The following is a 130,216-nucleotide window of genomic DNA, read 5'->3' as shown; positions in this document are numbered from 1 at the left end:
GTGTGTGTGTGTGTGTGTGTGTGTTTGGAGAACAGTAGATAAGAGGGGAGATAAAGGGAAGAGGAACAGAAGGATAGAAAGGGGGGAGAGGGGGAGGGAGGAGGGGAGGGAGGGGGTAACGTGCATTGTTTACATGCCCAAATACATTGTCGAACATGTCTGCGTACTTATGTCATTAGCTCAGGCTACTGAGCATGCAAGTGCGCACCAGCTGGCTAACAGGTAAACACACACACACACACACACACACACACACACACACACACACACACACACACACAAGCACGCTAAGGGGCGATGACATGTCAGTGAAACAAAAGATTTAGCAGTATGGAAGAAAAACCTTTTCAATTCAGCGGATATCCTACTTCCATAGGAGTGCGTGTGCATGGTTCTGCGTGTGCCGTATCCCTCTGTCAGCTCGACTTTGCTGATGTCGCTCCTCTAACATGCTGTACGTATGACATCACATGCAAAATGTATCGGCGTATGAATTGCGCCGGAACGCATTAAACGTCTTTTGTCTCTCCCCTAATTTCCCTCCTCTCAACTCCGGCCGCTTTGCGTAATCCTGGCAGTCGTGGCCACTGGCCGAGTGGTCAATGTTGCCGTCGGTGCGAGTCTTGGGGTTAGGACTCCGTGGAACAGGCCTCTCTGTCTTCGCCGAGCCTGCGCGGACCGTGACGGTGGATCGTTTGCTCAGGGCAGCCCCGCGTTTCCCGTCGGGCTCGAAAAATCCGTGTACCCTCGTGGCGGTGGAGTTGCGGGAGGCCACGGCGCTCTCCGCCCGGCAAAGGAAAACCTTGCGTTCGCCCACAGAACAGGTTATCGATAGACTGGTGCCAAATTTCAATATTTTTTATCTTTAAAAAGTTTTATTCAAACATGCTGGCGCTCTAAGCTTGTGGTGGAACGGAACGCAGATGATCCGTACGGGTCGCCCCAGTCATGTGAACTGCGGGATATTGCAAAATTGAACCATCATAGCGAAATACAGTTGGGTTTTTTTACTGCCGCTGGTTTACTCTGAAGCGCAATGATTGCTTTAGGGTACGTGGCGCTATGTTGCTGCTAGTTTACGACATGGTGAATGAGCTGTGGATACAGCCAATGTCATCGGTATGTGTCTGCGCGTCCACCACTTTGGAGCGGTCAAGATCCGCTCGTAAACAAATACAATGTGCATTTGTAACTCTCTTAATTCCGAACCAATTTTCATGAAATTTGGTTTGTTATAAACGTGAAAGATTTAACACAATACTGGTTACTTATTGGAATTAAATTCAGTTACTGGGGATGAATCGAATCATATTTCTCCATTCACAACTGTGTTTAAAGGAATATGGTATAATGCATGCCTCATATTGTACAATAATTTAACAAATGAATATTGCTTGAGTATTTTTTATATTTTAAGACATTATTTAAAAATTGGACTTCTTTGTTGTACATGTGAAACTGACACCACAATGCAGTGAATAAATACATAATTCCTGCATTTGCCTTTTTAGGGGTACTTTTCCTTCTTCAGTTACACAGACATTGTGATATATCGTAGATGAATTGTCTTGCAATCTATCGAGTATTGCAGAATCGCTGTATCATAATACCATTTCTATCATGGGCAACGTATCGCGATAGTATCGTATCGAGTGCTTGACTGCTGTAAAAATAAACATCAAAAACACAACTTAATATCTAGCTTTTGAATTGTGCTATTATATATTCAAAATTGGTTCAAATTTTTATATTGATTTTTTAATATACTGAACATATACAGTATGAATATTTATATATTTACACAGAATTTGTTATCCATTTCCTAAACTATACCATACATTTCTGTAAAATCTTCTAGAATTATTAACTAAAGGCTAAAATATTGATGCCATAAATACTGTACATGATACATGAAATTTATTATGTTTTTTCCCTCGTATTTTTTTTTTTTGGGGGGGGGTAAATGGCTGGCCGTGCTTTTCTTGTGATAAAACAATGAGATGACAGCCCAGTGCAAGCCATCTCTCGTGTCATCACGTCACGGATCCCGCAAAGAGACACAGATGAACATACACCTGTAAAATAATTATGTAATTTGTTACAAAATTGGTAAAAGGTGTTCATTGACTCGCGGTGAGAAATTGCTCACTTAATCGGGCAATACTCGCAGTTTGTGACAGAGCTTGGGGCGCGTCATCTTCAGGATGTCGCTTGAAAGGACGTTACCTGTCAAGAGCAAAACCGTCAGACACTGTCTGACAAAATGTCACACATTCTTGTTCATGTTTTTTGGGAGTTTCTTTTTTTTTTTTAATGAACTAGTAAATCCCGATGAAAGCTTTCCATGAACTTTCACAATCCGATCGTGGATCGCAAAAAAAACAAAAAAAACTTCAGTCATCGCCTCTTGAGGGAAAAGAGAAGGCGTACATTGACAGCAGCGGGTCCGGTCTGGCCGCTGAACAGGAAATAAGAAGGCGTTTTGAACATCCGTGTTTGTGGTCAGCTGACCCGGAGACGTAGTATGCCTCGCAGGCATTAAGAGGGGAATAAACACAGAGGGTTAACCACCGCCTAACCACCTCTTTATTTCCTGTGTCATCTGTCCGCACCAACCTCACGCGATGAGAAGCATCACCTTTGAGAAAGATACTGCCATGGGTGGCCAACTTGTTTTTGTTTCGCAGAAACCGAGTGCAAGAAGAACATTCAATTTACGCGCCCTCCGACGAGATACTCATCCTCGATACTCGACGGCTTAGTTTGGGTAAGAGCAGGGGGCGGAACGCGAAGCCGGTCCGTCCTTTCTGGAGGTCAGAGGTGCGCACGTTTCACCCCACGGACCGGACACAAATGTCCCTTGTTTGCGAACAAATGAGAGAACACAGCGAGTGATGACTCGTGCAGGCTCTTCGGGAGCTGATGGAACGAGGACTCCTCCACGCAAGCCCTTTGGCCCTCACTCGCAGCCCAGGAGACGCCATCTGGTTAGAGTTTCTATGTCTAAACGCGTGTAATTTGGGCTACAGTTGATCCAAGTGCTGTGTAAACAAATGTTAATACACTGGTGGTGAGGGGCGGGGGGAGGGGGTGGAGGATGTCAAGGCCGACAACAAATACAGCCCTCCACCTCCATTCCCTCTGTCTCCCTCTCTCTATTTTATTCTCACCGTTTCTTAAACTTTCTTTATTTACTTCTTCTTTGTCTGAAGAAGTATTCAGATTCGGGTGGGACGGGTGGCGCTATAGGCTACGAGCTGGCTCCCTACACTCACACACACACACACACACACACACACACACGCACAGACACACAGACACACAGACACAGACACACACACACGCACACACACACGCACACACACATACAATCCCGAGGTGTCGCTGGGACTATGGGGGGAGGGGGTAATGGTTAGTAACTTGAAAAATGCCCTCATCACAAAAAGCCCCTGACAGTAATAAATGAAAGAGTTGACCAAAGCACATTAATCCATGTGCCTGTGCTGTGTGTGTTGTTTGCGTGTCCCTGTGAATGTATATTTGAATACTTCTACATTGTTTGCACTGAGCATCAAGACATCCTGCGGCTTTCGACGCCAACGCTGGATCGCCAAGTAATTTGTCTGTTCAACGTCACTGAGCGGTTGCAATGTAAAACGTAAGTAAAAGTAAAAGATCTATAGCAGTAAAAAGACCTATAATTCCCTATTCCTGGTAAAAAAAATAAAAAATAAATTGGTTTGGGAAAAAAATACAAACTGTATAATTGGCCCACCCCTCCTCTCCCTCCACCTTTCTCCTCTCTGGCTTTCCCTCCCTCTATCCATCCATCTCCCATTCACTTGATCTGTCTCCACGCCGTGACTTCTCATCGTTGTCCGGGCTCGCTATGTCTTGTACCTTACACTTATTTCATTGCATGCTGCCCCGCTGCCTCTCTCTCTCTCTCTCTCTCTCTCTTCCGCCTATAGCCCATTTTCTCTCTCTCCTGTGTTCATCTCTCTCTCTCTCGTTCTCTCTCCAAATTGTGTATATTTGGGCCTGTCTATTGGGAGCCAAGGGTCATTATTAATCTTGCTGGCTCTCCTAGCTTCAGGCATAACAGCGGGGCAGCATCTGTGTGTGTGTGTGAGCGTGTGCGTGCATGTGTGTGTGCAGTGTGCTTGTGAATAAGTGAGAGAGGGAGAGAGAGAAAAGTGGACGTGAATGAGTCCGTTGCGCTGTGCTAGTAGAGTGCTATATGTTTACTTGAGTGCTCCCTTTGTGTGCCTGTGCGTGTGTGTGTGTGTGTGAGTTTGTGTGTGTGTGCGTGTGTGTGTGCGTCCGGGGAGGTGCGCGCGAAGGAGAGAAAGTGCATTTTGTCATGATGGATCACGAGAGACGCACATTCTTAATGCACACTCACACAAGACAGACACCCATGAGAAATGAAGGATAGAGAGAAATAGAAGGCAGAGAGAGGGGGGAAGGGACAGGGCCGAGAGAGAGAGAGAGAGAGGCAGAGAGAGAGAGAGAGAGAGAGAGGGGAGGTACAGAGAGAGAGAGAGGTGGAAGATGAGTAGGTGGGCAAAGCGGCAGGGTGTGAGAGAGTAGGGGGATAGCGAGTGGGAGAAAAGAAAGAATAGGGAAAGAGAGAAAGGGAGGGAGAGAGAGAAAGAGAGGGGAGCACAGCCTCCATTTCTCCTGAACTCATTAACCGTTGTGCTCTTCGCTCTCCCTCCTGCACCTCCACAATGCTGAACAGCGGCGTGCATCAATAACACCCATGACAGCGCGGGGGGACGGGGGGGACGGGTCAGACAAGCAGCTGCCGTCGCCCTGGCAACGAGCGCCACGGCCACCATCGCCACGACAACAATCGCGAGAGGGGTGACCACCCCCCCCAGCCCACTCCGCTGCTACTCTGTCACACAAGGGGGTCCTCTATACCCAAAGCTATCAGATCAAAAATACAGGGCTGGATCTCCCCCCACGTGACTCCAGGGGGGGGACTCGGGTGGAGGCCCCACCCATACGATCCTGAGCTGGGAGCACCACCTGAGTGGAGACCGGAGGAACCAGAGCAATTGGGGCGTCAGGCTCTTGGGCACACGGGGGGATTAGGGCGAGAGTAAGCACCATGTCCGTCCAAAGTGAGAAGGCTCTGGTGAAACCGCTTGCGTGGTCACCCCAGGGTGGATGAGATCTCACGGGGGGAGATTTGAAACAGTGCGTTCGGCTCCAAATGGATCCGAGACGCGCAGGAATGTTGCTCGGGTTCTTTTTCCCCCCCGCCCGCCCGCCCGTCGGCGACACGGGTGTGCAGTGTTGGAAAAGCTTTGGATCAACAATCGCCGCGTCTACGCTTCTGATTAACATCGCAGAAGCTTGTTGGTGTGAACCACGCCCCCCCCCGCACAGCCTTTTAGGGAGCCGTGGAGGCTGCTCCAGACCGCTGGTTCTCAAACTTTTTTTTAGCAGTGTATCCCCTTCACTGGCATTGGCAGAAAAAAAAAAATACATAAATGATGTCCTGTATGTGCGTGAATTTTTTTTATTTTATTTTAATTTTAAACACATTTTTGGGGATTTTTGGAGCACCCCCTGCAGTACCCCCATTTGAGAAAGACCGATCGAGACTGCGCTCCGGTGGACCACACAAGCTGAGCGCGGGGATGACGAACGCGATTGGACGCGCGAGGCCGTGGGGAAACGGAGGAATTTGTCATCACAATATAATCACGGGGGATTTGTTATAGGGATAGAATCTAAATCCCGCGTTAAGGTATCCAACTTGGGTTCTGCGCGCTCGACTGTATTCGCTGACCACGGTGGCATTCCGCAAAATGTTAGGATTCTCACTCCGCGGAACTCCACCCACAAGTTCCGTCGTTCGCGGGAAGTCCGGCTGCGCTCGCCTGTGAGACGCGCCGGTCGAAAACCCGATCCGGGAGCCCGGACATTGAACGCGTGACATCGAAGTCGACGGACGGACGTGGACAAGACGGGCGGGACGGACGGGACGCGGCGAAAGGCTCAACTTTCATTCAAGATGCGATTTTCTTTTTTTCTCTCTCCTACGCCTGTTACGGTTTAATGAACATATTTATTTGTAGTTGCAGGTCAACATTCCTTTCGAGGGGTCCATTTGGGTGCGTCCGTCTATGGCAGCCATGGCCGCTTCATGGGGAGAACGCGAGACAGACAGACAGACAGACAGACAGGGAGAGAGGGAGGAGGAGCGCGTCGGAGGCAATTGGCGCGAAGACAGAATAACGGGCGGTAGCCGCGGCTGACACGTTGTGAGAGCGGACGACGGCGGACGACGCCGGCGTTCAGCATCGCGCGTAATGATGGCGTCTCTTAAAAGGAATCATATCGCTGTTGTTAAGGGGACCCGGCGCGAAATGTCAGATCCGGGTTCGTCTCACGCCCCCCCCCCCCCCCTTGACAGATGCGAAGCGACGAACCGGGGCCCGGGCTCCGCGGAGCCCGAGAGGAGAAGGATATTTCCGTTCGGACGGAAAACAGGGGGAGGAGGAGGAGGAGGAGGAGGAGGAGGAGGAGGAGGAGGAGGAGGAGGAGGAGGAGGAGGAGCGGCGGCGGCGGCGGCGGCGGAGGAGGGAGGGAGGGAGGGAGGGAGGGAGGGTGGCGGTCGCGAAAGCACGGCTGGACCAATGGCGTCGCGGGGGCGCCGGGGCGGGGCCTCTGCTAGTCGGGCTTCAGCCTATGGCGGCCCGCGCAGGGGTATGCGCCCCCCCTCCCACCCCACGTGGGGACCGAGCGCCAAGCGGCGGCGCTCGGTCGGCGCCGGCCAATCCGGGCGACGCGAGGTGTTAATCTCGACGCGGATTGGTCCGCGACGCCGCACGGTCCGCTCCGTCGTCACGTTCGCGCCGTGTGGCTTTAACTCCTTCCTGCCACACGACGGGAGCGGACGCGGGCCGCGGGGAAACGGCCCCGTCCCCGAACAGCGAAATTTTGAATGAAGGGGACGACGACGACGACGACGACGGTTTTGTTTTTTTTAGACGCAGGACCTTGACTACTTCAAAGGCGAATTTTAGACACATTTAAAGGAAACTATGTAAAGGGGGGCGGGGGCGGGGCGGGGGTGTAATATGCCGAAGCCCGTGGGGGCAGATAGCCCCGCAGCCCCGGTCCCCCCCCTCGTAAGTCTCAGATCGTAATCAAATCAGCGTGCAAGAAAACCAACCGGATTAAAAGCACATGATGAATGATTGCTCCGAAATCAAGTATAACCCACATTCGCACATGCACGATGCGCGCCCTGACCCGCAGCTCCAGCCTTTCCTCCGCTGCGCCGTACTTCGATGGGCCCCATGGACAATGACCAGCGTTCCGATATAGTAGCGTTAGCACATTGTAAAACATTTGAACTGCAGGAGAATTTACGACAATTACATCAGGGTTAAAACACCACTGATATAATTGCCCTCCAAAGGCTATTTCTATTTCCCCCCCCCCCCCCCCCCCTTTTTTTTTTCATTGTGTTTTAATCGCGCGGATATTCTCTGAAGATGCTCCCCCTAACGAAGCAGAGGAGGCTTTAAAAAGCGATTAAAAATAGTTCTACATTTCTGCTCTCCCTCGCTATGTAGTCAACCAGGCACCAACACTGACAAACCCGCGCATCAATCTTTTCTTCCTAAAACACATCAGGGCTTCCAGAAAAGGCCCACGATGGAATAGGCCAATACCGCCCCGTAGCGGCGGCTCGGAGAACGGCAGGTGTGAGCGCTTCGGCGCGTCGAACAAAGTTCAGATTGTGTGTGTGTGTGTGTGTGTGTGTGTGTGTGTGTGCGTGCGTCTGTGCCGTTGAAATAAAGAAAGAGGGAGAGAAAAGGACCACGAGATCCCCCTCGAGATGTCGATGGTGTGTGTGTGTGTGTGTGTGTGTGTGTGTGATGGGGGGATGGGGGGCAGGGTATTGACGAGGCTGAGGCCTGACAGCGGAGACCTGAGATCAGCTTTCACCCCATCCTGTCCGTCCAAAAAGCATGTCCCCACGGAAGGGAAGTGTACGGGGGGGGGAAGGACTGGAAGACGACCAGAGAGAGAGAGAGAGAGAGAGGGAGAACGAGAAATAATGAGCAAGACAGTTCACTCCATTATCGGCATCCCAGTATAGTCACCGTTTGGTGCGTATGTTTAACGTATGTGTTCTGGTAACGCCCTGTGGGCCTCATCACGGGAATCGAACCCATAACCCTGTGATGGTGACAGGTTGGGATGGATCGAGCTCTCGGGCAAGGAGGAGGTGGGCGAAAGAGGCATGGTGGAGATACAGCGGGGCTGGAAAAAAACAGGACGTTCAGACCCACGGCAAGAGTCGCTTTACTGAAATGTCAGGGGTAGGAAGCCCTGCTCAAGGGAACAATAAACAAGGCGCATATAGTACACAAGTACCCGTGCACTCGCCTCTACTTGTGTTCTGAGGAACCCGCTTGACGTCACCCTTCACGGTTCAACTTTGGTCCCAAGCTGAAGTTTGCATTACAGTAAAAAAAAAAAAAAAATTGGATAAAATGCGCCTTCAAAATACAGGAGGACACAGGCCTTGGCGACTCGGCGACCCAGGAGGGAGAGTCCGTTCTCCTTACTCTGGCGAACTCGTGGGCTGACCCTGCTCGGCAGGAGTAAAGTAAAGGGCCCACAGACGGGAACCCTTCTGACAGAAGCTCTTTGGCATGTACTAATCCTGAAAAGAAGAAATGAATGTCAGAGTCAACCATCGCTGATTGATTAGTCGGGCCTGTTCCAGTTCTAGGCTCCAGGTAGGACAACGCCAGACGGACGCACACACACACACACACACACACACACACGCCTAATAACGAGGCCATTCCATTATGCCCTGGCTTGATAACCACTAAAACAGCGGTATATAGAGCAACGGGTATAATATGGGGAAAGAGAGAGGGACAGGGAGATGTACCGTTACAACAGAGGCATGGGATCAGGGGAGGGCTTCAGGGCTGGGGGGACACCAGGGGTAGCTGGGTAAAAAAGCTGGGTAGCTGGGTAAAAAAGGAGAATGTGGGAGGAGGAGGGAAACTGGGGTGAGGAAGTGTGTGTGGGTGTGTGTGGGGGGGGGGGCAGGGGGAGGGTGCACCCTGCCGTTCCAGGTAATGGCAGAATAGAACTTAATAGGGTAGAAAAGGCTGGGGGCCGTTAACACAGAAATGGTCATTTGAAATTCTCTCCCTCTCTCCCAGGCGTTCATTCTGTCTGTTGACTCTCGTCCCGGCGTCCGAGTGCCTTAACTCCGTTTCCCTCCCATGCTGCCTGTGTAATTTGCCAGCCACCCCCCAAAAAACCCACCTCCTTGCACCCTGAATCTCTTCAACCATTCAGTCAAGTTCCTCCCTTCCTCCCCTCTTTCGTTCTTCACCACCCCCACCCCATCTATCTCTCCCTCCATTTTTCTATTCCGTTGCTTGACTTTTCTCCCCCCGTGTGCCCCATATCCCTTCCATGCCCCTCTCTCCCTCTATCCTTTCCTCCCTGCCTCCCTCCCTCTTTCCATCCGCCCTGCTCCTCCCGCCACACGCACACACACGCACACACACACACGGACGCACGCGCACACACACACACACACACACACACACACACACACACACACACACACCGTCTCCTTGGAGGAGCTGTAATGATAGCTATTTGAGTGTCATCAGAGGGGCGCAGTAATGGCTTCTGAAGCACCATTCTGCAGTTGCCACGGCAAACCTGGCACAGCCGACATCACGGAATAAGGCACTAGGGGTGGGGGCAGAGGGTTGACGGGTGGGTGGGTGGGTGGGTGTGTGGGTGAGAGAGAGAGAGAGCGAGAGAGAGAGAGAGAGAGAGAGAGAGAGAGAGGGGAGGGGGAGAAAAAAACACAGCTAAAACATCTGGTTGGCCATCGACAGACGTCACCGCGCCAACGGCGGCGGGAGCGCCGGCAACATCGACAGACGATGACACGGCCGCTCGGGGCCACGGCGGGCGAGCTAATGATGCGTGGGATAGGACACACATGAGGGGGAAGCGCACTTACAGTGATAATAGTCACCGTAATGAAAATAATAGCACTGATAACAATAGCAGCGTGGAGCCCCCCTTTTTTTTGATTTTTTTTGATTTGCGAACAGGCCGAGCATTTCTGTCTCTCCACCCCCCCTCACACCCTTTCCAACCTCTCACTCTATTCTGCTGTCTTCTTCTCCTTCTTCTTCTTCCCCCCCTTTCTTCTTCTTCACTCCTTCCTCTCATCTGCATCTGGGTTCTATTTTAAGAGAGGGGATAGAAACACAGCAAGAACAAGAGACAGAGAGAGAGCGAGAGAGAGAGAGAGAGAGTCTGGTTTTTAGGGGGGCTCAGGTATGCAAATGGGGGATTCTGATTTGTGGTTTGTGTGTGTTATTTGATAGATGACGGGAATCGAGTCCACAGACATGGGGACACTGGTGATGAGGTGAACACACACACACGCACGCATACACATACACAGACACACGGATACACACACACACACACACACACACACACGCACACACACACACACACACACACACACACACACACACTCACGCACACGCACACACACACACACACACGAAAATACTCTGCTGGGCACGCAAACATCTTCTTTCCCTCACAAACGCAGACAAATGCGTGTTTTTTTTAGTAGCCCTCAACCGTTTTTTTTGTTTTTTTTATTCACTGCTTATTTTTTGTCAGATTAATTTCATCCGCTTGTTCTGAATTTGTGTAAGTGTCTATACATATCAACCCAAACGCATCTGCACTGATGTTTTCAATTTGATCGTTTATATTTAATGTCATGCTCCATCGCGTGAAATCAAAACAATAAATAATCCCGAAAACAAACCGAAGGCGTTGCAGTTTTCTTCCAGGGAAACGTGTCGGTGGTGGAGTTGACTTGAGACGCATTAGACCAGTGGGTGGAACAGTGTCGCCCTCTGTCGGATCCAGTCTCTCATCATCCTCCGGTTTACAGAAATGACATTGAATTTAAATTGCTCATTTTAATTATTCATTGTAGGACGTGGTTTGAAAGTTTCACATTATCCATGAATTATATTGAAATGTATACGTGATGATAATAATACAAATAATAATAATAACAACAAAAACAACAACAACAACAAATAGACAAATATACAATAAAATATACAATAAAAACGGTTGACTGTACACAATAAAATAACACAAACCTTAATGATAAACAGCAACGTAAAAAAAACGCAACCGAAAAAAGAACAGAAGAAAAAAAAAATCAAAATAAAAAGAAATAAAAAATAGAAGCACGTCAGAATTAAATAAACCATAATAATAACAAAAGGTATATACCATATAACACAATTAATGTAAGTCTTTCTGACGGTCCATGACACTCAATTCTTTTTCAATAAAGGAATGTATTCAAATAGTAAAGTTTGGTTAATTGCTGAGGCCCCCCCTCCTCCTTGTGACGCAATGATGAGAAAATACAAGGTTGTGGTGGAGTGAATTGTGTGGCTACGTTTGAATAACATGTATGTTGATGTGCGTCAAAGCCTTGGTGTACGTTTACGGTCTGTGGTTAGCAGATGGCGATGTGTTTGATTGTGTCTCTGGGTGTGTGTGTGTGTGTGTGTGTGTGTGTGTGTGTGTGTGTGTGTGTGTGTGTGTGTGTGTGTGTGTGCAGAGAGGGCTACGGCAGTAGATTAGCCAGGTTGGGATGATTGGGTTGAGGATTAGGAGGAATCAGGAACCTCCCTGTCTGTTTACTCCACTGCCTTAATATCAGGCTGATTGGTGAAGGTTGATTATACACACACACACGCACACACACACACACACACACACACACACGCGCCCAGTAAACAGTGCAGCATACCCCAACAGGCTCGGTACACACTCCACGCACACATAAACATTTCCTCATCTGTATGTACATATAGATGTATATAGAAGGAATATGTCTTCCTGAAACAGCTGACTTTCATCCCCCAGTCTCCCCAGTCTCCCCAGTCTCCCCCGGGTCCATCCCCACTCTCCCGCCTCTGGTCCCATCCACACTGACCCAAAGAGCTTGCAATCAGAGATGCTGTGTAACACAAGCCCATGCCGGGCAGGTAAGAGGAAACGCACTCAGGCTGCATCGGCCCACGGGCACGGGGAGCGCTCCGATTACACGCGCGCGCGTGTGGGTGTGTGTGTGTCAGTGTGTGTGTGTGTGTGTGGGCGCGTGCATTGTTTCCCGTTACCTGTCTTTGTTTGCGCCGTGTGATAACGATGGCGCAGGTGGAGAAAGGCAGGATTACACACGGCAGCTCACAGAGCGAGAGAGAGAGAGGGGGGGGGGGGGGGGGGGGTGGAGGGAGGATGGCGAGAAAGAGCAGGAGTTGAAAAAGGAGCTTAGAAGAACAGAGGGGGGAGAGAACGAGAACGAACTCTTTGTCGCGCGGCGGAGGGTTTGCGTTGCCGCGGGAGAGAGAGAGAGAGAGAGAGAGAACAAACAAACGAAAGAAAAAACACCTGTGCGCGACCCCGCGTGACCTCTGGCCAACCACGACGCCCTGTCCACGCGCCGCTGCTCGCGCCCGCTCTTTCTAAAATTTGACTATAGCCTGTGGCGCACGCTCCGGGAATTACAGGACCAGGTGGGAAGAAGAGAGAGAGAGAGAGAGAGAGAGAGAGAGAGAGAGAGAGAAGGGAGGAAGGAGGGAGGGAGGGAGAGAGAGAGAGAGAAGGAAGGAGGGAGGGAGAGAGAGAGAAGGGGGGAGGCAGGGAGGGAGAGAGAGAGAGAGAGAGAGAAGGAAGGAGGGAGGGAGGGAGAGAGAGAGAGCGAGAGAAGGGGGGGAGGGAGGGAGAGAGAGAGAGAAGGAAGGAGGGAGGGAGAGAGAGAGAGAGAAGGAGGCAGGGAGGGAGAGAGAGAGAAGGAAGGAGGGAGGGAGGGAGGGAGAGAGAGAGAGAGAGAAGCAGGGAGGGAGAGAGAGAGAGAGAGAAGGAGGGAGGCAGGGAGGGAGAGAGAGAGAGAGAGAAAGGGGGAGGCAGGGAGGGAGAGAGAGAGAGAGAGAGAGAAGGGGGGAGAAAGGAGGAAGGAAGGGGGGTGACGTCAAATTCCGGATTGAGCCTCGTTTGTTTCTAATCCCGATTATAAACAACAGGAGGCGGACTACGGGAGGGAGGGAGGGAGGGAGGGAGGGAGGGAGGGGAGGCGAGGCGGGGGAGAACCGAGCATCACAGTCGAGAGGGAAGGGAGGAAAAAAGAAACAACACGGAAAGAAAGACAGGTAGAGAGAAGCAGAATAACCAGGAGGAAGAAGGGGGGGAAAGAAGAAAGTTCTTAAATCTGGGAAGTGGAATTAAAACCGCAGGACCTGCAGAGAAGGAAACCACAAAACCACAGTGAGTAAATTAGGAGGCTGGAAAAATGTAAAAAATAGGAGAGGAAAAAAAAGAAAAGAAAATAAGAGGGCGGTCTGTGGTCCGAGGGAGTGCTTTATAAGGCTGCACCTTAATGAATTGATTTCCTGTCTTTCTGCTTTTCTAGTTTCATTATTCTCCGTGACCTCAAACTCCCCGAGCTCCCTCCCCCGTACAGTCTCTCTTCATTTTCAGTCCTATTTTTGGTGTGTTTTTTAACCCCCCTTTTCACTGCTTTCCTCCCCCCGTCCTCCTCTGTTAATTGCAGGCCACCATGCCTGCTAATGGGAACCGGCCCTTAAAGCTGCAGTTTGGTCTCATCAATTATGAGAGCCGCTATCTCACCGCCGAGGCCTTTGGTTTCAAGGTACAGCCGTATACAATAGCAGTCACTTAGAAGTACTGAGAAGTTCCGGTGGTTTCTCGCAGCACCCTTACGCTCCGAGCGTTCGGGGCTGCGGCGGGAGCTGGGTGCCGAGCCTTGCCGGTGTTGTAGGGGGGTCATCCCCTACGCCCGTCGGACATGTCTCATGAATCATGTTGCCCAATGCCTGGTATACACCACAGAGTTTTTGCTAGTATTTTTGAGCCCCAGACACATTTTCAAGAGCTTAAGAGAATCATGAGGAAATCTCTTGTCTTAAGAGTCGTTAAGGGACGTGCCACAGTCACCGCCGGTATGTTTGATTCAAAATGGTGAGAAACTCCGGTGATCCGTCCACGACTTGTCTGAGACTCTTGCGGGAATATCTGGATGGTTTGATGTGATCATAAATCTTCGCTCTAGGCTCCTGAAGTGTGCGCTAAAACCCCAAGATATGTGATCACCGTCCTTGCTAAACCCTCTCGTGTGTGCACTACTAGGACGGACAGAAGTCTTTGTGTGTGTGATTTTGTCCTTTGAAAGTCTTTTTGGTGCATCCCTGCCGTAAAAGTCACCATTTGAGGATTGGTGCCGGGCAGTGTTAACGTTGTGGTACTTTGAACTCAAGAGTCGTGGTCTTTTTGACATCTTTTAGGTGAACGCCTCAGCGCCCAGTCTGAAGAAGAAGCAGATCTGGACCCTGGAGCAGGACTCCCAAGACGGCCAGGTGGTGTACCTGCGCAGCCACCTGGGCCGCTACCTGGCCTCTGACAAGGACGGGAAGGTGTCCTGCGAGGCCGAAGGGCGTAACACCGACTGCCGCTTCCTCATCGTCGCCCAGTCGGACGGCCGCTGGGCCCTGCAGTCCGAGCAGCACCTCCGCTTCTTCGGCGGCTCGCACGACTACCTGTCTTGCTTCGCCCAGGTCATCACGGACACCGAGCTGTGGGCAACGCACCTGGCGCTCCACCCGCAGGCCAACCTGCTCTCCGTCGCCCGCAAGCGCTACGCACACCTCTCTGCGGAGGACGGGGAGGTGGCGGTGGACCGTAATATCCCGTGGGGCGTGGCGGCGCTCCTGACCCTCGTCTACCAGGGCGGTAAGTACTCCCTCAAGACCTGCGACAGCCGCTACCTCGGCAACGACGGGAAGCTGCTGACGCAGAGCGGGAAGTCCACGGCGTACACCCTGGAGTTGAAGTGCGGGAAGCTGGCCTTCAAAGACTGCGAGGCGAAGTACCTGTCTCCCATGGGGCCCACCGGCACCCTGCGGTCTGGGCGCTGCTCCAAGCCCGGAAAAGATGAGCTGTTTGACCTGGAGGAGAGTCACCCACAGGTGGTGCTGATGGCAGCTAATGGGCGCTACGTGTCCATAAGACAAGGTGGGAACACTCAACACGCCATCGCATGGGCTGGGTGGAGTTTCACATTGTCAGTTGATTAAGCCTCCCGTGTCTCGTACCGTTTAAGCCTTCAATCACACACAGGGCTGAGAATGTTTTACCATTTATAATAGAATATTTTTCTTTACTGCATCACGTAACCGGATTACTTTTTGTTTACTTTAAACTTTTTAAAACACAGTGTATAAAGACAAACCAGACATTTTAGAAAAGGATAAGATGAAGGATTAAGAAGTAGGCTTTACAGGTCGTAGCTATGATTAAATGGAAGGGGCTCCTCCGAGTTGCTGCTGAAAGCACCGAACTGACATACAGTGCACACATACATAATGTAGCAGCGTATTCAGTACAACTTTGACAACTGCTACAATTACTACGACTAGCCTATAGTTTTACGGTGCACTGATATGCCTTGAGAAAACTGAGCTTACAGATGCAGAGGAAGTGTAATTGTTGGTGGACACGCTGAATATGCATGACCCAGGAATAGACGCCTTTCGAATGATTGGCAGATGACAGCCAGTAATTATGGGTAATGTAGTCTGTTGCGTTAACGAGCCCTCTCCCCTCAATCTGCATATGCACATCATTTTGGCTCCTGTTGGATCTTTCCAGGAAAACAAGATGGACGTGGCTAATGAGATGGACCTGACCTAAATATGTCATTCATTTCAAACAACCTTCCTGTGATTTGAATGTCGTTCTATTGTTAAAGCTCGGTTCTGATTTTTTCTTCTTCCTGGGGGATTTGTTTAAGGATAGGATATGTAATGAAGACGTGGCAGGGGGTTACTTACTTTCTTTATATTTTGGCAATATAAGAAATACGACGAACGATTGTCTTCTTCAAATGTTCCCATCATTTTACCAAAGACCTCAAGATGGCTTATCCGTCAAAGATTGTGGACCAGGGGCAGGCAGAGGAGGCTGTCGGTGGAAGGGGGCGGTGATTTTGATCATTTGCATTTAAAAGGAGGTTGTTTGAAAATCTCTTCTAGCATTGATGATGCAACAATGCTCGTGCCCTTTGCCTTCGTAACCCCTGATACAGTAGCTCTCGGTTGGTGCCGTCCAATGTCTCCATTCTCCGGTCTAGTGATAAGGCTGTTTCAACAGGTTATCCAACCAGCGTGCACACAGTTCAGCACTGTCGCTGCGCTGATGGATTACTCCCCCGTTCCATGCTGGCCTCACAGCCACCCGGGTTTAAATAGATAGGATCAAAAAAAAGGCTGCCATTTGTTGTTAGTGTGAAATGACAACAACAGCATCGCATTTTGTCGATTTACATAACCATAGGTTTAGTCTAAGTACTTGTTATCATGACATTTACTGTTGGCCTGTGTATGTGTGAGTGGTTGAAATTGGGTTTGGGGTGGATCGGCGCACACCAATATTCACCACACTTGGCCACGACGGCATGTCCACGGGCTGCAGATTCTTGTCTGTGGGTTAGAGTTACCCCAGCGCTGGGTGCTGTAACTGTATAGCTGCCTGGTCATTGTTCCTGGGGACCAGCGGGGGCTGGAGGCAATAACCAAATGGCTACAAGCGCGGCGAGCTGATTGGCTGTGAGGGTTGTGCGGCCAGAGGGCAGGAGAGATAAGGGCAGTGACGCACATATTAAGAAATGGAGTCCAAACCACCAGTGAATATTGTGCGCACCTGAACTTTTGACCATCAAGCAAAATGAAGCAAGGATTATTAAATATAACTGTGCATTCAGAAATAAAAGTGGTACGCAAGCAAAGTTCGAAATGATTTAAAATCGACATCCCCATCACACACAGCGTCACACACTCACACAAACACACGTACGTGCACTGGAACACACGCAATTGTGCGCTCTACATGCAAAACCATAGAAACCATTTTTCTCTCTCTCTTTAACTCTGCGTACACTTGTCCTGTTCAAACAAAAGCTTTCTCTTTCTCTGACACACTCACCCACATACACAGTCCCACTGGTGGCGAGTGGTGAAGTGAGGTGAGTGCGTTGAATTATTGATGGAGTCAGCCCGTGTTCATAGAAGGAGCGGTAGGGGGGGTGGGGGTCCCTTTTCAGAAACCCTAGCCGCTTCCTTGCAGTGGCCAAAGACTCTCCGCCCCTCCGCTCTCAGGCTCCCAGATTGGGGTGACCCTGCCCCCACGCCGGCAAAGGCAGTCACAGTAGGCTCCCACCGACAAGAAAGCCAATCATTCTTCACCTTTTTCAACACATAGAGACCAGCACTCGACAGGGAAAAAATTCCATTTGCGTTTCACATGATGGAAGCAGCATTTACTGAAAGTGATCAAATACAACAAAGTAGGATGGTCAATCTGAGAATATATTCAATGCTGTCACAATTTACAGTGATAGCTGGCATAAAGTAACGCTGTGTGTGCGTGTGCCCTCTAGAGATGTTAACTGGACAATACACATTTCTGTTACCTCGTTGAAAATCAGTGTGTTGTTTGAAAGAGTTTGGGAGAAAGTTGTATGAAAAATTGAGCAATAAGAACAGCAGGCAAAAAAACATTAAAAGGAATGCGACAAAAAAGGAGAGGCGGGGGAACTGTACGGGAGTAGTGAACAAACGAAAGTTGAATTCCAAGGAGAAAGCAGTGAGCAGCACCGCCGAGGGACGTTAAGCTCTGCTGTTAGCGCCCCCGGAGTACGTGACAAAAGGGGGGACGCCGACGGGGAGGAGGAAAGAGGGGAGAGTGCGCGGGGCAGGAGAATGGATGGTGGGATAAAAAGTGCGGAGGGACTCTCGGAGGAGTTTAGGACAAAAGGCGTAGGTGTATGCGGGCGGGACCGGCGCAGCCTCCCCATTGTCACCGGCACTGCTGCGTTCGCACATAAATCAACACCTTGGCATGGACTCCCAGCAGAGCAGAGGTGTCATGTTTACTATCTCATTTAAAAGGCACTGCAAATGATGTGAATGCCTCGTTAATAAAGCAGTTTGAGATGTTTTAAAATGGCTTTGTTGATTCACCTTCCGCGCACTTTCATACAAAGTCAAAAACACGTTGTAAATAGCTCCCTGAAAGATTCAGAAGTGTGTGTTTACTATGCTTATCCTGTTCTGTGTGCAAGTCTGTGTCTATGCACATGTGATGACTGCCATCATTTCTCTCATCACCTGCCCGGTATCCTAAGACCACAGTGATGCACTCACCCTGGAAAGAGAAAAAAATAGATGATCCTACGCAGACAAATACTTTCCATCAGCGTGCGCGCACACACACGCATGCACACACACACACACACACACACACACGCAAACACACACTCACACACATAAATGTGCACAACGCGCTGGAATGAGAAACAGACAAAGATGAATAGAGGGACAGACAGGAGAAGAAAATGCAACAGTGAAGGATGAGGGATTGAGAGAAACAGGAAAATAGGTGATAGTGCGGCAGTGGCATCACCTTACCATTAATAATGGATGCCAGAGCCATCCATCGCTGATTGATTAGTCAGGCCTGCTCCAGTTTTTCAGTTCCAGGTAGGACAACAGCGGAAAGTGGAGCTGGGAAGTGGGGCCTGTCCCAAAATGTTCACACACTCCTGAGATAGTAGCGTGTGCTTTAGTGTGAACACATTTGTGTGTATCCGTTTGGGGGTCTTTGTTTGTCCATGCTTGCTTTATGTGTGTGTGGTGTTGAGAGACCAGAATTTGATCCAAAATATTGACATTGAATATACAGTGTGTGTGTGTGTGTGTGTGCATGTGTGCATGTGTGCGTGTGTGTGAGAGAGACCGATAGAATAGCACATAGCGGTATGTGCGCTATGCTGTATGGTCTACGAGTGTGTATGCTTGTTTAGTATGTCTGACCAACTGGAGGGGTCAGAGATGGTCTCTCCAATACAGCAGGTGATAGCCCAGATTCCTGGCTTGGGTCCCACCCTATCCAATCTCTTCTTCTATCGTTCTCAATTTCATGCCCTTCTTCAATCCGCCTTCTTCCTCTCCTCCCTCTCTCATTCCTCTGGTCTTTCAGAAAGCCGCGGCGAGGTACCAGCTGAGCCCTGTCTGCGGACTGTCTCTGACTTGGCTTAGGGTGAAATGGACACGTTAAATCAGTAAACAGAGCATGACATTGAGTTGGGATGAGAGAGCGTGCAGGGACAATGGTCGACCGAGCGCGGATCGTAAAAAGTGCAGACTTTGGGGGATGGAATGTTTAGTTCACATGCAATTCAAATTAGCGGTTTAAGCGGCTGTATAAATTTGCAAGATTTATTCATCATATATAAAGTGCTTACAGATACATAGATTACCATGGTGGGTTTGGAAGCACAACCTAGGCCTTCCATGTCCTCACAATGCTGTCCCCGTACACACACATTCCAACTCATTGTAGAAAAGACTGGTTTGTGAGTGGTCCTCTGGTGACGGTTCATCTTCCCAGGGCACAGGTGGGCACACCTGTGCCATTCATGACAAGTCGGCATGAGGTGGCAATGCGGATTGCAGTAGATAGTCGTGTCGGGTTATATTTTTTTGTATATCTTTGCATGTTTTCCACGTTTTTGCGCATTTTTCCGTTTATTGGCTCGGGGGTTGAGAGGGGCCGGTAATTATCTGTGTATCCTGCTAAGCACAGGCCTTGAAATCCTCCGTTCTTTTCCTGTTCTTGCCTCCATTCTATCGTTGAGGGGATTCATGGGTTGAAAGGCTGGTAGTCCAAAGCTGATTATATCAGAGCCCCGCTGCGATGAAGGGGGTGGGTGGTGGCGGTGGGTGTAAGGTTGGAAGGCACGAGGGCAGAGAGGGGAAGAAGGAGATATGGAGGGGGGGGGGGGGGGGGGTGCGAAGGGGAGGCCAAACAGGAGAGCAGGGGGAGATGCTGTGGGGAGTAAAGCGCACAGATCAGTGTCATTAAAGGATTAGGAAATAACTTGGAGATAGGATGTATCTAATTTAGGGGTTTAGTCTGCCACAATCTGCAACCTGGCTGTGGGAAATAGCCACGGGTTTGCTTGTGTAAACAATTGTAATGATGTCAAGATATGGTTCAAAAAATTAGATGACCGTGTTTTGCAGCTTGTATTGTAGCAGTAATACATGTAATGTTTTACCACTGGCTTGATTACGAAGGGCCGATTTAACATTCATTCGCTGTGTATCCGAATGTGTTTTGTGCGTGTGTGCGTGTGCGCGTGTGTGTGTGTGTGCGTGCGTGTGTGCGTATGTGTAAATTCATGGGCTGATAATGACAAGCCCACAGCGGAAAGTATGTTCTCTGTTAAACTAATTGGTTTTTAAGTTATTCCAGTAATTGTTTTGTCAGTCAAAGGTGCTTATTTTGTACCAGGGTGTTAATTAGGCAGCGTGGCTCATAAAAAAAAGTAAAGCCATTAAAGTTGAGTATTATTGTTATGATGCGGACCCGTGTTGCTGCTTATATACTTACAGCGCACAAGATTGTCTTACAGAGACTTCTGTTTGCTTCAATTTTCTAGTATGTATGTATCTATTTGTCTGATATAACATTTGTAGTCCTTAGTACATGTAATGCATGAACAAACATTTGTATTAAGGGACAGAATAACAAAGCCAAAGACACATTTTGCGAGATTTTAAGACTATAAAAGAAGAAATGTGCATGAGGTGACGATGTCAGGAAGGAATGTGAGAGAGTCCGACTTGGTGCAGGGGAATGCAGACCCTCTTACTGTATACCACGCCTAGAACTGCCCCTGCCCAGCAATCAGTAAAAATGTTAATGCCCAACCCTCCACGGTGGGAGTGCCCATGCAGGGCTGGGTATACGTATCAAGGGTAACTCTCAGGACTGAACCACTTAAAAATAACCCAACATCCAGGGATCAGACATGATTACGAGCTCCCTCACACCACGCCAAGCTAAACCTAACAATACAAACTGATCAGCAAGCTGTTGTGTTGCTGTATTCCCCCGGCAATTAACGAGGCGTTAGTATGGCCGCTAAAGACCAAGAAAGCAAGAGAGAAAGCACCCTGGGAAGAAACTTCAGGACATCTTCAGGTGGAGTGGGTCGGTCCGAACCGGTTTACCGGCGTTCCTCGCAAGCCTGTGGAAAGTTCTTTAAGAAAATGGTCTTTATAAGTTCCACAAATGCTGCTTTTATCCCCACCCCAGGAGTCAGCCTGTCAGCCAATCAGGAGGAAGAGACAGACATGGAGACATTCCAGATGGAGATTGACAGGGAGACGAGGAAGTGCATGTTCCGTACCAGCGAAGGGAACTACTGGGCCCTGGTGGCCCACGGAGGCATACAAAGCACGGCCACTGAAATGTAAGGTAGTCCGACCCTGCAGGGTTCTACACATCGACAAGGACAGTGACGCACTGTAGGGCCAGTAGTACTGTATGCTCAGCGTGACAGTGATTGTTCCAACTGTTGGACATGCTTTTTGCTTAGGAATAAAGTCCCTGTGCGGACAAAACTTGAGTGAGCCACAAGAAAAAAACATCATGCCCTGGATAGAGGAGAGGTTTCTGCTATGTTGGTGCTGAAACAGTTTAAAGCCAAATTCACAATGTCTTCTCTTCATTCGGTCGGGATCCGTCTTCCATTGAATTTTTGGAACAACAATCCTTAAGTCCCTGATGCGGCAAATCCGTAATAATTAATTTTAGAGACTTTCCCTTGATAGGGCCCTATGGGAGATTCAAGGGTCCATGACTCAACATAATAATTACTAATGTAATGGAGTTCACTAGAAATTATCCCGAACAGAGATAGTACCGAGACACAGTTATCTCCACCCTCTACACCCAAGTAGATTGAAGACAGCTATACAATGAAATATTAAACCCGCAGGCCTAATAACGAAAGTTCTGTCCTACTGGGGTCACTGAGACAAATGTTGGGTAATGAGTTTGTGTAAGGAGTGCAGGGAACTAAAACATCATTACCTGCATATTTCATCTTAACTAAGACTGTGTTACATTCTACATCATTCTGTGTTTCTACGCCACTGGGTGACCTATAAGACTCCTGATCGGAATGAATAGTCTTATAGGTTACCCAGTCTTATAGGTCACCTCATCTGTTTTCACTCCCAGTTAAGTCTCATCTTTGTTAGGTTTTTTTTTGGTTTGTTTTACATAGGTCAGCCGACACCATGTTTGCAGTGGAGTGGCTGGGGCACAGGGTGGCGCTACGAGCCAACAACGGTAAATACGTCTGCACCAAGAAGAATGGCCAGCTACTGGCAGTCAGTGACTCCATTGGTAAGTCTGGGAACATAAAAATCATCCTTTCTATGGGACTCTTTAATAGCACTGAACCGTTACCGCCGAGCCTTCATTTACCCCGTTTTCTCTGCGTTCCTCTGCTGCCACCCTGTGGCCAGGTGAGGACGAACAGTTGACTTTAAAGCTGATCAACCGGCCGATGCTGATCCTGAGAGGAGAGAACGGCTTTATCTGCCACCACAAAAACTCCAACACGCTGGACGGCAGCCGATCAGTCTACGACATCTTCACCCTGGATTTTAGCGACGGCGCCTACCACATCAAAGGTCAAAACAATGTCTCCTCCAGCTCCACCTGTCCGTGCTTTTCTTATACTGTATACACACTCCCAGTGGTCATCCCTCTCGTGACGATTCCTCTCCTGTTTTCTCCGTGGTGCTGGGTAGGCGCGAGCGGGCGTTTCTGGTACGTGAACAGCGCCGGGCTGGTCTGTTCCGACGGCGACACCCCGGAGGACTTCAGCCTGGAGTTCCCGGAGCACGGCCGCGTCGCCATCCGCGGTAAGAACGGCAAATACCTTCGTGGAGACCAAGGTGGCACACTGAAGGGTGACGGACTCGTCCCAAACAGCTCGGCCCTGTGGGAGTACTGATCCATTCCTGGACCGCGGCAGTGCCGAGACCTCTGGAGATGAGATCCCTAATGGCCCACGGCAGTCAGGATCACGGACCGAGTGATCCTCAGAAAGGACGTCGACTACGTGATCAGCTTCTACCCACATCCCTCGCTCATCGTTTCCTTGGCACAGGTTGAGTTTTGGCGGCAGGGTGGCAGAAAGGCCATCCCTCCAACTAAAAGGTTTTTGGACTCAGTCCCCCTGTGCAGCTGCGCCTCTCTGATTATCCACATCTTAAAACTTCCGGAGGAGTTTGTTCGGCTAACGGATGACGAGTGACAACCCTGGGGTAAAAAAAAAAAAAAAAAAAAAAAAGGCCCCGTCCTTGGAGAAGTACATTTTGAGCTGTGACTTTCCTGGCTGACTTTACATTCATGTTTTGAAGAACCATGTTTATGGCTTCCCACTGACGCTCACCTTAGTTTGACTCTGTTTGACACTTCTCTAAAACTTCAACAATCCTAAGGGTTGCAAATATGTCCCAAAATTTGGAAGGGAAAGGTGGTGCTAAGGAAAGACCAGGGAAAGGGGCTGAATGAAGGAAAATGTATACTGTACTTTGTAGTAATTGTATGCTTAGTACAGTATTTACCAGTGTGGGTCCTTAGCTTTTTCATTTTTTGGACATACAAAAAACGTAATAAAAAAAAAAACCCTCAGGCCATCCAAAATCTTTAAAGAATAGTCAAACGTCTCAATTGATTGGCAATTCACAGTTAATAATTAAGTTGGTGTTTTCACCCCACAACGGAGAAATGTATTGACGAAAACCGGCAAAAGCAGGTAAAAACGAAACTGCTCATCCAGCACTCGCTTGAGGAAGTGGCTGGACAAGACAGGACAAAAAAGATCAATTCACCACTCTTCTATTTGAAGTCACATATCGACCCATTTTAAGTCAATAGCAGAGCAGTGCGGACAGAGAATAGGCCTATTAGCAGGTCAGAATGATTGTGTTTCCTGTACAGACCCATCCCCTCTTAAGTAACAGTAGTAGACTGTAATTATGGCATCCCGGGTACACAGATGCACACAGGGTACTGATATGGACGCGGCTACTAACGATTTCTGAATTTTCATGATTTCAATTTTTTTTTTTTTATTGTTTCCTTCAATATTTCTTATTTTACTCTTCTATGAATATGGAAATAAAACTTGTCTTTAGTGGCGAGACATGTGATTTGTATTTAACAAAGTTTGTTAAATCATAAAAACCTTTTGTCACCTGATGAACGCAAACCCCAGATTTATGCCGGACCTCTATGTCCACGTCCCTTCACCGTCACACTGTTTACTGTTGTGGCTTTAAGAACTTTTAGTCGCGGTCGTACTAAATCCTTGACATTAACGAAGCATGCACGCACCTTGTTTGTGAACCAGTGCCCGCTTTTCCTGTTCAATCTGTGCTCCAAGCTGTCTTGTCGAGTACAACGGACACACACTAAAGTACACACAAAATCAAAACGGTGCATCCAGGGTAGACAGGATAAGAAGAGGGCTTGAGTTTGTACAATAAATGTAATTTTTTTTTGTCTCAAATATCAGTTATGAAATGTTTGCACCATGAATTATGCATCCAGCTCTGGACCAAATAGAATTTGCAATTAACAGATATGAACACCAGGAGTCAGCAAAGAGCATACATGGAGTAGAGGGCTTCGACGGCTCAGACAATGACTAGAGGGTCCTCTCTGAGCTGTCTGTAGACACGGAAAAGCGACAGGTCCGTCTGTTCCCTAGTCGAACCCACCCCAGAGGCCTCTGGGACGCGTGACTCGTGGATACACCGCAACGCCGACTGGAACCCAATAAGAAATGAGCAGAGAGAGAGAGAAAAAAAAAAAAAAGGAGAATGTCTTGAGTCATTATTAGTCATTAAGACAAGACAACCTCTGCTTTAACTCAGGGTGCAATATGGGTTTCTGTTTCTAAATGAAAGATGTCACCGAGGAGAATCTGGAGCGTGTAGGCTTTCATTCCAAACGAGCAGAATTCAGTGATAGCAGCAGACTGTGAACCAGCTCCTACCTCGGCCCGCTGCAGTGCTCGTCTTAAACCCAAAGCCTGAGCGCTCACGGTGGAGGCGGCCTTCTCCGGTGCCCTCTGCAGGAGGGTCTGCAAAGTATTTTGTTCATCAAAACATGTTCATTCATATCAATACACGTCAGTTATCCAGGCCAATTAGAGGAAACGTAAGCTTTGGGTATCTTCTATCTTGTGAAGGCACTCAAGTCATAGAACAACGTCGGCTACACGCTTCGATGCTGGGAAATGTATCCATCTCTACCGTTTTGTTTTTTGTTGTCCAAACTAGCGCCGTCTTTCAGCGTCAAAGTATCTACCTGCATGCGGCACAACACAGCATGGTGCAGTCCGCACACAGCGGCCAAGGAGCAGCTTTCTATCAAGATCTCCACTGTTTTAAGGCCTCCGTCATTCTTCTCCCCGATGGTGACCTGAGGAACACACACGCAGAGAAATCACAAGAAGTAATGCAAAGGGGGCCGATGATTTACTCCGGGAAACGCAATTCTATATTCCAACCATAGATACTGACATTTTAGGATTCTACTGTTGGCGTTACTGAGGTCCTACATCATCGTAGGACAAAAGTCACGATACCTTGATGACAACTAAACTGACTTTGATGGTTGACCTGTTTTGAGCGTGACCGGTGGTGCGTTACTAAGATAATGACACACAATAAAAATTTGAGAAACAATCATTAGTAAAAGATGGACATTATAACCAAGCAGTAGAAGCATTGACGAGAACAGTCAAGTGGAGTTCAGTAAAGTGCATCAAAATGTTAAAGCTAAAGAACTCTCACACACACACACACACACACACACACACACACACACACACACACACACACACACACACACACACACACACACACACACACACACACACACACACACACACACACACCTCTTGAGCTGTCAGCTGGACTGGACACCCAGCCGGACATCGAGCACAGACCACTGGGCTTCTCTCCTGGTGTGGCCCCGTGCTGTCTCCCCCAGAGCGTGTTGGCAGCAGCCATTCCAGAACAGAGACGCACAGACCCCCAGGAGCCACCTTGGACACCTGCGGAGCCGCATCGGGGGCCTCCTTCAAAGGCAGCGTAGCCCCCAGCAGTTCTGATGACACCCTGACGTGTGCAGAGTACTGCTCCCCATCAGCTCCCGGGGAATCTCCCTGCCCCAACCTCCTCTGGTTGACCATACGGGCGCTTAGAAAAGCTTGGATGGCGTCCGCGGGGATGAGTTCTGGGAGCGAAGTTTCCGAGGTTGTTTGCACCCGAAGTGCATCCAACCAATCCACCGTCAGCGTGTCCACGGGCAAACTGAAACAATCGCCGTCCGACCCCGCAGATTGAACTGGATCTCCGCCGGCCAGGAGGCTGGCCAGATCCTCCTGTCCCAGCAGGCTTTGCAGCGTCATGACGAGCGAGCAGTAAACGGTCACTGGGAAGCGCGTGTCACCCGCCGCCACCAGGGGTGCCGCCACTTCAAACGTTTGCCCTGGGTGGAGATTGCGGACGGGGAAGGAGAACGTTCTGGAGGAGTTTTCCCCTCCTGCCGTGAGGGAATGGGACAGCAGTAGAACGGTGACGCAGAGTGTCCAGCCCTGCTCCAGAACATAAGGACTGGAGTTTTCAAGCGTGCAGCTCAGGTTCAACGAGTCTCGTTGTAACAGCGTGCTCCACCGGGCCAGAGCACGGCATCTGATCGGCCTGTTCTGCACGGGGAGACTTCCTTCTGTTTTCCGCTGGGACAGCAGCAGGCAGCTGACGTTCAGCACCTGATTCAGGCGCTTGAGCACTTGGTTTTTGGACTGAATGCTGCTTTTCAACACCGCGGCTCTGAGGGGAAGCGAGACACGAGCACATTCAGCGAAATGGAAAAGCTGTTCTGTCTTGTAACATTCTGTAGATATTTGAGATGGGAATGCCACCTGGGAGTAAATTGCCATCCGCACTAAATTGTCTTTACTCTTGTTTTCCTACTTTTTCTGCACCTTCCTAATTTGCACAAAACCCATATTCATAATGGGAACCCACCAATTGGGGGTCTGTCAAATCCAGTCTAAGTATACCTCTCGCACACATCTCCGATGGCAGCCAGTAGGTCTTTCACCCTTTGGCCCACCTGCGATGAAGGGAGGCCGGGCAACCCTCTTTCCTCGCCCCCTTCGGGTAAGGTGATCCTCTGGAGCCTCCCCTTGGCGCTCAGTCCCAGAAGCTGCACCCGACCTGGTGAGGCGGTGCGTCGCCGCGACAGGAAAACAAAAACACGATGAGGTTAAGTCTGAAGTGCAGAAATGGTTTTTGATAAGGAAAATCTGCAAAAAGGTTGGTGTACAGATATAGATAGAGAGCTTAAAGCTCCTGTGTGCCGCGTCTCTAGTGTGTCCCTCTCTCAATCACCTAGCTGTTTGCCACATGGCTAATACAGCAACAAATAAAATAGAATGTTTGCTGGTTACCAATTATAGAAGCTTTTTCTGGGATGTTATTTGAAAAAAATGGAAATAACGCTTATTGCTAAAGAAGGTTTAGATATACAGAGGTTTCATACTATGACAAAATCTACTTATTGTAAGTATCTGCTTCAGACAAAGGTGACTTGAAAAAAAAAAAGGAAATCGCATAGTGTGCAAAAAGGGATATTAGGGCACACGATTTCCAACACCTCCATCGGTGGATAATCAACTCATTTAGTTTTTCCCACCGCGGCGTCTCCATTAGCTGCCTAGAGGCTAACAAAAGTGCCGCGGCTTTTTATCAACCTTTGACGTCAAGTGATTGTCAGACAGACACTCTAACACATACAGCGTGTGTCAGCCCTTAGGTGGGCAACGCTCCTTAGCATAACAGATGCTGTTGAGCTCCTTGCTGAATTACACATTTTAATTTGTGCATTGTCTCGGCGATTGCTTGGACTGATCGCGAGTGTAAGCAATTGGCCACTTTCAAACCCCTGAAGCTAAATGGCCACTTGATCCATGGACGAATGTTTCTGTTGAGTGCTGTGTGCATGGAACAAAGATTTGATGTAGCTTGTGTATGTAAGAGAGAGGTGGTTAGAGGTGTTCTGACTTCGTATTGAGCTCAGGCCGCAGCGTCTTCACCTGCGGCAGTAGGAATGGGTCTGTCCAGGGCAACAACTCCACAGACATTTAGGCTGATGGGGCTTCCAAGAGCAGCGTCCTTTCCTTCCCGAGCAGCTCCCTCCACCAGGTCCAGTGCCAGGAGATCTGATCCGGTGCTGTAGTAGAACCGCTGCCGGTCCACGCGCCCGCACACCACGGGCCCAGGTACGCAGCCCTCCACGAAACCGGCGACCTCACCCCCTCCTCCTCCTGGCGGCGACCGATGGGAACTGATGGTGACCACCCTGCCCCATCCGCCTGCCGCCACCAACCGCTGCGGAGTGCTCGGGCCGGTTTCCGTGACAGCCGTCACGCCGACGAAGACCACCGGCTGCTGGAGGCTATGAAGGACCCGGACCTGGAGCGGCGGCGGACGCAGAGGGAGGAAGCACAGGCGCCCGTCGGGCAGGCCGCACAGGAAGACGGGCGACTTGGCGAGGGCGGCGTCGACCCCGAAAAGGAGCTTGAAGAGTAGCGGCTCGAGGAGGAAATGGCCGTCTCCCGCGGGTGTCTCGGGAGAACAGGGCGATAGGGTTCGTTCCTCACCGGCATGAACACAGCTCAAAACAGGCTTCTTCTCGGGTCTTCCACACTGGTCTCGCTCCACCGGGAGACCAAGACGAACAACCTTCTCATGGCCACCGGCCCTGGACTCCACAGGGGCCAGTACTTTGTACAGAGTAAAGTGCCAGAGCAAGTCTCTCTGGGACAGGGTGAGGAGAATGGAGCCAACAGAGAGCACAGAAGACACTCCTTGCTCTCTGATGGCCAGCCAATCAGAGGAAACCTCCAGGACTAAGGGGCTGGAGGCCAGATTGGCTGAGGAGCTCGGGACCCTGGAGAGGAGACAGACAAAAGGTCCCTGAGAATCAATAGAGAAGTGGTTGGGTGTTTGTCCTTCATATATATATATATATATACATATATGTGCACACACACACACACACACACACACACACACACATATACATACACACGACAGGGGCAAAGGGGAGACAGCAAAGTGTTGTGCTTAACATATTTTGATCAACAGGAGACACAATGGCGCATACCTAGACATAAGGAACGGCAGGTTTACACAGTAAACTCCTGCCTCACAGGTGGCATAAATGGTCTGCTTGTCGTGGTATTGGATGAGGTCCCTCACAGGGCCGGGAAACTGGAGGGTAGCCTGTGCTAATTGAGAAGCAAAGTTATGAGATGGATGGTTGAATAGATAGACGGATGAAAAATAGATGCAGATACATCGATCTGTATACAAACACACACACACACACACACACACACACACTATTCTGAGTACACTCTGGAGACTGTTGTGCGTGGAAATCCAAGGAGATCAGCAGTTACAGAAATACTTGAACCAGCCCGTCTTGCCCCAACAATGCCATGGTCGAAAACACTGAGATCACTTTGTTTTCCCCCATTCTGGTGGTTAATGTGAACATTAATTGAAGCTACTGACCCATATCTGCATAATTTCATGTATTACACTGATCACACGATTACATAACGATGAGATAATTGCATGAATAAGTAGGTGTACAGGTGTTCCTAATGAAGTGCTAAGGGAGTGTATATGTACAACAATCAGCCACAACATTAAAACCACATGCCTAATATTGTGTAGGCCCCCTTGTGCTACCAAAAACCGACAGATTCCACAAGACCTCTGAAGGTTTCCTGTGGTATCTGGCACCAAGACATTAGCAGCAGATCCTTCAAGTCCTGTTTGTTGTGAGGCGGTGCACCCGCAGATGCTTGATCAGAGTGAGATTGTGGGGAATTCGGAGGCTTTGATTAAAGTTTATCCCGTTTTAATGTTTGATTATATTTAACTTTTGTTTCGTGTTTTCCATCCGTCGCATACCCTTTACATTGAATTGGATTAAATAGACGCAAGGATAGACTTGCCTTTATTTTCCTTTCCTGGATACCGAAGACCGTGACGTGGGCGCCACCATCGCAGAGCAGCACATCTGTCCCGGTATTCAGCAGCTGGACCGCGCGCGGCGTGGAGCAGCCCAGCGCTGCCCACGTCTCCACGGCGCAGCGTCCCTCCATGGAGCCGACAAACTACGACCAAGAAAGAAAACACCTCGTTAAGACTAAACTGAAACAGCGGAAAACACGACGCTACTGCACTTTTTCGACGAACGCAAACTGAACCGGTTGTTGACACAGGACGCGCAGTTCCGCGCCGTGTGGTTCCGGAGTTAGAACTACATTACCCAGCTGGAATACCCGGAAGTCCGGTGGCGCCCGCGACGACTACGTTAACCAGTGGGGATACCCGGAAGTGCGACAGGGTCATCCCGCCAATCAGAATGCGTCCGCCGAAATTTCAAAACGCCGCCCCAGCGAGCCGCTGCGGCGTCGACGCGCGTTCGAAGGTTGCTCGCCATGGACCCACGCCGAGAAGAGGAAACCAAAATGTACTTTTTGGAAAACCGGCTCAAAACCTTCGCCGGGTGGCCGTTCGACGAGGATTGTTCCTGCACCCCAGAGAACGTGAGTGAAGGTCGAGTCTGCGCCGCTAGCACAACGTTAGCATTTTTGGTCACACGTTTTAGGGGTCCGTCGTAACGTCCCGTGTGACGCTGTCCGTTCAATCGCTGCGCGTTTATAGATTACATGTTTGTTTGTTTTTATCTATACTGTTTTTTTCCATCCCAACCTGACACTGTTATGTGAGCAATCCAGCCAGTAAAGAAATGAACCATGGCCAAGCTTGTATACATATTTATTCCGCCTGTACACAACACCCAGTTTATACTTATTATTCAACGTGATGTTGTTGTTGTTGTTGTTGTTGTTGTTGTTGTTGTTGTAAAAAAAAAAAAACGCATTCCAGAAGAGTGTTGCTCCTCACCCTCATAAATTGAATATCACCACAACGTTTCGAAAGAACCCGTTGTTTTGGTGATGTTTTTTTCCTGACATCGCTTGTCATTCCAGATGGCCGAAGCCGGCTTTGTCCACACCCCCTCAGATAACAGCCCCGACACCGCTCAGTGTTTCTTTTGTCAGAAAGAACTGGAAGGCTGGGAACCAGAAGATGACCCAAAGTAAGCACTCCCTATTTCTCCAGCATAGGAAATGTGTTATTGCTCAATGTTGAATGATGGATAAGTCTTGAATATCATTTTAAGTTCCTTCAGTGGTATTTGTATGAAATGAGGGCATCGTCTATTTGCGATCCGTCTTGTTGGGCCTCCAAGTACACGTTGGATAGTTTTCACTGTGGACCTTATTTTAAAAAGATCTAAAGTCTGCAACTGAAAGTCCAAACCTCCCCTGCTGGTGACTTAAAGGGGAATACCACACATTTTCAAGATTAAAATGGCCCAGGCTATCCCCACTAATCGTGATGTGGTCCATAGAACCAACTCGTACTCTTCCGTATCTGAGAACAGGACCATTGGCTATTTGAGATTCTGGGCTGAGCCCTACAGTGCAATGTATTCTTTGGTCGCGCCCCATTGGGATGAATGGAGGATCTCAATTCTATTCGAAATGCGACTTGAAAGAAAAGAAGAAGATCAAGATGAAGATCAAGATCAAGTTCCAAGTTTATTTATCAAATGCACAGAGACACTTGGAGTGTGACTGTACAGTGAAATGCTTACATTACACATTTCCTCACACCAATTTACACAATTAAAAAAATATTTCAGCAGTTATAAAGAACATTTAAATATACACTTTAGGCTTAGAAAATAGTGCAATAAGCTAAACATATGATTACATTTATAAAAAGCAAATGAGCTTTAGACATTAGTTTGTCTTTTACAACAGAAAATAAAATATAATCAAACTACTGTGATTTGTCTGTACTTAAGCAACTTTTTTCTCCTTACCTACTTTTGGTGGGGAATAGTTTTGACCATGTTAGTGCTAAAAATGATTGGTATTCCCACAAGTATATCTAGAAAAGGCTTAATAAGTCTAATTTAACAGAGGTTCATTAGAAAACCCCTCCTTCCGAGGTTGGAAGACTCAAGACTCTTCCAATGTCACTTGAACAGGACAAAGTTGTAGTGTAAAATAATAATAAATTCATATTTTTTTTATAAAAAAATTATTTTAATGCTGTATTCTGTAATGGAGCCAACATTTAGCAGGCAGTCATGGATAAAGAACAAAATGTTTCTCTAGTTCTGTTGGCAATAGGCAGATTACCATCAGGTGGGTTTTTAAGGTCCTGAATGGAGTTTTGTTATTTAATTCCCACACCATCTTGATAATTTTGTTTTTCTAAACAGGGGGAAACAATCAAGCACATTCACTTTCTCTTAAATACCCCCAAACTTTGAATTGACAGATTTCATTATTTTCTTTTTTTAATTCCTCCTTAAAATTTAAGCCCCGGCCTCCTGTATTTGAGTCTTGTCTTTACAATCCGCTCATCTGTCTTTGTCCTGTTTTCCAGAGCAGAGCATAAGTCTCATTCCTCGAAGTGTAACTTCATCAACCTAAAGAAGAATGTGGAAGATCTGTCTGTCGAAGAGTTTCTCAAACTGGAGAAGGAGAGGCGCAAGTTTATCATAGTATGTTCTCTCTCTCTCTCTCTCTGTCTGTGCTATCCCTACAACACACTCACACAGAGGGTGCAGATAAAATGCCGTCCATGCAACATTAGTAGTTACCAGAAGTTAAGATCAGTGTCCAGGATAAAAGTCAGGGTTGTGACCTGCTTGCTGGGTTTCAGAGACAGTGAACCTGATACATCCAGAGATTAATGACATCTATCATCCAAAAACTACAGACGCGGCGGTCAACATTTTTTCAGTTCCGATACATATGTGCCGATACTGATTCTGATGCCGGAGCTTTTTTATTTATTTATTTATTTATTTATTTATTTATTTTCAAGTGGGGGGGGTTATTTATTTACTTTTTTTTCTTCTTCACGTAGATCATAAACCCTTGAACATAAAAATAACTCCTTGAAATCAGTTGAGTAAACGTTATAGTGGGGTTTTTTTTATCCAGAAAATCCCTAGTTTACATTTGTTGCTGTATTTGTTTACAGGCCAGTCTTGCCCGTTACAATGTGGTGGTGACGCTGACCTATTGCACCAAATGGCCAAAGCAGTCGATGCGGCGTCTATAACCCTTGTTTTACCTTCATCTCCTATTCGCACACGCTCTGAATTGCGCTTCACGGGTTAATTATTTGCCAAGTTGAATTCTCGAGCAGGCAGACCTTGAAATGGAATTTGGGTCGGCGGTACCCGATGAGTGAATGGTGTCTGTATCGGCACCCAAAATTGGATTGGATCGGTCCCATCTCTACGAAAACCATTATTTACATGTGTTTTCCACATAGGAACGGTAGGCCACATCATGTTTCTGTGTGATGGTACCAAGAGGCAGCATGTACAGGTTGGATAACAGGAGACCAAGACCTGACCCCTGTGGGACACCACAGAAAATGTTGTCTTACCACGAGATCGAAAGTGTCAACTATATTCAAAATGTTTGATAAGAAATAGACACAATTTAAATTGAGGGAGTAGGGTTAATAGGGCAATTGAAATTTTGCTGCAGCATCACCTCCTTGTGGGAGACGGGCTACATCCATCAACACGAGAAGAAACTCATTCCATTTATGTGAAGAGCGGGGCTCAGCACAGCAGGAGTCAATTTATAATTTGAGCCAAAGCTGTCCTGAAATTGAAGTTATTTTCTTAATAGTTAAGTGTGTTTTTATCGATCTGGTAGTCAACCCGCAGTTTGGTCTTTCTCCATTCAAGATTCAAGATTCAAGATTTTTATTTGTCAATCACGTTCAGCTTTCCAACAGGTTCTCTTTAACAGTCTAGGACTAGATAACAAGTCTGCTGTATTTGCGTGGATAAAACGCTTATTCGTGGACTTGGCATGTTTAGTGGTCCAGGTCTTTTTATTTCATTATTATTTTTTTTATGTCAACCTCTAGAATGGCCACTCACCAGAATATTATGGCCTTCAGAGATCACCAGGTCAAGTGGTGATGGGGTAGCAGCAGCAAATCCATCTAGAAATCCGTGTCTGGGTTTAGGAGGATGGTAAACCGTGAGGAGGAGAAAATAGCCTGTAATTGTAATCAAATCTCATTTTCAACAATGGCAATTTTGCAACCGCTGGCAAGAACAATACATCTTGAGTGTTTCTTATCCCTGTATCGCCCCCCCCCCCCCCTTACCTTGACAGAACCAAGTGTGTAATGATGCCATTCACAAATTTGAGGAGGCTGTCAAACCGAGGAGAACGGCAATAATCAAGACGGCTACGGGCGAAGAGTGACGGGAAGAGGAGATATTTTGTGTTGTCTGTTTTCTATGCTTTTCCTCTTTTTCTTTTTTTTTTTTTTTTTTAAATGCAAAGTTCTTGTTTATAAACATTAAATCCCTGTTGACCCTGTTCACCATCTTGAGTCGTCTGTTGTTTTATGGTCATGATGGAATCCTATAACTCTGCATGGTATTTTTCACATTGGCAATGTCGTGGAATTCTAGGAAAACTACACAGATCTCCTCTAATCTCTGGTTCTGCTGACAAAAAGTTTATTATTCAATTCATGAGAAGTCTCGAGACCAGCGGTGGTGCTTAAAAATATATATTTGATTAAAAGAGAAATGCATTGCAAACCAATCTATTCTATAACTGATATTGAGGGCAAACCGAATGAAAAGACCAACCATGTCCTGGAATTGATTGTTATTGTCGCGGCGGGTGCCAAGCTGCGCTTATAAGAGGACGTCCCTTCTCCACGCGTCTTCAGTTCAGCTTGGACCGCGTGATCCGATCTTTCTCACACTTGGACTGTTAAACGAGAGGGTTTTGTTGTTATTGTTTTTTGGGGGGTTGTTTTTTTTTTTTTTGGAGTTGAAATGAAAATTACTTTAGCATCGCTGGTGATCACCGCGGGGATCTCCGGACTGCTGAGCTTCACTTTACTGGCGGCCGCGATCGGCAGCGAATACTGGTACATCGTCGAGATGAACGCGTCCAACCAGAGCGACCTGGAGGACCTGAGCTCCCACTCTGGACTCTGGAGGATCAACGAAGGTAAACACATTGCCGAATAAAGTGGTAATCCGTCGGATTATTTTGATTTAAAAAAATAAAAAAATAAATAAAAAATCCTATTTGATGCGGTTTATTTTATCCGTTCGTTCCTAAGAAATAGTCATTATATTTTTGCGTCATATATGTGCTCCTCTGGTTGGTGGCTGGGTCCGCCGCTCCCGGTAATAACGCATCGATCTCGCACGTGAGCAGCCTACGGTGAAAGCCACGTAGCTGGTTGTGGTCAGTGCACTGACGATGTGGACGAACATTCCCAAAAAGCGGCAGCACTCTCTGACGGAAAAATATCGCAGCCACCTCATGTGGGGGAAAAAAAAAACGAATCCATCAGAAAACTAAACCTTTGGATTTCTGGGACTTAAGTCACCCAGCACAGACAAACACAACTTTTACAGTGGGCATTCCTTTTGTACCATTGCTCCATGTTGGTTGTTGTGTTTTGTTTCATCACCCGTTTAGGGCAAAGAAATATGATTTTTCGATTATGCTTTTCTACATTTGTTAATAAATATATTTTTTTTTGTCTTGATTATGCTACCCAGGTGGGAAAGTGTACAGTTTCACAGCCGACTACTCCAACTACTCAGAGTCTGAGCTGCACATCCTGAGTGAGTCGGTTGCCATGGCAATCATGATTGTGATTGATTAAGACTGTAAGAAATGGCTAAAACCCCTGTATTGCCCTGTTTCTCAATTGTGTGTGTGTGTGTGTGTGTATATGTGTGTGTGCCCTCAAGACATGCACAGCATGATCGTGGTCGTGCTGCCTCTCAGCCTGGTTCTGCTGGTCTTTGGAGGGATCTGCGGCCTGGTCAGCTCGCTGGCCCGGAGCCCAGTGCTCCTCACCGGCACTGCCTCCTACATGTTCATCTGCAGTAGGTGTCCTGCGTTCATTTTGTCAGGTGTTTGGGTGGATGTAACCCCATTCTTCCATTTCAGAGACCCTGCTTGAGTTTCCTCGAGCAGGATATTAAACCCCCTGTGCCATATTAAGCAACGTGGGGGTGCTGTGATGACCAAGCAACATGGTAAGCAGTGAAAGTGTCCACAAACAACAACATTACTGTAAATATCAAAAGCTACAACAATGAGACTCCGAACCCTTCCATGGAGATGGAAACTTGGGATCAACGCGCTCACACACCCTGGTTTCAGCGCTAAATTTACATCTTAACGCGGCCGATACTCTGGTGGGATAATTCACTTGGGTTTGATTACGTTTAGATAAGTTAAGTTGGTTTGCACATTTGAAGCCACGGACGGAGGCATTCGCAGACACTGGGCGCTGCAGGGGAATACTCGTACTGTGTGTGTGTGTGTACAGACAGACAGACAACATAGTTATATAAAAAAAAAAACACATAAGGGATTGACTCACCCCCACCACCTAATTTCCACAGGATAGTCATATGTGAAAAATAGGCGAAATCAAATGAGTTGCTATGCAGAAACATTAAAACAGAAGGGTGAATTGATGATCTGTAATATATATATATATATATATATATATATATATATTACATACATTAAAATAACAAATAAAAAAATAAAGTAAGCCGGTAAAAGCATCAGCGCTATGACTGCACAAAATGGTCCGTTTGCAAAAGCCTGCAGGTGAAGGCGACCGGTAGGCTTCATGGACCATGTGGTTGATGGGAGCCGGGGAAGGCACCGTGCCGGCTGCTCTGTGATGACTTCACTTATTGATATTGACCTCAAGTGGCCTAAATGAGTGAGGCATGTATATAGTTCAAGCTGTTCGGCTCCTCTGTCTATTAAAAACGTAATTTAGGAAGGGCTTTATGGAAGGTTTTAGAGGATCACTCGTGTGTGTGTGTGTGTGTGTGTGTGGAAGGGGTATATATACAGTGTGTCTGCGTGTGTGTGTGTATAAACATACATACATACATACATACAAACACACAAACACACAGTATTTGTGGGTGACCCCTAATAAATGTGTGCGGTTGGCTGCTTTCGCAAGGCGTCCCATGGTGACATGGATCCTTCTCAGAAACTGCACGTGTCCTTCCTTCTGAAACTGCCGCCTCCTCCTTCTCCTTGGCTACATGAACCTGTTATGACTTCCTCCGTTATTGGTCCAATGGGAGGGCAAAGCGGAAGCCGATATTGCCTCCGCACAGATATAAGTCATGCAGTGTCTCTGTAGACCCCCCCCCCCTCCCCCCGGCCCCCTTTCCCCCTCATCATCACTCATCACGCCCCTAATGTCTGCCCGCCTGAAGCTCCCTTATTTAGTGGAGGATGGTAACGGCAGATCAGGCCATGGGGATGAAGAAAACCGAGTTGAATGGACACACAGACTTATTGGATGATGCGGTGTCGATTTTGAAACTCCACACTAGGGTTGTACTACTGTATATCCATCATTTAGGGAAAAGCATTGACTTAATGAACTTAGAAGACAAAGAGAGAGTCGGGGTGAGAGTTGGGGAGTTGCGGCTTTAATTGATCTCATGGATTCTCCTTCCTGTTGATGAGGCGCTGCCCGTCGTCTATGACAGTCGTTCTGTGCATCACGCCTTTTAAAGGGAATAGTCAGGAAATAAGAGCTGGAAAAGCTTGAATCGTATGCATTTGTGGTGGATTCATTGCCAAAATGAAAATGACAATTCCTGTTAAGTTGTAAGTGGGAGGCAGGTGGCGTGTCTCTCGGGCTCCTTTTAATTCCCAGGGTGCTAATCGTGGCCTCGCCGTCCCACTGCTCGGTTCCTTTGACTCTGGTTCTTCCACTCCTTTGAATTAAAGTGTGAACTTGAGTTTAAATCTACCTACCAATGACAATATGATGTCGTGACCTGTGAGATATTCGGGAATGGTTTGTTCATTCTTCACGCGTCTAAATATCCACTCGAAATGGACCTACGACACAAAGTTTTTCAATGAGGACCCTACCGGTAACGCGGTCATATAACGCACAAATAACTTGTTTAATTCGACCTAACGACAACCGTATGATGTTGTGACTTGGGAGATGTTCCTGATTTGTTTTCATAATAAAAGCGCGTTGTCGGAAAATCCACTCAAACTGGACCCACGAACCCAAGGTTTGTCATCGGGAACCCGCCGGTTGGGGTCCGCTGCCTCTCGATCAATTAAATTGATCGAGAGGCAGTTGTGAAGTTTTGAAGATGTTTTGAAGATGTGAGTCCTCCTGTGCGCCAGATCGACACGTGGGCCCCTGAGACAAATTTAACTTTGAGCATATGACAATGAGCCGTGTCCTGCTTGCCTCTCCCTGTCCCCTCCGAACATCTGATTAGCAGCACAAAGTAAGCTTTGTGCCATGTCGACGAGCGGTCCAACGAGCCCCTTTGTGCCCACATCTTTAATCCGCAGCACATGGCGACCGGTGAAATGGAATCAAGCCTTGAATTAGATTGGACTTGTGTCATCCAGGGAGGCCGTGCGCTATCCGACCTGGCCGAGTCCCAGCCCCCCCCCCACACCCACCCCCACCACAGAGACCTTCTCCCACTTCTCTGGGAACTATATGAGATATCTGTTGAGAGATATTTATGGTCATGTTCCCTGTTAGAACTAGGCTTGATTTTAAGATTCTGCTACTTGTATATGTAGCTCTAAACGGCCTTGCACCTCAGTCTTCTTCCTCTTCTTTCGGCTGCTCCCGTTAGGGGTCGCCACAGCGGATCATCTGCCTCCAATACCTTCTGTTCTGCGCATCTTCCTCCCTTACACCAACCGCCTGCATGTCCTCCCTCACCACATCCAAAAAACTTCTCTTTGGCCTTCCTCTTTTCCTCTTGCCTGGCAGCTCCATCCTCAGCATCCTTCTCCCAATGTAACTCATCTCTCCTACACACGTGTCCAAACCATCTCAATCTCGCCTCTCCCACTTTTCCACCAAACTGTCCAACCTGAGCTGTCCCTCTAATGTGCTCATTCTTAATCCTGTCCGTCCTTGTCACTCCCAATGAAAATCTCAACATCCTCAACTCTGCCACCTCCAGTTCAGCCACCTACCTTTTTGTCAGTGCCACCGCCTCTAAACCGTACAACATAGCTGGTCTCACTACTGTCCTGTAGACCTTCCCCTTCACTCTTGCTGGGACCCTTCTGTCACAGATCACTCCAGACACTCTTCTCCACCCACTCCACCCTGCCTGTTCTCTCTACTTCTCTCTCCCGCACTCTCCGCTGCTTTGGATGGTTGACCCCAAGTACTTGAACTCATCCGCCTTCTCAACCTCCACTCCTTTCATTCTCAGCTTTTCGCCGTCCTCTCTCCCATTCAGGCACATGTATTCTGTCTTACTCCTGCTGACTTTCATTCCTCTTCTCTCTAAAACCTGCCTCCACTTCTCCAAGCTCTCCTAAACCTGCTCCCTACTCTCGCTACAGATCACAATGTCATCCCTGAACATCATAGTCCACCTAGTCTCCTGCCTGATTTCATCTGTGAACCTGTCCATCACCATTGCAAATAAGAAAGGGCTCAGAGCTGATCCTTGATGCGATCCCACCTTCACTTTGAATGCTTTCATCACGCCTAATGCACACCTTACTACTGTCTGACTGCCCTCATCCATATCCTGTACCAGTGCTTCATCCGTACATCCCCCGACTGCCTCATGCAATACCACACTTCCTCTCTCGGTACCATATCATATGCTTTCTCTAAATCCACAAAGACGCAGTGCAACTCCCTCTGTCCTTCCCTGTTCTTTTCCATCAGCATTCTTAAAGCAAACATTGCATCTATAGTACTCTTTCCTGGCATGAAACTATACTGCTGCTCGCTGATCCCACCTCTCCTCTTAACCTAGCCTCCACTACCCTTTCCCACAGCTTCATGCTGTGGCTGATCAACTTTATTCCCCTGTAGTTACAACAGCTCTGTACGTCTCCCTCATTCTTGAAGATGGCTACCAGTACACTTCTTCTCCACTTCTCTGGCATCCTCTCCCTTTCCAGGATGGTGTTAAACAGTCTCGTTAGGAACGCCACTGCCATCTCACCTTAACATTTCCATGCTTCCCCAGGTATGTCATCCGGGCCAACTGCCTTTCCATTCTTCATCTTCTTTAATGCTGTTCTCACCTCATCCTTGCTAATTTGCTGCACTTCTTGATCCACTATCCCCACATCATCCACTCTTCTCTCCCTCTCATTTTCTTCATTCATCAATTCCTCAAAGTACTCCTTCCACCTTCTCAGCACACTCTCCTCACTAGTCAGCACATTCCCATCATTATCCTTCATCACCCTAACCTGCTCGACATCCTTCCCAGCTTGGTCCCTTTGTCTTGCCAATCAGTGCAAGTCCTTTTCTGCTTCCTTACTGTCCAACCTCTCATACAACTCGTCGTATGCCTTTTCCTTTGCCTTTGCCACTTCTCTCTTTGTCTTGCGCTGCATCAGCTTGTACTCCTGTCTACTTTCTTTATCTCTCTGACTATCCCATTTCTTCTTCACCAACCTATTCTGCTCTATGCTCTCCTGTGCTTCCTCATTCCACCACCAAGAGTCTTTGTCTTCCTTCCTCTTCCCGCATGATACACAGAGTACCTTCTTGGCCGTCTCCGTCACCACTTCTGCAGTTGTTTTCCAGTCATCTGGTAACCGTTCATTCCCACCTATTGCCTGCCTTACCTCTTCCCTAAATTGCATGCAACACTCCCCCTTTTTCAACTTCCACCATTTTATCTTTGGCTCTTCTTTCACTCTCTTCCTCTTCTTGGCCTCCAGAGTCATCCTACAGACCACCATCCGATGCTGCCTAACAACACACTCAGCTACCACCGCTTTGCAGTCACTGATCTCTTTCAGATTGCACCTCCTGCATAAGATGTGGTCCACCTGTGTGCACCTTCCTCTACTCTTGTATGTCACCCTGTGTTCCTCCCTCTTTTTGAAATACGTATTCACAACAGCCAATTCCATCCTTTTGGCAAAATCCACCACCATCTGTCCTTCCACATTCCCCGGGCGCGTCGTTCAATGCTGCCCGCTGCTCCTGGCTGCCCCCCCGGAGGAAGGACAAGCCAGGATGGGTCAAATGCAGAGGCCTCATTTCACCAGCCAGCCTCCAAAGCATGTGTGTGTGTGTGTGTGTGTGTGTGTGTGTATGCATGTGTTGTAGTGTGGCGTGACGATTAAAGATTCTTCTATCTACCAATCACCTTCTCATCGCCTATGTCTCTGATCCCTTGGCCAACGTGCCCATTGAGATCTGCTTCAACGACCGCCCTCTCTCTCTTGGGGACGCTCTCCACCACTACATCCAACTCACTCAAGAATTATTATTTCTCCTCCATCTCACACCCAACTTGGGGAGCATATGCACTGAGCACATTCATTATCACCCCGTCAATTTCCAGCTTCATGCTCATCACTCTGTCCGACACTCTCGTCACCTCCTAAACACTCTTGACATATTCTTCCTTCAAGACTATCCCGACCCCATTTCTCCTGCCATCCACTCCATGGTAGAACAGTTTGTACCCGGCTCCGTTACTCCTGGCCTTACTCCCCTTCCACCTGGTCTCTTGTACACATAGTACATCTACCTTCCTTCTCTCCATCATGTCAGCCAGCTCTCTCTCGTTACCCTTCATAGTGCCAACGTTCAAAGTTCCTACTCTACTCTCCTACCCTTCTTCCTCTCCTGCTGTCTCCGGACAGGCCTTCCCCCTCTTCTTCTTCTTCGGACGACAGTAGCACAATTTCCACTGGCACCCTGTTGGCTAACGGCACCAGTGGCGGTCGTTGTTAAGCCGGGCCTCGACTGATCCGGTACGGAAATCAGATTGGTTGTCTGCATGTTTGATTTGGCATGGTTTTTTACGCCGGATGCCTTTCCTGACGCAACCCTCTCTATTCATCCGGGCTTGGGACAGGCACTGATGATACACTGGCTTGTGCTAGATTTACCTTGCACCTCAGTGTATTAAAGAAATGCTCATTACACATGAAGCAGCAAGAACTCTCAGATCCACAGGCAGTGGTCTTTTAACTATCCCTCTGTGGCAGTTTCGCCACCATACGCCACCCAAGTGGCGTTTTCAGGGACCTCCGGCACAGAGACACAGACGACGGGTGGTTGTTACCACCAGTTTATTCGTAGAGAGGAGGCTAGGTGGAATTAGCCAGGAGCAGATGAAACATGTCATGACACAGGGCTCCCATCCTGACTGAGTGTGTCACAGGGTTTTTAAACTTGATGCTCCTTAGTGTGTGTGTGTGTGTGTGTGTGTGTGTGTGCGTGCGTGCGTGTGTGCGTGCGTGCGTGCGTGCGTGCGTGCGTGCGTGCGTGCACGTTGCACTGACTGTTGTTATGGTTGCACAGACATTTTATATATTTTCTATTGATTGTATTTCTCTGTAAAGCGCATTGTGTTGCCATGGCATGAAATACGCTTTACAAATAAAGTTTGACTTGACTCGACATGCTTTCATCGGTTTCCAGTTTTCCCTTTCTGCAGTCATGCCTCACTTCAACCTCATACATCGTGTGTGCCTATGTGTGTGAGAGAGAGAGAGAGAGAGACATACACTATGCCTTACTGTCTGCTACTCTACATAGAACATTCAATAGAAAGATGCAGGAACAGGTACCCACAGAGTTAATGTCACTAACACTTTACATTTCGCTTCATAAGAAGAAACGTGTGCTCTACTTAGAGGGAGTGTAGGGGTTATAAGGTTTTCGTTTTTTTTATTTCCCTAAGCTAGATTTGTCTCTCATAATTACCAATTCCCTGCTAATTGTCTCCATGATAATGCCTCTCAGAGAGAAGATTGGAATTGTTCTCTCTTAGCTACATGCTTGGTGGTTTTTTCCACCAGCCATTAAACAGTCGAATAGGTATTTGGATAAAGCCTAAAACTCTCATTGGGTTACATGTGCCCCTTTTTATTATGTGTTTTATGGGTTTGCACGGTTCTCTCTCTCTCTCTCTCTCTCTCTCTCTCTCTCTCTCTCTCTCTCTCTCTCTCTCTCTCTCTATACACACACACACACACATTTATGTTTATCTTGTGTATTTTGTATCTATGTGTTATGCATAATGTAAATGTAATGTAAAAATAATGCAAGACAAATACAAATCCACTACAGGGACGATTTGACGATGCCCCCAAACCCGTCTTTGTCTCTCTCCACTCCAGGTCTGCTGACTCTGTGCGGCGTGAGCCTGTACATCATCTACTCGTACGAGGCTCTAGTTGAGACGGAGAAGCAGGTGGGGGCGGAGGTTCTGGCCCAGGTCAGCACCTCCTTCGGCTGGTCTCTGGCGATGGCCTGGCTCTCCTACGGTCTGGAGCTCCTCTCTGGCCTGCTGCTCCTCATAGCCGCCCACAAGGCCAAGCCCCCGCCGAGCCCGCCCACCGGGCCCTAGGCATGGAGTCAAACTGCGGCTCTGTGTCACATCGGTTAAAAATTGCAAAATGTGCTGTCTGGTCCATCAATGACCTCTGGCACTGTGCCGGAGCTTGGAAAGGTGTCATTTGAAATCAAAAATCCTTTAGATATGAACTAAAATATGACTTTGAACCTTAATCAGAAAAAAAACTTTTTAAATGTCATATCAGTACTCTTGTGGTACCACTGTACTGACCAGCTGCATTTGCCTAATCTCAGCAAAGATGGAATGACATCCCCAGTTTGCCACCCGGTGGTTGAATTGGGAATAGCACACAGCAGCTTCCACGGCAGTGATCCTAATAATTATTTTAAATTGTAATAATTATTTTAATGTCATAATTAGCCAAACTAATATTTTATATGTTTATATATCAGTCTAGCCGACTGTTTTCCTTAAAATCATAATTTGCAGTTTCTACTTACTTTGTATCAATTTGTCGTTTGCTTTTTTACATTATTGTTTTTTATTGGCCTTCATGTTTAAGTCAGACCACATTGGTCATCAAGCTGAAAAACGTGATATTTATTTAGAAATGTTATAGAAAAGATAGTATGTCATGGAACTTGTGACCGGTCCTTTGTGTATCCTATGTGGCGTGAATGTTTTTACTTAGTTGAAAAAATGTGTTTTGTCTCAGTTTTAAACGCTGGAGACGTGGGAAGCGACAGTTTATTAAACCGTGTAAGCGATGCAGCATGTTTCCCAAGCTCCCAGGGTCTCCCGCAGTGAGTGGATCGTGGCTTGTGGCACCACGGCCCACTGGATGTGAGTCTAAACGTGGCCAGAGCATCGAAAAGCCAGCAAATCCTGCTGCTACAGCCAGTAGAAATGACACAGCGAGACACGAAAGCACAAATCACTGTGACTCAGAATCAAGGTAACTGGGAAGTGACGAAGTGGAAGCAGATGCTCAATATTTCATTTGTATTTTTGTGCAGTTTATTTGACCCTTACTGCATGCTTGCAATATTTCTGAACATACTACATGATAAAATGTTTACATTAACATATTGTTTTTGCAAAACACTTCCCAATATTAGGATTTTTACTATTGGTCGTTGTAGTATTATTGTTTGTGTTGTTAGTATTAATTTGAACAGTCACCTCTACTCATCTATAGCCTACTGTGTCTGAATAAAAATGATTAAAAAAAATAAAAGCTTAAAAAAAACAACCAAAACCATCTGATGATGTAAGGCCTTTCAAAGTGCTTATGGTGAGAAATGTACAGTTATGCAGCAGTTTAATAGAATCACTCATCTAAAATATCAGGCCCTACATGTCTTATACAGGTACTCTGATATAGGGAGTACCTGTATAGGGCATTTAGGACTATAACGACCAATGAGATGAGATGTCTACAGTGTATATAGTATATATAGTGTGTATATACAGTAGTGTATATATTATATATAGTGTATATAGTATAATTAGTGTAGTGAATACAGATAGACTGCGGGAACGAGACAGACTGAGAACTGTGACGAGATGAGATGTATACAGTGTATATGGTGTATATAGTGTGTATAGTGTATATAGTGTATAATGTATATTGTATATATAGTGTGTATAGTGTAGTGAATGCTGACAAACTTTGGGAACGAGACAGACTGAGAACGGTGATGAGATGTATACAGTGTATATAGTATTTTTAATATATATAGTATATAAAGTATATAGTAAATATGGTATATATAGTAAATAAAGGGTGGTGTGCGATGAGATGCTTGACCCACGCAGCGTGAAAGCCTCGGTATTGTACCGACTGGTCAGAAGTTGGTCGTAAGTCCGACCGGTCATTAAATATGTAGGTGGTTAAGTGAGGAGTACCTGTATACATGTATGTGTGTGTGTATATATAGTGTATATATAAGTATATACTTTATATAAGGATTGTATATGATATACAAGTATTTGAATATATATATCTATATATATAGATATATATATAAACAGAAATAGTGTGTTTTTAGATGATTATTTTTTAGGGCAGTACCCGACTCAGGATGTTGTCGGTCTAATCAGATTCGCACCAGTCTCCCTCTCCGACGGTACCGACGCAGCGCAGACAGCAATGGGCGCCACAACAGTGTTTTTATTTTACGTCTCCTTACGGAACGAAACAAGTTGGGGACACTTTCTCTGTGACTCTCTCCCCGATCACCCACTCTCCATGCGTAATGCGCAGAAAATAATCTTAATGAGGCTACGAGTCATGCCTCGCCCCACACTGTTTTTACTTGTTTTATTTGGAGAAAGGGGCCACAGCTCTCTGTGTTGCTATCCGCAGATCGGGGCCCACGGAGGGCCGTGTCGGATCGGCAGTCTCTGTGTTCTAGCACCTCCTGATTTACAAATTAGGCACTGAATATATATATACTGATATACTTTATATTCATATGCACATCTTCATATACAATATATTTTATATACATTTGTAAATAAATGTACAATGTATATATACTGTACACACACACACATAAAAAAAAAAAAAAAGATGTGCACACACGGTCGCTGTTGTACCCCTTCTTTCTTGTTTTGATCCTTTTAAATAACACAACTCTTTGTCGGATTTGGACATAATCTGTGACCTCACAAATCATGGTTTGAAATGCACCAAGTTTGAAACATTCATCAGATGTTTATTTGTTTTTCCATTCTCCTGCTTTGAAAGGACAGGAGACGCTGACAACTTTACAGTGCACTTACCACCGCCTCTAAATAGTTGCAGTTGGTAACCATGGGAACCAACCAACATCTCTATTAAAATTAAAAAATAATAAAAATGCTGAGCAAGGACACGGCAGCGTATTACCTCCGGAGAGAAGACGCTTAAAAATAGCAGCGCTGAGGCTGGAGGAGATGAAGAGGAGGAGGATGAAGAGGTCTTTCTGATGCTTGACTTTTTGACAATGGGCAAAGCTTGGGTTGACCTTCCACGGAGACTGTCACACACACACACAGCAAACAACTCTCAAAGACGTTTCCATAGCAACCCGAACATATCCCACGCATGTGCTCCTGGGTAAGCGCTTGTAGTCCTCACCAGACTACCCACTCAACAAGGTTAAAGAAAAATAATAAAATCTATAATTAGTCGTTACACAATGTCCTCTTAATTTCAAAATGACTTAGTATTTTTTTTTTAAATGGCATTGGTTCTAGGTTTTTTATTTCTATTTATAGCATCTCCTTCACCATCTCCATCGTGTCTGTTCCGCTCTGACCGTCACGCTCCTCTCGAGTGTCCTGCACATTTAATCAGCGATAGAATATTCATATCGTGGGTTCTCTTCTGGAACACCATTTCATGTACTGTACAAAGGCGGATTGGAGACCAGAAAACCTCCTGTGTAAATTAGGGATGTGCAAAACTCCTAACATTCTTCACGGTCGAATAATAATAATAATTGATTATTCAGATATGTCGACAGGATTGGCAATGAAGTGGCTGCATGCCACTCTGAATCAGAGGTCTTCACAGGTCCCCCAATTTGGACCTGAACCTGATTGGACCCGAGAAGGTCATTCCGAGATCCCATTGGAACCGACCAAAAATAAATAGAATCCTGTAGTCATGAAAGATAAATCAAATATTCTCAACCATCCCTAGTTGAATACTAGCCCCACAATGTTAAAGCTGCTCTCCTTGTGTAATTGAATGATTAATGATTACCACTTGATGCACTGGACAGCCTCCCCGTGTGAATTAATGTCACAGTCTTTTTACACGCAAAAATAATCTATACCATGATGCGATCGATGCCATGAATTAATATATTTGACGAAACATAACAATTTACAAACTTGTAACATCCATGACAGCTTTGACTTGTAAGCATCATTTTATTGTGGTTTTTTTTTTATACAAAACAACATGCTAGAGAATAGCTCTTTATCCTTGGGAGGTATCCATGGCAACATGTATAGCTTGATCAGTCTAATACCTAACCTCCATGAAACTTCTGAGACAGTTCATTAATCAGTCATAAAGAATGTTTTTGTTATATTTTGGAAACTTCTTGGACAACTTGTAGCTTCTTTAGTAATAACAAAGGAGTCCCAATGTAGTCCCGTGGTCATCACTTCCTCTTCTGCCTTTGTACCTGAGGCTTCGGACGAGGATGGCGGCCATTTTGGGTCCAACCGACTTCTTGGCTAAGTCTCATCTCGGTTTGCAGGCGCGTGCCGGGATAACCTCGGCTTAGAGTTTAGAAGCCACTCCCCTCCGTCCACAAACCAAAAATACAAAAACAACAAAAAAACGGGCGCGGGTGCTTTCCGACTTTTTGGAAAACATTCCACGCTGCCGTGGGTAAAAGTCAGCCGCGAGGACGCCGCAAGCGCCCCCAGCGCTTTCTCCTGTTAAGAATTCAGAGCGAAGGCCGTCAAAGGCGTCTCAACCAGGCAGGCACACCTTACCCGCGAACAGCAGTCCCACGATGGTGAAAAATATGGAGAGGACAAAGAGGACGTAGGAGGAGCCCACCATGGTGTTGTTGGGGAGCTTGTAAGGCTGCCCGCCGACCTCGCTGATGTAGAAGCCGATGGGGAATATGAGAGCAGCCATGCAGAACAGCACCACTGAGAGAGAGAAGAGGCAGAAAGAGAGAGAAGTGTTACTAGTCCCACTTGAGCTACATATATTGCTTCTAAACCAATTCCTGTGGACTAATGGGGACAAATCATTTCCTTTTCCAAAACCAAAATGCAATTTATGTACATGTGTGAGACCGATGGCGTGCACAGAGGGCCTCTAGAGTGGCCCTACGATAGAGAAAACAGTGTAAGGTTCCCTCTAGAGCGCCCCTACCACAGAGAAAACAGTGTAAAGTTCCCTCTAGAGTGCCCCTACCACAGAGAAAACAGTGTAAAGTTCCCTGTAGAGCGCCCCTACCACAGAGAAAACAGTGTAAAGTTCACTCTAGAGTTCCCCTACCACAGAGAAAACAGTGTAAAGTTCACTCTAGAGTTCCCCTACCACAGAGAAAACAGTGTAAAGTTCCCTGTAGAGCGCCCCTACCACAGAGAAAACAGTGTAAAGTTCTCTCTACAGTGCCCCTACCACAGAGAAAACAGTGTAAAGTTCACTCTAGAGTTCCCCTACCACAGAGAAAACAGTGTAAAGTTCCCTCTAGAGTGCCCCTACCACAGAGAAAACAGTGTAAAGTTCCCTCTTGAGTGCCCCTACCACAGAGAAAACGGTGTACAGTTCCATCTAGAGTGCCCCTACAATGGAGAAAACATTATCAAACATTATCAACATTATCTAGAGTGCCTGTACGATGAGAAAACCTTGTGCCCTCTAAGGTGGCCTTAAGATAGAAGACTCTCAGATCTTATGCTGCTATCCATTGAGAGGGACATCCTGGATGACAAAGTCAATGTCTCCCCTCTGGTAGCTCTACACAGCAGAAAAAGGTGTTTCAGGTGTTCAAAATAATCAAAACCTGCCCCACTTCATCAGTGAAAAGTGCCCTCTTTCTTGTTTTCCCTCTACCCTTTCTCCAGATTAACATAATAATAGCCAGCGATTTTCCTGATCCAATCAAAGAGAACCTGCATCACGTATTCTATCTTTAGAGTGTTAAAACAGCCCTGTTGCTGGTTGGAGCCGTCCTCGAGCTCGGTCGCTTACAGAGACAGAGTCTGTCTCAGCATCTAAAAATAGACACGGGTCCGTCTGCCGGAGCTCTGCAAAAGTGCCCACTTTGTCAAGGTATTCCTGGGGGGGATGGGGTGGGGTGTCAAAGAGTTTAATGAAATGACGCTCGTAAGGCTGCAAAAAGATCGGTTCAATACCCCTTTCTTTCGGAGAAACCACTCGTGTGTGTGTGTGTGTGTGTGTGTGTGTGTGGATTTTTCGTTATGTCTCAATAGAATTTCTTCCCGATTGACTCGCGTGGTCCCTGGTAGCAGTAGTAAACTGGCTTTATGTCCATTTATGTCATTACTAGCCCAGGTATCCAGTCTCACAGAAATACCATTTCAGAGTGTGTGTGTGTGTGTGTGTGTGTGTGTGTGTGTGTGTGTGTGTGTGCGCGCGTGCGCACATGTCTATGTGTGTGTGTGTGTGTGCGCTCACCTCACGTGCGTCTTTGTACTAATGACATCTTGACACACCTGACAGCGAGACATGGGGTCATGTTGGGACGGTGACCTGTAGCTCGAAGCTTTTCCACGTCTTGCGACCCCCCCGTCAGGGGCTTTTTATTACACCTGTCTGTCTTTGTAGAGTGACACCCACCCCACCCGCACTGCTGTCACAAAGGATTCCATCTCCTCCCACACTATGGCCCCCCTGTCACAACCCTCATCCCCCATCCTCCCATCATCCATCTCAGCCTCGCCCGCCCGCCCTGAGGGAAGATGTATTTTATTAGCGGGTATCCATCTACGCTGACACCCACACGTTGTTGTAGTGGACAGATCTTTCCTAGAATCATCCTTAATACTTGGCGAAAAACATTTTTTTATACATCATCAAATATAAACTTGAAAACACATAAAAAACTCTAGGACCCCCTATGTCCGAAATAAGTATGTTCCCTTGGGTAAAAAAACAAACAAACAGCAACATGACGTCATGGAGTGTTGCCAGACTTGATTAACAATTTCCAAACAGTGGTGAACATTACAGCTGCATTTTTGATGATAGAATGGCATAACATGTTTGAACACCAGCCAATTTATGACAAAACCAGCCCAAATTTGATGTACCTGGCCAAAGGAAATTTTTTCTCAAGCCAAATGTGATCAATAGTTTCCCACGGGCACATGACAAAATTTATCAGAATGTACACTGAAGACTACAGTACTTGATATGTGTGTAGGAGCAAGTAGCTTAAAAAATGCCTTACTTTGCAATTTAGGCTCTTTTAAAAACATCCATTTACTTCTCCATTTAAGATTTCACGTGTAAACGAAGCTAAAGGTCGTACCAGCAGGATTTGGCAAAATGCAGCCAACCGTTGGCAACTGACTGAAATTTAAACATCAGCCAAGCTCATCTCTAGCGACACACTTCTTCGCCTTCCGCCCACTTTGTTTCAAAAATAACCGCACGCTCCAGTCTGCCTGGTTGTTGAAGGCCAGCTATCTCCGCGGCACTTTTAGTAGCAGCCTCTTCGCAATCCCCCGACCAAAACCCTGTCGTCTTTTTTCAGCGGTTTGCGGCATTGAAAATCTGACTGACACGACCTGTAAGACAAAGTCGCCACTGGGTATTGGTTCCGCCACGTTTGGTTGGTTCCATCGACCCCCCCCCCCACTTACTCCCAGTGAAGGCGATCCAGCGGGCGTAGCGCGTGGCTTCGCGGTGCCAGTGCGACATCACCAGCAGGGCGCAGGTGACGGTCAGCGAGACGATGCCCATGACGATGAAGAAGAGCGTGGTCACCCACTCGGGCGGCAGCCGTGGTGGGATGCAAGTGCGGTCTCGCCCGTGGATGGTCTGGCACTGCCGCACCAGGCCCACCGTGAGGGAGCCTGCGGGGGGGTGGGGTGGGGGTAGAGAGAGAGAGAGAAAAAGAGAGAGACCGCACTTGATGAAGACTGGAGATTGTATTCCCGTTGGGAGTTGATGCAAAATATGTAATACTGGCGGTTATTCACATGGAGACCTACACAGTGCTTTGCAGTCGAAATGTGCAAAATGTGAGCGTGGGCATTGAACAATGCCATTCCTTAATTATGCAATAAATAGCTGCATACGCTCTTCTATATGCCTGCCGAGGTCAACAGCGAACAACCCTGCTGCCTTGAGTTTTCAGTTGAGTTCTGCTCAGCGTATCCATGCGAAGACGCTAAACACACTGTGAAATTCAGATTCCCATTACGTGCTGACCAGACCCAGCAACAGTACGTTTCACAACCGTCCGAGGTCCCTCTCATTTCAGCCATTAAAGGATATCCATCGCACATTTAGGTTACGTTTAATTACCCCGTTGAAACAAACGACACCCCTTCAATGAGCCTCCAGTTGCCTCCATGCTCTGGCCTCCTTCAGCTCGGAAAAGCTTAGGAGGACATGAGCTTCCTACACTGTGTAAGTTTGTTCCTCTGGAGTTTTTCTCTGAGGCCTAATGGACCCGCCCCCCTCCCAAATAGCTCAGGAGTTTCCGCTCGCACGGTCCCACAGGGGGTCAGGCTAAGGACCCTGTTGGTATGGAAACCGGCCCGCAGACTAGTGGCCGAGTTTGCACTGCGAGCAAATAACACCCCCGCGAGGGGATCAATGGCTGACATGAAGGGAGGAAGGATAGAAAACCAAAGACAAAAGAAAGAACACAACAACGGGGTTGATGGCTGCCAAAGAGTGCACATCAAAGACATAACTGAGGCGGCGTTGAGAAAAATCGATCATCGGATGGTGAGTCGCTCTAAAAACAGCCTCTGATCAAACTCTCCTCTTTCATAGCCCGGTGGCTCCAATTATGCCAGCCAGGAGACCTCTACACACTCACACACACATACATGAGAACACACGCCAAAGACACACACACGCACACATACAACAGATGAAGCCCACCCTCCAAAGCGCCGCACAGTGCCTGGGTTCGCCCGGCGCCTCGTTCCTTGTTGGGCGCGACTACAAAGGACACCTCACAGCACATGTACAGAGAACCAGAGACACGCTTTTTTAATGAAATCCTCCCTCGCACCCTTGTCCCTGGTCCGGCCAGAGAGAGAGCATGTCATTTAAGAAAGTTTTCATGTACATGGCAAAAGCAGAACAAGGTTTAACTGCTTTGCTGCTCATAGCCATTCGTTGGAAACAGTTTGCCAGCGCTCTGCTCACTTACAGGGGAGCGGAGCGGGTTAAGAACTGTTCTCGAAAAGATCCAATCGAGCAGCGGTTCCCAACCTCAGGTCCGGTGGGGCTGGAGGTCTCACAGGCCGTCCTGTTCTGAATTTATAAAAACAAATTGATTCTGAAAAATGAACAGATGTATGTAATAGGGCTGTCCCCTGAAAGTCGTCGAGTCAAACCATCAGTCAGAAACCCGTTCAACCCAGTCAACTGAGATTGGGAGTGTTTCAGTGTGTTTCAGTCAGTGTGCATTTCAATAACAGGATCAAACAGAAGGAAGAGTACAAAAATGCACAGGGATAACATTTCAATGAGGAATTATAAATAAGGGGAATGATAAAAATATTTTGATGTGTGAATCGTCCTTGTCTGGAAATGCGAACGCAGCTCCTAGGCCGCTACAAACAGTGTGGGGACGGGGCACAACTCGTAGCCTCGCTAAGATTCTCTTCTGCGCATTACGCATGGAGAGGGCGTGATCGGGGAGAGAGTCACAGAGAAAGTGTCCCCACGCGCAGTTTCGTTCCATAGGCACTTGTTTCGCTCCATAAGGAGATGTGAAATAAAATAACCTACATCCAAAATCAAGACACGCTGTTTTGGCACGCTGATTGAGGGCACTCCATCGCAGGTGCGCACGGAGAGGGGACAGGTGCAAACATTCCCTCTCCGCGGCCCCTTTGGGACGGCGCCCCAGGCGGCTGCCTTTTCCCGCCTATAGGAAGAGCCTTTACTCATCACAAGTTCGGGACAAATTAAACTATTGTTTCAACAATTTTAACAGTTAAAACAGTGAGACAAGAGTTTAAACGACCTCTTACCAATGGACGATATAAGAGTCACAACATAATAGTGCTGATACTGATTTTTGAGTTCAATGATAACCTTTAAATTCATTAAGGGCCAGTCTGCGTGGGACGATATGCCCACAGTTTGAACATGCCTCTATCCAGACCGGATGTTCCAACTAGCCGTGACAAAGAAAGTGGTCTTTTTTTTTTCTACGGGAAATGAGAATATTCGGGGTCTTATTGAGGCGCTGTGGGAAAGAGAACATGTACAGTATCACGGGCACAAGGAGGGTCATGAGAGTCTGGGAAGATGAGTTTCCATATCAATTTCACAAGGATTTTCTGTGAAATGTCCATCCAGCAAATGCATTTCCTTCTCGACGGAAGATACTTAAAAAAACCATCTGAATAAGGGAAGGAAATTACATTACAAGCTCATGCCTCAAAATGCTTGGTGGCTATGCCAGCCATAGAAAAACAGCTCCAGCCATGCCAGTGTGACCACAGTAGAGCATTTATGGGTAAAGCATTATATAACATAATGTTAAGCAGTTCGCTGAGATCGTATCTAACATTGGCCTAGCAATGGACACCATTCAATTAAATAAATTGAATGTGAAATTTAATCATTTTGAACTGCCATCCTCAGTTCACTTTATCTGGACGACATGTACGACTGTTTGTGTCTGTGGATGTTTCACAAATGCCCAAAAACATGTACTCGGTCACAGCAGGCAACTTTTAGGTTTACAACAGAATACCTGGTTAATAAGGCGGTAGCACGCAAGTGCACACATGCTTTTAAACACGCACGCACACGCACACGCACACACACACACACACAACACACACAATCCCAGCATGCTCCGGGAATTTACCAGCAACAAAGGAAACGCAGTCAAAGCAAGCGAGACTACCATGTCAGAATGACAGTTAATGAGATAAAGGTGTTGCCAGCGCCATCTGTGAGCCTCCTGTCTGCATCATGTGTCACACTGACACTGGAAGCAATGACAGGTTCAACAGCCCACAGTGGGAACTAACCCGAGTTTTGCTTTATATTAAAATTGCGATGAACTCGTAAATGATCACACAGGTTGGCCGTTTAAAAAAGAAGAAACTCCCGGGAACCAGAAGTAAAAAAGGCAACCCAACTGGTATAAGTGCAACATCGACAAACTACACATTTACCAATCACATTCATTTATACATTTTCTCTGTTTTTGACAGAGTGCACACACATACAAACACACACGTGCACACACACACACACACACACACACACACACACACACACACACACACACACACACACACACACACACACACACAACTGTTTCCAGGCAAGGCAATTTCCGTCGTAATTGAACTTGGAGAGCTTTAATTCTCTGAACACAGAGAATTTCATTCCCAGGAGGCCTAATTAAAAGTCACAACACACATCTCCATTTACAAACAACACTTCCCCCTATCAGGTACTATTAGGCTAATTAAACGCGAACAAAAAGCTTTTAGCTCTGCCTGTTTTCATGCCCACCGCTTGCTGCGTGGAATGGGAGGGCAGAGCCCTCAAATAATATCTGTTGTGTTTCAGTTCAGATCATTTTTATGAATGAGAACTGGGAACTTCTAATTGATTCGGTGGGTGGCGTTCTTTTGAATAATGCGATGAAGCTCCGCTGGCTGTGTGCTGAATGTACCAGTGCATTGGGTCATATTGCATCTAATTCAGTACAAGCACAATCTTCAACACAACTTTATACTTGGTGGCTCTGGGACAGAACGCGGCGTGAAATCTGTCCTTGAGCCATTCCTTTTGGGTTGTAGTCAGAAGGGAAAGGTAAGAAATAACAACTACGCTTGTTTCAGTACTTGAGTATATTTTCACCTGTGCTGATAGTTTTTCCAGAGTTCATTTCTAGTACAATATTGTGCTATTTTAACATCAAATTTGACATCATCTATATAGACTCTGATGGCAGTGATACACCAACAGATTTTCAAAAAGCTTTTAAAAGACAGCATGACACATTTAAATTCTTTTCTCCATCCCAGTTGTAGACAGACTATAGGATTTAACAAGGAGGGGGATCACATATCCTGGCATTCTGACACCTACTACAGGAGCTGAGGCTCAACCAACCAGTGCCGGACTAGTACCAGACTAGTCCCAGACTCGTCTGAGACTCATTATTATAGTTTCTGACCATCTCAAATCAAACTACTGCTGGTGACGGAAGCATTTTCTTCATGACCCTTAAGAAAACAAGAGATTTCCTCATGATTCTCTAGGAAATTAGAAGAAATCGCAACAACAATTAAGATGATTTTAATTCCAGAGCCTATCAAAGCAAAGCATTTATCAGGTGGTGTGTGCGGCTAGTGTGACTAATCACAACGGTGAGCATAAATTTCATCTCCCCGTTTCTAGTTGGTATGAAATGTGTAAAGGACAACAGCCGTGTTATATGCCAACAAATGAGCCTTGTCAAATTTTTGGACATTTTTTGGTTTTGTCAAATGAAATAAAAATGTTTAATTGTCTTTATGAGTGTGAAGCATACTGGCCGTTTTTGGAGATTTATTTCGGCATTTACATTGCATTTGTCCGATTTTTTCCAAATAGGTTATAGCCTATGTCAAATTTAAAAAAAAAGATTGTTTTCAAGTAATTACTTGAGTTGTCTTTTTTTGAAAACCAATGATACACCCTTATTCAAGTAATTCCTCAGCTTATCTCTATTTCTACTCTCTGCAGTAGCAGTGGGGCTGGGAATTTCCACCATTCTCTCACCCTCTGGTTTCAAGTCCATTTAATGGTTTAGTAATTTGAATTTTGCAGTTAATGCCATGACAAGGAGGAATAACCAACAGTGAATAACCAAGTGTCTTTAGCATAAAGCGTTAGGTGGAATCCTCTAGAGAACCTTTTTCGGCTTTATGTCGATCTCTTTTTGACTTGCACTGCCCTGTCAACTTTCCACTGAGGAAACACATTATCTTATCTTATCCTGGTCAGTGGCTCTACAAGTGATAATCCAAAGTAATAACCTACCGGAGCTCTTTTGTGGTGCTAGTGCTCTGTAGCCATTGTGCCCAGAGGACCATAAGCTTGACAGAACCCCCTCCACACAGAAAGTGAGACAGCGCTTCAATTACCTGGGGGGTCACGGTCACCCTGTGAGGGTGCGGCAGAGAGGCTGTCTCATGCTGCTCTCCACCGGGTCTCACGGCACGGCCATTTAGGCGGCTGTCAAGCACCATTCAAGCAGTCTGCCAGTCAGATTATCCGACCGGCTCACGGACTGGCCAGATTGAGAGTGAACTGCATGACTCCATAATGCAAGTCTACAATCTGAATTTGGTGCAGCTTGCCAGGGAGTGAGAAGGTTGCCTTTTGCCACCTGAACAGTTACTAGTTGACTTGGGTTTGGACATGGCCAAAACCGAGGCCAATGGTTCCATTGGCCTCGGTTTTGGGACAGTTACCACTTCCCTTCTGGCAAACCATGGTTTCAATGAGCTTTTGCCAGCAAGGTCTACAACCTACTGAGGCTTTGTAGCCACTTGCCAGGTTTTGGTAAATGAGCAGAAGGGATCATTGGCAGACAAGTCTCTGGCCAAAAGATGCAACCAACTGGTTCATCTAGGACTGGCTTGATCATCAGTATGTATCCAATAATAATAATAATAATAATAATCATAATAATAATAGACTAAATGTATGGTGGTTCCAAATTCCTCATCGGAGACAGGCTTGATCATCAATGTATGCCATAATAACAACAACAACAAAAACAACAACAACAATAATAACAATACGAACAACAACAACAACAATAACAATACGAACAACAACAACAATAATAACAATACGAATAACTACAACAACAATAATAACAATCAACTTTTCTGGGTTGGTCGGTGTTCGGTTATGTGTCAACACGTAATATATGCTCGAACTGTTCTCGGTGCCATGTGGTGTTATTTGTGATTGCCAAGGCAGTGTTGGAGAAGTGCTCTCTCACCTAACTTACCGGCGGATTCTCCCGTGTTGATCCAGTCCGGGTTGACAATACTGGCGATGGCAAAGATGTCTGCGGCTAGGAAGAGACATCCAGATATGATGGTGAGTTTATCCATAGCCGAGGGGGGACGGAAGACCTGCGCTCCCACTGAAGGCGAGGCAAAGCCGGGCAGTTTGTGACTGTAGGACGCGTTCGAGTCCCGCGCAGTCAGTTGCAAAGCTCCATGGCAATGTCCGGACCGTGTCCTATCTCCACGACCGCGGCTGTGGAGATGGAGGCGACGCAGTCGGGGACACCATTCGCCCGCGCGTTTGAAAGCGGCTCCCGAACTGGCTCGGCTCGGTGCGGTATTCCCTTTAAGACCCTTGAGGTGTCGTTCCAGCGAGCCACCATGGCCCGGAACAGCTGGCGCTTCACCAGCCGAGGTGGTGCCGAGTACCGCCGGCCGAGCTCCCGGGCATCTGGCTGCGAACTGGACCCCCCCCCCCCCCCCCCCCCCCCCCCCACACCGTCCTTCGGTCTCACGCGCGACCCCCTGGATCTCAGCGATTCGTTCGGATCGAGAAACCGAGAATAATTCCGTGGTCGAGGGATTTTACGGCGAAGAGACGGACTTCGGCGCTCTTATTTCCGGACTCCGGAACGCATCATCTTCATCTGGAAGCGTATATGTTAGACTGCCACAAATATTGCACATATGAACATTTAATCCTTACTCACGCAAAGTACTTTGCTTATATCGAAACGTGTTGCACCGTTTTTTGTTGGGTTTTTTTTTTTTTTTTTTTTTTTTGTCGCACGGCAACGCGTCGCGGAAACGTGTGTCGTAAACGTCGCTCTGTTGTTTCTCGCTGGACCCTGTGAGCAATGGAAACTGTGGGCTCAGTGGTCCTGCCTCCCCGTCTGGGGGGATCCGGGAAGTCTCGCGAGAACATCAGCAAAAAAAACCCAAAACAAAAAACAAAAAAAAAATCATTCACGGGGACTTCTGCGTCACACCCTCTGCATCCCTTTAAACCGTGCAACTATAAATAAACCAGATGGATGGCGATTTACTCTGAGGTAACCGCGTTATTTATTTATTTATTTTTTTAATGTAGACTCCCATCTTGCAAAAACACATTCATAAACCTTAAAGATGCTTCATGTTCAAATTACGGTCCATTTGCCTCATTTTCTCCATACCACGCCCCGTCATTTCAGTAGTATAGTAATGTCTGACACGGCAAAAACACAAAAACACAACTCTTCATGGTAGATAGAATTTATTCCTTAATTTACATCAACTATACAGTACAAGTTGACAAATGTTTGGATTGTTACGTTGTGAGGTCCCTCACTGTACACACAGGAGCTGTTGGAGATACCCGCCGGTGGATTTCTCAGAACAGCATAAGAACAAACCATGGCATCATTTCTCTTTCGGTGTTTTGTCAAAAACAAAAGATTGTGGGGGGCATTAGATTAGATTTCGTCAACGAAGGGAGTTTTTACAAGGTTGCCACTCGATGCCATAGTCTTCTTGCCGGACACAAACTTCTTTGCAGCCTAGGAAAAAAATACACACAAGACATCATCGTGATCGGTGCAAAATGAGATTCAAAATGGAAAAAGAATAAGATCATCAAGCCCTTAACCCCGCTCCTTGTGGAAGGAATTTCAGCTTACTTTAGCCCAAGTTCCTTTCTGACAACTCGGGGCTGAGGTAAAAAAAACGACTTACGCTGGCAACGTCAGTGAGGGAGACGTTGTCGATGTTTTTGGCGATGGCGTCGGGGGACAGGTAGGCTCCACTGGCTAGGGCCTGCGTGCCCATGGCCTCCAGGAAACCCTCCGAGGTCTCCAGAGACATCAGGTACTGGGCCTTCAGCTGGACCCTGGGCAAACACGGACACACAAAGACAGGAGCCAAATGTCAAACTAGGGCAGAGGGAGAGCGGAAGGTAGTGTCTAACGTATTTCCACAGGAAATAGGGCAGAAGAGTTGCGGGTGAATTTGCCACAAAAGGACCAGCGATGGTTCGATCCTCTGTCTTGGGCTGAAAGAGCGACCGTTTGGGCTGTTTGAAATACAATAAATCAACACGGCCAGTCCAGTGTGTTCCAGTCCCACGGCTTGAAACCAGTTGGAAAGCCAAGCGCTTGTTCTGTTGACGTTTTTACTGCCACATGAGTAAATATGCAGAGGTGGAAAGGTCCAGGTTCAGAAAGTTCAAAAAGTCCTGGAATGTTTTGGCTCCAGCCCCTCAGCGATCCAGCCAATTCCCTTCTCTGGGTTGATGCCGATAAGCCAATCCACGTGGTTGACTCAAAATCCTGGAGTGGAATCTTACTTTCTGAACCCGGATTTCCACCTGTGATTAAATATGACTTTAACCCTCTAGTTTACTTTTTAGGGTTTTTTAGACTTTCTATGGGGACGAAGGGCCACTGGGGCACACGTAGGTGACGTAGTTGTTGCGAGGGTGTGCCCACATAACACACCCTGCATTTAATAATTACCCGACTGACATAGGGGCTGGGGTTAAACGCCTTCAGTGAATCTGCTCTGGTATTTTGGACTTTGGAGTAGCCCACTAGACATTTGGCGTGCAAGCTCTGCGTCACAACAAAATTATTATTGGAGAGGTGTGTTTATTTTAACATCGATTAGTAAGTCAATCCGGTCCGTAACTGGGGCTCAGTACCAATGAGCAAATCAGGGGGAAATGACGCTCTCATGCAGGGTTGACTGTTCCTCATTTCCAGTCATCAGAGATAGAATAACAGAATAGATATAGCGCTTACTTGGCCCTGGTGAGGTCAGCGGCAGTGACATCGCCGTCAGATACGGCCTTCACCTGGGCCAGAGCCGCCTTGATCACCTGGAAGGGAGGGGGGAGGGTCAACGCAAGATCTGGCATCATTTACATCATCTAGTATCACAAAAAATATATACCTTGAAATGTAGCGTTATTTTTTCTATTATTTCTATTATTATTTTTTCTTCATGCAAAACAAATACAATCGATTTTCAGTGTGATCTTCATGAATTCTATTGCCAAATTGTCTATTATTTATATTAGTATACCTATTATGTACATATCTATACAAAGATAATTAATCTCATTCTCATCTACTATTATAAGTATCTATTTGTCTATCTAATATATTTCCAACCCTGCTGGAATAATCTTACTTTGTCGTAAAAACGATTCCGGAAATCTTTTATTAAGTTACAATTTGAATAACTTTCAAGGACTTTTCAGGAACTTCAGCACAAAAGGGCCTATTTTGAAGGTATTCGCAAATGCGTATTAGTGTGGAACCACTAGCCCTGCATATATGCTGGTAAGCAGGTTAGCGCTGCAAACCCGCTCCATATTAGATCAATTAGATATTAGATAAGGTTGTGATTGGCCCGACCCTGATCAGGTCGGCGGGAAATTGGTTGGGACGGGGCCAGAGTATCTGCCATAACAAATAAAACATGAGCTTACAGATTCCTCTGCTTACTTACAAGTACTTACATTTCCAAGGACAAAATTCAAGCACTTCAAGCACCTCGAGGACCCGGTAAGAGCCCTGAATCTGATTCATCCAATTAGAGGTTTGGTACTTACATCGCCGGCAGCTGCAGATTGGGAGATCGTGTATACCCCGAAGAGTCCAGAGTCAGAGTAGCTGGCATTGAAAGCAGACACCTGTACAAAAAGGAGAACAAATAAATAAAGGCTTTGTGGATTTATCGTATTTAGAGGTAGTTGTCCCACAAATAACCAATTAAAGTATGTGAAATCGGTGGTCAAAATAGGTGGTAACACAATGCTTCAGCTATGTATGATTTATCTCATTATCCGATACCAACGGCAAACCGAATCCTAAAAGTCAATGATGGGAAGCAAAAAAAGAAAAAGGACGACAGCTGGTGGCTCCCACTCACATCGAAGGGATCGCTGGTTGCCATGGCGACTCCCTGGACCAGTTTGCTGGTGCTGCTGGAGCCCCGCTTGACGTGCGGGCCAGCCCCCAGGACGTGCTGCAGCACACTGAAGGCCAGCGCCTCGTCGCTGCCCGCTGCGGCCGCCTGGCTCACCACCGCGGAGTGCACCAGGCTCTCGGTGCTCTGTTGCCGCATCTCACCTGCACACATCAGAGCACGGTTTAACTTTCTCTCCCCCTTTTTTTTTTTTTTTTTTTTCTTTTTTCTTTCTTTCGCTCCACGACCCAACGAACAATTTTTTCACAGCCTTTTCAGCTTTTACTGATATTGCAGTCATAATAACAATTTCTATCTTAAGTTCATCTTTCTGCTTCACTGTTTATTTAATAAGTTATTGTGTAGGACTGAATTTTAAATGTTATTTTAGGACATGGCGGTTGAGACCTTTTTCATTTTTATATTTTATTTGAGGGTTATATCTGTTGTTTATCATTAGATTTAGTGTATCTTTCCATATATATTTGTGTACAGTTGTTTATTGTAGGTTTATTGCATATTTTTCAAATTTATTTTTTTTATTATTTAAATATAAATTTATTACCAGGGATGCAAACACATTTATGTTGAAAAATCAGAATATACCTACATCACCATAAACCCCCAGTGTTTCCCACAGGTCTGAAATAGGGGGATGGGGATACCGACACAAGTTACAGTTTTCAGAGATCCCGTGAATGCAGCATCACTTCCTTTGGAGTGCTTTCAACCGGAGAGCCGTGTCCGTGTCTTCTAACGTAATACCAGAGAAGGAGTCCACTAGTGAATCGATCCCAGATGGCATCGTTCTCTCGGACAAGAAAGAAAAAAAACTTTGGATCTGGACGATGCACACAAGTCACCCGAATTGACAGGAAAAAAAAAAGAGACATTTGCCGAAAAGCGAGTTTGCATCCCTGAATGATTATTTTGCTCCTATTTTGCTGGGAAAATGCTAGGCCGCACACCCATTAGCATTAAAATACATGAAGCCTCATCCTAAATAACAATAATCACAGCTTTGCCAAGTGAGCAACAGGGAGCAGCAACACGGGAGCCAATCAAAAAGGTTGTGCTATTTATGAAGTGTAGTAGAGCCGAGTGGGAGGATCTGAATGGTCTTGTATAAAAAAAAAAGAAAAGCTAATTCACTATAGTTTGTTCAATTTATTTGTTTATTTTATTACTTTTTCCCAATGCCTTGGTTGTGTTGTATGTGGGACCTGATGTGTGGGTGGGAAGTGAGGAAATATGTACTATTATCCAGATATTGTATTTTAATCCTCTTGCTTACTGAATAAATCAATCTTAAAAAATATGTTGTTAAAAAAAATTGAAAATACTTAATGAAGGACTTTCAGGGGTTTGTTTTTCGACGGTTTGGGAACATGTCCCTATGCCTCTATGTGCAAATCTGCTCTCACCTCCGCGGTACTGGGCCTTGGCCCCGCTCGTCCCCGTGCCACTGCGGATGTTGAGGAACTGCTCGCCCACCTGTTTCAGGACACTGTGATCCACACCTGGGAGGGAGGGGAACATCCCGGTCAAAACATGAGGACGTGAAGGGAAAGGATGTCAATTTGCGCATCGATTTATCCATCTATCGATCTATCTTAATATTTTGGTTTTGAGTCTGAAGGAATCCTGTTCATGCCAATGTCACCAAACAATAATACACAGGCAGTATAGCATGTGACATGGCGGATATTCGTGTGAAATACGATTACCATTTATTAACTTTTTATTTCCAGACATTCATATCCTGTGGTATTCATTGTTGCCGTGGTATAAAATTACATACACTGTGAGGATATAATGAACTGGCCAAATGGTGAAGGGCTGATCCTATCACATATCAACCTACTGTTTTGACTGTCAAATGTGTCCATGTAATCTAACCACTATAGTGATGAAATCAAGAGCAGTAATAATAATGTAAAAATAATAACAATAATAATGGACGTTACGTTCTATTCAATAATTACTAGTAGTACTAGTGGTCATGATAAAACAAACCAGGCGGAGACTCTTACCCAGTCCAACCATGGCCATTCTCGCACTTGTGAAATTGTTCTGGACAAATTGGTGGAGCTGGGGAGGGAGGGAAAAATGAAGAACATTTATGAACGACTCCATCAGTCAAACACTGGGTTGACGGCAAAGTTGGGACGGCGCATGAAGGTTCCTCACATGTTCGGACTGGATGTGGCCAACCATGTGGTCCGGGCAGTAGAGAGAGTTAGTGAGGGCGTTCTTGTAGGCCCCCTCGTGCAGGCTCTCGATCACACCTAGCGGGGACAAATCCGTCCAAAGACGTACGCAGTAAGACTTTAAGATCCATTTTAACCATCAGTAACTAGGCAGGACATGAGATGGAATAGTAAACGGGGGCTGACCAATATGGGCGTCGCGCGCCGCCTCAGCCTTGTCCCTCTTCACTCGCAGGGTGAGGTCTGACACCTCCCACGGGCGGAACTCCTGCGCGGTGGTCACGTTGATCAGATACTCCATCACGGTGTCTCTGAGGAACGGGGCGAACAGTCGTTACAACACGTTCGCTGGTTGAATATAAAGTATGGGGTATTCTGCTGGGGGGCTGTTCCTTTCTCTGGGACTTTTCCACAATATATATTTTTAAATACTCTTTCCCAGCCAAATCTTTTGGGGTGAGTATTTGGACATGGTTGGGTATATTGTAAGAAGGGATTTATTTTCTGTGAAAGTAAAGCTTGGTTCATTGTGACATTACAAAATTAAATTCAAGGACGTTCAAGTACATTGTTTAAGCATTATTTTGTCATTTTCAAGGAATTCACGCAAAAACAAATATAATCAATTTACAATGTGATCTTTTTTCATTAAAATATAATATAAAGTTAGTCTCATTGTCTATTATATTATTTATATTCATATATATCGATTATATCTATGTAACTATTATTCATCTCATTGTCACCTACTATTATAAGTGTCTATTTCCAACCATGCTGGATTCAATTGACATTTCCCTGGCATAAACTGTCGTAAAAGCGTCCCCATTTAGAATAACAAAACCTGGGGAAACATCACAGGTTTTCGATGGTCGCTTTTTTTTTTTCCCCAAGGGCTTTTCAAGGACTTCGGCACAAAAAATTCAAGATATTCCAGTACTTTGATTTCTGAGGACAAAAGGAACCATTTCAGGAACCAGGGACTTCAGGATCCATTGGAGGGGAGTGTGTAGTACAGAACAACACTTATTGATCAAACGCAAGCTACGCTAGAATGGTCAAGAACACCAACCGCCATTTGTAGATACAGGTTAACATGGTGGAATTGCTATTAAAGATATACTGCAAAACAGGATATCCCTGCCAGTGTAGGGCAGTGATGCTGCTTATGGAAAGCATGAGCTATGAATACCAACATAACCCGTAATATCAAATGACAGGATGTTTGTATCTTGGGTCAACCTGTCGTCACTTTGAGACATTTCAGATGGAATCTGCTGGACTTTAAAAACAACAGGCGATCAGGTATGAGCATTTTGTCATAGATATCCATCAGACTCACATGTCATCCCTCAAGCAGTCAACAGTGTAGATCATGTTCTCTCTGGATGCGGAGACGCTGTGGACAAAACATAAGCACACGTCTACATCAAAATACCCTTCATGGCCTCTAAACAATGCACTTTGGCAAGATTGTGATATTTGACCTCTGAACTTTTCATGAGCTTACTGACCTCAGGCTTCCCCCAACGGCCTCGACACCGCGACAGATCTTGAAGGCCGAGGCCCCCTTGGTCGTCTGAGGGGAAAAAGGGGGTAAAGAAGTATGTATCGACGACGGCCTCATAAGATTAACAGTGTGATCTCTGCTCATCTGACCAACTTTGAAAACAAGGGCTTTGTGACAAAGATTGAGCGGGTTTTTACATCAGCAGAGCGTTGCCTGAAACAGGTAGTAAGGGAATAAAGTCTTCGAAAAACATGGACGTTTCACTTTAGCTTTTTAAAAATTTAATGGATGACTACATCAACTACAACTACTAGCGTGGCCGAGTGGTCTGAGAGGTTGTCTCCAAACCAAAGAAATGCCCAGGGTTGGATCCCAGACGACCTTGAGCAAGACCACGAAAGCAGCTCAATTGCCCCATTCAAAGGGTGTTATTGCCCCATTGGGGCGGGGTGTATGTTTTAGTAATTATAGCGTTATTACCAAGCTATAGACCCATTGAAGCTTTGTGGTGTTGTACTTTCTGTGTATGTGTGTACTAGTGCTGCAGTAAAGAAATTGGAACATTAAAATAATAAAACTATTCGAATGCTGAACCTACCATTCGATTGTGTATTTCTTTTTATAAATAAATATTGATTATAAATGTTTTGGCTAACATTAGTAAATCAATTCACATGTGATGAGCAACAAATTTCAATATAAGTTCATCCAGTTTGTTGCACAGTGAACACACATTAGAGAAAAATATTCCTTCTTCCCATTCCACTGTGTGTACAAGGGAGAGTGCACCTTTGACCAGAATGTCCAGTAATTCCATCTGTGGCGATGAAAGTGTGAAAATAAACCCGACCATCATCGCGGAAATGTGCTCTAATGCAGAGGTTCCCAACCACTGGCTCACTGACTTTGCCGGGCAGCTGGGCAATCACCACCGGGCCGTGAGAACGCCGGGGGAGTTTTTCACAAACTATCTGCTCCGCAACACCAGGAAACGGAGTAAATTATACACACGTTCAGAGTTTTTATTTACTTTGTTTGGAGAAAAGATTGCCCTGATCTGAGCTGCGGAACCGTGCCTACCCCCCCCCCCCCCCCCCCATGTCAATTTGAGCATTATAAATTTGAACATATTAGAAAATTAAAAATAATAAAACATACAAATTGCAATGGGATTACAGAGGAATATCGGCAGCCCTAGTGTGTACAGGTCGTGGGCAAAGAGAAAGGTCAGGTGAAAAGGAGGGGGCTTCACCAGGCTGGATGCCAGTCGGAGGATGTGGGTGACTCCCTGGTTTTCGGGGGTCTCATAGCGACAGCCGGCCTGGACGAAGACACCGATCTTGGAGGCTGGGGAATAATTCTCCAGCGAGGCAATCACCAGTCCACTGGGCAGCTTGGACACCTGGATGGGATTTGTGCGGGGACAATATCATCAAAAGTCTATCTTGGGTAAGTGAACGCATATAAACATATGAAGTAAGATTGAAGTGTTGATGTGTTATCACTGTAGGGTTAACCAGCAAGGGTCAGCTTTGGCATTTATTTGTTTACCTGTGGACGTATTCAATTTTTACGACTATAAGAACGGCCAAGACATTGGATTACGAATGACTTGTGTTCATGATGTTGTTTTTCCACCATTTAAACCACTCGATACACTAACCCCTGGGCCACACCAGAAGCGACACGTCAACAACATGAAAGCGTTGCGCCATTTGACAATTCGTCAACTCCTTCTGGGTCTGTCTTCATTCCGTCTACAATGCACTCGCCTAAAAAGCAATCTCGAGACATTAAACTTCAAATTGTGAAATATCTCAACTTTCAATGGGTAAGTGAATTAAATGAATCTTTGGTTTAGTTTTCAACCTTACACTTTTCATTTATTCGCATTTGGAATCTGGTTATTAATGTAGTAGGTTTAGTTTGTGAGCTTTAGTGTTTATTTTTCACACATCAGCTTCTGGCTTGAATACACCGTGTTTTATTGCTAGAATGAGTAATAATCTTTAAATAAATTGTGGCTATTAACAGGAGGAAGGCTGTGCCAGATCTTCTCCCTGGGTGGGAGGGGGAACCAGGGACGACAGCGGGTTGATACCATTAACCATAGGAGGATGCAGGACATTTCCACAATCTATATATGTGTAAAGATGTATGTTTATTGAGCTGTTTCTGTAATAAAGTGTTCTCTGATTTTTTTTGTTATCAGTTATTTGTGGTTTGATTATTAAATGAAGAAAAACATACAATGGATATTTTCTTGTACATTTTATGAAAACATATTAATAGCATAATAATACGTTATGAATAAATTGACAGATTTCTCTATTATAAAAATCTATTGACAAGTCAGTTTGACTAGAGCCCACACGTAGTGATTCCAAGCAGCAAGGAGAACGTCCGCTTCCACTGTACTCCGTGTTGCCGACAGGTACGGTATACCAGGCCAATATAGTTTATAAAACTACTTCCCAAGTATGAAGTCAAATCTAAAATCTATTCCTGGGCATAATATTTATTTCCCTGCTGGAATGATAATATCTTCTTTACATAAGTGAGGTTTCATTTGTGGGAAAAATATATTTGTTTGTTAATTTAACTCAGGAATCCAAGTTAGGAACGCAACTCAGCAATTTTATATATGTGGTTGATGCATACCAGGCATGGTAATTTTATATTTTCACTAAATACATCTTTTGAATGGACCTGTATGCGAATCCAGGCTCCATTTTACGCTTTGTGCCCGGAAAACTAGAGCCAGGTCCTAAAAAAACCGAGGGGTTCAGGAGCCTCGTGCCATGCCGCTTTCACGACGCTGGTGTGATCTTCTACATTGATTAAAATGGCAGGTTTTAGAGAAAATTTAACAATATCGTGATAAATCTAATTTGACGGTATGGTCTTTAAACGACTAAATTTGTCAAATTTCCAAAGATGGAACCAAATAATGGCCATCTTTACCAGCAGTGTTGTAGCTTGGGAGTTATAATACATTCTTTGCCTGGTCTGATATTTCTAGCAACATTAAAGATGTTTAGCATTATGGGTCTTGTTCAATCTGCTTAATGCTAGCCTACGCCACAACATCGCAATGATAGCCAGCATACAAGCTTTGAAACATGAGGGCTACAACAAATGAGGGTTGAAGAAAACCCTACTTGAATCCTATGATGTGGGATGCAGCTTGATCTTTGCAAAATAACACAATTCTATTAAAAATATGAATTCCCTCACAGCCCGCCAGGTGGCACCTCTGCACTGAAGTAACCCAGGTCAGTCTGTTTTAGTAATGCAAACATGAAAATCTGTGTTTTTCCTCAATCCACCACCAATCCGCTTTGCTCCTGGACATACATGAACATCCTGGAGGGAGCAGGCAGCCCCGGGGGAGAGCTTGAGGCCAGCTAGGGGCTGGGTAAGCGACGGGCTTGTTCTGGCGGCGGCGTAGAACCGTCTCTGCGAAGGAGAGAGAGATGAGTCAACCACCACTGACCTGAACTTCCTGCGGCTGAAACGTTACATGTTCCGCGGCTTCCACCTTACGAGCCGCCCGGGCTGCGTACAGCCTGGTCTGGAAAACAAAATCAATCAATCACATCAAATCCAAACAACGATATGATCAGACTGGACAATAAACTGTGACTTTGAAGACAAAAGACAACATTTGTTAGGCTCCCTGCTGTCAACTATTACGTCAATTAACAGTAAGGAGCTGAAACGTTACAAGTGGGGGTGCTCTGAGGTTTTTCCCCGTAATCACAGTGGGCTTTGGGCTGACAGCAAACACTGCATTGTAAACAAGCTACAAAATGGTACAATTATACCAAAATCACAGGTTCTGGAAGACAAAATGCAGAAATTTCCCAATTCGAAATTGACAAAGTGCAGAAATTTCCCAATTCTAATTATTTTCATACCCACAGTCAATACTAGCAGCCAGTCTGCCAATAAATGTAACCCCTGCCATTGCCTCTTAATTTATCCTGTGCACAGAACACATTCTGTATGTTAATGGTTACGTTGTTTAATTAGACTTCGATGTTCTCGGTATATGAAAATGTACTTAGTGGTGTATTTGGTACCCTCGTTTGACATCTGACACAGGGTGTTTACTTAGGCGTGGCACTTCCTAAATGCCACCTGCAATTTATATATATATATATATATATATATATATATATATATATATATATATATATATATATATATATATTTCAGGGATGGCCTTGAGATCACACCATTATATTATTATTCAATTAACACATCTAATGGATTATGAACATGTGTGTTAACTGAACAATGAACCGGTGTATAAAGCAGAGCCACACATTTCATTACTGTTCAGGGTTGTTCGTGATGCCGTATTGCTGCGCCGTACTGTTGTATACTGTGCTGTATTATCCCAAACACTACCTCACTCTATTCACATTCACATGCCACTTTAATTCACATGCCACTTTAAATGCACATATCTGTATATACATAGGCATATTCCCTCTATCTATTCCATTTTATTTCAATTTATTTTTATGGTATTTTATTCTATATATTTTTATCTTATTCTATAAGTATTCAACTTACTGTATTACGTTTTAGGAGTCAGTTAGTCGGCCTATAGAAAGAATTGTTTTAATTTTAATTTTTTCCTAGGACATATTGTGTGCTATTACCGGGTGCGTTGCATTACATTTCACTGCATATATGTATGAAAGTATGTATATGTATGTGACAAATAAAAAAAAATCTTGAAGCATTATGAACCGACGAGACACCCCCAGTCCCTGACATGTTGATGTTAAAGGTTGTGCAACCGACTTGTATGGAGACTCTGCGTCGTTGTTAGCATGGTTTTAATATCCGCAGTGCTCTTTCGCAAGGACAGAAAACCCCTCCATGGAGCGACATGAGCGGTCGTTGATAATCCGTGCAGCCCGCGACTTCATTCAGAAGGTCCTTACCGACAACTGACTTATTCCCCGGATCCCCTTCATCTCCCCTCGTCTCTCCTTCAGCACAGGACGAAAAAAACAATATGGCGGACCCGAAGACGTCCTACCCAGAAGCCCTATCGGCGGCGCGTCTCTCTCGCTCCCTCGTTGTGCCGGTAGTACGTCGTATTAGCGCGCCCCCAATTGCCCGGGAGGAGAGTAACATGTGAATTGTTGTAGAAACGTCTCTAAAGTTACTTCTCTGTTGTTTCTCGGTTGTACACAGTATTCAATCGAAACTATTAGGGATGGCAGGGTTTATACCGAAGCATCAATGCTTGGTTTAGCCTGCCCCGGTGAAGCGCAGGTCATTACGACTAACCCGTGATAGTGACGTCGCTGTGAGTACAGGGTGTGCGTATGGAGGAGGGGGGCCGGTGTTCAGTGACACCTTGAATTGAATGTTGGGTTTTTTTGTTGTTACTTTTTCCTTTTATATTAAATTTTTTTTTATAACGTATATTATGGATTATGTAAACCCACTTGAATTGTCTGTGTGTTAAATGTGCTGTGCAAATACAAACGTGCCTTGTCTATAAATATGATAGACAGATAAAGGAGGACAGGGCAGATGGATGTTAAATTAAATAAAATCTTCCAATACACATTAAACCTAATGATAAACAACATATATACATATATACATATACATATATATATATATATATATATATATACATACATATATATATACACATATACATATATATATATATATATATATATATATATATATATATATATATATATATATATATAACCTAAAATGACAGAGATACAGTAAAAACAATCAAACAATGTCGTGTCAACCATGAATCAAGGAAAAATGCAGTGTGCAGGGCCTATGCTACTCTGTGGAAGCAGTCACTTTATGCTTCAGTTAGTTGTACCTTTTGCTTTCAGTTAATCCAACAAAACGAACAGAAATTTCAAAATGCATTCAATGAACCTTTATAGAAGCATATCGACATCAATTATAATGTGTGAATTTATTGCAGCACTGTAACAATTGAACACTGACATCAGGAAAAAATACAATTAAAACATTGGGTTTTTTTATATGGACGTATTTACACACGTCATATTATGACATTGAAAGTGACGTCAACGAGCCGTTGTAGCAGAGCTCCAACCAGTCTCCCGGCGAAGGCGCTGCCGTTCCCCCCGCCGACCGCGCGATGTCGCTGTGTTCTGATCGGTCCGATCACTTCCGGTCATAAGCCGTAACTTCCACACTGCGCATGCCCTTCGCGAAACACGTGTAGTTGCTGTTCCGAGGTGCGGGAATCGACCGGACTCTTGAAACATTAGCTGCGGGTTAAAGATTAAATTTGATTACTCTAGCATTAAGCGACTCTTTTTTTTGTTTGTTATTTTTGCGTTTAATAGAAGGCACGAAGTCCTCCGTGAAGCATTTCGCCGAGGGGACAAGAATATCTTTGAGTCCGAATTCACAATGGTGAGTCCTCCAGATAACCAGACAATAAGGTTAATAATAAAAACAATAACATTACGTGGGTTCCCGTGGTTTAAAAGTTTACGTAAAATAATGCGTTACTTATTGGCAGGCTGAAGTTGAGGTGAACCCCAAGGCCTACCCGTTGGCCGACGCTACGCTCTCCAAAACCATCCTGGACCTGGTGCAGCAGGCCTCCAACTACAAGCAGCTGAGGAAGGGAGCCAATGAAGGTGAATGGGAAATTGCCATTTAGTATTAATATGTTATATGGCGGATCGAGAAGCGGTTTCCTTGGAAAAAACTGTCCTAGCATCTTGGGCGACCAAATACAAATGATTGATTGAGGGAGCCTAAACTAACCACTGTGAATTGTACATACGGAAATATTAAAATTATTTTTTTTGGACACAGCTGAAATTCAAATAATGTCACAAGTCACTATTTTGTGCCTTTTTTGGTAATGTTCTTGGTATTAATATAAAACATTTTGCATTTCATAGCCAGGAACAGTCATCTCTAAATTAACAAAAATCAACTAACCTGCCAAGATCTTAATTCCTATTAAAAATAAATGAGATTTGTCAATGAATCAGTGACCCACCTGTATTTCACGACAAACTGTTAATGTTGCCGTTTACTATCAGCAAAGACATCTCCCACAGTAACCAGATATTTTTTACTCTTAGCTGCACAAGACAATTTTGATAGTTGTGTTGCGTCACCACTCACCGCAGGTGAGATTCGATGCTCGCATTGAACTGTATTACCACTACAGATTTGCTTATGTTAAAACCTATTGAGTAATTAAGCATCATGAAGAACAGTGGGTGGATATTAGGGAAGATAACATTACATTAGGAATTGAGGATTAATGGTCACAATTTAAGATTTCCCTGCGTATGGACTTTATTCATTCCCGAAGGGAAATTGTAGCTGTCTCAGCGGCTCCAGTCAAAACAGTAGTCAATTAATAAAGCAATAAATGAAAAGGCTAAATTGGAAACGATACATTGACAATATACACTAAATCTAGTGATGAACAAAAGATATAACCTTTAAGCGACCAAAAATAAAATCTACGGTCTTGTACAATAACTTGCAAAATAAACAGCAAAGCAGAAAGATGAACTTAAGATAGAAATGGAGATTTAAAATGAGCCGTAGGACATTAAATATATGCCTTGAATGGTAAACAAAACATTGTCTAGAAGACTACAAAAGAAAATAATAATAAATTCTACCGTTAACATACTTATGTCTTCTAAATTAAGGGGATGGTAGCTCAGGAGGTAGAGCTGGTGGTCTAGTGATCCAAAGGTTGCTGGTTCAATCCCAGGCTCCTCCTGCTAGCATGCTGTAGTGTCCTTGAGCAAGACACTTAACCCCTAATTGCTCCTGATGGCTGCGTCCGTCGGTCTTTGACAATTGTAAGTCGCTTTGGATAAAAGCGTCTCTAAAATGACTAAATGTAAATTGGGGATGGGTTGAGTTGGGCTATATATCACAGCATTTCTGCTCTTGTGTTTTATGCTTTTATATAAGAAAAGTATGTTGATAACAAATATCATAACTATGATTTTGTGAAATGCCCCCAGCCACCAAGACCCTGAACAGAGGCATCTCTGAGTTCATCGTGATGGCCGCTGATGCCGAACCATTGGAGATTATTCTCCACCTGCCACTGCTCTGCGAGGACAAGAACGTTCCCTACGTCTTTGTGCGCTCCAAGCAGGCCTTGGGCCGCGCCTGCGGGGTGTCCCGCCCCGTCATCGCCACCTCCGTCACTCTGAAGGAGGGCTCTCAGCTGAAACCGCAGATTCAGTCTGTGCAGATGTCTATCGAGAGGCTGCTGGTGTAACAGGTTGTGCTGACCGAAGAAGCCAGGGGATGGCAAAATGTGTTTTGGAGAAGACAACCTTATTTGGTTAAAATGTAAATTTTACTTTTCTTTCCTTTTTTTTTTTCCTTCTTGGAGTACTACTTTTTCAAAGTCATTTATTCATGTTTTGTAATAAAATTGTTTCTCTCATGGTCTAATTTCATTTCTCGTCGTTTTATACTTAAGGTAATTTAAGGATGTGCCACCAATAAAATTCCCAAATTCTGTTGTTTTGCTCACATGACAGATTGGACGTGTGTTATGAACATCTGAACGGGTGGAGAAAAATGAATGGGTTGACGTTCATATGTGGAAATAAATTGGATCTCTGTTAATGCGACTTCCTTCTAAACATGTAGATTGAAATCCGATGGTCATTGTGATTCAAACAGAATGCTCTGGTGTGTTTTTGTGTTGAAAAGCAATCAACCAGTGAGGCCATGTCTTTCGTTTATGCATCTTTCAATTTCAAGAGCTTGCCCTGGAATAGCAAATAAATGGGTATAGGACAATGACCCAACACATGTAGTTCACTAACTATAAAATACTTAGTGGAATTGATGTCGCGGCCTGCAGGCCTTATTACGTGTACAACAGAAGTTGCGTCAGGCTGAAACCGTATAGCGTGAATTCAATTAAGCCAAATTCAGACTGGGATCAAATGGAAACTTTACATTCCCACAGACTAACTTCGCTTCAAATAGACAGTGCATCCACCACTCCTAATGTTCCAGAATATGGAATTTCATCGTTATAGCGTCCAGTGTAAATAAGGATAGGGTGAATGAAGGACGTGGACAGAACTCCCCTTAACAATTTTTCCATTCCATAACCCATCTTTACTAATATTTTGCGCTTCATGAGGCTTCAAGGTTCTTTTGCCCTTTCTCAATCTGCCTTCTTGTCTGTACTTGTGGACTTGTGAAACGTCGTCAGTCGCGGCCCAAGTACTGTTCCAATTCAAAGTTCGCATCAAGCCAAGTCCAGTCCAAATGCCCAGATGTGGACTTGCTCCGCCCATTTTATCGAGGACGCGTCGGTGGTGACTTGTGTGGACTTGGGACGGCCAAGTATCCCAGAATGGCCGTCCTGCGTCCTCCTGTCCCCGGGAGTCTGTCCTCCCCTGTCGAACTTCCCAAGTTTGAACTACTAAGTCCGCTAGTCCGGACTTCGCGTACTTGGTATTGAGAAACGGCCATATACTGTATAAAAAAAAATATATATATATATAAATAATATATATATACACACATATATACATACACACATACACTTTTTATCGCATATTGGGGTTTTTTCATTCCATAATCTATCAATTCTATCAAATTCTAATCCATTTTACAGCTTTTACGCGTCTTAAAGATGGCTTTTGCTAACAAGTAGCTAAATGAAACAGATTTTCGGGAACGTTACACCTCTTCAAGCTGAACACACGGTCGTCTATTCACTAGTCCCCATTTACAGCCTCTAGTTGTGCTTAATCTTGCGCTGTTGCAAACGATTCCAACTCAACCTTCCCAGGCTTCTGTAGGCGAGATACACACGCGAAATCGGATTCTAACTTTGAAGCTTACGCCAGTGTCACACGGCGCCGGGGCTTCTCTGCCTCAGGTGTTAGTGGGCGTGTCGGATCGAAATCGACTGGCTGTTGTGTGTGCGCAAAACATTTCAAACCTCTCTTTTTCCATATTTCATATACATTATATAGATAGATGGGGCAATTTCTACTTATTTATTTTTTTTTAATTAAAATGGTGTAGATTGTTCACTTAGGAAAATCAATAACCCCCTCGAAAAAAAAAAAAACGTAAATAATCTTGCCATTCGTCCCTTAAAAGAAAGAATTGTCCTTGTTGAAGAAACATAAAATGACGTGTTTCTTATTGTAGCGATCATTTAAGTGACGTTTTTCATTTAAAACAACGGGAACAATGCAGTGGTCCGAGCGTCCATTTTCCAAGGAGCAGCGGCGCTGAGAGCGTATCTTCCCTCTTATTGGCCGTCGCCCGGCGCTGTGAAGCGGTCAGGCTCTTGCGGCACTAGCGGTGACGCCAAACACACGCGACCGCGGTGTAGTTCGTTTGTAGCCTGACGTTAGCGTTTACTCCGGGCCGCTGCCTTTACGCTTCGAAAATCGCAAAGGTGGCGCTCGTTGGTGAAGATTGTCTTGCTGAACAAAACACCTAAGTGTTATAAGCTTCTGCTTGCCACAGAGCTTGTTTGTCGGCAATAATCCGAAATCCAATGGAAAAATCCCATTGGCTTTTCGCTCAGGGAACCAGGGCGATAACCCCCCCCCCCCCCCCCCCCCCACCATCCATGTGGAACTAACGGACTCACATTGCATTGAACAAAGTAACACAAATAAAATCAAATAGACACCGGATCATATTCTCTCGTAATAACTAGATACCTGTAATATCCTTTTGTCGATTATCAGGACAATATCTCGTAATTATGAGATCAGGTGTCCAACTTTCCTGTCCACAGTAACAAGTGGCGGATCCAGGAATCTCGGGGGGCGGGGTCAAACAGCAGTTGACGGTTCCGTGGAGCGTGAGCGCCATGGAGAAGTCTCCCGTGCTGGTCGGAGCGGATGAAGTGGAGCGCCTGCTGCGCTACGAGGACCTGATCCCGCGCCTGGAGTGGGCCCTGGTGAAGTTCTCGCGGAAGGTCCGCTCGGAGGTGATCCAGCCCAACCGCAGCGTGGTTCCTCTGCAGAAACACAACGGGTATGGCGTCGTTTGCGCGCAGTAGAACGCAGGCGTCATTCCGTGCATCGTTAATTCGCGACGCGCTGATTTGGTTCGCTCTCCAGGTTCCTGGGACTGATGCCTGTCTACATGGAGGGCGAGGGCATCCTGAGCACCAAGGTGGTTTGTTTCTACAGCAGGGCAGACGACTCTACCCTGCCGGCCACGCAGGCCACCGTGCTCGTGTTCGATCCAGAGTATGGGAATGTCAAAGCTGTGAGTATGAAGGCCGAACAGCACCGCGGCCTTAAATACACATTGATTGGGGTTAATGACCAAACCTAAGTTTTGTCCAATGACAACCGTATCTCAAAGTCACCTTACCATTATTGCTTTCTTAAGAAACATCCATTCAATGCATTCGTGTTATGTTCAGCCTTTATACACTGTTTCCATTGTTAGTGGTGGGGTCCGCCTTTCCCAGCAACAACGCGCTGATCGGGCGCGCGCAAGGACTGAAAGACAGCCACAATGAATTTGATGAATCTTCTCAAATGACCAAGAAATAAAACAAGATCTATCAGAAGTCGAACTTTCAAGAAAACAATGTGCCCGAAGAAACAAACAAAAGTTTGAATAGTGGGCATGTGGCTCGTCCCAAAATTCCAACTTTTGTTTGCCTCTTCGGTCATCATATGGTGAGCGCTCATCTTATGGCCACTTTAAAACGTGAATGAACGTCAAAGGGAACTGCTCACGGTGATAACGGTAACTAATAGAAGCAGAACACGTTGCCTTGGCTGAAGAAAAAGTAAGCAATAAGATAGTAACAGTATTGTTTGTTATTGTAGTTAGAGGGCGAGGACCTCACAATATGAAGAGTTGTTGGGGGTCTCTGAGGGGAACTAGGATCTGATTCTATTAGATATACAGAACATAAGTTCGGTTCCAAAACATATATATATATTTTTTTATTAAATTTACGCTAGATTATCCCATATGCGCAAGTTATTTTACGGTTTGAATCACTGCTCTCCATGGTGGACAGATAAAGCATTGCAGCAATCCAGTTGTTGAATTTTCACTCACATTAGGTCCATATTAGACTCATATTATTATTGCAAGGCCTACCATCAACGTTACCAACAATACACAATACATTTTTGGAATACTTACATTTCCCTCGTCTGCAGTTTTGTCACGGACAGTTGGTATTGATTCCTCTGGCTTTTAAAGGGGACCTATTATGCCACTTTTAAGACAAAATAAGTTGAAGTTCAAGAGATTATTTGTCACATACATATGTCTTCTAATCTAGGTGTTTTTAGTTGTTTTATTTGGGAGAATGGGGCACGGCGATCAGGGCGCATGGAGAGCTGTGTTCGATTCACACATGCTTTCTCTTATTGATAAGTCCCAATTGAATTATCCCTGTGTATTTTGTGAGCTTCTATCTGTTTTATCAGATAGAATTAGATAGATTTGCAATTGTAATGCACACTGAATTACTGGTGAACGAGAGCTCCTTTCCACATGCACGTTACATGAACACCCATGCGCAACATGAGATCCTTTCTCCGTGAACCGGCATTAAAAGGTTCAGTCTCTCCAAAGACAACAAATGCAGAGTGTTTTTATTGTAGATGTATTTATTGTAATTGAATGAAACCAAAGAGATGCTGTGCGCAACCGTGCGTAATGGGGAAACTTTCTCCGTCACTGCCCCCACACCCCTGGTCAACAACACCGATACAGTAGGAGCCACTTAAAGAGGGCTGTCCCAGCCAGATGTCTCTGGAATGGCAACAGCTCCCAGCCAGTTCCCAGTCAGTTACCAGAGGACTCCCACCGGCCGGGATTTCCCCCCCTTCTTATGTATCCTGACAGTGCATGTTTCATTTCAACCGTAAACGCGCCCATTCATTCAATTGCACTGTGTCACCATGAGGTGGCGTTAACTTCACAAAAACATTCACATTTCAGAGAGCGATTTTAGTGGACCTGAGATATCATTCAAAGTTTGATCTTTTTTGTCATATGAATGAGAACAGGTCTTTATGCTTAATTCTAATATACATGTTGCACAGCTTTCTAATTTCAAAATAGAAGCTGTTTTTTTTTTTAATTTACTTTTTAAAATTACAAAGTTCAATAACTGTTGTAATGGGAGCACTCAAACTAGGTCTATATAATTAAAGTTTCAACTTTATTGCCAAATAATTGATAACAATGCAAGCATCATTACCAGTATTGAGATTCTTAGTCTCAGAGGCAACTCAACTTTACATAATTAGTAAAATAATGGGATGGTAGTGATAAATAAAACCACATTTAAAAACGGAATTTAAAGAGTATTTAAATATAGATATTAGAAAAAAGTCTAAAATGCAAAGGAGTAGTGTAGCATAATAATATAAAAGCATTTACCCAAAAGAAAGACAAAACAAAATACAGAGAATTTATGATAGTGATAGTCAGCTTGATAATGGACATCTTAAATAGTCATGGGCCACAACAATGCAGTGTCATACTGAATAGTAAGATAGACATGTAAGACAAACACTGCAATGTACTACTAAAAGGTAAGACAAAACAGATATGCAATGCACCTGATACATTAAAGTGACTGGTAGATGATGTAAACAGCAGTTTTTTTTTATTTTTGAAGTGTGTGGATTTATAGGTTCTAGCCTTGGTCTTTTGATTTAAAAATAAAGGTCTTTGAACTATATCATTTTATTTTACAGGTACTCCTCACTTAACGACTGAGTTCCTTTCCTGGGTCCAGGTCGCTAAGCAAATTGGTCAATAAGTAGTGTAACTAGTGTTATTTCACGGCAAGGGGACGTGGCGATTGTGAACGCTAGTGTAGTGATAACTGGCAGACTGCAGGAATGAGACTGAGAACGGTGATGCGCGATGACAAGCTTGACGCTGAGACGCCATGCACCGCGGTATTGTACGCAACATACAATACAGACTGGTCAGAGAGCTGGTCAGTCTGAACGGTCGTTAAACAGGTAGGACGGTAAGTGAGGAGTACCTTTACTTAAAATAATTCTGAAATATCAACTAATTTCTGCCTTTGCGCCTCTCTCGAAGAAACGGACCCAATCAGCCCCCCGCCATTTAATAGATTGATATTCCAAAAAACAACAATTACACAATAAAATATAAAAAATCAATGAATAATACTAACACTAGGGATATAATAATCATTTGTACAAATGATAACAAGACTAAACCGTGTATGGATCCTTCTGAACACTAAAGATTTTTTTACTGTTCATACATTTTTAACTCCATGGTTAACTTCATGGATTAGTTGATAATGGATTAAACGTTTTCAATCAAATGACAAAAAAAAAAATTAACTGGTCCCCTACCAGGTGACCTGGTTCCTCAAAACAGCATGGTCCATTGGCGACCTGCCCCCCAGGGCGACGATGCAGACTCCCTTGCTCCCTTCTGGAGTGTGGGGACTCAAGCTGCTGTGTTGACTGGTGGAGGCGTGGTCGGGTTTGGCTGTTGCAGGGGCTGCTTGGAGAGGTGGCCTGGCTGCTGGGCTGCTGGACGGTCTCGGCAGTGGCTGCTGTGCTGTGGAGCTAGCCGCAGGCTGTTGCCCATGGTGGTTGCGGTGGCTGCTTCTCCGCCGGACGCCCTGGCTACTGCTGCTGCTGCCGGTCGGGAGGGGGTTGGTGCTGGGTCCGCCCAGTATCGCCCATTGACCCGCTGGTGGCTCCAGGGCGTCCTAGTCTTCTCTCTGTGCCAGAGAGTCCCTGTTCAGGTGCCAGTGTGGCAGTTTCAGGGCCCTCCGTCACAGAGACACAGACGATGGGGTTGAGAAAACACGGTTTATTGTGGAGAGGGGGCTTGATACAACAAGCCCCGGAGCAGATGGACACGTGTAATAAATAGGGCTCCTCTTCTGAGTGTGTGTGGGGATTGGGGTTTTACCTGTTGCTCGTTAGCCCAACCAACGAGCAAAAGGTATGCAGCCACTCTGATCCTGGGCCCAATAACCTAGACCCAGGACAGGTGTGGCTGCTAAACCACGGCATCACCACACCACACTGTCCAATCATTTAATTAACTAATTATTTGAACCAGTGGCCATAATTTGGAAGTATTATTGAATTGAAATTAGCTAATAACCTTACTACAATGTAGTGTTCTTAGAGAACATTAAATACTGTGTGGTATTTAGGAAAGAGATAAAACGAGAAGCAGCTGCACGCCCGGGAAGGTCAGATGACGTCATTCTGCATAATAATTAGCATGTGCTTCTGTATTATGTATCTGCCTGTGCAGAATGCACTTTAGTGTGGAGCTGGAGAGGGATCAAGCGGACAGGGAAAGGTGGAACGAGTGGAGAACTTTCCTTCTCTGGAGGCAGAGAGTGTAGGACGGGTAGAAAATTGTCACACTGATTAAATAACATTGGGTTAGAGTTATTGCACCAGGCGCACCTCCGCCCGCTCCATCAGGTGTATATCTACTAATTTATATATTTATTGCATACTACGTCCACATACATTCTCCTTGCAAGTGAATGAGCGTTGTCCGTGCATCGCACCGTGCGCGTCTGCTCCATCTGTCACTCTCCGCCGCAGGGATTGTGAACGGGGACTGCACCAGGTGACTTCTGCTGGACTCTCCCTTGCCCCATCTATTCCAGCATTATCATGGTGTGTGAAAAGGTGCAAGACGGAAATGTTCCTGTATGGAGCTGCATGTAATTTTTCCCCAGTAATTTACCGGGAACTATGTGTGAAAGGGGCTCTAGAAACAAAACACTGTTTTTTTGGTGGAGGAGAGGAGCAGCAGAAGTTGGTGCTTGCGTTTCATATCACTAAGCAGAACTTTTGTTCATTGTTCAGATGATGTTGGCTAAACTGGATTTCTATAAACAAGGCCTTGCAGGAGTAGAGTATTTTTTAGCAAGATACAAGTCAGATAGGAATGTCCTCGGGGTTTGACATTAATGCTTGCCCGGAGCAAATAAAATCTGTTTGGGCAAGTGAAAAATAAATGTGATATAACGTTATCTGTAAATAAACTGCCTACTGTATCGCTGAAGCAGAGCTGATCCAGCTGAGTGGGAGGGTGGGGGGTGTGAGGGAGCTGCAGCTCGCAGTTTGTGTGTTTCTTTTTAATTTTTAATTTTTAATTTATTTATTTTAAATTATTTAAAGAAAAGGTGTGCTCAATAAAATATGATATATTTTATAATATGTCCACTTGATTTGTCCACTTGAGAGGGCAAGAACAGAGACCAGCAGCTTGTGAGAGGTACTGGTATGTACAGGTATGCGATTCAAAAGAGTAGTTACCGTTATGGATATGATCTGGATTGTGATATCAAAGATAAGATAATAATGTAAAACAGAACACGAGGCTGTGATATGATGACTACATTTAGTGAAAAAGTAAGACTTATATGACAGTAGCCTTTTTTGTTTCTTGCGTAGCTTTTAATACACATTGTCTTGGTTTTTAACCACTCACTCAGAGCTCACATGAGGAGACACTGTCCTTTAAGATAATGCCATACTGTAAAGACCAGATCACATGCCTCCTCTACTCAACCTTGTGTAGTGATAAGGACAACCCCAGCTGGGGCTTAAAAGAGTGTTCATAGCACAGCTATAATGTTCAGATGAAAGAGAGTGTAAAGGTTTGTAAGATTATAACTGTGACCGAACTTTTACTGTTCACACCAGGTGATATGTGATTAGGGAGGTGTAGGCTTGTGAATGACATCAACCAATGGCACGCAACCTCTCTTAGTGTAAACGCTGGCTTCTTCAAACGTACAACAGAGGTTACAGCCATTCACTGCTTTCAAAGTGTATCTGTGTACCTTCCTTTACTCTGCAGAATAAAAACTCTATTAATATACTCTGTTTGTTTCCTTCCTCCGCAGTGAGAATTCTCCAACACACTACAAAAAATAACATTATTTATAATGATTGAATGTGACTGGACTCAACTAACGTCCTCTAAAACAAATGACACAATTTATAATGAAAGCAAGGCATGTCATGAAAAAAATCCTATCCCATTGTTTTCAATCAAATGTTTTATTCCCAATATTTGTCTTGCTCCATTGTCTTCTAACGGAGCGAAGAGCATTTGAATGGTTCAGTTAGAATTCACTGGAGAGATCTATACCTCTAAAAAGTTATTGTTTACTCACCAATATTGCGTTTAGCGTGGTAGATTTAGAGGCAGGGGGGGGTACAGCAGATACCTCCCCTTCAATATTTAGAACACATGCATTTATCCCCCCCAAAGCACTTTTGTGTTTTCTTTTATAAATAAAGACATTTTCACCATAAATTGAAGCAGAAAAGGCACAAATTGGTGCACAACAATAAACCAGAATGCAGAAAATGTTTGAAAAGTGTTTGACGCCCAAAATTTCCTGGGGGAGGACCCCCTCCTCACTTAACATGTCCCCCCAATGTTCAAATTAAATATTATTTAATAAAAATGAATACATATTTGTTTCCATGTCATCACCATGACTACTCGAGATCGCCACCCCACCGGTATATACAGGTACTCCTCACTTAACGACCGTGCGGACTTACAACCAGCTCTTTGACCAGTTTGTATTATGTGGTGCGTACAACACCGCAGCGTGCGGCGTATCAGCATCAAGCCTCTCATCATGCATCCCCCTTTATATACTATATGCACTGTATAGATCTCATCTCATCACCGTTCATTAGTCTCAGTCTCGTTCCCACAGTCTGTCAGTATTCACTACACTAGCGTTCGCAATAGCCACGCCCCCTTAACGTGAAATAACACAGGTCCTCGCTTTTAGTCGAATTCTCATAACGACCTGGTCCTAGGGACGGAACTCGTCGTTAGGTGAGAAGTACCTGTATACTATACTGTGAATCTATACCTTATTTACTGTAATTTTTCCCTGTAAATGTATGCTAATACCCTTGGGCCTCTGGTTGCACGTAGGGAGGAGACATTAATCATCCCCATTCCCTTCCTTTTTTAAATCCGAAACTCCCTTTTGTTGGAAGAAAACGGAAAAAGACAAGTTGGCCAATCAGATTATTTTTATGTACACACATTGGCTCTCTATTTATTTACAAATTATTTCAGGCCTTTTAATATAATTTTCCAGCAATCCCAACGATATGTCTTATTCAATATCCTAATCGTGCACAATGCTCACAATTACGGTCTCGTGTGGGGCTAGCCTGATATATTATGTGCGACACACACACCACAGCTATATTTAAACAAAAAAAAAATCTATATTAACAGAAAATTATTGATTTTCTTTTAGTCTGCTTCCACAATCAGAATGCCTTTATTGTCATTGCATGTGGCACAGACAACGAAATTACGGTGTCTCTCCATTCAAAAGAACTACAAACATTTACATGCTTTTACACTCCCACCCTCCCTCCCCAGAACCCACCCATAGATTCACATTTACATAAATGTACACTCTCTCGCACCCTCCCTCCCCATAACCCGCACCACGCACCCAAACACACACACCCACACACACACCCACAATATAAAAAGACAAGTATAAATATAAAGTGGCTTATGGCAGATTAAAAAAAGTGGCTATGGCATTCTGTCTATAGTGCCACTGATTTGTTATGATGTCACAGGTGGGGGTTGGCAGAGGGGCGACAGAGTTCAGTTCAACGATTGCTGTTCGATAAAAACTGTTCCTAAATCTGGCAGTGCGTGTCTTTAGTGACCTATACCGTTTTCCTGAGGGCAGCAGAGTGAACACGTGGTGACAAGGGTGTGTAATGTCTTTCACAATGTTACAGGTCCTGCTGCAGCATCTGGACTGGTAAATGTCCTCCAGAGGGGGCAGGGGGAGACCAATGATACCCTGACAAAAATAAAAAAATAAAAAATAAAAAAACAAATGCAACACCACTAGTTCAACCATAATTATACGGAACACCATTTAACTATTAGTTAAATAATTTGGTCACACACACACTTTCGGCCGCGCCCCTTGTCATGTCTGCACAGACTCTCACTCGCGTGTGCCCACACATGCACAGAGACACAATTCACTCAGATTTTGTTTTTTTTTCTACTTCACAGAGGGAGCAGCACGCCATGCTGTTTCTCTGGTTCTTATTTAATCCGTAATCGATATTTATATCAAGAATTATTTCTATTTTAAGAATTCTTTATTCAATTATGTTTGCTTGGTTATTATTTAAATTAAAATACCACAATCTCCTGATCGATGCATTTTAACGACGATCCTTAGCAACCAATGCTTTTTTTATACCACGATACTTCCAACATACGCAGCACTAAGTTGTGGCCCATCAGGCGTCGCTATGAGCCTTATCTTGTGTTGTCTCTGCCAGACCTGCTGTCACGTCCAGACGACTCCCTCTCGTCGATGAACTCTCTTTTTCGTTCGCTTCGGTCCACAGATGTCTTACGGTCGGTCCGAGACAGCCATTGTGCACTCAACCTAAACGCAGAGAGATCTGACTGAGCCAGACAAGAGATCCCATCCTCGTCCCCACATTGTCAGGGAAATTCCGCTGCATGGTCGGTGAGCTAAAACTGCTTCGCTATCAGGAACAAACTGAGATCCTTGTTCTATTAACAAAATTTATTTTGCAGAATAAATTAGAAAATATAATGCACTCTCAGGCAGTGAAACAGCATTATCTGGTTATACTTGTCTGGAAGATGTTTTTAGGCATACAAAATTTGGCATCCCTGTGACCAGCCTCTAGTTTCATACAATAGTACAATACAATTCTTATTTAATTGTGTATATACATGTTATAATGGCTTATATATAATATGGGCCGGTTGCTGTTGTGGGTGTGGGTTGGGGTGGCTGTCAGCCTTTGCCCCCACTGCGTGGCTTCTCTGCAGCAGATGCTCCGGGTGCCGGTGGCGGTGGAGGGCCCATATATCTGGCGGCTGCTGGCATCGGGGGGGGGGCTGACATCCAGGTGCCCTGTGCAGAGCACACTTGCTTGCGCGGGGCGCGGGAACCCCACCGGCTCGGGTGTCGGTCTGTTGGTGTTGGCCTGGCTCCGGGCCTGCGATTCGTGCCTGCCACCTGCGTCTTGTGCCTGCACATGGGGTTGGGTTGTATGTGTGCGCCTCATGGGTCTGGGATCTCCTCGCTCTCTCTAAGACTGGGTTATGCTCCTCGGGGCTGGGCGTGGGTGTTGCTCCGTGGGCTTTCGGCTTCTCTCAGGGCTGGGGGGTCTTCTGTGGCTGCAGGGCGGGGTGATCGGGCATTCCTGCAGCTGCGGAGTGTCTGTACGGCTGCGGGACTCAGGGGGGACTTCGGCCTTTTCCGGTGCCTGGAGGCGCTATGATATAATAACGACCATATACACTGGTGGACACTTCACACACTTACCCTCCTGGTAACATTCCTCTCCTTTTCTTCCTCATTTACTGTCATAACTATGACAGGAAGAGGCCACGTGCCCAATTGCTGTTCCAGTTTTCCTGGACTCCAGAAATATGACTGCTGACATGTCTCACTTCGTCCCCTTAGACATAAAAATACTGGACGATATTGTTGGTCAGCTCAGGTCCTCCACCTCCTGCCTGGACCCTCTCCCTACTACATTTTTTAAAACTGTTTGAACTGCCTAGCACATGAGGTATTAGAACATTTAAAAGGCTCTCATCAATCAGGTAAATTTCCTGCAGCATTTCAAACAGCTGTCATTAAGCCACTCCTGAAGAAGAGCAATCTCAATGTAACAGCTATTGCCAACTACAGGCCCATTTCCAACCTGCCATTCCTCAGCAAAATACATGAAAAAACAGTTTACCTTCAGCTTAACAACTATCTAACCTCAAACAGGGGGGACGGTAGCTCAGGAGGTAGAGCTGGTCGTCTAGTAATCTAAAGGTTGCTGGTTGGATCCCAGGCTCCTCCTGCTAGCATGCTGTAGTGTCCTTGAGCAAGACACTTAACCCCTAATTGCTCCTGATGGCTGCGTCCGTCGGTCTTTGAATAATTGTAAGTCGCTTTGGATAAAAGCGTCTGCTAAATGTAATGTAATGTAAAAAACAGCCTTTTTGTGGCTTTCTGGCTTTCGTCCTCACCATAGCACAGAAACAGCACTAAAATAAGTTCTGGAAAATCTGCACATATCAACACTGATGCCAAATAACGATCTGTAGTTCTGATCCTGGATCTCAGTGCTGCCTTTGACACTGTTGACCATCAGATTTTATTAGTGAAAGTTCAAAAATGGGTCGGCCCGGTTCTAAGCTGATTCAAAACTTACCGACAGGAGAGGCAGTTCTTTGTGTCCATTGGAGATTTTGTGTCTAACAAAGTGTTTATTATATGTGGAGTGCCCCAAGGTTCGATTCTGGGCCCATTATTGTTTAACCTCTATATGCTCCCACTATTGCACATATTGTAAAGAAACACAAAATAAATTACCATAGTTATGCAGATGATTCACAACTGTACATATCCCTATCTCCTGATGACCTGCTCCCCATACACTCTCTCACTCAGTGTATTAATGATATTAATGCATGGATGTCACATAACTTTTTACAACTGAACAAAGACGAAACAGAAATGCTCATCTTTGGTGCAAAGGCTCAAAGACAGAAAATTGCAGCTCATCTAAGTTCTCTGTCCCTGGAGAGCAAGAATCAAGCCAAAAATCCGGGTGTAATTATAGACGGCGATCAGAATTTGAAGAGCCATATCAATCGCATCACAAAATCTGCCTTCTACCATCTAAAAAACATTTCAAAAATAAGGGGCTTGCTGTCAAAAGCAGACCCTGAAAAATGTAACCATGCATTTATAACAAGTAGATTGGACTACTGTAATGGCCTGTTCACCGGCCTCCCGAAATCAGCTGTGCAGCGGCTGCTGCTGTTGTTGTTGTTTCTGGGGCTGCTGCTGCTGTTGTTGCTGCTGTTGTAGTTTTTTTTTTCCTGTTGTTTTTGTTGTGGCTGCTGCTGCTGCTGCTGTTGTTTCTGTTGTTGCTGCTATTATTGTTGTTGCTGCTGTTGTTGTTGTTGTTGCTGCTGCTCTTGCTGATGGTGTTGTTGCTGCTGCTGTTCTTGTTGTTTCTGTTGCTGCCGCTGTTGTTGTTTCTGTTGTGAGAACAAGTGATAGAATCATAAGAAGGGTGTGTTTTTCAGATAGAGAGAGAGAGTCAAAAGGATCTCCCTCCTGATGTTTGAATGAAAACTTGACATGTAACTTACAGACGTTAATTAAAGCCCTGGCTTTGACCCTCACCTGAACTGTTTTTCGGATTTTGGAAATCGGACTTTGACTTGGCTAACGCTAGTTGTTGCTGCTGTTGTTGCTTCTGCTGTTGTTGTTGTTTCTGTAGCTGATGCTATTGCTGCTGCTGCTGTTGTTTCTGTCGTTGCTGCTGTTGTTGTAGTTGTTTTTTTCTGTTGTTTTTGTTGTTGTTTCTGCTGGTGTTGATGTTGTCGTTGGTTCTGTGGCTGCTGCTGCTGCTGCTGTTGATATTGCTGCTGCTGCTGCTGTTGTTGCTGCTGTTGTAGTTGTTTTTTCCCCCTGTTGTTTTTGTTGTTGCTGCTGCTGTTGTTGTTTCTGTGGCTGCTGCTGCTGTTGTTGCTACTGCAGTTGTAGTTGCTTTTGTTGCTGTTTTTGTTGTTTTTGTTTTTCTTGCTGCTGCTTTTGTTGTTGCTGCTGTTTCAGGGGCATTCTTTTGAAATTACCAGCAGCTCTTTGTTTGATTGTATTTCTTTTTAAAGCGCGTTGTGTTACCCTGGTATGAAATGCGCTTTATAAATAAAGTGTGACTTGACTTAACTTAATTAACTGTTTTTTTGTGACATGTCGTCTGAAGTTTATGTTTTTCCGTGTACACGTTGTTTGTTTCTATGTTTGTTTTTTCCATGTACATGTTGCTTGATTCTATGTTTAATTGTCTCACCCGTGGTTAATCGTCCCCTCTTGGAGTAGTGATTAGTTGTTCGTAGACCCAAACATAGTAAAATAGTTCTCCAAAGAGGGGGATTGGTGGCAGCTCTGTATAACAAAACTGTGCTCTTGTTACCTATAGGTCATCCACAAGACAGAGTTATTGAAGCTGTTCTTGATGACTTAAGAAATAATAAAGAGTTGCATTGCAGGTTGAGAACTTGAACTCTATTTGCAGACTAACTCTGTCCTGGATGCAATACCATACAAATACTCAAGGTTGTATGCCTAGCATGCTGACAGCACCTGTAAATAATTTTTTTTTTAAATAAATAAAATAAAAATAAAAAAAGAGAGGGACGAGTTGGGGACGAAGGTTCCAAAACTGGCCGATTGCAATTTTTAACTGACCATCTCTCTCCCGGCCAGAGCGCGGACGTTGCGGCACTGCAGCGGTGCTCTGCCGACATGTTCTGCCTGGCCGTACGCCCCTCATACAAGCATGTGGAGACGACCCCGGGGCTGAGGGTGCCTTCCTGGCCGTATTGCCTGCCCGATCACAAACACAAAATAGTGCAGGCGAAGTTGGAGGAATCTACGAGCGAATGCTGTAACGGGTTTGGTTAGGACCCAATTGCAGCACAAAGACAGGCAGGGATATTTGGTAATGTCTTTTATTTGTAGAGCAGACGGAAGACAGGCAGGGGGCAGGCAGGATACATCGTCGGGGACAGGCAGGTTCGATAACGAGGAGTGCAGACAGAAGACAGGTGGAGTGGCAGGCAGGATACGTGGTCGGAGAGAGGCAGAGGCGGTAGCAGGGAATCAGTCCGGAGAACGCCGGAGAGTCTGGTGCAAGCATCGAAGACAATCTAGCAATGGGTGACTGGTGAGGGAGGCTTATATAGGGGTTAGATTGCAGATCTAGAACAGCTGTGTGCGCAGGTGAATAGAGTTGGGCTAATGGGACAGGTAAGGAGAGGGAGGGGAAAGTAGAAGAAGGCGGAGATCATGACCAATGCTCCAGCCCCATCTTGCTAGTGGGTAAGCCCGATGGGTCAGTGCGGTTCTGCATAAATTACTAGAAGGTGAACGCGGTGTCACAGTTCGATGCCTAGCCGATGCCCCGCGCTGACGAGCTTCTCGACTGGGTAGGTACGGCTCCTTTTTTTTCATGACATTGGATTTAACCAAGGGCTACTAGCAGATTCCCTTGTCCCGGCAGTCCAAGGAAAAATCAGCCTTCTCCACTCGACAAGGCCTTACCCAGTTTTGTGTGCTTCCGTTTGGGTTGTTTGGTGCCCGGGCAACCCAGGGCTCAGTATCTGGGGTACCACTTCGAGGAGGGGGCTGCTCCGACCAAAGCTGGTCGGAGCTCTGCTTGTCCGGCCAAGTCAAGTTGGAGGTCCCATCCTTGTCACCAAATAATTGTCGTGGAAATTCCACTGCGTGGTCTGTGAGATAAACCCTTGCTATAAGTAATAAACTGAGACCCCCGTGCTGTTAACCAGAACATACTTTATTTCACAAAATAGGAGAGAAATAGAGTGATACACTCTGAAACAGTGATACAGCAGTCTCTACGTACATTTGTCCGGGGGGAGTTCTAATACAGTACATACAAAGAGTTGGGAGTGTCTTGTGACTACGCACCTAGTCTCATGATACGCCCATTGTCTTGTGAGTACGCCCACAGTTTCATTTTTCGTTCTTCAGTCACAGCTGGCAGCTGTTTTTGGATGAGAAACAATGAAGCGCCGTTTAGGACAGGAAGCATACATGGAGCTTTTTCACAGATGGCCCTTATATGAGCTGAAATACACAGCAAACAGGAAAAACATCCACCTCGGCAAGAATGTGAGCATGCCGACATGTAGGTGCCAAGGGTAATGTGATCTTCCCAGCCACGTGAGCATGGACCACATGGCAAAGACATTACAGGGGCAATCGATTAAAGAGGAAAATTATGATTCATTGGTTATATAAAGCATATGAAACATAATTTATTGTATTTATTTGTATTTATTGTGTTTTTCTATCCGACTTTTATAGATTACATGTTGTGGATTATAAATGTATGTTATCACATCAAAGAAGTTTCACAGAACCTAGTTGATGATCATGTCTCTGATCCGCAGGTAATGGATGGGGGGGTCATCACTGCCATGAGGACAGCGGCAGCTTCGGTCATTTCCGCCAAAGTAAAGCCTCTGTTCCCTGAATCCTGTCAACGGTCTTATTTTTTTTTCTCATTTTTTACCGTAAAACCCCGGATGCCATCGGAAAACTGAACTCTTGATGCACACAGTTGCTGATGCCTGCCGGGGCCAAGGTGCTGGCCATCCTGGGAACGGGCGAGCAGGCTCGTAGCCATTACAAGGTCTTCACAGAGAACTTCAAATTCAAAGAGGTATATTAAATAAACATGTTACAACGTACGTTACAATTTGGAAGTTGAAACAAAAGATATGAAATAAGATAAGCTAGTATTTTTGACCCCCCCCCCCAAAGTGGAAATTCAGTCATTACAGAAGCTCATTGGGGAAACATGAAGTACAGAGTAAGAGTACAAGGCTTTACACTAAATTAACAATATATATACATCCTAATAGCAGTCCAACAGTGGAAAAATAAAAAGAGTATTAAAAAGAATAATAATAATAAACAGTTTAAGAATGTATAGCATCAATATTTCATTGAAATGCAAGAGAATCAGTTTTTTTTTCTTTTTAATGCGATGTGCAAAGTAGCCGCATGGAAATATGGAATGGCAATGACAGCAGCATTTTTATTTGTAATTGTTTTTAAAAGGAGTTGGAAAAGCTATATCAATTCAAACCCCAAGACTCATAGGGAGTTTACATTAGCAGAGGTTCCCAAACCACCCCTCCCAAAAGAAAATATATTGTGTGTGTGTGTGTGTGTGTGTGTGTGTGTGTGTGTGTGTGTGTGTGTGTGTGTGTGTGTGTGTGTGTGTGTGTGTGTGTGTGTGTGTGTGTGTGTGTGTGTGTGTGTGTGTGTGTGGTTTTTTTATGTATATATACAGACATACATATACTCACACAGATCAGCCACAACAATATATATATATATGTCTACAAATGTCAAAGAAAAATTATTAAAACCATGAAAAAATATTTTTGCCATGAACCCCTTGCAGTTCCTTTCAAACCACTAGGGACCAAGTGGAAGCTGGCTGCACATTCCCACTCGACTCTCATTCACTCATTGTGTGTGTTTTCCACAGGTGCGTGTTTGGAGTCGGTCCAGAGAGAGAGTGGAGATGTTCAGCAGTTCTGTGAGCGGCCCTGTGCGGCCCTGTGTCTCCGCGGAGGAGGCCGTGAGAGGAGCCGACGTCATCGTGACGGTGACCAGGGCAGTGGAGCCTGTGCTCTTTGGGCACTGGGTCAAACCTGGGGCCCACGTGGCAGGTGACTCGAATCAGTCGCATCGATTAGAAATCCAATGAACCAATTTTAGAAATGTCGCAAATAGAATTTGAGTTAGGTGCATTTCTGTTAGTTAGGTTGAGGCAAGTTATACTATCCAATTTTATTAATTTCACATGTCATCAAACTATTATAAGCTTATAATATGACTGTGGAATGAAATTCACTTTAATTTTATTTAATTGAATACTAATAATTTCATTTTAAGTCAACATATAGGAAATATATAAGTTATTACTAAGTACTGTGTAATAAATTACTAGTTATAATAATGAATCTACACCCTATTAAAATCTTCATTGGCATGTTTTAATACCAAAAAGACCTGCATATTCCTCAGTAATATTCAGTGTTGGGAAGTAACGCATAACAGTAATAATATTACTTTCCCCAGTAACGAGTAGTGTAATAAAATTTCAATAATAATATTACAGTTAGCCCCCCAAAAATTAAATCATTACAACCTTACTTTTGTTGATGCATTCATTTCCCGGCGGGAAAGCGAAGTGCTTGTGCCCAGTGTTTTTTAAGAAGAAAAAGAATACTCTAAGAATACCTGTTTCTTGTTTTTGTAGCCGAGCGTCACGGTTCGGATCTGATTTTATTTTCTACCTGAAAACATTATTATTATATTTTTTTTATGTTTGTATAAAATAAATATTCCTAAAAACCCACTATTTTCGCTTTATTTGGTTTCGGCTCCACCCCTTCTTTACGGCAATGTTACTGCTTCCATTCCCACATACAGCCATTCACAGCCATACTTGGAGAATGGGGAAATTTAGGCAACTACATTTATTCCAGGCACTCGAACACCGCGCAAAGGGTCGTGTAGCAATTACATTTCTCTGTGACCGAGCAGCAGTGGGAGCCTGCAGGCCACACTGGCGGGAGCTGGACGACAAGCTGATGAAGGAGGCCGTGGTGTACGTGGACAGCAGGGAGAGCGCCACCACGGAGTCCGGAGACGTCATCCTGTCTGGGGTGAGTCTGACCCCACCATTTCCAGGTGTTTTCCAATCACTGTTTGCCAACCAAATCTTGTGAAAAAATGTTCAAATTTCACCTAAAAAATGCTATGAAATTGGCTGAGTTGTGCCAAACGCCCTGTTTTGCCTTGGGCTTTAATTTACTCTGTAATTATTTTCAGTTTGTGAATCAAGATTCGGTCGCTCGTGTACTCGGTTCCCGGAGCGCCTCCCGACTCATTTAAAAGATTAGTTCGCAAAGAACGAATCGTTTGCGAGTCTTGCGTCACTATTAGTAGGGCATTATACGTAATCACAGTTCTAGTTCTTTCTGATGTTTTTCGTGGTTAAAAGATTTTTTTAATTTTTATGCATTCAATTCATTGTATGAATATTGTTATTGCATATGATCTTTTGCCTGTTGTGTGTGCATCTGCGCCCTTCTAGGCTGAAGTCTTTGCAGAGCTCGGAGAGGTTCTCGATGGAACAAAGCCGGCCTTCAGAGACAGGACCACTGTATTCAAATCTCTCGGTGAGTCATCCACGTTTTGTTCGTATCCCCTTACTTATGTTCTTTGGTGATTTCTAACCGTCGGGATGTATGTATAACTTTATTTGATGGCATAACATAACACAGCAAAGTAAAGTGCTAAATTAAAGTTCTAAGGGTATAAGAAAATATGAATAAAGGTAACAAAATTCTAATTCTTGGGCAAAAACATAGTTATCACATTTGTAGCTGGTCTCCACGGGCGCATCATTTATTTGTAAAACTCATCCTTTAGCTCGTGTTTTTCAACCACTGTCACAATGTTTTGAATTTCACATATAATGAACAAATCATGGAGATTCGCTCTTGTGCTACAAGATCAAAATTGCAAGAACTTTTAGTGGGCAATAAAAACAAGTATTATGTGTTGGTGACATTTTTAGCAGTCAACAGGATAGTGTGCTGTGGCCAAAAAACGCTGCTCTAGTTTGAATTACATTGTTTTTATACAGTAATAAAGTAAAAATGTACAATATTGCTGCTTTAACAGTATTGTGTAATCATTTTTCTGTCACTTGACAGCCTCGGTGAGCTTATTTTTCCTGTTGGATCAGCCTGTTCTGCTCTGAATCTGACAGTCAGTCCCCCATTGTTCTAGGGTTGGGGGTTGAGGATGCAGTGTCTGCAAAGCTTGTGCTGGACCAGAGGGAAGCCGCAGAAAGGCCAGTCTAAAGTAACCAGTGTGAGGGATTCAAGGCCAAAATGTGTTCCCTTACTTCACGCCACAGCCACCTGGGCAGCTTCATAAACAAAGCCTTTGTTGTCTCTGTCTGTTCATTGAGGTTCCGAGTTCAGAAGATTATTTGTACGTTCACCATTTCACATCAAGATCTACACTGGCTACACTTATATCAGTTTAAACAGTTTGGTTGATCAGTCATTCCTGCATCCAGCAAACACAGGTCGATCTTCATACGACATTGTAAAGTTATTATTCCTGCTGTTATTTTAGAATTAAACCCGAGACATCTTAAGAAATGCTTTGTGGACATTCTGTGGGCTGCAATAGAGACTTGGATAGCAGTTAGGACGGTTCCCCATGGAGCCGGAGGGCTTTAAGCTGATCAAAATGAGTTTCCAACCCCTTGGAACAGAATCTACCCTCTGTCAACCTTGCAAATTCTGGTTTTTAATGTACAATCTGTTATTTGGACCAATAAAACATGTTCAAAACAGGCTGCTATGGAAACTTTGATTTGCTTATTAAAATGTAGCTGCTTCATCTGAGCTAAACTACATGGTCCTGGTTTGAATTGAATGTATATGACCGTGTGTGGGAGGAAAAAAAACAGCAGGCAATTATGGATGAATTTATTGACTTCTTAAAAAAACTTCTGCAGATTACTACTATATTATGTCAAAACAAAAAACACCTTTAGCGAGATAAAAGTGGTGACACTTTCACCTTGCTGTTGGAACACTGCTAAATTGAATTGCGGTGCTTCCGCAGACCACCGGTGCACTTTGATCATTGCTCTTTTAAAATGAATAATCAAAAAAATACAATTCTACTCAAATAGTATTAAAATGCAAGTATGCTATATAACACACCAAGGCTGTAGTGACTCAACCGTTGGATGTCAATACTTTTCCTTGAAGACCAAATGGTATAAAATAGCTGTAGTTGGCGGTCACCGAGGGCCGGGAAGAGTTAGCTACAGAGTTAAGCCAAACCCTGAGGTGTCCACCACGAGTCTGAACACAAAAGTTCTACGAGAACAAAAATATGGCTATTGCTACCAAACAAATCCTCTCCCTACACATATGGACGACATACATACGTGGAAGAGCGTTAAATCGCGCGACGGGAGATAGCAAATGTCCGGAAACACTCCAGAAATCACGCGAGTAAAAGGAGCCAGTGAGGAGCTTTCAACCTCTCTCTCTTGGCTTGTGCTGTCGTAGCACTCCTACCTCCTTCATGGTGGCCACACCCCACTCTGAAACGCTGTCCTCTCTACATGTATGAGACAGGGGCAATAGGCACTAATCTACATAAAACACAAAATGGGTTCAGTCAAAAACCTTGTGTACTTAGACAAATCTGCGGTACGGTAATTGAACTTCAACACCACAGAATTTAACTGTTACCGGACTCCTCGGCCACAGCCTCATTTGTGACGGTCACCGAGGGTTAATTTAAAGTTTCTTACAGGCGGTTGATGGTGCTCTTGATGATACACAATTAACAAGGCTGTTAATATTTAGTGTTTTTGAAATGTTGATAATTTGACAACCGTTAACTTTGGCAAAGCCTTAAGACTCGAGACAACCGAAGTGTGTAAACAAAAGAATACGGGCTCTCCTGAATAGTGGGAAAAATAAACTGAAGTCAGAACAGCGGGAATTAGTGTTTTACATACAAAAAGAAGGATTAAAAGGGAAGAACTACATTTTAAAGATATTCTTTTTGGTTTAGTGTTGGGGAAAGAAGGCTCCAGGACCTGTTTCTCTGTAGAGCTGACTGGAGGTAATACCAGGGTGCTTTTTTCTCTTTACAATCAAGCCAACAATATGCTAAGTGTTACTTATTACAATTCCAGAGATTAGAAAAGAACCCACTCTAATTTACTCAGACGCCCAGCCTGAAATCTCAAATCAACTAAATGTTAATTTGATGTGTGCGGTGGGGGGTGGGGGGTTGTCTTGAAATCAGGACTTCATTCAGTATCCCCCTTCTTCTAAAAAGAACGAGGTAAGCTCAGGCCGCAGCCACGTACTTCTACAAAAAAAATAAAATAAAATAAAACACCCTCTGCTTCTTGCCGTCTTACAAAAGGGAACACTTTCGCCTTCTCCTCTTCTTGACGGGCGGGGGGCACAGGACCGCTCTGATGGCCTCGTCGAATACTGTCTTAAGACCGCGCTGCGTCAATGCCGAGCACTCCAAATACTTCACTGAACCTGAGGGGAGGGAAAGAACAAACAAACAAAAAAAGTGTAATATGTCATTAGTCATATGTCAACATTCACATACAAGTATTACAGAAAAATAAGGGAAAAATCACTACACTGTTGTTTTTTTTCCTCAAATATTTTAAGCTGTTAATGACAAAACATATTTTAGCTTCTCATTCTGCAGATCTCCAACTGACCGATCTCTTTGGCCATGGCCAAGCCCTGAGGATAGGTGATGGGGGTGAGTTTTTTCTCCTTCAGCTTCTCGATAGTGTCCTTGTCGTCTCTCAGATCCAGCTTGGTGCCGACCAGGATGATGGGGGTGTTGGGGCAGTGATGTCTGACTTCCGGGTACCACTAGAAAAAGGAGGTGGTGGGGTCAGAGATGAGCTATCATTTAGTATTTCCAAATGATAACCTACTTCCGACAATTTTACATGACATTTTACAAGTTAACTAGCTAATACACATACGTAATACACACTTTGCCACAGCAGGAGGATAGGGTTGTTGAAAACAATTGCAGACTCGTGTTGATGACACACTATTACACACTTTGTTTTGGAAGTTTAAATGTTTTTTTAATTTTTTATTTTACACGATGCCTGTAAACCGTGTCAACAGGCCGCTCTCACCTTGGCTCGGACGTTTTCAAAGGAGGCTGGACTCACTAATGAAAAGCAGATCAGGAACACATCCTGTGGAAAAAGGCAGAAGACCAACATGAAAAAAAAAAATGTTTTCAGTTTAAAAACAAATGTATAAAATAGGGACAAAACAAAAAACGGATGTATCATTAACTGGCATTAACTGCAATATATTGTAAATAATGTGGAGCTTTAATTTATCCACTGATTTCCACATTCTAATATTATATTCATATCCATTTAATTAAATCAGCAGTCAATATTGTCTCAGAGAAAACATTCATCTGTTTACAAAAGACGCCAGTGTATCACATTCCCTGGTTCTTGTATTTTCTATTGATTTGAGCACACAGGCCAGTGTGTTTGGAAAGACAGAGGAGGCAAACAGCGCTCCATCTCTCTTCACACCAGCTCGTCACTGGACGGTGTATGTGTACTGTAGACTCCGGGCGCTGCTTTCTGCCAAGCGTACACAGACTAAATCCCAAGCACCATAGACTCTGAAGGAATAACTCCAGTCCAATGCAGGCTGGCGGCTGCAGGGGGGTCAGGCTAACATTGTCATCTAGTCTGAGATCAGCTTTTGTCATTTGTGTGTGTACCGTTTGTGGGTAAGACAGTGGCCTCAGCCTGTCATAGTCCTCCTGTCCAGCTGTATCCCACAGTCCCAGGTTCACGGGTTTTCCATCCACCATCACATTGGCGGAGTAGTTGTCGAAGCTGGAGGAAATTAAGGGAGGGGGTCGACTTATTCGGGAAGTTAACGACATTGTTAAGAATAATTATCCAGCCAAGGACTTTGTAGAGTTTATCTCAACTGAAAAAAATCTTGTTCAACCAAAGTAGTAATTTTCTCCTCCCTTTAGAAATCCACAAGTCTATGTGTGAGAGGGAGTCAGATTTCAATAAATAACTCAGAGCTTCTAGTCCTTTTCTGACTACCAATGCTGGTGTACAGACTCTGCATTAGACTCTAAAGTTGTAGGGGTCGGGGGGGTGAAAAGAATCAATACAGCATAGTATTGCAATATTTCCCCCCCACAAAATTGTATCAATACTCTCACGCCAATAATATTATTTTTAAATTTAGGGCTGTGAGATATAGGCCATGTCCAGACCAATGTGGATACATTTAAAAATGCTGTATTTTTTCCACACTAGTTTGGTCCACTTTTAAGCCTAACTGGCTACAAAATGGGCTTTTTTATAGTTGGTTAAACTTTGTTCTCAATAAACATCACCTTCCTAGTTTTAGCGACCTTTTTTTTAAAATTATTTGTAGAAAATCAAACAGCATAAAGTGTATGATGACCATGATCACAAATTCCCTAACAGATTAATTTAAACTAAAGTCTAAATTTAAATGAATTATGTATGTTTACTACTATGATCTGGCTTTGGACAATTTATTTAATCTATGTTTTTCGCATAAAAAAATATAAACAGACCATACAAGAAAAAACTGGGAGCCCATAATTTGTGGTTTTCAAGTGATGGTTCATGATTGACACTGACCTATAATAGCAATATGGCTGTTTGCATATTTTGCATTGTTCTCTTTTGACTCATCCTTTGATAAAATGAAATGCTCCTCCCACAGCACAGGCTTCAAGGGACATATTTACGATAACATCAGTAATTACTTCCACACGGGGAAACACAGCGGAGCCAAAACACTTGTGTTCTGGCTACACACATAAAAATAGACACAGAATATAACAAAAATATGGCCAAAGGACGCTTGTTCGACGTGCATCCCGTCAACCTATTATGGTCTTCAATAATCAATTATCTGCGAATGTGTGTGTAAATCTGTGTGTGTTACTTACACCGTGGGGATGTATTCCCCGGGGAATGCATTGGTTGTGTAGCTGATGAGCAGGCATGTTTTACCAACAGCCCTGGGAGGCAAATGTCAGAAGAACAGAGAGGAAAAAGTTGGATGGAAAGTGAGAAGACGACAACAATTAGATAAATCGCCGCATGAGTTTCCCACAGTCAGTACTTACAAATACTGTCAGCAGGTAGAAATCCTAAAAGTACATGAATGCAATCCACCAAAGAGTTTGCACAGCAGACACGTGAACTCTCTGATACAAGTCTTCTTAAAATACATAAATGATTAAGAGCTTAGCAGCACTAAGTGGCTCTAACAGATTGTATTTAATTCCCAGGTGGTCTGCGTTAAGGCTGCGGCTAGATCACATATTAACAGCGTCATTTTTGAATTATATTGGCTGAAGTATATATTAAAAAGTACAGACTATACAGAATGAGGCGAAGCGTTACGGGTGTTAAATCCCCAAATAAGTGTGGAGGAACAGTCAAGTCAATTAGATTAAACACTATATGGAAGTTTTCGAATAAAATAGGCAAAGGTGTCGATAATGCATTTTCAAGCATATTAGACTTTAGCCTAGCATTAGCCTAGAATATCTTAAATGTTTTTATTTATTTCGTTACAATAATAGATGATTATAAATGAAGTTGTCTATGTATTATTTATAATATATGATATACATAGAATGTTTACATGTTTGTTTGTAATATATAATGTGAGAAAGCCGGCGTTAGATGTGTAACCCAATTAGCAAGCGAGCTAGCAGTGAACTTTAAAATAGACTAGATCAAAGTGCCGCCGCGACCCGTCAACAGTTGTCAGGCGTTAGCGTTAGCATGCTAACTCTTCCCTGCCGCCCAACAAGTACTGACAAGTATTTTAAACAAGTATCCGCCGAACATATTCGGCCGTGCAGTGGCTCGGTTCCGTGGTAGCGGAGTTCCGACGGAAAACCAAGGCGGATGAACGCCGCACTCACCCGTCTCCCACCACCACACACTTGATGGCCTGCATCGGACTCCGCTCCGCTCCCTCTGCTCGGCTAGCACAGCTAACGTCAGCCAAATCGGGCCACAAGCCTCGAAAAGTGTGTTGCCCTTCCCCGTCTCCTGGGAATGTGCGGTTCGTGGACAACGTCGCCCGCAACGAGTCAAGTCTCTCGGCGGGATCCCAAACGTGCAGACGCGAGCAGCCGCCACCCAGAGCAGCTCGGGACAGAGGGGAGACCGAAAAAAAAACGCCCCGGACGGCGGAAGCCTCCTCCGAGCGCTCCCTTCCGGTGCGGCGACCCCTGGCGGCGACGGGGGGGGGGGGACGGCGCCCGGATCTGGTTCTTCGATCGAGGTGGAGACGCTAAAAACAGGAAGCATCCACCTGTTTACCGATTTCGAACGAGTCCGGCAGATCTGGACTGACGGAACGTTTGGGCACCAGGCAGCAGCATCTCACACACACACACACACACACACACACACACACACATTTTATTTTCTCTTGACAATTCCCAATACAATCCAGGTGTTTGCCGTGCGTGCGTGCGCTCGTGCGAGTGAAAAGCAGTGGATTAATGAAAGCGGGAACACACATGAGTGAACAGAGAAGCGTCGTTCCAAGCAAAATCTGCCCCGAATCAATTTCCACCCCTCGTTTTGCGACGAAGCCGCGCACGCCACGGCAAACGGCGTGAGCAAAATATGGATCTTCGTGCGCGTGTTTGTTTCATCCTTTCTTCGTTGGGAGTTTCTGTTTATAGGCCCGAAGGCCAGCGATGCAGATTCAAAAGCCGCCACATGGTTTCAGAAATACACGTGGCAACACTGGAAGGGGGGAAAAATAGCACAGTCTGCTGAATATATCTATTTTTGCTTTGGTGCTGTGAACTCCTCACTCCAAACACATTTCGACAATTATTCCTCGTAAATATCTGGATTCTAAAGATAGACTCCTGGCGCCTAAAACTGTGATCTCATGACTTGACATGAGTGATGCAGAACTGGATCAGCTCCACCGGGCCTCGGAGGTCTCAGTCCTGGCTCCTTTGTTTGAAGCTGAAATAATAATAATTTTTTATTAATATATTTATTAATAATTTTTGTTTGTTTGTCGATTTATTTCATACAAATGGCATGCTATTTAGTGTAATTAGGCAGTGCTTGAAGTGGAAATAGATATGTGCTGATACTCCCCTTAACTCGCTCTGCGTGACGTGGGACGCACGGCAAATCTTTTGTTTGGTTCAGTTAGGAAATTGAGGAAAATTAGTACATCTAAAATAAAAAAAATACACTTTTTAGATCTGTGGTTTGGAGAAATGGGGAACGGGGATGCACAGCGGAGAAAATGTGATCCCCTTAGTCACATGACAGGGGAGGCGGGGCGGGGTATTTAAGTGCAAGAGGACTTTGCAGCTTGTGTGTTCTGATAATTGAACGAAAAAGTGCGCTCAGACTAAATAAAATATGATATATTTTACAATATGTCCACTTGATTTGTCCACTTGAGAAGGCAGAACAGACACCGGCAGCTTATGAGACGTTCCGGTGCACCAATGAGTAAAATGTACAAGGTGCTGGTGAGTATGGCTCACTTCAAGCACTTAACTAGGTTTAGGAGAGGAAGCAGAAGCCCCCTTACAATAGTCAAATCTAAACAGGACAAACACAAAAATAAAACCGGATCGAGATAGATAGATAGACATTATCTATCTTACATTTCATGAAATATGTTGATTTAAAGTTTCTAGATACAATAGAAGAAGAAGAATATAATAATAAAGTGTATAATAATTAGCGTCTGCTAAATGACTAAATGTAAATGTAAATGTAAGAAGAATCTTTATTCATCACACGATAGGAATACAATAGGATAATAGTTTATTAATTTTGCATGATATCATTTGGGTTTTTATTGTTATTATTATAATTATTATTGTTAATAATCTTCTTGGCATTTTTCAGGCTAAAAGTATCAAAGAAACACAGCAACTGCAGTATGCACAGACACGGTTGAGGCCTCGTGGGAACCGGACGCTGAAGGACGTTGGTGCGACTTAATTAGTTTGTGGAGCGGGCGCTTTGTTTCATCATCATCCGAAATTTATACAAGTCCAAGCTTCGCCTCTGGGTGCTCATTTGCATTCGGAGAGTTCCGCTGTGTAGACCTGGTTGCATCGTGTAGTATTTACGCTTGTTCAGACGACAAACCGGAGGAGCCGATGCGGCGTTCAATGCAAACTCGGAAAATTGTAACTCATGCTGCGTTTCACAGAACCTGGAAAACTGTAATACGTACCTAACACGACTTTTCTGCCCCGTTAGCCTGTGTGAAGAGGCAATAAAATCCACAAATAATGCTTGACCCGATGTACCATAAACTACGTTAGTTTGCATTTTACACATTTTGCACACATCAACTCCGTCAAGTCCTTGAAATCCTAGGGAGGGGAGCTCGTGAAAAAAGATTACTGCCATAGAGACCGACATCTTGATGCGATAACATGTGAGAAAGAAATTTAAATCTTGGAAATAAATTTTAAAAAATTGCTTCACGGGGGCAATTGAGCTCTTTACCGACACTCTTAGATTTTAGAACAGGGGATGAAAGGAACAGGCAGAGCTGAGAGTGGTGTAGCCCTACATGGTTCAGGATCAATATGAAGGCCAAAATGTAATACAATACCGTTGTCACCACCATACAACCATTCATTTGTCATCTCCAGCTGTATGGTATGTTTAACGGATCAAGAATGAGCTTAGCGGAAACGTGTACAAGCGAAGAATTCTTAATGTACTGTATGTGTTGATCCCGCACGATATGCATTTTCTGTGTGTTTGGAATTTGCAGCTGCACCGCAGAATAATATTTGGTTAAGCCGCCGAGGCCTTTCCGTATAATTGGACCGCCCCCAGCATCGACACGCACTCGCTGTACGTAGACGTGCAAACCCACACACAGCCATCCTCTCCCCACACTCAAAACACAGACATACTTACACTCACATACACACCAACATATCAGCACACACACACACACACACACACACACACACACACACACACACACACACACACACTATGTGTATGTGTATGTTTCCTTTTCCAATACTCAAGCTGTATTTACAGCTGTGACAACTCAGAACATCCGGAACAGTTGCATAGCAAATAATAGAAAAATGTACTGTGTACAGTTATCATTGAGTACTGTATTGATAGGCAGTACTACAATACTGTAATGAGAGTACATTTCTTACCTATTCTCATTTGGGAAAGTCCGGACAATGGACGCTACTGTGAACTTGCTCAAGTTTGGTTGTACACTGCCCAGCCTCCCTCATTACTAGACCATGGTTGACCACATGGTCAACAGAAGTGGCCCGGATTTCATCAGAGATGATGGCTCTCCTTGGTCTTGCTCTTCCTCGTCTTCCTTCTCCTTGTCCTCTTCCTCTTATAGGACTCTCACTCCTCTTGCTATGACTCGCTCTCCTATATTGGCGTCCATTGCTCCAAAACAGAAGAGCTTGCATGTGGCCCTTTTGTTACAGTAAAGCTATGATTGCTAATTCAACAATTGTGCAGCAAATGTGTTTGCCCATGTACGGAGTCAGTCGGAGTGGATAGTAAGAAATTTGAGTTTAAGTCGAAGAGATTTTATTCATGAAGATTGTGCCAAATGTAGAGAATTGTGTGCAGTGTTTTTAAAAAAATGGTTTAAAACTGCAACTTGAGTGTAGAGCAGGAAAACTGCTTGCATTTTAGCAGAATTAATTCAGGGGATTGGTACATGAGTTACAGGTTGTGGCCATTGTGTAAGTTCCAGTGTTTAAACAATGGAGAAAAACAGTAACAAAAATGTATCAATTGGCCCTTAGCTATGAACGCGAGGGAGGCTCAAAGTAATTCCCACAACGGCTTCCAATGCACAGTGCAGAGGACCACGGTGGTCTGGTCGTAGAGGTAATTAATGGAGAAAAAGATGAATTGATCGAGGTTCACACCCATTGTCAGGAAGGAGCGAGACACTGAAGCACGCTTCACACCGAATCCGTAATCGGATTTGACAGTCGGCGCCTCCCGCCTAGTGGTCGTCTGATGGACTGCGTCTGCGTTTCGCATCACAAAAGACAGTACAGGTATGTCAGGGAAAATGGAAGGGCTTGTTTTTTCAAGTACAACAGTGTCGACTAGTTTCCTCTGCTGGACATTTACCATTTTGCACGGATGAGTTTAAAACCCACTTTATATAGTGATACACACAATTCACTTTTATAAAAAGAGATTTATTGATAGTGGATATGGTGACATCCAGGGTTAACGTTAAAAACGTCATCAATTGATATATACGTGACTTATTTACTTGGTCTTAAGCCCAATTCCAACAAAGAAAAAACTTGACTGATCCTTGGCATTGTTTGGAATCTGTGATCTTCCAGTGGTAGTGTCGGACAGAAACTTGCGCATGAGTTGGAAAATTTGAACGCTTCCCGGAGGCTGGGCTTGCCATCGGAAGGAATGGACTTCCGGTTTGTTCTTGTCATTTGGCGTGAAGAAGGTCCGGGGCCTTGTTCTATTTTGTGGCAGAGGCTGCACAGGAAGAGATGAAATGAGAGAAATTCCCAGAGAAAACCAACCCTCTGCCTGAGTTGTTCAGCTGTTTAATGTGACATACCCATATACGCACCCTCCCCCCCGTCAAGATGAAAACCGAACCGTGATAAATTTAGCGTTTTAACGGTCTAGGCGATGACTCATCTGCGAGGAGATTGATTCAGCGAGAATAAAATTGTCAACGTAGTCAAATTCCACTGTAGAAGCAGGGCTGAAGGAAGAGACTAGTCGCCCCCGGCACATTGAACCAAACACAGCAAAAAAAACAACAACCCTTGTCATTCCCGGCCAGGAAGATGTCCCACGCATTTCCTTCCTCCTCGAACTCGCTCTCTCTCCTGTGAGAAAGGAAGCATATCGAACGAAGCTGCGTGCGTGTGTGTGTGTGTGTGAGAGAGAGAGTTTACTTCATTAGGAATGTGCGTGGGACTGTCTTAATCAATTCCTGAGATCTTCCCTCCTGTGGTTCAGCAAGTTGTTGAATTCCGACGACCCGGCCGCAGAGAGAGAAACCCGGTCGTCTGGTCATCGCAAGATTGCCGGTTCAATTCCCGCTCCTCCTTGCTGAACTATGCTGAAGTGCCCTTGAGCGAGACACTTACTTGACCTCGTTATTACTTCCCACGAGCCTTGCATGGCCGCCTCCACAGTATTCCTTTCGTCCCGCTGAGAACTGCGTGGGTGCCTCTTGTAAAACGTCTAAGCTGTTTGTTGCCAGATCAAAACCATTTTTTTGTGGTTTTGATCTGGTGAGACACTAATATTTTGCTGCTTTTGATTACCACACACTGAATGAATGAATGAATGAATGAATGAATGAATAAAGGCTGGCTGAACATGAGGTAATGCAGGAGGTATCAGGAGAATGCTGTGTAAATCACACACACACACACACACACACACACCTACCCTCAGTTTGCTCTTGTCAACATAGCCCTTATTATTCCTGGATGAATCACGCGATGGGCTATTCTGGGATTGAACCAAGAGCTCCTGAAATTGGGATCGACTTTTCATGGATGGAGCTACACTAGCGTTAGTCCTGTCGGAAGTTCCATGTGCACCTAGAATGAAACCTCAAGTTGCTTATGACCCTTTTCTGCAGATGTCAGTCGGTAAAACTGTGTGTATGTGTCCGGGTGTCACTCAGGACCCCCAGAGAGTCTCCCTTTACTCTATCTCCCATCATGCGGCGTCAGATGAACATGCGGACGGTCTGTGACAAAAATCAACTCCGTTTCAGTCATCAGCGCTCCCCAACCCTGAAGGCAACTGGCCCTAAACTGGAACATGGACAGCATCCATGTCAAAGTCCTGGAACCGAGCAGATAGAGGTCTGGATGGTGATAGATGTATGGTGTTGAGATGAGGGCTGAAGATCGGAGCTTTATTTAAATTAATTTCTATTCAACATCTATTCAATTAAATTACATTTAGTTGAAATTGCTTTATTGGCACATCTCCTTGGCTCCGGGATTTCTCAGTCACTTTGGTATATACATTATGTCTATTTAGGACAAAACAGCGTTAACGCTTACTTTGTTTTATTGTCGTCTGTTTCCAATGTTTCTCCCTCGCCCCTAGAAGTAGACACACAATCAAATATTGATGAACAGCTGGAGAAATCCTGCTGAGGATTTGAAAAATCTGTCTTTCAACAGATTCAGAGTAAATGGCTGAATGGAATTGGAGGAACACAGATTTAAGCGAGTCCCAACCCTTTTCTTGAACCATGAAAAAGAGCAGGGGAAATAAATAATCCGACATGGGAACTGGGCGGAAAAGCCACACTCAGCCACATTGCTCTTCTAAAGAAAGTGGAAAAAAATGAATAATTTACCTTTTCGCGGTCCTTGGCACATACTCAAACAAAATGTCTGCTTCTATGGGGGAAAAAGCACATTTAAGGTCACACACATAATTGTATGTAAGTCTATAGAAAAGAATCAAATTGACTTATGAGCCACCATTAAGGTATGTATGTGTTTTACCCTGTTGTGTTCTTATTCTGTTTGTGGTTCTCTCTCTCTAATATTGTGTAGGTCCCCCTCGTGCCGCCAAAATAGCTCTGGCCCACCTTGACGATGTTTGGGTAGGTGGTACGTGTCAAAGTAACATCCACATGAATGCCAGGACCAAAGGTTTCCCAGCAGAACATTGCCCAAAGCATCATACTGCCACCGCCGGCTTGTCTTCTTCCCATAGTGCATCCTGGTGCCATCTCTTCCCCAGGTAAACAACACACACGTTGTTAACCTGGCATTGGTTAAAAAAGAAAATCCACATGATCAAAAAGAAAACATGATTCATCAGACCAGGCCACCTTCTTCCATTGCTCCATGGTCCAATTTTGGCGCTTTCGACAGTGGACAGGGGTCAGAATGGGCACTCTGATTGGTCTGATCGGTACGCAACCCCATACACAGCAGGCTGCGATGCACTGTGTGTTCTGACACCTTTCTATCAAAGCAACATTAACTTTTTTTTCGCAATTTGTGCTACAGTAGCTCTTCTGTGGGATCGAATCAGACGAGCTGGACTTCGATCCCAACGCGCATCAATGAGTCTTGTGTGCCCATGACCCTATTACCGGTTGCCCAGTTGTCCTTCCTTGGACCACTTCTGGTAGGTACCACTGCATACTGGGAACACTCTGGGAACATACTGGGAACACCCCACAAGACCTGTCGTTTTGGAGATGCTCTGACCCGGTGGTCTAGCCATCACAATTTGGTCCTTGTCAAAGTGGCTCAGACCCTTACGCTTGCCCATTTTTCCTCCTTCCAACACACCAACTTCAAGAACTGACTGTTCACTTGCTGCCTAATATATCCCACCCCTTGACAGATGACAATGTTATTCACCTCACCTGTCAGTGGTTTTAATATTGTGGCTGATCGGTGTATGTAGTCCTGTGCTCCCCTGTCTTGGTCTGTCTCCATCTCTTTCTGTGCTCCCTCTATCCGTCACTCTGGCTCTGCCACTGCACCCCTGACCGCATTCAGCAATCAAGCCAACCTGTTTTCACCTTCCTCGTCACTCCACCTGTATATAACCCTGTCCCCCATTCACTCAGTCCTTGTCAGATCATCGCGTCCACTGTGTCAATACTCAAGTTCAATACTACAACGTCATCAGACTACCTGCCCAATCAACCCACCCACCCTGGTCAGTCCTGCCTGTGAGTTCTGTGTTATCTTCCTGCCCGGATCATCCTGTCCACCTTCATTCCTTCCTCAGCAGACAGCACTGTTGACAGTTGTATGATAAACTGTGCATCAGCGGTCTAAAAGTCAAACTTGCTTGGATGAATTGAGTGTTTTAAAATGAATTTACGGTCAGATTTCACAATTTATTCTGCAATAGATCCTGCTGTGTATATACATCTTCTTCCCCTATATATGTAGAGTAAAGACGGGAGGACGAGGCAACAACACCTTATCTCTTATCAGAATCAAAGCAACTCAAGTTGAAATGCTCCCCTGTTCATAGCTCTGGAGAACAATATGACCGGCAGAAGAACTTCAGTCCACTTTCCCTGTTCTGTATTGATTTAAGGGGGAAGGAATGCATTGTGTTTGGCAGACAGCACGGATTCAGGTCCCCACCCTGTCTTGTTTCTAAGTGGGAGGATAAAACTGAATCAGGCCGGACACATGCTCTCTGCACAGGAAGTCGTTCCCCAAAGCGAGGGCCCCACTTCCCCGACACAAACGCCCCCAGCTCGACTTTCTCTCTTCTGTTGGGGGAGTGGAAAGAAAAGAAGCAGAACAGAAATAGATACAGGGAGGGCGAAATTTACTACAAAAGACTCATCCAGTTTTATTTTAACAAGCTGTTATAAAGATTTCATCAGTCTATAAAAACATTCACAAAAAAACAAAAAATCCTGAAACCTAGTGTTCCACTCCCAGGTAGACCAGGCCTCTGAGGGAACATCAGGAGGAATTCACGAGAACATGTTGCAAATTAGCCGGGACTTTCAAGACTCAAATGGGCTGTGTCTGTTAACCCCCCCCCAGCTAGAGATGGAAAAATAACCAAAGTTTTGACAAGCAACTTTGACAAGGGCCAAATTGTGATGGCTAACAACTGGGTCAGAGCATCCCCAAAAGGTCTTGTGGGGTGTTCCCAGTATGCAGTGGTTAGTACCTACTAAAAGTGGTCCAAGGAACGGCAACCGGCGACAGGGTCATGGGAGCCCATGTCCAGCCCGTCTGGTCCGATCCCACAGAAGAGCTACTGTAGCACAAATTGCTGAAAAGGTTAATGCTGGTTATGATAGAAAGGTGTCAGATCACACAGTGCATTACAGCTTGCTGTGTATGGAGCTGTGTAGCCACAGACCGGTCAGAGGTCATTTTGTGAGTGTTGTGTTGTTATGCTTGGCTAGTTTTTGCATTTAAGATAACTTCATAATTTTAATTCACTGTTTTTGTGTACAAATACAATTTGTTTTGTTAACATTGGTCAACTGTTAAATATCAGCATTGTAAATTGATTTATTCATTTTCATTTAAAAGGGAAACAAGACCAAAAGATTAAACTTGCATCCTAAATATAACTGAGAAAAAAATCTGTATACATATAGTATATATGAAAAGCTAAACTCCTTTTTAATATTGCATTTTTCCAATATCAAAAAAGGGTTATATAAATAGTTAATATTATTATTAACTATTTATATAACCCTTAAAGATATAATATTGGCATATTGGAGTTAATATTATTAACACACCTTGCAGTGTAAACTGTGCATAAATACCATGGGATTATCATTACCAGCGTTGTATTATAAAGGTTAAAGCAACAGCATGCTCAACAATTTGTCTCATACACTGTCATCATCGCAGTTCTGTAGAATGGTGACTGATGCAGAGGCGGTGCTGTGGTTGTCCTATTCCCATCATTGTTGCACAATAGCTCTCGCTTTCCACAGAGGAGAATCCCAGCTATGTCATGACCATGAATATTACAGTAACTGCTTGTTTTTGAGCCAGGCAGAGCAACTTGCCTTTCGGCAAACTACACCCTACAAGCTCTGCCACAGAGGGGAATGAGCTCACAGTCATTCTGAAGGAACCTTGAAGGGCCTGAAAGTCCTAAAAGGTTTATTCCTACTCATAATGAAAAGACAGCAACAGCTCACAGAAAATAAATAGGCATGAATAATAAAGAAATGGAATAAAAAAGAAAATGGCAATACATGGACGAATGTGAAAATGTATATGATAAACTGTAAACAATAAAATATGTTAATATAAACTTCACCTAATAATAAACAATAAAATATAACAGGAAACAAAAAATGGAACTGACCCGAAAGATGTACCTGAAAATTTGGTCATGCAATGAAAATTTAATTGAAAAAATTAAAATTCTAAATATGCAATTAAACCAAACAGTGAACCAAACAAATGAACCTAAAGAAATATTGCTCACGTACAATAAATCTAATGACAAAAAACAATAGAAAAAATCAACCACATTTTTTTTTTTTTAACAGTAAACACAATGGCAATAAACGTCAGAAAATGCACAGTAAGCTTACACCTCTGTATCAACAAATTCACATTCTGGGAGTTGTGCAATTACATTTGCAAATTCTTTGTGTGTGGCTACAATTCACTATAATTTTAATCAAAATCAATTTTTTATTTTTATTTTTTGCAATTGTACTCACAAGTACCATTCAATCTATAACAAATGCCTTCCAATGTCAACGCATCAAACTCATTGGCTTATCCAACCGTACCACCTGTTATTGGACAGTCACAGCAGCACATATTGAATCACTTCCTTTCCAGTAACTTTCTGCCAGTGAGTGTTCCCTGTGGAGCTACACAATAATCCTTTGACAGAAGTCCCTCAAAGCTGGACGGGCTGAGTGCGGGGCTCCTTCATTTGTTGCATTCTGATCTGGACTGGCCAATACCTGGGAGTGGGAAAGTCTCTGTGAGTCAGTCAGGGTCAATGCAGTGAGGTCAAGGGTGTGGCTCAGTCTGAGTGGATAGGATGTGGATTTCCTGTGGTTTCAGTGCCCCAGACGTCTTCATCATGAGCTCGAAAGGCCGCTGATTGGTCATTTTTCCATCCACGTCGTCAATGATCGTGTCCACGGCAGACACACCATACCACACCAAACCTCTCAAATCCATTGCTGCAACTTCTGGCAGAAAGAAAGGAGCAGAAAGGCCACGCCTCAATGATGTATGTCACTGGTATCGCAGTTGATTATACAGAACAGTTTTTTTTATATTTTCAGAAAAAAAACCACAGCATCTATTAATAGTCATGACATTCTGAGACATCTCATTTATTTCAACTGGACATTAAAAGCATGGGTTCTACTTTGCTCAACTAGTGTCGACCATTAAATCCTCTCTATAGCCGTCTTAGGGCTTAAAGCCTGTCATTCAGAGGTAAAGATGAATAGAGAATTCAGGGTGGAGGCTAGCCGAGTGAGCCATGGGTTCCAAACCCCCCGGATGGTAGACATCCTGCCCCGGAGCCGAACCTGGAATCCCACCTCTGACCTCGTGACAGAGGAGGGATCGAGATGAAAGGCTAAATAAAGATTCTAAACCCACAGACCTGTGTGCCGATCTCTTCTTGCGGTACATTGTGGCATTTGCTTTTGGTTCCCGCAAAGGTCCGTGATTCTAAAGACTCTCCATTTGATATGCATTAGGCCACGGACCCCTTTTTCAGATGAAAGATTCAAGATTCTTTTTCACATGAAGTCATACAAGTATGGTGCAGTGAAATGATAAAGGGCAAACTCCTGACTGTGCAAAATAACTAAGAAGAATAAAAAAAATAAAAATCGAAATTAGAAGGGGGAGGGGGAGAGAGATATCTATCTATCTCTCTCTCTCTCTCTCTCTCTCTCTCTCTCTCTCTCACGGAAGCAAACATAAGCAAAGTATATGTACGTATATGAATAAACAGTATATACTATTTGATCAGATTTTGTCTCTGGGACCCCAATGTGAGAATATTTTTTATTGTTGGATATGATTTAGTCCTGACTGTAATATAGTTAGAAAGACAAGAGATATTAACTTTAATTCATTTTGCTGGGACCCCCTGGAACCTCTCGGAGGTCCCCTCGGCGTCGTTGAGAACCCCTACTAAGTATTTAAAGCATCCAAATTGATTTCGCAGAAGGGGAACTTACAATATGATTATAATTAATATTATTGTATATTGCCATGATCTGGTTGCGTGCTCTTGTGTGTCCGCGCGTGTGTGTGTGTGTGTGTGTGTGTGTTGGGCGAAGGGGGCGGGGTCGGGTGACGTAAGCGTGATGACGTAGGCCCGCTCTCGGCGCAGCGTCCTTACTATGTTAGTTGCCACTTGGATGCAGAGCGGCAGCGGGAGCGGTGGCTGTCTCACGCCGGACGCATTCACACACACACACACACACACACACACACACACACACACGCACACGCACACGCACACACGCACACACATAGATGACATTTATCTTTTTCCCCTTCGACTCCCGTTTAGGGTTTGGCGTTAATTCCGAGCTATTCCTCTTTTTATTCCATGAATACGGGTGCTGACAACATCACACCTCGACTGCACTTGGCTCCGTGACTCCGCTTTCTCACCAATAAACAAATACATCAAAATTTGATTCAGCATCTCCGTTACATTTCGGGTTTTTTTTTTTTTTTTTTCCCCCCACCCGGTTGCCTTGACGGTGCTGTCATGGATGACGACAATCAAGGTAAGATTTTCTTTTTCTTACTCTGTCCATCGTTTGCTTATTTTTCCTCCTCAGCCGGTGAGCTAACGCCAGCAAACTGGGCATGGACCAGAATGTGTCAAGGGTCCACGGGTGTCAGTTCATGTGATGAGGATCATTCATACAATCAAAACAACTGAGGAGAATTGGTCCAAATTGTGTGTGTGTGTGTGTGTGTGTGTGTGTGTGTGTGTGTGTGTGTGTGTGTGTATATGTATATGACCACGCAATTTCCTTCACCCCTGCAGGTGAGGAGGGATGCTAAAATGAGCCAGTTGTGACAGTTGCAGATTAAAAAAAACCCCAAAAAAACATGGGGTCTGGATTTTGTCTAGGGTGCAATTTTGCTTGATATCACCACCCCCGCATCTGATTGCACTGAGCAGCCCTTTTGAAGTTTGTCTACGCTCTATTCTCACTGATCTCACATCACTTATTACCATGTCCTTTAAATGGGCCTCAGCCGATAAGATACCTGGAGCCCCTTCATAGGGGAAGGAGGCTGATCAACTCATAGGAGCTTCCATTTAAGAAGTCCAATCCAAACTGTCCTGGGGGGGGTCATCATCACTTTTTGCATCATGTTTTGCCAGTTAAAATGTAAGAGATTAGCAGTTGCTGGTGGAGCTGCATGGTGGTGCTGGAGGACAGGGGCTTATCTAGACTAGAAGCACCCCTTCCTTCCTTCCTTCCTTCCTTCCTTCCTTCCTTCCCACAAACCATAGCAATGCAAAATGTGCTTCCACTTCTCGGCACCCTGTAATGATTTCAAAAAGAAAACAATCATAAAGGAACATGTCCCAATCCTAGACTTCACAACGGTTGACCTTTTCTACAGGTCGGACTGCTCGCCCCCCACGTGGGGCTGCAGTGGGATTGCCCATGAAGCCAAGCAGACCGCCAAAAATGCCTTTTTTTTTTTTTTTACAGGATATCAGTCGTTAGGTCGCTTGTAGTGCCTCATGTTCGTTGTTGAAGGTATAAATACAAAGAAATGAGGGTCGAGTTGGGATTAACCGTGTATTGCAGACATCAACAATGTGCACCACCATGCTCCACATCTCGGCCAGAATCTTATCCAGGAATGTTATTTTGGAGTGGGGGGCAGAGCCCCTGCACCCAGACGGAGGGACACTTATCTCTGGGCGTTAAATCAGCGCGCCAGAGTGCACACATGCATACGGTCCTGTGATCAAACCGAGGAAGATGAGATCACAGCCCAGGAGTGAATTATGTGCCGAGTGAATTAAAATGATTAGTAAATGTGTAAAATGCAACAGAGCCCTTCCTCCCATGTTCTCTCCCCTTTCTTCTCCTCCTCCTCTTTTCTGCTCTTCTACCTGTTGTCTGCTTCAATACTCTATTACTCAGTCTACAGAGAAAAATGAAAGTACCACAATAATCAGAGGGAGTTTGTCCTATTATTGATTATTTAACACTATTTCTACCCCCAATCCAAACTCACATGTTACAGATTCAAGCGGAGGTTCATCACATTGAACTATATGGTTATTCAACAATATTTTTTTTTTTAAGTGATGCTACTTCAACTGTTTCAATAGTATACAATAGGGCAGAGAAATGCCAAAGAATGCCGTGACACTCCATATAGGATTAGATCACAGACTCATAAACAGCTACCACTCTCATGAACGCAGGAGTACAAAGCGTGTATGTGTGTCTGGTGAAACAAAAAACACTGGCGGCGGCGGTGTTGGCAAACACAGGCTCGTTGCATGGGATTCATTAGCTGAAGTTTACTGCGTTTCCCTAATCAGAGTTGACGCTGTGGCACTCACTTAACATGCCACAGAGCAGACACGCTCTGCCCCCACAATGGTACATAAATCAACGGTGGGTTTTAAATCCTCGCCGGTTTTATTGCTCACGGGTCTATTTTTAGCATCATTGTATCACTGGATGTGGAAGGTGGAAAGACCAGAGCATGAGCAATTTGGTGGAGGGTGGGGAATGTGATGTCAGGTTAGCGGACGGGGATTGTTGTGACAATACTACCATTGCAAATTGTAAGGGGAAGGAGCACCTAGTAAATGGATAGATTTTTTTGGGGTGGGGTCACAGGAGGTTGGTTGGCCGTGTTTCCTGTCCGAGGGGTGATAACCCGACTTGCTCCTTCTGTCAGTCAAAAGTCCTTTCGTTTCCCTGTCTATGACCGTGGGAAAAGCTGAAGGGAAAAAGCAGTTTCCTTCGATTCTTCTGTGCTCGTGTGTTTGTTTGTGTATGTACGGATTAAGAAAACACTGGTAGATGTAGGTAGGTGGGTGTTTTCTATGGGTGAGATTATTGTGTGCTAGTGGAGTTGTGTTTTCCACAAGTTCTTTGTCATTAATGACTAACTTGCCTTTGGAACATTCTTTTCCTCTCAATAATTTTTCTTACCCTCAGCAATTTTGAAAAACGGTCTTTTCAAGCCTAATGGGCATCTTCCGTCACAAAGTTATTCGTATCGGCTTCAGCGTCCCAGGGCTAGGGAACCCGACCCGATGGTGGCATTCAGAGCCCATGAATCAACACATTAGTGGTCTACTAGCCTGGAGTCTGCTCATTCTGATGGGGGATTTTTGAAGGGGAAATTGTGTCTGATCTGGGCGCCGTCTTTGTTGTGGTCCTTTGTTGAGGTTGTGGCAGCAGGGACATACCATTGGCCTTTTTGTGGCGTGTTATGGGTGGCAACTGTAGTGGTTACGTAGGTGTAGATCTCTGAGTCCCTGTGACTGTCTGGCAGCCACACAGGCCAGTCATTTCTTCCCAGTCCATAAAACTTATGGGCCAACAACATGAAATACATTTACACAAAAATAAGAGGTGCATTTTACTATTGAATGAAACAAGTTCAATTCCCAGTGGATCTTTTCATTAGGGTATCAAATTCTACTACAAAGACAGAGCTCGACAGTAACTGTTGCCAGGTTGCCCTTGGCAATCGAGTGATTGAGTCAATTGGCAACCATTTCTTGGCCTCTGGTTGCCCCCTTTGGCAACCACTTTTTAATGTAAACAGGGACAGCAAACAGCCAAACGCGCACCCTAAAATAAATAAATTTGTTGCATTGGTGATCTTTAAATATTGCTGTTACAGTCAGAACCAGAACGGAGCACATGTGTTGGTGCGTTTACTCACGTGCACATTGCGCATGCACCGGTGCAGACAGGCACCTGTTTTCGACAATGGCAAAGTAAATTAAGTTGTTTGACTGTGGGGTGAACATCACATCAACATCACAAACAAAAGTGCAGATTGGTTCAACTGACAAAGAACCAAATGAACCTGAACGAAAATCAAAAAGGACATTTTTTGGGGGGCGGGAGCGGTGCGGCAATCCATTTAAGCATTATTTTATTTTTTAACTGCTGAGAGAACGACGCTATCCGTGATCGATTAACTAGTGGACTCATTCTCTGATATTACGTTAGAACTAAGATGCGGACATGGCTCTAGTCTCCAGTTGAAAGCGCTCCAAGCAGGAAGCGATACTGCGTTCACAGGCTCTGAAAAGAAATGTCTGTCGGAAGTGATGCGTTCATTGTAACTTTGAAAACCGTCGGCTAGTACCATAAGAATATTTCAGACCTTTTTTGACCATACATATGTTTACATCCCTGTATAATAAACTAAAACATTTTTTTAGTTAAAACTCGCCAGAAAAACATGAATAACTAACTGAAACGGTATTGTATACTTACAAAACGAACTAAAGTAATACAAAGAATATACAGGAAATGTCTTTAGTTTTTGTCTTTATTTCTAGTCAATTAGGTCAAATTTGTCAACATAGAGCTGTTACAATACAATAACCAGTTCTTATCTTTGTAGACAGACAGCATTAATAACGAATGGAAATTATGCAAATTATAATTTACAATTATGTTAATTGTTAACAATGGGGCAAATAGGACTGTTTATATTTTTATTGTCTGTGTGGTGAGCGTATACTGTACATGTGGGTTTGAGAGAGAGACAGACACGGTTAATTGCGATCAGACCAAACACTTAGTTACTGTCTTAATTACTGAAAATATAAGGTGACTAAAATTGGCAACCATATTTTCAGTTTCGGCAACCAAGAGCTGATGCCTGGTTGCCAGCCTGGCAACCACTTATAAAAGTTAGTGTTGAGCCATGTTGACCATTTGCGAAGGTTTAAGTGACTCCCAATGGCTCCAAAGGGCGGTGGTAGCTGCGTAGGTACTGTAGAGGGGTCATCTGTCAACGGTGTCCTTGGGCAAGACACCAAACCCCTAAGTGCTCCTTGCATGAGTGACACTGCTGTCGGTATGTTAATGGGTAAATGTGAGCGTTTAACATGTAAAGGCGCTTTGGGTGGCCATAGTGGCTAGGAAAGTGCCATATAAATGTAGTACATTTAGCATTTACAATCAAACGTGAAGCTGCAAAATAAGGCTCCCTAAATATTTCGGGCTTAAAAAAAATAAATACAATAATATTGAGGATTGGCCTGGATTGGCGACAGTGCATTACTTTCCACTATAGGGAACCCTCCTAATGTGTTCAGGTCAAATCTGACCCGTTTTCAAGTTTAGATGTGTGAAACATACCATTTAATTTTTTCTGATCAGCACTTTTTCCTGGGCTTCATTACGTCCTCAACAATGTTCTACTGAATACAAAGAACACATTTTGATAATTTTTCTTATTTTTAATGTCTATTAAAAAAAAAAGTTACATCTATGGTGTTATAGGCCAGCCGGTAGTTATTATGGGTTGTTTACAGAGACATATCTTGTAAATGTTGCCAAATCATCATGAATAACAAAAATAATAATAATAACAAATACAATAACGAATAACAAAACAAAAGTAATTGTAATAAAATCTCATAATAATATCAGTACAATAGTATTGTGTAATAATATTTAAATAATGTTTCATGTCAAGAAACAGTATTGGCTTTTATGCAATTGTAGAGTGGCATGCAGCAAATATGATCCCACGCACACCCCCCATTCTCTAACACACACACACACACACACACACACACACACACACACACACACACACACACACACACACACACACACACACACACACACACACACTTTCTGCCCCACAGCTGTATAGCAGTATTTAGGATTATTTATTATTATTTTTATTATTATCATTATTATATTATTATTGTAACTTATTATTATTACTTGTATGCTGTTAATATTATGGTAATCACTTCTTTCTCCCAGACAAGGTGTTGAATGTTTTGGCTGTGGGGGAGTGGTTACAGGAATCGCTCGTCAGACCTGTTTGAGGCCTGACCCATATCTCATTCTGAAGCAGCATCTGCAGTTGTCAACATGAGCAAAAGATTCACAACGCAAGAAGCTGTGTATATATTTGCTCATGACGAGTAGGAGGGAGTGCAGGGTAAATGTGAAAGTGTCTGAAAGCCTCTGAAGTAGAGGACAATTTTGAATGTGATCCAGACTACAATGAAGAGAGCTCTGCTGAGGAAGAGGACCCTGATGATTCAGAAGCTCAAAGGAAGATAATGACATCAAAAAATGGCAAAATACCATGTCTTCAATCCCCTATGAAAGGCAGGGTAGATAACAATCACAAAATATAATCAAAATTACCCACATGGTACATGTGAGACTATGTAGTCTCACATGTCAAAGACATACCATCTGCCTTTATACCACAGCCAATAGAAAAGATCATTATTAACAAGACCAACATGGAGGGGAGCCAACTGTTTGGAAATAGTTATATGGAGATCGACACATTCCATTAACATGCTTTCATGGGTCTGCTTATACTTGCTGGGGTATACAAATCCAACAACGAGGCCACTTTTAGTCAAATCTTTCATATTATTTCGAGAGTTATTCGATTTGAGAATCCTGAGACAAGATTGGCTCATCGTGAGAATGACAAACTTGCACCGTTAAGAGATGTTTGGGACAAATGGGGTGGAACGCTTGCCACTGACCTACAATCCAGTGCCCGAGGTCACGGTAGGTGAACGGCTGGTTCCATTTAGAGGTCGCTGTCCACCGAGACAAAACATTTCCCAATAATTCTGGAAAATATGGCGTCAAAATCTGGGCAGCTTGTGATGCAAGGAACAGTAAATATATACAGGTAAACCTGCCGTAGCTGTGCCAGAGAGGAATCAGGGCATTCCTGTGGTTCTGGAAATGACAGAGGGTCTTCAGGGGCACAACATCACGTGCTCCATTTTTTTTCACTTCTCATGACCTCGGCCAAGAGCTGCTGCAAAAGAAGCTGACAATGGTGGGGACAGTCAAGAAAAAGAAACCGGAGCTGTGTCCAGCACTTCTTGGGACAAAGGACAGGGCTGCTCTCTCCTCGAAGTTTGCTTTTACTGAAGACCCCACCACCACGAGTTGTGTCATACTGTCCCAAGAGGAACAAAAATTGTGATGCTGATGAGCACACCCCACAGGACTGCGGCTGTGAGCAGCAGGGAAGACAAAAAGCCAGAAAAAATCCTGGATTACAACAAAAACAAAGGAGGAGTTGACAACTTGGACAAGGTCACTGCCACCTACACTTGCAAAGGGATGACAGCAAGGTGGCCATTGGTCGGTCATCTTTTACAACGTCTTGGATGTTTCGGCTTACAAAGCATTGGTAGTATGGACTGAAATTAATCCTGGGTGGAACTCAAAACGGTGATGCAGCTTCAAGCCAAGGATGCAACCGTACCTATGCATCCAGGTTTGCCTACTGGAAACAAGAGGAAGAGATGCCAGTGGTGCCCTAGGAAGGACACCAAGACCAGCACCAATCGCCACAAATGTCAAAAATAAATTTGCAAGGCACACACCCAAACATTCACGTACTGCCCATTATGCATATAAAATGAGTGTTTGATTTCAAACTTCTAAATCACAAGCAGGTTTGCGATTCTCCCAGTATTTTTGTGGGTAATATTGTCCGACATGGCCGCCATATTGGGGCTGTCAAGATCCGCCGGTAAACAAATGCAGTGTGCGCGGGGGGGCTCTGAACCAACTTTCATGAAAATTGGTTCGGAGGTTGGGCAAGCTGCGGTTTGCTCCATAGAATGGTCCGTTGTGCCGCATCCCTCAACGCACACTGCACCCGCCCACCAGCCGATCTCAACCACTCTAATATGGCGGATGCGCAGACACATAAGGTGAGAGTTGATGACCGAGCCGATTGTGTTTTAGTACATGTGGAAGACAGGACACAGGTAGTAATTTGCCTTTTACTACCAGCGTTCCCCTCTGGCATAAATAGAATCAATTTTTCTGCGCTTATGTTGGTGAGTAACTTAAAAGTGGTGTAATGTGTAACTTATTGTTTATTATTCTAAAGTCCAGTTTTGATAAAGCTCTTAACTGTTTAGGTTGTTTAAATATTCTCATATTTCCGATCGTGGATTTGGAGAATCATGACAGCCCTAATATAAACACAAACATACATAAATACAGGCGCACAACACAAACACACACACACACACACACACACACACACACACACACACCTTGCCAGAGATGACACTTCTTATTGTGTGATTGACCAAAATAAACCGTTGTTTTTGGAAATTACATTGACTTTTCTCCTTTTTTCATAGGAAAGTATATGCGGTCAATTTTGGGCAATTCCAACAACAGATGTAACAATAATTCTTCTGTTCATAATAAGCAAAAAAATAGATAAATTGTGCTTATTTTAATCTAATAACGATCTGTACAGTTAGAATTAAATGTAGAAAGTTAAATGTGGTCTAAGGTACATAAAGTGTGTGTGTGTGTGTGTGTGTGTGTGTGTGTGTGTGTGTGTGTGTGTGTGTGTGTGTGTGTGTGTGTGTGTGTGTGTGTGTGTGTGTGATCATGGATGAATCATAAGTTACTTAGCAGATAAAACATTTTACTGGATGATAATTAGTTTTTTTCAGTGCTTGTCAATGAATTCAAACATGGGTCAAATTTGACCCACGAACACAATACGAGGGTTGAGTAAAAGGATTGTTATTATAAATGTATCTTCATCATATTCTCAGTGTGTTGGGACTCAATAACAAATCCTGGTTGTGTTGTTGACACAGATGCTAGAGAATGTGTTCTAAATAACTCTGTAGAAACTAGGCGGGCGGACTTACAAGGGCACCCCACTGTGAGGTCTTATTAAGGGGCTTAGGAAGATTTGGAAAGACCATACTTCCTTTCCATTATCAAGATGATGAGTTTTTGTGTGAACGGACTTACAAATACTGTAGGTTGTACCACTGTTTGTCAAACATCGTTTGGGTGGGGTTGTGCATCAAGTCTTGGCACAGCAGCTGGAGAGGCCGAGAGGGGATCTTGTAATGGACTGTAGTATTAGGGTGTCTGGGGAGCGACAGACTTAGATTACATATGGACATGATTAGGAGACAGACTGCGGAGGCTCCCTGACATGTTCCCATCACCGTGGCGGTGGAGGGGGTGGGGGGCGATCACTGTCGCTGTTTGTCTGCCTGGCAAAGCACAAACGCATTAATGCCGTCGCAGATTGCGGTAAGCCAGGCGAGAGAAAGCGATTCAACGAGAGGAGATACAAAGAGTGGGTGGTTAATTGAGGAGGAATGGAAAAGTGGGTAGGAAAATAGAGGAGGACTGAGTGGGCAGAGAGGCACTGTAGTCTAGTAATGCACACCTAACATCAGTGGAAGGATAGCCAATTTAAAAGTATAGCCTGCCTTGCCACATAGGCATTATATGGGGTTCCGAACCGTGGGAGGCTAAAGGACTTGTGTTTCTTGGACCAGGTTGGACCTCTGGAGCTGCTTGGCTCCCGTCCTGATAGAGACAGAGAAACACACCAACACCCCCACAGCATTCTCACTATACTAAAACGCCCTGGCGTTCATTATGGGATTCATCATTATTTTTGCCACAACGCGCCAGTGTATATTTTCTGTTCCGTTGTGAATGGACTCGTGTTCCGAACTTGCGTCAGTAGACACACACGGTGACACACACCGATATTGAAGAAGGACCCTTATAGAAGAATCTTGACCTCACCACACATCGAGCCACCACACACACAACAATTTCTAGGGAACTCACCCCACGAGACGTTGACTTCCACTGCAGATGGTTTCCTGTTCACTTGTTCAGAAGGCCTGTACATTTTCATCTCTGAAGGGATCAGCATGGTCAGCCAAAGACAGTGTTATTGCAGTCAGACTGCCAACCATCACAGGAGCATCCTAGACCTCCAAGCCAGGAACAGATGAAGAAGACTAAGGGGTAGGTTTTTCTTTTTATGGTTCTGGATTTCATTCAGTGGATCTGTACGTGTAAGCGTTCCCTTTGTTTAAGAGGCAATGGGAGCCAGTGATGTTGTACTTTTAACTTGCTTTTAACTTTGCACAGACATTTGTAAGATAGAGATACACTATAGATGTGGGACATCAGTGATGGCACACCTTCTACACTTGCCTTTGAGTCTTTGGATATCCAACCCTATGGGAATAGGAAATATAAGGATTGTGAACATGGAAACTCTTAGCGCTAGTGGTTTAACGGATCTAAATTCAGTTACTAGGGGTGGATATAATCATATTTTTTCATTCACTAGTTAATTTAAATAAATTGACTATTGAATATTTTATATATTTTAAGATTTTATTTAAACACTGGACATCTTAAATGTTGTTTCCATTTAAGACAGTGGACAAAAGTATCTTACTTTCAGTGTTTTACAGAATAAATGGAAAGAAAAGTTATATTTGTCTCCCCTTTTTTATTATTATTGTTTTTTTTCTGCGGATCTAAAAAATGATCCAATCCGGGACTCAAACCCGTGATACGATCCGAACCGTGAGTTTTGTGACCTGTTGCACCCCTGATTAGCTCCCCTCTCTTCCTATTCTGTGCTTTAAAAGCCTCTACCCTCCAAGGTTGTGAGACCCGGGGAACCCTAACCCCACGCTTGGTGATGGGAGCCCGGAGCAATGGCACATCGCCCAGTCCATATGAGCCCACGATCCTCTTGGCTGCCAGAAGAAAAAGACAGCATCCATGTCGTCCGTCCACGGGCATATCACATCATCAAATCATGGTTATTTTGGCAATTGCCATAAGGTGGTAGAGCCGCTCCAGAGCCTGGCAGCGGCGGTGATCATCCAATCAAATGCTGACATAGTTATAATTCTGAGCAGATGTGTGATAGAACGGGGGGCTGAGTGTGCGGACCACCGCCTGTGCCATCAAACGCACTTTTACTGTGCATACTCAGCAAGGGGTCTCTCCCGAAAAACGGGAGATTAACCAACGTAATCAGTGTATGGGTATTTGAGCCCTCCACCCGAGTCCTAGATGCCTCTTGATCCCTAGATGTAGTTAAAGACTAACATAGCCCCCCCAAAAAATCTCTCTTCTCACGCAAAGACACTGCAGACTGTAATGGGCTGATGCAGGGTGGTAATGGGCTGATGCAGGGTGGTAATGGGCTGATGCACGGTGGCCTTTTCGTGCAGGGAAGCCACGGACAAGCACAGATATTCCCTTAATATCACTTTGAAACTGAGAGGGAAGTCAATCATTAAAGTCCATAACTCCTTTTTAAAGACATGCAACTACCCTACCAGTATAGGTATAAATACTTGCAGAACAGTCACCTCTCATGTTTTATAGTCTTAAGTAAAGGATGACGAAAGGAAACAAGGTATGAGGACTCTGCCAAATAGATTTAATTTTAGCGGGGGAGTGAGTACCATTTATTGATTTTGTAATTCAGTTAATGCAACGTTTGCACTAACACATGTTGTAGCACGATTCACGACTTTACTTTACCCTCTGTCCGTGCCCTTAGGATGCCTGGCGGGCTAATTTCTCTTAACATTCTGGCATCTTGGCTCAGTGCCTAGGTGCTTTGCCAGACTCCAGATAGCACAGGATGGCATCTGCTGTGATAGTTACCATTCCCGTTGCCACAGGGATGTTGTCTGTCAGCACGATGCCAAAGTAGGTTAAAGGCACAGAGTGGCTGGAAGGCGGCAACATCTGTCTGCTTGCTGTACACACCACACTTACGTTGAATTCGACCCATAGTCGTATTTGTCTTAAAGAGCTGTGTGTGTGTATGTGTATGTGTATGTATGTGTGTGTGTGTGTGTGTGTGTGTGTGTGGTGGCTGAGGAGTCGTGCCAGATTAGTGCCAGCTGGTCGTGTGTGTGTGCGTGCGTGGGAATCTCATGTGATCTTGTATCCACATGGCGTTATGTATGTCTACAGTTCGAAAAATGTGGGTCAACAGGTTGGAAGTGGACTGTTTTGCTGTCTGAGAGCTCTCTTTAAAAAAATATATGTCAAGCTCCACCACTTACTTAAGACCTGGGCCCTTGTCTGGGTGAAATCAGCATTGGGTTTTCAGATTAGATTCAATTTATTGTCAGCAGTTAGGGGGGTTAAGTGTCTTGCTCAAGGACACATGAGCCTGCTACCAGGAGGAGCCGGGGATCGAACCGGCAATCTTCCAATTACTAGACGACCCTCTCTACTCCTTGAACCTCCTGAGCCAATGCCCCCATTTTCCCTCTGAGCACTTCTGTTCTAAACAGTTCACTGCTTGTCCGAGGCCAACTAAGCTGAACTGTTGCTTTTGTCAGGAGAGTGCCGGCGAAAAGCCTGAACACCGGATTTTACCCACTGTCCTCTGTTTTCCCGTAAAAAGGTTGGCTGGAATGTGAGGCTGTGTGGTCAGTTAACCCAATGTGATCTAACTACATTGTAGCTGTAGTGATGAGGGTTAGGGTTAATAGTTATGGGTTAATGCATAGATTAGTTTAGGTATTTGGTCAGTACAATACTGTCATTAACAACCATGACAGGAGCCTTAGTGCTCTCGCTCTCTCGCTCTCTCTCTCTCTCTCTCTCACTCTCTCTCATGCTGTCAAAGGATGGTTCGATATTCAAATGTAAAAAAAAAAAAAAAATGATGTTAGAATCTTCAAATTAACATTTGCACAGCGCACGAAGCTTTGTTCGTGCGCTGCTCCGTGCACTTTTTTATTTATTTTTTTTATCCGCCAGCTGAGCAGGTGCCGGCAGGGCCGACTCTTCCTATAGGGGAGATAGGCGGCCGCCTATGTCTCCATCCTGTGGGGGGACGCGGAGATTTGCGCACCCTCTCCGACGATACCGACGCTGCACACGCCAGCGATAGGGTGCGTGCCATCGGCGTGCTAAAACAGGTTGTTTTTATTTTAGATGTAGTTTATTTTATTTTTCCGTCTCCTTATGTATGGAATGAACCAAGCACCGTGCTGAATGGGGACACTTTCTGCATGACTCTCTTATACTGATATACGATGATGATTTAAAAAAAACAAAAAACGGTCGGCATATTTGCAAGTCACACTGGTGCTCCTAGTTATAAAACTGAGTAGCACCGTCTCCAGAAATGGTCGCAAAATGCAGCTAAATGTTCACAGTCCGAAACCCTGGGTGGGCTGAGCATTTGTTATTTTGGGGTGTGAGGAGTGGGCAGGGAATTACTCCTAAAAGTACATTTTGGGGGGGGGGGGGGGGGGGGGGGATTATGGGAGCCCGCTGCTCCATGATCCACATGATGGTGTTTAAATCCACAGGCACTCCATTAAAACTCACCCAGCTACAATGGTCTGAGCATATAGCAGGCACACCACGCTTTATGAAGAGCTGGAAATGAATATTATGAAATGTGTCATAGTTTGTTATGTATGACAATAAGACGGTCTAACCTTTGTTAACCACAGTGCATTTTAGTCTATAAAGTCCAATTCGGAGCCTGTGAGAAAATTGATGTCGGCGCCTCTCTGAAAACCACATCTAACCAGATCTGGTGCTGCTGCTCCACCCAAGTTTCAGCGCTACCCTCGACTGTAAAGCAGTGCTTACTCATGCCAAAGATCATTGATTTGAATGGAGATCATTGTCAGCGGTTGTTTGTTTTGAGCCGTGTGTGTGTGTGTGTGTGTGTGTGTGTGTGTGTGTGTGTGTGTGTGTGTGTGTGTGTGTGTGTGTGTGTGTGTGTGTGTGTGTGTGTGTGTGTGTGTGTGTGTGTGTGTGTGTGTGTGTGTGTACGTTGAATTGAAGACACTTAACTAATTTCCTGAGTGAGTCACATTGGGCCACAGGGCGCACGGGTGCTAATAATCGAATCAGCAGACCACCCCTGTGGGAAGACCCTCCGCCTCTCTGAAACATTAATACTAATTTTGCACTCCTCTCCATCACTCAGCGGCGTATTTCCCCAGCCATGTGTACGGATCAAGTAAAGAGGCCTGCATTATGGCGGATAACGTTGAGGCTTTACCATTTTAATGGCTGGCAGGAGGGCTTTTAAGAGGGAGTGCCTGTCACTTCTCTTTTTTTTTATTAGATTCCTAATGAATCAAGATTGTAATCACACACACGTTATTCCAGTCGTGCAGATGTGTCCGTTTGCTACGATTTAACCTCAGGCGCTTCTGGAGTGAATGCGTTTGTACGTCTTTTGCCTTCTAAATAAAATGACCAAGATCCAGAGAAATCGAAATATTAAATTAAGGAACCCGGACCGCTCCATTTCTTGGCTCATCTCGCGGCAAATGAGGAACATTAAGCTTGCATTCCATCTCTGCTCCAGTATGTTTCAAGTTAACGTTTGATTAAAGTTGAATATTCAAGTTGACCCCAACATCCAAAGTCTTTCAGTGTTTCAAGAGAAGCTTCTTTAGAAAGCTGTTTGAAGCCAGAAAGACCCCTGAGGTTAGCGAGAGCTTAATTAACGTCTTTATTCTCATGCCCGGCTCCCAATCTCTCAATCATTGTGTGTCCACGTCCCCCTCCCCCGTTGTGTGTTAGGAATACGGTACTCACCACGTAAGGGAAATCCTCCCCCACCGTCTACCTGACCGGCAGCGCATTGCAGCCGTACTGTACAGAGGAGTTATGTAACTGGGTTGGGAATGGTCTTTTTTTCTCTTTCTTGATAGAATTGCGTCCAGAACAACACTGTGCTTCCCGACTGGGAAAATAAATTGAGTTGCTTTGCAATCAAAACCGGGGCGGAATGCACTCTCTTGAGCCCCGCTGACCTTATTTCATTTTAATTGGCGCTGTACAGCTTTTCCGCCTGGAAGGGACGTGACAAATGATTTATTTTTCGTCGTAGTGTATGTGCATCTCTCCTTAAGCAAATTGTGGGAGTAAAAGACGCAAAAACAATCTACCACCGTGATGTAAGATGTGTCGTTTCTGTTTCCCCTTTATTAGAAATTTGACATGGATTTGTGCCTCTTGGCTGTCTTTTAATGAGTCAAGGGTTTCAGTATGGGGAGAGAGAGACTTTGATTTTTAAGGTTTCTTTATTTTCAGTTAGTCACATCAGCAGAAGCTTGATTATGAAGGAACCAATAAACAAAAATATTTGGGGGAGAGAGAGAGATAAAAGTAGTTAATTAATTAGATAAAGTACACAAAATAAATAAGCAATGTACAAAACACAATAAGAGACAAAACACTTCACACAAAACAAAACAGCCCCATGGCAAATGATGATGTGGTCAGAATAGTGCACTATGTTCTGCATACTACATGTTGGTGCCATCGTCGAGCATACATATGAGGTATGTGAGTAAAAATCACAATCTCACAATGCATTGTGGGATATGCTTGCCACGTAGTGTGCAGTGTTTGCATACTAAGATATTTCACCGCGTGTAGTACTGTATGTCATCCTGGTAGTATTTGAGCATACTATGGTTTTGGAACTTTAAAAGATTTATTAAACATACTTCCATACATACTGTATATGCAGTGAAATGTCAATGCAACGTACCCGGTGATTACGCACTATATATATACGCAATATATTCTAGACTGAACACAACTAAACTGAACAACTAAAAACATCCAGATACTAATTTGAGGTAGTAAATATAGTAAAGTATAGCTCAGTGTTTCCCAACTGTTTTACAATGAAATAATCCCACGGCACATCCTGTTAACCACATAACAATCCTCACAATCGATTCTGGCGAGAGCTGATGAATTAGTACGTCCTGCAATTTTTAGGTTTTGAAACACAAGAGCTAATTGACATTATTTATTCATTATGAGTGGAATTTGATATATTTTCACAGAACACGTAGCAAAACTCTCACGGCACACTCGCTTGCCATGGCGCAGTGGTTGAAAAAGGCTGGCATAGATAATATATCCCAGACGCAGCATCACATGCTGCAGACCGCGAGAATGCTCCAAAACCAAGGAAAGGAGGTGGGAGGAACTGGGGTCGGGGGCGGCTGCGTGTATTCATCAACCTCTCTCGTTAACGAAAGGAAACTTTGGATCTTTGGAAATCTGGATCGGTTTTGTTAATCGACTATTCCCCCGAGCTGAATGGGGACCGGGAGGGAAGAGAGGTGTGGGGGTTTGCGGGTGGTGGTGGGGAGTTACACTTTCAAGTGGAATAATTAAGACCCCCTCGCCTCCTCTCGTTCTACGGTTAATTAAAGGAAAACCCGTCGGCTCTTTGATGTGCCCTGCCACGGCTCCAGAATGTGGTACAGGCGCAGCGGTGGCAGCAGGTTGCGTTTCTCTCTCTTCCCTCTTCCACATTCGCTTCTGTACGGGACCAGTCTGGGCCACCGTGGATGTAAGGGGAAGGGTGTGTTTTCGGCACCGATTTTAGCAGCGGATCGAGAAGCAGATTGAAAAGGGCAGTTTCCTAATGGGACACTTGGAATTTCATATTGTGGGCCGGGAATACCAGAGTGTGTTGGAGAGAGAGAGATAGATACTTTATTCATTCCCGGAGGGACAGTGTTTGTTGCAGTGTTTCAGCAGCTCACACCAAAAGCAAAAGGCACCATAACAAACTAAATAAAAATTACACAATAAACCTCTCAGTTAACTGTACACAATAAAATAAAATATGGCAGGATAATGGAAAATAAGCCTGCATTGTTTACACAGTTTAAACCCGGGGAATTTAAGCAGTAAAGCAGAATAATAGCAATGAACCCAAGAAAATACAATAATGTACAGTAAACAGTGAACATACATCTCTTTATGAACAAATTCACACTTCTGTTTGATTTTTGTTTTCAGGCAGGAGAAAATATTGACTCTGCATTTTAAATAGAATTTGAATTCATTTCATTCTAGAACGTGCACTTTGTGGACCCGAAAGATGTCCACCCCGGTGGTTTTCAGCAAACTGGGCGTGCAGATGATCGTGACAGTGTGATGCATTTCCCCCGTCATGTGTTTCAGTGCCCGACGACCTTTCCCTGGAGGAGAGAGATGAACTGTCAAACATCCGACGCCGAAAGAGAGAGCTGCTGGACGACATCGAGGTGTGTGTGTGTGTGTGTATGTGTGTGTGTGTGCGTGTGCGTGTGCGTGTGTGTGTGCCCGCGTTACTGCTGGAGTTGAGCCTGACGTGCTTGTGAGCGCAGCACAAAGTAGCCGTTGTGGAGTGGCTTTGTTCTTCAGTCAGCAACCTTGAATACTTGCAGTGCTGGGGAGGGAAGACCTAACTAACCCTTCCTTTTCCTACTTTCTCAGAGGTTGAAGTTTGAGATAGCGGAGGTCATGACGGAGATAGAGCAGCTTACGTGTGTAGGCGAGAGGTAAGACCACCAGCTCCTTTCATGTTCGGTCATGTCATCATCTAAAAAATCGAGGCAGGAAAGTGTATATGCCAAGTGTAAACAGCGTACAGCAACTATGGTATGACGTATCGGTAATTACGGTAAAGTCTTGATCAATCCGAGTGGACGTGTGTTGTGTTTGTAGAAAAAGGGCGCCGTTGCTTCCTCCCACGTGCATTAACCCGCTCGTGTCGTGTTTTGGATGAAATGCGTGGTGAATGGGCGTCAGGAAGCAGTGGGCACAGTGTACTGGAGGCTACTCTAATGGATGTGAACGCATGATGATAAGAGCAGCAGCTGTTGATGTTGTTGTTAAAGCTGAACGCGCTATTTGTTTTTTCTTGTGCTCCAGCAAAACCTCACAGAGGAACAAACAGATCGCCATGGGTAGGAAGAAATTCAACATGGATCCCAAAAAGGTAAGGTATATGCTTTCCTCGACAGCTGGACGATGGATTCCAAGCCACCGGGGTCCCGTCTCCTGCGAATTATCAGCCCTTGACTTCTGCACCCCACCCACCCACTCTTCCTCCACTTCCTCCTCTTCCTCCTCTCCAGGGGATCCAGTTCCTCCTGGAGAATGACCTCCTGCAGCACACTCCGGAAGACATTTCCCAGTTCCTCTACAAGGGAGAGGGCCTCAATAAGACCGCTATCGGGGACTACCTGGGGGAGAGGTGAGAGGCAGACGCCACAGAAGCTGCACTGGAGGCAGATTGATATGACAAAAAACCCCCAATAAAAAAATAAATAAACGATCTAGCCCTCGACTTTGTCTGCAGCCAATGGCGAACATAACTCCATGGCAACGAAAGCGTCATGTCATAGTCTGCCTGCGTAGAAGACACCTGACTGCTAAAAAAAGATCACAAATAGAGAAGATGTAGCTCCTTCTGGAACGGGCTGGTAGCGACGTAGACGTCTGGGCCGGGGGACAACATCTGAGGGCCAGATTACACCAAACGCACAGTCAGCAAAGTGATCTTGAGTTTAATTTAGGCGGTGAAACTCTTCAGATGGAGCTGGAGCGTCTGATATCTGATTAATGCTAGATTGTCCTTCCCCGACTGCATCCTCCCCAGGTCACCCAGGCAAACAATAAACAAAGCAAAGGAAACACTGCTTTCGTTCCGCTTTTGTCAAAGTTGCCCATTGTGCTAAAGAAGATTAATGAAACAACGGAACAAATTCCTCGTGTGTTACGGCAGCTGAAGGAGTACGGAGGATTAGCGTGTGTGTGTGTGTGTGTGTGTGTGTGTGTGTGTGTGTGTGTGTGTGTGTGTGTGTGTGTGTGTGTGTGTGTGTGTGTGTGTGTGTGTGTGTGTGTGTGTGTGTGTGTGTGTGTGTGTGTGTGTGTGTGTGTGTGTTGGGGGGGGTCCTGCTCATTGAAGCGGGCTTTACACTGCCTTATTCAAGCGTCATCAAAGAGCGGAGCTAACTGAGTGGAAAGCACAGTAAACATAGGAGAGAGAGAGAGAGAGAGACAGAGACAGAGAGAGAGCTCAATTATTATATTGACAAAACCAACCGCCCTTGCGTTCTTATCTCTCTGTTAATGCACTGTAAATGGCATCATCGTACCGTGCAGTTCTTCAGATACATGTGTTGTTTTGTTTTTGTTTTTCTAATAAATTAGGAAGGAAAGGCTTCATCCATCTGTTACACATTAACCGTTTTTTCAACCCTTACGACAAATTTCAGTCCGGCACTACTGTCGGAAGTGACCTCGGTCAAGTTTTTTATTGGAGCTGGGATGAATACTAAGTAAGTCATGTTTATAAAATAATGACGTCCGCACTTTGCAAACACTATATCAAGGGAGTTTTAAACACTCAACTCTCAAATACGAGCTCTCCCGTTTCCGCTAACATACTTTGTGATGTGAAACTCAGTTAATCCGA

General features: G+C 44.7%; 10 protein-coding genes across 12 annotated transcripts in view; 6 read left to right on the top strand and 4 right to left on the bottom strand.

The window, feature by feature from the left end:
- Positions 1–13,693: 13,693 nt before the first annotated feature.
- fscn2b (fascin actin-bundling protein 2b, retinal) lies at positions 13,694–23,026 on the top strand (the record flags this gene model as incomplete). Its single annotated transcript, XM_080021056.1, has 6 exons — positions 13,694–13,786; positions 14,439–15,165; positions 21,313–21,469; positions 22,289–22,410; positions 22,533–22,700; positions 22,821–23,026. 6 exons carry the CDS (start codon positions 13,694–13,696, stop codon positions 23,024–23,026), a joined length of 1,473 nt encoding a protein of 490 aa, XP_079877182.1.
- Positions 23,027–24,614: 1,588 nt separating this feature from the next.
- Positions 24,615–30,524, bottom strand: faap100 (FA core complex associated protein 100; the record flags this gene model as incomplete). The annotated part of the gene is made up of 9 exons (XM_080020730.1): positions 24,615–24,848; positions 25,079–25,165; positions 25,393–25,506; positions 25,985–26,921; positions 27,155–27,311; positions 28,190–29,046; positions 29,263–29,369; positions 30,125–30,286; positions 30,504–30,524. 9 exons carry the CDS (start codon positions 30,522–30,524, stop codon positions 24,717–24,719), a joined length of 2,574 nt encoding a protein of 857 aa, XP_079876856.1. The 3' UTR covers positions 24,615–24,716.
- A 41-nt stretch (positions 30,525–30,565) lies between these two features.
- birc5a (baculoviral IAP repeat containing 5a) lies at positions 30,566–34,618 on the top strand. Its single transcript, XM_080021033.1, has 4 exons — positions 30,566–30,721; positions 31,169–31,278; positions 32,643–32,760; positions 34,409–34,618. Exons 1-4 carry the CDS (start codon positions 30,614–30,616, stop codon positions 34,499–34,501), a joined length of 429 nt encoding a protein of 142 aa, XP_079877159.1. The 5' UTR covers positions 30,566–30,613; the 3' UTR covers positions 34,502–34,618.
- A 470-nt stretch (positions 34,619–35,088) lies between these two features.
- tmem235b (transmembrane protein 235b) lies at positions 35,089–43,668 on the top strand (the record flags this gene model as incomplete). The annotated part of the gene is made up of 4 exons (XM_080020728.1): positions 35,089–35,266; positions 35,830–35,895; positions 36,025–36,162; positions 43,439–43,668. 4 exons carry the CDS (start codon positions 35,089–35,091, stop codon positions 43,666–43,668), a joined length of 612 nt encoding a protein of 203 aa, XP_079876854.1.
- A 3,889-nt stretch (positions 43,669–47,557) lies between these two features.
- LOC307245304 (modulator of smoothened protein-like) lies at positions 47,558–57,768 on the bottom strand. 2 transcript variants are annotated; one of them, XM_080020797.1, is made up of 3 exons: positions 57,327–57,768; positions 50,971–51,183; positions 47,558–48,279 (listed from the first exon to the last, which is right to left on the bottom strand). In XM_080020797.1, exons 1-3 carry the CDS (start codon positions 57,439–57,441, stop codon positions 48,095–48,097), a joined length of 513 nt encoding a protein of 170 aa, XP_079876923.1. In that variant the 5' UTR covers positions 57,442–57,768; the 3' UTR covers positions 47,558–48,094. The 2 variants fall into 2 exon arrangements, with proteins under 2 accessions (XP_079876923.1, XP_079876924.1); XM_080020798.1 differs by having other exon boundaries at positions 57,336–57,768.
- An 806-nt stretch (positions 57,769–58,574) lies between these two features.
- uqcrc2b (ubiquinol-cytochrome c reductase core protein 2b) lies at positions 58,575–70,100 on the bottom strand. Of its 2 annotated transcripts, none has more exons than XM_080020769.1 (14): positions 69,966–70,100; positions 68,501–68,578; positions 66,257–66,406; positions 65,009–65,073; positions 64,837–64,893; positions 63,681–63,805; positions 63,475–63,572; positions 63,318–63,375; positions 62,709–62,804; positions 61,249–61,448; positions 60,929–61,009; positions 60,114–60,190; positions 59,050–59,203; positions 58,575–58,874 (listed from the first exon to the last, which is right to left on the bottom strand). In XM_080020769.1, exons 1-14 carry the CDS (start codon positions 69,996–69,998, stop codon positions 58,791–58,793), a joined length of 1,356 nt encoding a protein of 451 aa, XP_079876895.1. In that variant the 5' UTR covers positions 69,999–70,100; the 3' UTR covers positions 58,575–58,790. The 2 variants fall into 2 exon arrangements, with proteins under 2 accessions (XP_079876895.1, XP_079876894.1); XM_080020768.1 differs by lacking the exon at positions 68,501–68,578 and adding an exon at positions 68,362–68,463.
- Positions 70,101–71,245: 1,145 nt separating this feature from the next.
- snu13b (SNU13 homolog, small nuclear ribonucleoprotein b (U4/U6.U5)) lies at positions 71,246–73,491 on the top strand. The gene is made up of 3 exons (XM_080021003.1): positions 71,246–71,454; positions 71,564–71,684; positions 73,050–73,491. The coding sequence occupies exons 1-3, from the start codon at positions 71,452–71,454 to the stop codon at positions 73,310–73,312; spliced, it is 387 nt and encodes a 128-aa protein (XP_079877129.1). The 5' UTR covers positions 71,246–71,451; the 3' UTR covers positions 73,313–73,491.
- Positions 73,492–75,898: 2,407 nt separating this feature from the next.
- On the top strand, positions 75,899–93,998 carry crym (crystallin, mu; the record flags this gene model as incomplete). The annotated part of the gene is made up of 8 exons (XM_080020727.1): positions 75,899–76,065; positions 76,152–76,302; positions 90,100–90,162; positions 90,270–90,371; positions 91,209–91,392; positions 92,273–92,394; positions 92,826–92,910; positions 93,527–93,998. 8 exons carry the CDS (start codon positions 75,899–75,901, stop codon positions 93,598–93,600), a joined length of 948 nt encoding a protein of 315 aa, XP_079876853.1. The 3' UTR covers positions 93,601–93,998.
- Positions 93,999–94,222: 224 nt separating this feature from the next.
- On the bottom strand, positions 94,223–99,549 carry LOC307245539 (ras-related C3 botulinum toxin substrate 1). Its single transcript, XM_080021177.1, has 6 exons — positions 99,293–99,549; positions 98,303–98,374; positions 97,076–97,193; positions 96,462–96,524; positions 96,024–96,183; positions 94,223–95,832 (listed from the first exon to the last, which is right to left on the bottom strand). Exons 1-6 carry the CDS (start codon positions 99,325–99,327, stop codon positions 95,699–95,701), a joined length of 582 nt encoding a protein of 193 aa, XP_079877303.1. The 5' UTR covers positions 99,328–99,549; the 3' UTR covers positions 94,223–95,698.
- An 11,754-nt stretch (positions 99,550–111,303) lies between these two features.
- Positions 111,304–130,216, top strand: part of cyth3a (cytohesin 3a) — a 30,428-nt gene continuing 11,515 nt past the window's right edge. The window contains exons 1-5 of the mRNA XM_080020726.1: positions 111,304–111,660; positions 127,936–128,018; positions 128,230–128,294; positions 128,668–128,734; positions 128,874–128,992. Of these exons, the coding sequence (XP_079876852.1) occupies positions 111,642–111,660; positions 127,936–128,018; positions 128,230–128,294; positions 128,668–128,734; positions 128,874–128,992 (353 nt within the window). The 5' untranslated portion in view covers positions 111,304–111,641. The remainder of the gene's footprint in view (positions 111,661–127,935; positions 128,019–128,229; positions 128,295–128,667; positions 128,735–128,873; positions 128,993–130,216) is intronic.

Source organism: Zeus faber (genome assembly GCF_960531495.2).
Source record: "Zeus faber genome assembly, chromosome: 20".
NCBI lineage: Eukaryota > Metazoa > Chordata > Actinopteri > Zeiformes > Zeidae > Zeus > Zeus faber.
The sequence above is the reverse complement of the archived record's forward strand: the minus strand, read 5'-3'. Positions and strand labels throughout refer to the sequence as shown.

Excerpts from the sequence above, each read along its gene's own strand:
- LOC307245304 (XM_080020797.1), bottom strand. The coding sequence starts at position 57,441 with ATGGATAAACTCACCATCATATCTGGATGTCTCTTCCTAGCCGCAGAC. Across the intron at positions 51,184-57,326 it reads AGAATCCGCCGGTAAGTTAG|GCTCCCTCACGGTGGGCCTG; the intron begins GTGAGAGAGCAC and ends ACCCCCCCGCAG. Across the intron at positions 48,280-50,970 it reads CTGGATCGCCTTCACTGGGA|TGGTGCTGTTCTGCATGGCT; the intron begins GTAAGTGGGGGG and ends TCTCTCTCTCAG.
- birc5a (XM_080021033.1), top strand. The coding sequence starts at position 30,614 with ATGGACCCACGCCGAGAAGAGGAAACCAAAATGTACTTTTTGGAAAAC. Across the intron at positions 30,722-31,168 it reads GTTCCTGCACCCCAGAGAAC|ATGGCCGAAGCCGGCTTTGT; the intron begins GTGAGTGAAGGT and ends TTGTCATTCCAG. Across the intron at positions 31,279-32,642 it reads GAACCAGAAGATGACCCAAA|AGCAGAGCATAAGTCTCATT; the intron begins GTAAGCACTCCC and ends CCTGTTTTCCAG.
- uqcrc2b (XM_080020768.1), bottom strand. The coding sequence starts at position 69,998 with ATGAAGGGGATCCGGGGAATAAGTCAGTTGTCG. Across the intron at positions 68,464-69,965 it reads GGGGAATAAGTCAGTTGTCG|AGACGGTTCTACGCCGCCGC; the intron begins GTAAGGACCTTC and ends TCTCCTTCGCAG. Across the intron at positions 59,204-60,113 it reads GCTGACCTCACCAGGGCCAA|GGTCCAGCTGAAGGCCCAGT; the intron begins GTAAGCGCTATA and ends GTGTTTGCCCAG.
- snu13b (XM_080021003.1), top strand. Across the intron at positions 71,685-73,049 it reads GAGGAAGGGAGCCAATGAAG|CCACCAAGACCCTGAACAGA; the intron begins GTGAATGGGAAA and ends AAATGCCCCCAG.
- LOC307245539 (XM_080021177.1), bottom strand. The coding sequence starts at position 99,327 with ATGCAGGCCATCAAGTGTGTGGTGGTGGGAGACGG. Across the intron at positions 97,194-98,302 it reads GGGGAATACATCCCCACGGT|CTTCGACAACTACTCCGCCA; the intron begins GTAAGTAACACA and ends AATTTCCTCCAG. Across the intron at positions 96,184-96,461 it reads TTGAAAACGTCCGAGCCAAG|TGGTACCCGGAAGTCAGACA; the intron begins GTGAGAGCGGCC and ends TCCTTTTTCTAG.